Raw genomic sequence first — 144,179 nt, 5'->3', positions numbered from 1 at the left:
CTGGAGAAGGCTTCACTAAAGCTGACAGCATGCAATATGGTACCATCAGCATGTAATAATACATATTATTCATTTTCCAACTGAATAATATGTATTATTATTGATCATGTTTCTGTATGATGACCTGAATGACTGCTTTGGTTTGAAGGTCTGGCCTCACAACAACAGTCACGTTGACCTGAAGAAGAGGGGGAAACACCAACAGGACACGCTCAACAAAGAGTTCCATCTGAAGTCGGTACTGGCATCCAACAACGACACAGGGGAGTTCTGGAAGCGTCCTCGCTGTGGAGTCCCAGACTATCCCAGCTGGACGCAGGTTGGCCTGTCGCACTATAACCGGAAGGAGAAGAATGGAGGTCTGAGTAGACAGCAGCGCAGGAAGCGGTTTGCGCTGTTTGGAGGGCGCTGGGAAAAGACACACCTCACTTACAAGTAAGAAACACAAATAAGCCCATTAGTTTGTTCAGTTGTAGGAGTCCTCCATTAGGGTGGGGCGCTTTCTGTCACTTTAATGTCATCTATTGAATCTGTGATTGGCCAAAACAAATACAGTGATGCTCCAGGGGAGGACGTCCTCCCTTTGATAATAACATTCCCTGCAACATGTACAATTAGACAGCTTTGGAGTTGTTAGAGTATATTTTAATGGAGTAACATTATCAGATAGTTGCATAATGTGATCATATTTACAGAATTCTACTATTGCAGAATGAGTTACAGTTAGGTTCTCAAGTCAGCTGTATAAGGTTATAGGATGCAGATGTTTATAGGATGTGTGTGTGCGTCCAATAGGATTGTGCGTTTCCCCTGGCAGATGAGTGAGGGCAAAGTGCGGCACGTCCTCCAGGAGGCATTTGGAGTGTGGAGTGCAGTGACTCCTTTGACCTTCAGAGAGGTCACCTCTGACACAGCTGACATCATTATTGACTTCAACAGGTAAGAAAGGTGCACCAGCAGGCAACACAACTCAGGTTGTTAATAGCCACCGTAACACAGTGGATTTCAGAGGATACACTTCCTTTTGTTTTGTAAAACTATTTGAGGACAGTATGGAAATGTGAGCTACCAAAGCACCTCCAGAGAATCAACTCTTGATGATCTAGAGTGGTAAAGAAATGTGTAATACACGAGATGTACGAGATCACGTGATCACTCCTATGAATGTTCAGAGCAGGAAAAGCCAAACAAGTTATGTTTTAGTGTGTAGCTCTTTTATGATGATTTTAAAGTGCCTTTGAGAATTTTGAAGAGCACTACATAAATAAAGTTTATAATTTCCATTATTAATATTACGTTTTTACCTTACACCTGCCCCATTGTCTATTTGTTAATAAAAGCCTGACATCACTTCAAACCAAATAATAATCTCTTTAATTTCTCCAGTCGTCATCGGAGGTAGAACAACCATGTTTTCAAATCACTTTAATATGTCTAGTTTTTTAAACAGATGGTATTTCACTGCAAAGTTATTATTTGTTGGTTGATGTGTGGATCCTCCCAAACACTGAAAACAGTGAACATGTAGGCCTCATATAATGGTCATAATGTCAACACATTTGGACTGGATGTCCACACAGTCATAAGGTTATGTTAATACATTTGTCCATATTTGAAAATCATACGGTTAAACACATGAATGATAAAGGAAAATGGAAATTCAAAATCCAAAAGGCATTTATATGTATGTCTGTCATTAAGGTAAGCACACTAATCACCAAACATCAAGCTCAAGCTCACATTCTCCCCGTGTCAGCGTGGGTTCCCTCCACATTATCCTTGTGTCAGCTTGGGTTCCCTCCACGTTCTCCCCGTGTCAGCGTGGGTTCCCTCCACGTTCTCTCCGTGTCAGCTTGGGTTCCCTCCACGTTCTCCCCGTGTCAGCGTGGGTTCCCTGCACGTTCTCTCCGTGTCAGCTTGGGTTCCCTCCACATTCTCCCTGTGTCAGGGTGGGTTCCCTCCACGTTCTCTCCGTGTCAGCGTGGGTTCCCTCCACGTTCTCTCCGTGTCAGCGTGGGTTCCCTCCAAATTCTCCTTGTGTCAGCGTGGGTTCCCTCCACATTCTCCTTGTGTCAGCGTGGGTTCCCTCCACGTTCTATCCGTGTCAGCGTGGGTTCCCTCCAAATTCTCCTTGTGTCAGCGTGGGTTCCCTCCATGTTCTCCCTTTGTCAGCGTGGGTTCCCTCCACATTATCCTTGTGTCAGCGTGGGTTCCCTCCACGTTCTCTCTGTGTCAGCGTGGGTTCCCTCCAAATTCTCCTTGTGTCAGCGTGTGTTCCCTCCATGTTCTCCCCGTGTCAGCATGGGTTCCCTCCACGTTCTCCTTGTGTCAGCGTGGGTTCCCTCCACATTCTCCTTGTGTCAGCGTGGGTTCCCTCCACGTTCTCTCTGTGTCAGCGTGGGTTCCCTCCAAATTCTCCTTGTGTCAGCGTGGGTTCCCTCCATGTTCTCCCTTTGTCAGCGTGGGTTCCCTCCACATTATCCTTGTGTCAGCGTGGGTTCCCTCCACGTTCTCCCCGTGTCAGTGTGGGTTCCCTCCGCATTCTCCCCGTGTCAGCGTGTGTTCCCTCCATGTTCTCCCCGTGTCAGCATGGGTTCCCTCCACGTTCTCCCCGTGTCAGCGTGGGTTCCCTCCACATCCTCCTTGTGTCAGCGTGGGTTCCCTCCACGTTCTCCTTGTGTCAGCGTGTGTTCCCTCCACGTTCTCCCCATGTCAGCGTGGGTTCCCTCCACATTCTCCCCGTGTCAGCGTGGATTCCCTCCACGTTCTCCCCATGTCAGTGTGGGTTCCCTCCACGTTCTCCCTGTGTCAGCGTGGATTCCCTCCACGTTCTCCCCGTGTCAGCGTGGGTTCCCTCCACGTTCTCCCCGTGTCAGCGTGGGTTCCCTCCACGTTCTCCCCGTGTCAGCGTGGGTTCCCTCCACGTTCTCCCAGTGTCAGCGTGGGTTCCCTCCACATCCTCCTTGTGTCAGCGTGTGTTCCCTCCACATTCTCCCCGTGTCAGCGTGGGTTCCCTCCACGTTCTCCCCGTGTCAGCGTGGGTTCCCTCCACGTTCTCCCTGTGTCAGCGTGGGTTCCCTCCACGTTCTCCCCGTGTCAGCATGGATTCCCTCCACGTTCTCCCCATGTCAAAGTGGGTTCCCTCCACGTTCTCCCCGTGTCAGCGTGGGTTCCCTCCACGTTCTCTCCTTGTGTCAGCGTTGGTTCCCTCCATGTTCTCCCCGTGTCAGCGTGGGTTCCCTCCGCATTCTCCCCGTGTCAGCATGGGTTCCCTCCACATCATCCTTGTGTCAGCGTGGGTTCCCTCCACGTTCTCCCCGTGTCAGCATGGGTTCCCTCCACATCATCATTGTGTCAGCGTGGGTTCCATCCTCGTTCTCTCCGTGTCAGCGTGGGTTCCCTCCACATTCTCCTCGTGTCAGCGTGTGTTCCCTCCATGTTCTCCCCGTGTCAGCATGGGTTCCCTCCACGTTCTCCTTGTGTCAGCGTGGGTTCCCTCCACATTCTCCTTGTGTCAGCGTGGGTTCCCTCCAAATTCTCCTTGTGTCAGCGTGGGTTCCCTCCATGTTCTCCCTTTGTCAGCGTGGGTTCCCTCCACATTATCCTTGTGTCAGCGTGGGTTCCCTCCACGTTCTCCCCGTGTCAGTGTGGGTTCCCTCCGCATTCTCCCCGTGTCAGCGTGTGTTCCCTCCATGTTCTCCCCGTGTCAGCATGGGTTCCCTCCACGTTCTCCCCGTGTCAGCGTGGGTTCCCTCCACATCCTCCTTGTGTCAGCGTGGGTTCCCTCCACGTTCTCCTTGTGTCAGCGTGTGTTCCCTCCACGTTCTCCCCATGTCAGCGTGGGTTCCCTCCACATTCTCCCGGTGTCAGCGTGGATTCCCTCCACGTTCTCCCCATGTCAGTGTGGGTTCCCTCCACGTTGTCCCCGTGTCAGCGTGGGTTCCCTCCACGTTCTCCGTGTGTCAGCGTGGGTTCCCTCCACATCCTCCTTGTGTCAGCGTGTGTTCCCTCCACATTCTCCCCGTGTCAGCGTGGGTTCCCTCCACGTTCTCCCCGTGTCAGCGTGGGTTCCCTCCACGTTTTCTCCGTGTCAGCGTGGGTTCCCTCCACGTTCTCCCCGTGTCAGAATGGATTCCCTCCACGTTCTCCCCATGTCAGTGTGGGTTCCCTCCACGTTCTCCTTGTGTCAGCGTGGGTTCACTCCACGTTCTCCCCGTGTCAGCATGGGTTCCCTCCACGTTCTCCCCGTGTCAGCGTGGGTTCCCTCCACGTTCTCTCCGTGTCAGCGTGTGTTCCCTCCACGTTTTCCCTGTGTCAGCGTGTGTTCCCTCCACGTTCTCCTTGTGTCAGCGTGTGTTCCCTCCACGTTCTCCCCGTGTCAGCGTGGGTTCCCTCCACATTCTCCTTGTGTCAGCGTGGGTTCCCTCCACGTTCTCCCTGTGTCAGCGTGGGTTCCCTCCACGTTCTCCCCGTGTCAGCGTGGGTTCCCTCCACGTTCTCCGTGTGTCAGCGTGGGTTCCCTCCACATCCTCCTTGTGTCAGCGTGTGTTCCCTCCACATTCTCCCCGTGTCAGCGTGGGTTCCCTCCACGTTCTCCCCGTGTCAGCGTGGGTTCCCTCCACGTTCTCTCCGTGTCAGCGTGGGTTCCCTCCACGTTCTCCCCGTGTCAGCATGGATTCCCTCCACGTTCTCCCCGTGTCAGCGTGGGTTCCCTCCACGTTCTCCCCGTGTCAGCATGGATTCCCTCCACGTTCTCCCCATGTCAGTGTGGGTTCCCTCCACGTTCTCCTTGTGTCAGCGTGGGTTCACTCCACGTTCTCCCCGTGTCAGCGTGGGTTCCCTCCACATCCTCCTAGTGTCAGCGTGGGTTCCCTCCACGTTCTCCTTGTGTCAGCGTGTGTTCCCTCCACGTTTTCCCCGTGTCAGCGTGTGTTCCCTCCACGTTCTCCTTGTGTCAGCGTGTGTTCCCTCCACGTTCTCCCCGTGTCAGCGTGGGTTCCCTCCACATTCTCCTTGTGTCAGCGTGGGTTCCCTCCACGTTCTCCCTGTGTCAGCGTGGGTTCCCTCCACGTTCTCCTTGTGTCAGCATGGGTTCCCTCCACGTTCTCCTTGTGTCAGCATGGGTTCCCTCCACGTTCTCCCCGTGTCAGCGTGGGTTCCCTCCACATTCTCCCTGTGTCATCGTGGGTTCACTCCACGTTCTCTCCTTGTGTCAGCGTGGGTTCCCTCCACGTTCTCTCCGTGTCAGCGTGGGTTCCCTCCATATTCTCCCCGTGTCAGCATGGGTTCCCTCCACATCCTCCTTGTGTCAGCGTGGGTTCCCTCCACGTTCTCCTAGTGTCAGCGTGGGTTCCCTCCACGTTCTCCTTGTGTCAGCGTGTGTTCCCTCCACGTTTTCCCCGTGTCAGCATGGGTTCCCTCCACGTTCTCCCCGTGTCAGCGTGGGTTCCCTCCAAATTCTCCTTGTGTCAGCGTGGGTTCCCTCCATGTTCTCCCTTTGTCAGCGTGGGTTCCCTCCACATTATCCTTGTGTCAGCGTGGGTTCCCTCCACGTTCTCCCCGTGTCAGTGTGGGTTCCCTCCGCATTCTCCCCGTGTCAGCGTGTGTTCCCTCCATGTTCTCCCCGTGTCAGCATGGGTTCCCTCCACGTTCTCCCCGTGTCAGCGTGGGTTCCCTCCACATCCTCCTTGTGTCAGCGTGGGTTCCCTCCACGTTCTCCTTGTGTCAGCGTGTGTTCCCTCCACGTTCTCCCCATGTCAGCGTGGGTTCCCTCCACATTCTCCCCGTGTCAGCGTGGATTCCCTCCACATCCTCCTTGTGTCAGCGTGGGTTCCCTCCACGTTCTCCTTGTGTCAGCGTGTGTTCCCTCCACGTTCTCCCCATGTCAGTGTGGGTTCCCTCCACGTTCTCCCTGTGTCAGCGTGGATTCCCTCCACGTTCTCCCCGTGTCAGTGTGGGTTCCCTCCACGTTCTCCCCGTGTCAGCGTGGGTTCCCTCCACGTTCTCCCCGTGTCAGCGTGGGTTCCCTCCACGTTCTCCGTGTGTCAGCGTGGGTTCCCTCCACATCCTCCTTGTGTCAGCGTGTGTTCCCTCCACATTCTCCCCGTGTCAGCGTGGGTTCCCTCCACGTTCTCCCCGTGTCAGCGTGGGTTCCCTCCACGTTTTCTCTGTGTCAGCGTGGGTTCCCTCCACGTTCTCCCCGTGTCAGCATGGATTCCCTCCACGTTCTCCCCATGTCAAAGTGGGTTCCCTCCACGTTCTCCCCGTGTCAGTGTGGGTTCCCTCCGCATTCTCCCCGTGTCAGCGTGTGTTCCCTCCATGTTCTCCCCGTGTCAGCATGGGTTCCCTCCACGTTCTCCCCGTGTCAGCGTGGGTTCCCTCCACATCCTCCTTGTGTCAGCGTGGGTTCCCTCCACGTTCTCCTTGTGTCAGCGTGTGTTCCCTCCACGTTCTCCCCATGTCAGCGTGGGTTCCCTCCACATTCTCCCCGTGTCAGCGTGGATTCCCTCCACGTTCTCCCCATGTCAGTGTGGGTTCCCTCCACGTTCTCCCTGTGTCAGCGTGGATTCCCTCCACGTTCTCCCCGTGTCAGTGTGGGTTCCCTCCACGTTCTCCCCGTGTCAGCGTGGGTTCCCTCCACGTTCTCCCCGTGTCAGCGTGGGTTCCCTCCACGTTCTCCGTGTGTCAGCGTGGGTTCCCTCCACATCCTCCTTGTGTCAGCGTGTGTTCCCTCCACATTCTCCCCGTGTCAGCGTGGGTTCCCTCCACGTTCTCCCCGTGTCAGCGTGGGTTCCCTCCACGTTTTCTCTGTGTCAGCGTGGGTTCCCTCCACGTTCTCCCCGTGTCAGCATGGATTCCCTCCACGTTCTCCCCATGTCAAAGTGGGTTCCCTCCACGTTCTCCCCGTGTCAGCGTGGGTTCCCTCCACGTTCTCTCCTTGTGTCAGCGTTGGTTCCCTCCATGTTCTCCCCGTGTCAGCGTGGGTTCCCTCCGCATTCTCCCCGTGTCAGCATGGGTTCCCTCCACATCATCCTTGTGTCAGCGTGGGTTCCCTCCACGTTCTCCCCGTGTCAGCATGGGTTCCCTCCACATCATCATTGTGTCAGCGTGGGTTCCATCCTCGTTCTCTCAGTGTCAGCGTGGGTTCCCTCCACATTCTCCTCGTGTCAGCGTGTGTTCCCTCCATGTTCTCCCCGTGTCAGCATGGGTTCCCTCCACGTTCTCCTTGTGTCAGCGTGGGTTCCCTCCACATTCTCCTTGTGTCAGCGTGGGTTCCCTCCAAATTCTCCTTGTGTCAGCGTGGGTTCCCTCCATGTTCTCCCTTTGTCAGCGTGGGTTCCCTCCACATTATCCTTGTGTCAGCGTGGGTTCCCTCCACGTTCTCCCCGTGTCAGTGTGGGTTCCCTCCGCATTCTCCCCGTGTCAGCGTGTGTTCCCTCCATGTTCTCCCCGTGTCAGCATGGGTTCCCTCCACGTTCTCCCCGTGTCAGCGTGGGTTCCCTCCACATCCTCCTTGTGTCAGCGTGGGTTCCCTCCACGTTCTCCTTGTGTCAGCGTGTGTTCCCTCCACGTTCTCCCCATGTCAGCGTGGGTTCCCTCCACATTCTCCCGGTGTCAGCGTGGATTCCCTCCACGTTCTCCCCATGTCAGTGTGGGTTCCCTCCACATTCTCCCCGTGTCAGCGTGGGTTCCCTCCACGTTCTCCCCGTGTCAGCGTGGGTTCCCTCCACGTTTTCTCCGTGTCAGCGTGGGTTCCCTCCACGTTCTCCCCGTGTCAGCATGGATTCCCTCCACGTTCTCCCCATGTCAGTGTGGGTTCCCTCCACGTTCTCCTTGTGTCAGCGTGGGTTCACTCCACGTTCTCCCCGTGTCAGCATGGGTTCCCTCCACGTTCTCCCCGTGTCAGCGTGGGTTCCCTCCACGTTCTCTCCGTGTCAGCGTGTGTTCCCTCCACGTTTTCCCTGTGTCAGCGTGTGTTCCCTCCACGTTCTCCTTGTGTCAGCGTGTGTTCCCTCCACGTTCTCCCCGTGTCAGCGTGGGTTCCCTCCACATTCTCCTTGTGTCAGCGTGGGTTCCCTCCACGTTCTCCCTGTGTCAGCGTGGGTTCCCTCCACGTTCTCCCCGTGTCAGCGTGGGTTCCCTCCACGTTCTCCGTGTGTCAGCGTGGGTTCCCTCCACGTTCTCCCCGTGTCAGCGTGTGTTCCCTCCACATTCTCCCCGTGTCAGCGTGGGTTCCCTCCACGTTCTCCCCGTGTCAGCGTGGGTTCCCTCCACGTTCTCCCCGTGTCAGCGTGGGTTCCCTCCACGTTCTCCCCGTGTCAGCATGGATTCCCTCCACGTTCTCCCCGTGTCAGCGTGGGTTCCCTCCACGTTCTCCCCGTGTCAGCATGAATTCCCTCCACGTTCTCCCCATGTCAGTGTGGGTTCCCTCCACGTTCTCCTTGTGTCAGCGTGGGTTCACTCCACGTTCTCCCCGTGTCAGCGTGGGTTCCCTCCACATCCTCCTAGTGTCAGCGTGGGTTCCCTCCACGTTCTCCTTGTGTCAGCGTGTGTTCCCTCCACGTTTTCCTCGTGTCAGCGTGTGTTCCCTCCACGTTCTCCTTGTGTCAGCGTGTGTTCCCTCCACGTTCTCCCCGTGTCAGCGTGGGTTCCCTCCACATTCTCCTTGTGTCAGCGTGGGTTCCCTCCACGTTCTCCCTGTGTCAGCGTGGGTTCCCTCCACGTTCTCCTTGTGTCAGCGTGGGTTCCCTCCACGTTCTCCTTGTGTCAGCATGGGTTCCCTCCACGTTCTCCCCGTGTCAGCGTGGGTTCCCTCCACATTCTCCCTGTGTCATCGTGGGTTCACTCCACGTTCTCTCCTTGTGTCAGCGTGGGTTCCCTCCACGTTCTCTCCGTGTCAGCGTGGGTTCCCTCCATATTCTCCCCGTGTCAGCATGGGTTCCCTCCACATCCTCCTTGTGTCAGCGTGGGTTCCCTCCACGTTCTCCTAGTGTCAGCGTGGGTTCCCTCCACGTTCTCCTTGTGTCAGCGTGTGTTCCCTCCACGTTTTCCCCGTGTCAGCATGGGTTCCCTCCACGTTCTCCCCGTGTCAGCGTGGGTTCCCTCCACGTTCTCCCTGTGTCAGCGTGGGTTCCCTCCACGTTCTCCCCGTGTCAGCATGGGTTCCCTCCACGTTCTCCCCGTGTCAGCATGGGTTCCCTCCACATTCTCCCCGTGTCAGCATGGGTTCCCTCCATGTTCTCCTTGTGTCAGCGTGGGTTCCCTCCACATTCTATTTGTGTCAGCGTGGGTTCCCTCCACGTTCTTCCCGTGTCAGCATGGGTTCCCTTCACGTTCTCCTTGTGTCAGCATGGGTTCCCTCCATGTTCTCCTTGTGTCAGCATGGGTTCCCTCCACATCCTCCTTGTGTCAGCGTGGGTTCCCTCCACGTTCTCCCCGTGTCAGCGTGGGTTCCCTCCACATTCTCCCTGTGTCAGCATGGGTTCCCTCCACATCCTCCTTTTGTCAGCATGGGTTCCCTCCACGTTCTCCCCGTGTCAGCGTGGGTTCCCTCCACGTTCTCCTTGTGTCAGCGTGGGTTCCCTCCACGTTCTCCCCATGTGAACGTGGGTTCCCTCCACATTCTCCCCGTGTCAGCATGGATTCCCTCCACCTCCTCCTTGTGTCAGCGTGTGTTCCCTCCACTTTCTCCCCGTGTCAGCGTGGGTTCCCTCCACGTTCTCCCCGTGTCAGCGTGGGTTCCCTCCACGTACTCCTTGTGTCAGCATGGGTTCCCTCTACGTTCTCCCCGTGTCAGCATGGATTCCCTCCACGTTCTCCCCGTGTCAGCGTGGGTTCCCTCCACATTCTTCCTCTGTCAGCGTGGGTTCACTCCACGTTCTCTCCTTGTGTCAGCGTTGGTTCCCTCCATGTTCTCTCCGTGTTAGCGTGGGTTCCCTCCACGTTCTCCCTGTGTCAGCGTGGGTTCCCTCTACGTTCTCCCCGTGTCAGCATGGGTTCCCTCCACGTTCTCACCGTGTCAGCATGGGTTCCCTCCACGTTCTCCTCGTGTCAGCGTGGGTTCCCTCCACGTTCTCCCCGTGTCAGCGTGGGTTCCCTCCACGTTCTCTCCTTGTAAGCGTGGGTTCCCTCCACGTTCTCCCCGTGTCAGCATGGGTTCCCTCCACGTTCTCCCCGTGTCAGCATGGGTTCCCTCCACATTCTCCCCGTGTCAGCGTGGGTTCCCTCCACATTCTATTTGTGTCAGCATGGGTTCCCTCCACGTTCTCCTTGTGTCAGCATGGGTTCCCTCCATGTTCTCCTTGTGTCAGCATGGGGTCCCTCCACATCCTCCTTGTGTCAGCGTGGGTTCCCTCCACGTTCTCTTTGTGTCAGCGTGGGTTCTTTCCACGTTCTCTTTGTGTCAGCGTGGGTTCCCTCCACGTTCTCCCCGTGTCAGCATGGGTTCCCTCCACGTTCTCACCGTGTCAGCATGGGTTCCCTCCACGTTCTCCTTGTGTCAGCGTGGGTTCCCTCCACGTTCTCCCCGTGTCAGCGTGGGTTCCCTCCACGTTCTCCATGTGTCAGCATGGATTCCCTCCACGTTCTCCTTGTGTCAGCGTGGGTTCCCTACACATTCTCCTTGTGTCAGCGTGGGTTCCCTCCACGTTCTCTTTGTGTCAGCGTGGGTTCTTTCCACGTTCTCTTTGTGTCAGCGTGGGTTCCCTCCACGTTCTCCCCGTGTCAGCATGGGTTCCCTCCACGTTCTCACCGTGTCAGCATGGGTTCCCTCCACGTTCTCCTTGTGTCAGCGTGGGTTCCCTCCACGTTCTCCCCGTGTCAGCGTGGGTTCCCTCCACGTTCTCCATGTGTCAGCATGGATTCCCTCCACGTTCTCCTTGTGTCAGCGTGGGTTCCCTCCACGTTCTCCTTGTGTCAGCGTGGGTTCCCTCCACGTTCTCCTTGTGTTAGCGTGGGTTTCCTCCATGTTCTCTCTGTTCTGTTGTAGTGTTTATGTTGGAGGCCATTAAAATGTAATGTATCATCATTATTATTTTTATTAATATTATTTTTATGTATGGTGTTGCTTGAATTGCAGTTCATGAGGATAGTTCTCTGGACGATAGTTATTAAGGCTTTACTTTTAAAGTATCTTTTATAATTAGGATTATTCATTTTGCTGTCCATTGTACATCCAATACTATATATACAATATACACAATATTTTTTTGGATCAACTTATCAAACCTCTTTGAAAGAATGCGTAGCAACGGGGTAAACCTCCTCCCTCAAGTAAAGTGTCTCAGTGCAAAATCATTTCTTACACTCACTATTCATATTAATATATATAATAACTGTATTGCAATTTGAATAATGAAAACTGCTGCTCACAATAACCTTTTGTGACAATTGCAAGTGACAAATGTGGTTTAGAGAGCCCTCAAAATGTTGCTATTGAGGTTTTGATTTCTCTTTTTTATTTTCCCACCAGGATTTCCAACATAAATAGCTTCAAATGTGTTATAATACATATTGAATTGCTTGCTTACAATAAAAGAAGTGCTTGTGTAGGTACTGGCATGGTGACAGCTTACCGTTTGATGGTCCTGGAGGAATCCTCGCCCACGCCTTTTTCCCCAGGACACACCGAGAGGGCGAAGTCCACTTTGACTATGACGAAAATTGGACAGTGGGCAACATTGTGGGTGAGTACGTTTGTAATAGCTCCAGGTAAATGGAGATCTTGTTTTAGGTTTTTACCAGTAACAAAAGGTGTCTCCTGAAGCCAACGTGGTTGAGGGGGGCGTGGAACCGGTTCCCTCAGTTGATACCAAGCCCCTCACAGTTGATACCACACCCCTCACAGTTGATACCAAGCCCCTCACAGTTGATACCACTTCCCTCACAGTTGATGCCACGCCCCTCTTAGTTGATACCACGCCCCTCTCAGTTGATACCACGCCCCTCACAGTTGATACCACGCCTCACAGTTGATACCACGCCCCTCACAGTTGATACCACGCCTCTCAGTTGATACCACGCCCCTCACAGTTGATACCACGCCTCTCAGTTGATACCACGCCCCTCACAGTTGATACCACGCCTCACAGTTGATACCACGCCCCTCACAGTTGATACCATGCCTCTCAGTTGATACCACGCCTCTCAGTTGATACCACGCCCCTCTCAGTTGATACCACGCCCCTCACAGTTGATACCACGCCTCTCAGTTGATACCACGCCCCTCTCAGTTGATACCACGCCTCACAGTTGATACCACGCCTCTCAGTTGATATCACGCCTCACAGTTGATACCACACCCCTCACAATTGATACCACACCCCTCACAGTTGATACCACCCCTCACAGTTGATACCACGCCTCACAGTTGATACCACGCCTCACAGTTGATACCACGCCCCTCACAGTTGATACCACGCCCCTCACAGTTGATACCACGCCTCTCAGTTGATACCACGCCTCTCAGTTGACACCACGCCCCTCACAGTTGATACCACGCCTCTCAGTTGATACCATGCCCCTCTCAGTTGACACCACGCCCCTCACAGTTGATACCACGCCTCTCAGTTGACACCACGCCCCTCACAGTTGATACCACGCCTCTCAGTTGATACCATGCCCCTCTCAGTTGACACCACGCCCCTCACAGTTGATACCACGCCCCTCACAGTTGATACCACGCCTCTCAGTTGATACCACGCCCCTCTCAGTTGACACCACGCCCCTCACAGTTGATACCACGCCCCTCACAGTTGATACCACGCCTCACAGTTGATACCACGCCCCTCACAGTTGATACCACGCCTCACAGTTGATACCACGCCCCTCACAGTTGATACCACGCCTCACAGTTGATACCACGCCCCTCACAGTTGATACCACGCCTCACAGTTGATACCACGCCTCACAGTTGATACCACGCCCCTCACAGTTGATACCACGCCTCTCAGTTGACACCACGCCCCGCACAGTTGATACCACGCCCCTCTCAGTTGACACCACGCCCCTCTCAGTTGACACCACGCCCCTCACAGTTGATACCACGCCCCTCACAGTTGATACCACGCCCCTTTCAGTTGATACCACGCCCCTCACAGTTGATACCACGCCCCTCACAATGCTTATTTTATGTTTTATGTTTAAATCCCACAGGTTTATTCTGAACTTGGGAAATCTGCCTTTAGTTTTTGTGCACCAAACGCATCGAATTATCTGCAACAAGTTTGACTCTCCGCCTGGACAGTTCAAGACGATTCTCTAAAACCACTTCACCTCAGTGTGCAATCCTTTTGTTTCCATTCATTATCTGTGTTTGTCGTAATCATTGCAAATAAGGTGAACCTCAATGATTTTCAAGGCTTACATTTTGAATGAATGAATGTTGAACAACCTAGTTTAAAAACTGTTTAATTCTAGTAACAGATTCTACAACTTACTTCAGTGTCCCTTTATGCTCTGCTGTCATGTTTAGGCACTGATCTCGCACAAGTGGCAGCGCATGAGTTTGGCCATGTCCTTGGCCTGCAGCACTCCCTGGAGCCTGATGCTGTGATGTGTCCTTTCTACAGTGACTCCTACCCTCTGCAGCTCAGCGAGGATGACAAGAGGGGCATCCAGTATCTTTATGGCCCCCCTCTGCACTCACAGCCCGAAATGACGGAGACCAATGAGATTGACATTGGAATGGTGAGACAATAATTATGGCCTGTCTCGATGGTTATGTTATTGATTTATCGTACAATATATGGACAAGACCTCGATCAATTTTACAATACCAACTTATCATACAACATATGCTTATTTATTTATTGTTTTGGTTTTGTGGTTTCATTTTATTTATGTGTATATATGTTTTATTAATTCAAGATATTTTAATATTTTTTCTATGAATATTCTTTCATAAAACGACGATGAAAAGACGTTCAAAAATGGTTCACAAGTGAACCTTCAATCACAGACTATTTGAAGACATTGATTTAATGTTCCCGTCCTCTACATTGTGCTAATAATAGTAGATCATTATTTGCATAACTAAGAAACCACATCCATATTTCTCAGTTGAAAGCCAAAATTGCAAATCTCTGTGAATTATGATCTCAATGTGAACGTTTAATCAACGTCTTCAAATAGTCGGTGAAAAAACGTTCCCTTTTAAACGTCTTTTATCCATCACTGTACTTTTAAACTCAAAATGTAAAATATGGCGTCATTTGTATTTATTATGCAACAATTTAAATATAACATGAACAATGTTCTTTAAATACAAGTACAATGAAAGAGAAAATACACAGTAAAAATAATAACATCTCCCTCTTCTTCTTTCAATGTTCTAAAAACCACCAAGAACCCGTTTTCAGATGGTCTGCCATATTTCAGATATATTTCGGCTCCACTTGCATTATGTTGTGTATTTTACATGTGATGTCATAAAAAGCACATTTCAGTGACAGAAAGGCAGTCGCCAACATTAACTTACACACACATGTTTACTGTTGGTCCATGCTACAAGCTAATATGCTAACGCCACAAGCTAGCATCATGGTGCTAATTTCAGTTTGCATTATTGGAATCAAGTAGTTCAAGTATTACAAGTATGTCGTTAGCGTGAAACCTCCCGTTTATTCCTCCGCTCCACAAGTCCGATGCCGAGTCTCCGGTCTGAGCCTAAGTTCCTGGCATTGTGTTCCAGCAGTAAGCACACACTCCCATTGTGTTCTGGAGACGTCTTGTTGGCAGCACAACGGCTATAGTTCCATATTTATGACGTTTCAATCTACTACAAATCATCAACATTCTCAAACATTACAGTTCATTTAGCTGGCGCTTTTATCCAAAGCGACTTATATTCATACGTAGAAACGTAGAACATTACATTACATTACATTTCATTTAGCTGACGCTTTTATCCAAAGCGACTTACAATAAGTGCATTAAACCATGAGTCCAAACTCAGAACAACAAGAATCAAGAAAGTACAATTTCTTCAATAACGTTAAACTACAGAGTACTATCAGTAAGAGAGTAAGTGCTACTAAAGTGCTAAACAACAAAGTGCTATCGGTAAGGGACATTTAAGTGCTACTAGAGTGCTACTACGGCTCTACCCTCCCTATTCAAGGTATAGTCGAAAAAGATGTGTTTTTAGTTTGCGACGGAAGATGTAGAGACTTTCTGCTGTCCTGATGTCAATGGGGAGCTCGTTCCACCAATGAGGAGCCAGCACAGCAAACGTAGAGACTTCGTGACTTCGTAGAGTGGTTAGCTCGAAGTGAAGGAGCTACAAGCCGATTGGCAGAAGCCGAGCAAAGACCATGTCCTGGATGTGAGGTTAGACCATGTCCTGGGTGTGAGGTTAGACCATGTCCTGGGTGTGAGGTTAGACCATGTCCTGGGTGTGAATTTAGACCATGTCCTGGGTGTGAGGTTAGACCATGTCCTGGGTGTGAGGTTAGACCATGTCCTGGATGTAGACCGGACCAGATCTGTTCGCAGCACGGTATGCAAGTACCAATGTTTTGAAGCGGATGCTGCAGCCACCGGTAACCAGTGAAGGTCGCGGAGGATTGTGGGTACATTTCGGGAGGTTGAAGACCAGTCGAGCAGCTGCATTCTGGATGAGCTGTAGAGGTCGAATGGCATTAGCAGGTAGACCTGCCAGGAGGGAGTTGCAATAGTCCAGCCGTGAGATGCCCAGAGCCTGGACCAGAGCCTGTGCCGCCTTCTGAGTGAGGAGGGGTCGTATTCTCCTGATGTTGTACAGCATGTACCTACAGGAGCGTGTTGTTGCGGTAATGTTGGCAGTCAGGGAGAGTTGACTGTCGAGCGTCACACCGAGGTTCCTGGCAGTCAGAGTCCGAGCCAGCACTGAGTTGTTGAAGTTAATAGTTAGGTTGTGGGTGGGAGAGCCTTTTCCTGAAAGGAGGAGAAGTTCAGTCTTGTCCGGGTTAATTTTCAGGTGGTGAGCGGACATCCACTGAGAGATGTCGGTCAGACATCCACTGAGAGATGTCGGTCAGACATCCACTGAGAGATGTCAGTCAGACAGGCAGAGATTCGTGCTGCTACCTGTGTATCGGATTGGGGAAACGAGAGGATCAGTTGGGTGTCGTCAGCATAGCTGTGGTAGGAGAAGCCATGAGAGAGAATTACAGAGAGAGAGTTGGTGTACAGAGAGAAGAGAAGAGGACCAAGGACTGAACCCTGAGGGACCCCAGTAGTCAGAGGACAAGGCTCAGACACAGATCCTCTCCAGGTTACCAGGTAAGAGCGGTCGGTGAGGTAGAACAGCTGCAGGGAGCAATTCAAGGTGTCTTGCTCAATGACACATAGACTAGGGCTAGGGTCTGGCATCGAACCACCGATCCTCAGATTGAAAGACGGACCCGCTAACCACTGACCCACAGATTGGGGTTTTGAGACCCATCAATGTAACCGCGTTTCAGCTGGTTGAAAAGACGGCAAACACAGGTCTTAGATGTTCAGACGGAATACCAGAACTCTCAACGTTGAAATCCTGGTTGGTGCTCACTGCTGTTTGGAACGGGTGTACATTACTAACCTATTACATTATCATGATATCTAGGACAATGTCTAACACAAGTAGAAGACAGGACAAGAGCCCTAACGGGCCTCAAAGCTTCATGTGTGTCAGGATTTCACCTTCTTATATTGAATACACATATTCGTCCACAGACAAAACTGCTGCTGTGTTTGTTGTTGTTCTCCAGCCGGACGCCTGCAGAACAAACTTTGATGCCGTATCCATGATCAGGGGAGAGATGTTCTTCTTTAAGTCTCGGTACGTCTGGCGTATCCGTGATGGCCGGCTACAAGCTGGCTATCCAGCTTTGGCTTCCCGCCACTGGAGAGGCATTCCTGACCACATCAATGCTGCGTATGAAGACAAGTCTGGCAACATCTGGTTCTTCCAAGGTTGGTCACACAGAAGCCAACTTGAAAAGACAATGTGTGCATGCTCACTGCTGAAAAGTTGCGGTTTAAACATTTGAAATGTAAAATACCATAACGGTTGGAGTCATAGCTCAAATAGGCCACCCAAAGACGATTAAATAGCACTCAAAGTGGGGGTGCTAAAGGCCTTTCAGTGAAGTCAAAGTGTAAGTGCTGAGTGAAGTTGTATCAAATACCATTTTAAGTGAAAGTTTGAATAGGAGTTGTATCGTTAATCAAAGTATAGGTGAGAAATGTATCTGAACGTGTAAAATGTAAGTTTGTGCTGAAGCACTTTCTTTTTTATATTAAAGTGATAATCTGGGACTTGAATGAGATTAAAGTGTTGGTGGACATGTTTAAAAAAGTGTGTTAGATATTGGAGGGTAATCACTGAAAGTACTTGTACTCCCAGTTAAACAATAAGAAATGAAAGCAGCGAAGTAGAAAACCATTTGTATTGTTGTTTTGTTCTCCTCGCCACCAGGAGTGTATTTGGTGGGCAGTCGAGGCAGAGCCCTTGAATCAGACTAGGCCAAAGCAGTGTGCATTGGTCTGTAATGAGACCTGTGATGAGGAGCGACTGTGGCTCAGTGGTCGGGTCGTCCTTTGTTTCTCTTCAGCCATGCTAGTGTACCAGGGTTTGGGCTAATGTCTGGCCTCCTCTTTATTGGGTTTAGGGAAGTTTACATTCCAGCAACCTCAGCCAATTGTGTTACCTGAGGTGGCGCTACATCGGTTAGTCCTCTAGCAAAACACTTCAAAATAAAAAGCAGTAATGTCGATTATTTTTCCTGGGTAATGAAGCTTTAGCCTTTTCCTTTTAGAATGATAAACTGCATCACAGGGGTCTAGGGGTCCCTGGAAACATGGTATGGTTGTTAAGAAGGGCTGCAGCTGAGGCGGGTGCCAAAGCAAAAACCTGGTGTGAGAGAAGTTTGAGGAGAGAAGGACTTTCAGTTGGCCTCCAGGAAGCTCTAGGAGACTGTTCATCAACCCAGGAAGGGAACGCAGGGCTTGGCTCAGGCTGGTTAAGCAGGGTAGGAGAACTGCAGACCTTGGATGTTGGCGAGCAGTGGAAAGAGCACTTTGAGGAACGTCTGAACGGAAGTCTGAAGACTCAGACTTAGTCGCTAAAGGAGTCAAAAGCTCCTCGGCAGCACGCCGTCAGGGTGGATGATTCACCCTGAGACGGGGTGTGTCAGTGCATGTGACATCCCTGCTGGGTGGTTACAGGTGAGCACACTCCAGTCCACACCCAACGATGTCCATCGGTGAAGCTGGATGTGGTCAAAGTGAAATATATATTTATATAAATCAATCATCGTAGAACATAATCCACTTAGTGGCAAAAACAATGGGCAGCAGAATAAAACTAATCATGGTATTCTTTGGTATTGCTATAGAGGTCAGCTTTATGTTTAGTCCTGAATATGTCAAAATGATATTAACAGATAAGGTCACATTCTGGGTTTTATTTGTATCTTTCTACCACGACAGGTGACAGCTATTGGGTGTTTGATGCAGAGAGGAAGATTACAGGACCAGATTCAGTGCGGCAGTTGGGTCTTCCTGTTACAGATATCCAAGCAGCTTTGAAGTGGGAAGAGGACCGCGTTGAGAGAGTCTACCTCTTCAAGTCGGCTTCCTACTGGTCCTTCAACCCTCAAGTGAATCGAGTAGAAGCTGTTCATCCTCGCAGCATGCACAAGTGGAGAGGAGTGCCCGGCCATATGGATGCAGCCTTTCAGGACCGATATGGTGAGAACAGGGACCAAGACTACATTTGAACTTTCACATGAGTTAGTTTGACCCCTGGCCTAGTGACTGGTACAAGTCCACAGTTGACTGCTGCCTTCTCTCGCCCTCTGACAGGCTACGCCAATTTCCTGAGTGGGCTACACTATTGGAAGTTTGACCCTGTGGCGTTGAAGCTGCTAGAAGGCTACCCCCGCAGCATCGGCATGGATTTCTTTGGCTGTTCGGTCTAAATGAGTTCATACACATGCATCTACTAAGCTTGTGAAGAGCAGTGGCTGCATTGTCATCTTAATTCCCCAGAAAGAACATTCTAGCTATTTTGGAAATAAACGCGAGGCTGATATATTTCATTAAGATGACTCAAAACCCATATAAATACATCACATTATTGCCGAAGTCACTGCCAGCTGCACCACCATTTTTAAACAATGAATTAGCATTTTATACTTGGCTACAGCTTTACAGTAAGGGACACAACATTTTAAATAGTTACTAGGGAACGAATGAGGAACGCAAAAGGAACTATATACACACACACATATATATATATATATGTGTGTGTCTGTATGTGTATATATATATATATATATATATATATATATATATATATGTATATATATATATGTATGTGTGTGTGTATATAAATATACATGTATATATATGTGTATATATATATATATGTGTGTGTGTGTATATATACATGTGTATATATATATATATATATGTATATATATATATATATATATATATATATTCCTAATGGAGGACTTTTTCGCTGTGAGTGTTCAAGGACAGAGGATGTTGATCTTGTAAAGCTCTCTGAGGCAAATGTGTGATATTGGGCTATACAAATAAAATTGAATTGAATAATCCGCTCCAAAGAAAATAAGGAGGCGGCATTTCACCTCTAGTGTGTCCAAATATACTCCTTCTAAAACCCTTAGAGTCCGTCAAAAGCTACACTGCTGTCTTCTAATCTTCACATGGGGTGTTGGCCTGTAGTTTGTTTGCCACTCATCGGGCCACTCATCCAAGGTGGTAGAAATGAGAACAGACCGGCACCTTCATGTCGCCCCCCAGCCGGTAAACTACCCCACTGTGAGGGGCAGTCGGCACAGCTCCAGGAGACGGACACCCAGTCAAGGACCGCAGCAACTCAAATTCAGAAAGGACAAACCCAAGCGCAGGGAGTCACAGCGGGCTGGAGAGCGCTGACCTGTGCAGCAACACTGGCTACCGTCGAGCTAACTGCTACATGGGGTATGTCTCCTCCCAGAGAAGCAGGGAGGATGAGGGTAAAGTAGCTTTCTCATTTCTTTGTATTGTAATAAACAAAGTATCAAAACGCACACACAGATGTACGATGACAGGGCAGCTGTACTCCTCACCCTCTGGACTGAGGGCTGACTGGACACTGCAGGGACATTACAGACATTACAGTGACGTATTTGGCATAACGTCAAAAATGTTTCTCCTTTACATTCTTTTAAAATGTTATTTTTTAAAATATCTTACACAGAGCACCTTTAATGATTAGTTAATCAATATTTGAATAATTGATTACTGATCACTTTCATCATGAGTCTTTCCTGAGACTCATGAAGTATTGTTTGTGTATAGATCTCTTCTGACCACTCAAAGCTCTTTAACACTACATGTCCTCATTCACCCATTCATACACTGATGGGAGGAGCTACCATGCAAGGTGGTCTTGCCCAAGGACACATGGACATGGGCTAGCGGAGCCAGGGATCAAACCGCCGATCCTCCAATTGAAGGACGACCCTGCTCAACCACTGAGCCACAGTTGCCCACAATTACCATTAGTTACTATTTTTTTAAACTATTCCTCACATTCAGACCACATATACATTATTATTAAACTCATAACCAGATCCAACAGGAGAGAACATATCACACTGGTTTAAAATCACTTAATTGGTAGCTACTCAAACATGTCACTGGAATGTCAATTTGAGAGGACAACACACATCTGAATAAAGGCTAATAGCCCAGAAATGATTTGATCTGTAATGGTGGTTTCCAGGCTGTACTTTAGTATCATTCACAGTTGGTCCACGTTTGTGTTTCTTTGATCCTGAGACAGGGGCATGTCATGTATTTATCCACTAGGAGTGCCACAGGTCTGCACTGCCGGAGGTTTGCAAAGACGTTACGAGCTTCAGCTTCAGTCGTGTTCCTCAGGGCCGCCTGGGCACTAGCTTCAACCCTGCTCTACCTTTTCATTGGTCACACAGAAGTGTGCAGCTTTGGAGACATACACCTTACCTCTGCTTGGCCTTACATACATATCTTGGCCCTTTTTTTCATTCCAAAATCACTTCATCTTAGTTGTACTTTGACGGCTTGTGCTTGCTGCTTTCTGTTGCCAACCTCGACCTCTGACCTTTCAGCTCTGCAAACACTGAAAACAAAAACAGAAAAGGACTCGCTGGATTTTAGGAGGCACATGTTTTCAGGAAATTATTCATTTTTGCTAATGCAGGGCAGCATTGTAATAATGTAAATAAATAGTTATCCTGGCATTGACTATAGTAAAGAGTGGTGTTGTTTTTGCATTTCCTGTACTGGAGGTGATTGATATCCATTGATAAAAAGTAAAAAGTTCTTAAGGCAAGGTCAACCAGTACCTCATATATTACCCACATTTTAAAAACATGTTGTTTTCACTGTTCGGTGTATTCTTTTTGTGCATATTCCTCATGACCTGTTGAAGAGCATTGTCTCAGTTCTCTGATTGTTACCGTGTTTTCATTAGTCTGTATCATTTTAAGAAGAATAAAAAGCACATTATAGTTGGCTGACATGATAATGTTGTCAAATATAAATCATGTGTTTCTATCCTATTCAAATTAAGAGCTTCACAATGGTTTGACATAATGTATAATGTTTTATGGATATTACATGAGGTTGTTTGTAATCAGTGCAGGACACTTGACTTATTGAATACTCTTGTGTGTCTGCACATATAGCAGTCCATGCAGCTTGGAAAATGTTCTTTGTGATTTTAAAGTGTCAACATGTCCTGTAAGGAATTTTTCAATGTTCTTGACACATATACTGATATATTCAATTGTGTCAGTTAGAATATGTATTTGATATGTGAATAAAGTGTTTTTATTATAACAAAACTAGCTTTGACTATGTCTGCAAGTAATATCTTACATGTTAGCAATTTCTATTTAGAGTACAGATTGTTGACCAATGAGGTGCATGAGGGAGGGACCTGAGGCTGAGACACTGAAAGGGAGAGGTGACCTCAATGCTTTGGAGATGTGACCATTGCCATGGCAATCGGTATCCACATATTCATTTATTAATTTTTCTTTCTAGGTCCCATGCTATGTTCCGTGCTGTGTTCCATGTTTGTTCCCTGCTTTGTTCCGTGCTATGTTCCGTGCTGTGTTCCCTGCTGTGTTCCGTGCTATGTTCTGTGCTGTGTTCCCTGCTGTGTTCCGTGCTGTGTTCCCTGCTGTGTTCCGTGCTATGTTCCCTGCTATGTTCCGTGCTGTGTTCCCTGCTGTGTTCCGTGCTATGTTCTGTGCTGTGTTCCCTGCTGTGTTCCGTGCTGTGTTCCGTGCTATGTTCCCTGCTATGTTCTGTGCTGTGTTCCCTGCTGTGTTCCGTGCTGTGTTCCGTGCTATGTTCCCTGCTATGTTCTGTGCTGTGTTCCCTGCTGTGTTCCGTGCTATGTTCTGTGCTGTGTTCCGTGCTTTGTTCCGTGCTGTGTTCCCTGCTGTGTTCCGTGCTGTGTTCTGTGCAGTGTTCCGTGCTGTGTTCCCTGCTGTGTTCCGTGCTATGTTCCCTGCTATGTTCCGTGCTGTGTTCCGTGCTGTGTTCCGTGCTGTAATCCCTGCTGTGTTCCGTGCTGTGTTCCGTGCTATGTTCTGTGCTGTGTTCCCTGCTGTGTTCCGTGCTGTGTTCCCTGCTATGTTCTGTGCTGTGTTCCCTGCTGTGTTCCGTGCTGTGTTCCGTGCTATGTTCCCTGCTATGTTCTGTGCTGTGTTCCCTGCTGTGTTCCGTGCTATGTTCTGTGCTGTGTTCCCTGCTGTGTTCCGTGCTATGTTCCCTGCTATGTTCTGTGCTGTGTTCCCTGCTGTGTTCCGTGCTATGTTCCCTGCTATGTTCTGTGCTGTGTTCCCTGCTGTGTTCCGTGCTGTATTCCCTGCTGTGTTCCGTGCTATGTTCCCTGCTATGTTCTGTACTGTGTTCCCTGCTGTGTTCCGTGCTATGTTCTGTACTGTGTTCCCTGCTGTGTTCCCTGCTATGTTCTGTGCTGTGTTCCATGCTTTGTTCCCTGCTATGTTCTGTGCTGTGTTCCCTGCTGTGTTCCGTGCTGTGTTCCCTGCTGTGTTCCGTGCTATGTTCCGTGCTGTGTTCCGTGCTCTGTTCCCTGCTATGTTCTGTACTGTGTTCCCTGCTATGTTCTGTACTGTGTTCCCTGCTGTGTTCTGTGCTATGTTCCCTGCTATGTTCTGTACTGTGTTCCCTGCTGTGTTCCGTGCTATGTTCCGTGCTATGTTCTGTACTGTGTTCCCTGCTGTGTTCCGTGCTATGTTCCCTGCTATGTTCTGTGCTGTGTTCCCTGCTGTGTTCCGTGCTTTGTTCCCTGCTATGTTCTGTGCTGTGTTCCCTGCTGTGTTCCGTGCTATGTTCTGTGCTGTGTTCCCTGCTGTGTTCCGTGCTATGTTCTGTGCTGTGTTCCGTGCTATGTTCCGTGCTGTGTTCCCTGCTGTGTTCCGTGCTATGTTATGTGCTGTGTTCCCTGCTGTGTTCCGTGCTATGTTCCGTGCTGTGTTCCGTGCTATGTTCTGTGCTGTGTTCCCTGCTGTGTTCTGTGCTATGTTCTGTGCTGTGTTCCCTGCTGTGTTCCGTGCTATGTTCTGTGCTGTGTTCCCTGCTGTGTTCTGTGCTATGTTCCCTGCTATGTTCTGTGCTGTGTTTCCTGCTGTGTTCCGTGCTATGTTCCCTGCTGTGTTCCGTGCTATGTTTCCTGCTATGTTCTGTACTGTGTTCCCTGCTGTGTTCCGTGCTATGTTCCCTGCTATGTTCTGTACTGTGTTCCCTGCTGTGTTCCGTGCTATGTTCCCTGCTATGTTCTGTACTGTGTTCCCTGCTGTGTTCCGTGCTATGTTCCCTGCTATGTTCTGTACTGTGTTCCCTGCTGTGTTCCGTGCTATGTTCCCTGCTATGTTCTGTGCTGTGTTCCCTGCTGTGTTCCGTGCTGTATTCCCTGCTGTGTTCCGTGCTATGTTCCCTGCTATGTTCTGTACTGTGTTCCCTGCTGTGTTCCGTGCTATGTTCTGTACTGTGTTCCCTGCTGTGTTCCGTGCTATGTTCCCTGCTATGTTCTGTACTGTGTTCCCTGCTGTGTTCCGTGCTATGTTCCCTGCTATGTTCTGTGCTGTGTTCCCTGCTGTGTTCCGTGCTGTGTTCCCTGCTGTGTTCCGTGCTATGTTCCCTGCTATGTTCTGTGCTGTGTTCCATGCTTTGTTCCCTGCTATGTTCTGTGCTGTGTTCCCTGCTGTGTTCCGTGCTGTGTTCCCTGCTGTGTTCCGTGCTATGTTCCCTGCTATGTTCTGTACTGTGTTCCCTGCTGTGTTCCGTGCTATGTTCTGTACTGTGTTCCCTGCTGTGTTCCGTGCTATGTTCCCTGCTATGTTCTGTACTGTGTTCCCTGCTGTGTTCCGTGCTATGTTCCCTGCTATGTTCTGTGCTGTGTTCCCTGCTGTGTTCCGTGCTGTGTTCCCTGCTGTGTTCCGTGCTATGTTCCCTGCTATGTTCTGTGCTGTGTTCCATGCTTTGTTCCCTGCTATGTTCTTTGCTGTGTTCCCTGCTGTGTTCCGTGCTGTGTTCCCTGCTGTGTTCCGTGCTGTGTTCCCTGCTATGTTCTGTACTGTGTTCCCTGCTGTGTTCCGTGCTATGTTCCCTGCTATGTTCTGTACTGTGTTCCCTGCTGTGTTCCGTGCTATGTTCCCTGCTATGTTCTGTGCTGTGTTCCCTGCTGTGTTCCGTGCTATGTTCCCTGCTATGTTCTGTGCTGTGTTCCCTGCTGTTTTCCGTGCTATGTTCTGTGCTGTGTTCCGTGCTATGTTCTGTGCTGTGTTCCCTGCTATGTTCTGTGCTGTGTTCCCTGCTGTGTTCCGTGCTATGTTCCCTGCTATGTTCTGTGCTGTGTTCCCTGCTGTGCTCCGTGCTGTGTTCCCTGCTGTGTTCCGTGCTATGTTCCCTGCTATGCTCTGTGCTGTGTTCCATGCTTTGTTCCCTGCTATGTTCTGTGCTGTGTTCCCTGCTGTGTTCCCTGCTGTGTTCCCTGCTGTGTTCCGTGCTATGTTCCCTGCTATGTTCTGTACTGTGTTCCCTGCTGTGTTCCGTGCTATGTTCCCTGCTATGTTCTGTGCTGTGTTCCCTGCTGTGTTCCGTGCTGTGTTCCCTGCTGTGTTCCGTGCTATGTTCCCTGCTATGTTCTGTACTGTGTTCCCTGCTGTGTTCCGTGCTATGTTCCCTGCTATGTTCTGTGCTGTGTTCCCTGCTGTGTTCCGTGCTATGTTCTGTGCTGTGTTCCGTGCTATGTTCTGTGCTGTGTTCCCTGCTATGTTCTGTGCTGTGTTCCCTGCTGTGTTCCGTGCTATGTTCTGTAATGTGTTCCCTGCTGTGTTCCGTGCTATGTTCCCTGCTATGTTCTGTGCTGTGTTCCGTGCTGTGTTCCCTGCTGTGTTCCGTGCTATGTTCTGTGCTGTGGTCCCTGCTGTGTTCCGTGCTATGTTCCGTGCTGTGTTCCGTGATATGTTCCCTGCTATGTTCTGTGCTGTGTTCCCTGCTGTGTTCCGTGCTATGTTCCCTGCTATGTTCTGTGCTGTCTTCCGTGCTATGTTCCCTGCTATGTTCTGTGCTGTGTTCCGTGCTTTGTTCCCTGCTATGTTCTGTGCTGTGTTCCCTGCTGTGTTCCGTGCTGTGTTCCCTGCTGTGTTCCGTGCTATGTTCCCTGCTATGTTCTGTACTGTGTTCCATGCTGTGTTCCATGCTGTGTTCCGTGCTATGTTCCCTGCTATGTTCTGTACTGTGTTCCGTGCTATGTTCCCTGCTATGTTCTGTACTGTGTTCCCTGCTGTGTTCCCTGCTGTGTTCCGTGCTTTGTTCCCTGCTAGGTTCTGTGCTGTGTTCCCTGCTGTGTTCCGTGCTATGTTCTGTGCTGTGTTCCCTGCTGTGTTCCGTGCTATGTTCTGTGCTGTGTTCCGTGCTATGTTTCGTGCTGTGTTCCCTGCTGTGTTCCGTGCTATGTTCTGTGCTGTGTTCCCTGCTGTGTTCCGTGCTATGTTCCGTGCTGTGTTCTGTGCTATGTTCCCTGCTATGTTCCGTGCTGTGTTCCCTGCTGTGTTCCGTGCTATGTTCCCTGCTATGTTCCGTGCTGTGTTCCCTGCTGTGTTCCGTGCTGTGTTCCGTGCTATGTTCCGTGCTGTGTTCCCTGCTGTGTTCCGTGCTATGTTCTGTGCTGTGTTCCCTGCTGTGTTCCGTGCTGTGTTCCCTGCTGTGTTCCGTGCTATGTTCCCTGCTATGTTCTGTGCTGTGTTCCCTGCTGTGTTCCGTGCTATGTTCTGTGCTGTGTTCCCTGCTGTGTTCCGTGCTATGTTCCCTGCTATGTTCTGTGCTGTGTTCCATGCTTTGTTCCCTGCTATGTTCTGTGCTGTGTTCCCTGCTGTGTTCCCTGCTGTGTTCCCTGCTGTGTTCCGTGCTATGTTCCCTGCTATGCACGGAACATAGCAGACCAGCACAGAGTCAGGGGGGTAAACAGGGGCCCAATTCCAATCTCCACCCTCACAGACTTGCAGGTTCAGTTCTACTGAGAACCCGTTGTATGCTCGAGGCTCTCTGGCAGACATTTGGTACCTTTATGAACCCTTTTCGTAAGTCAGCATTAGACGCAGACTTTTTTCATGGAAATTACCCACAATTCATTGCAATGTGACGTTAAACAATGGAAGCATGGAGATGTAAAAAAAGAAAGAAAGAAAAAGGTAAACAAAGAGGACGGCACATGTGTTGCACCAGGTGTTCAGTCTGGCTCAGTACTCAGAAACATGAAGGATTAAAGATGGGCCATAAAAACACATGAAATCAGAGTCAGTGCAAAACACTTTTATTCATCGCCATAAATCCCTTCAAGAGTAGACTCCGTTATTCACTGCATTTTGAGCAGCAGGAACTCTCCCTCAGGGTCAACATGTTCACACAGGATTGTACTGCATTTATTAAATGTAAACTTTCGACCTTGTCAGCTCCGTCAAACATAACGGTCATACTTTGTTCCTTAACCGTGAAACTAGAAGAAACCAGAGAAACCCCCAAGCCAAGATTCAATTAAAGGTAATTACATTTATTTTGTATAGCCCAAGAGGGCTTTACAATCTGTACACATACGACATCCCTGACCTTTGACCTCACATCGGATGAGGAAAAACTCCCCAAAAATAATCTTTCACAAGGAAAAAAGGGAAGAAACCTTCAGGAGAGCAACAGAGGAGGATCCCTCTCCCCGGATGGACAGATGAATAGATGTCATGTGTTCAGAATGAACAGCATTTACAAAGTTACATAAACACATTACATGAATATGACAATGTATGAATGGAACTCCAATCCATGAAACAGAAGGAGGTAGAGAGGAGGGGGGGCGGGGCATCAGCAGGGCCAACGCGGGAGGCCGGCTCACCAGCATCAGACACCTCCAGGTCCAATGGACCCTATGAGACGTGAAGTCACAACGACTCCGGGGAGGAGTTAATAAGGTGCAATGGAGAGATGTAAATTCATCCATAAGGAGAGAAAGAAGATGAGATAGGTGCTCAGTGTATCCTAAAACATCCCCCAACAGCCTATAAGCCTATAGCAGCATATCAAGGGGCTGGACCAGGGCAAACCTGATTCAGCCCTAACTATAAGCACTATTAAAGAGGAAAGTCTTAAGTCTGTTCTTAAATGAGGTGACTGTGTCTGCCTCCCAGACTGAAAGTGGAAGCTGGTTCCATAAAAGAGGAGCTTGATAACTGAAGGCTCTGGCTCCCATCCTACTTTTTAGGACTCTAGGAACCACAAGTAGCCCCGCATTTAGTGAGCGCAGCTCTCTAGTGGGGCAATATGGTACTACAAGCTCCTTAAGATATGATGGTCCATCACCAATCAAGGCTTTGTAGGTGAGGAGAAGAATTTTAAATGTGATTCTTGATTTTACAGGGAGCTAGTGCAGCGCAGCTAATACAGGAGTAATGTGATCTCTTTTCTTAGTTTTTGTGAGTACACGAGCTGCAGCATTCTGGATCAACTGGAGGGATTTAAGATACTTATTAGAGCAGCCTGATAATAAGGAGTTGCAGTAATCTAGTCTGGAAGTAACACACGTGTGAACCAGCTAGAAGTTGGAGGTCATCCATGTTTTTATGTCTTTAAGACATTCCTGAATTTCAGCGAGCTGGTTGGTCTCCTCTGGTTTGATCGATAGATATAATTGAGTATCATCTGCATAGAAATGAAAGTTTAAGGAGTGTTTCCTGATAATGTTGCCCAAAGGAAGCATATATAAGGTAAATAAAATCGGTCCAAGCACAGAACCTTGTGGAACTCCGTGATTAACGTTGGTGGTCATTGAGGCTTCATCGTTTACAAATACAAATTGAGATTGATCTGATAAATAGGATTTAAACCAACATAGTGCGGTACCTGAAATGTCAATCGACTGATCCAATCTCTGTAATAGGATGTCATGATCAATGGTGTCGAACGCAACACTAAGGTCTAACAAGACCAGTTCAGAGAGGAGTCCTTTATCAGCACTAAGGTCTAAAAAGACAAGTACAGAGATGAGTCCTTTATCAGCACTAAGATCGAATAAGACCAGTACAGAGATGAGTCCTTTATCAGCACTAAGGTCTAACAAGACAAGTACAGAGATGAGTCCTTTATCAGCACTAAGGTATAAGAAGAACAGTACAGAGATTAGTCCTTTATCAGCACTAAGGTCTAACAAGACCAGTACAGAGATGAGTCCTTTATCTGATGCAATTAGGAGGTCATTTGTAATTTTCACCAGTGTTGTCTCTGTGCTGTGGTGTTTTCTAAATCCTGACTGAAACTCCTCAAATAAACTATTATAATGTAGAAAGTCACACAACTGATTTGCGACTACTTTCTCAAGGATCTTAGAGAGGAAGGGAAGGTTAGAGATCGGTCTGTAGTTAGCCAACACCTCTGGATTAAGAGTGGGCTTTTTCAGGAGAGGTTTAATTACAGCTACTTTGAAGGAATGTGGTACATGCCCTGTTAGCAATGACACATTAACAATATCCAACAGAGAAGTGCCAATTAAAGGCAACACGTCTTTAAGCAGCCTCGTTGGGATGGGGTCTAAGAGACAGGTAGACGGTTTAGAAGTAGAAACCGTTGAAGACAATTGGTCTAGGTTAATGGGAGAAAAGCTATCCAAATATACACCAGGGCATACAGCCGTTTCCAAGGCCACTCCACTTGATGACAGATCGGCAGTAGTTGAGGTCAATAGATCATCAATCTTGCCTTTAATAGTTAAAATCTTTTCATTGAAGAAGTTTATGAAGTCGTTACTACTGAGGTCTATAGGAATACACGGCTCCACAGAACTGTGACTCTGTCAGCCTGGCTACAGTGCTAAAGAGAACCCTGGGGTTGTTCTTATTTTTCTCTATTACTGATGAGTAATAGGCTGCTCTGGCATTACGGAGAGCCTTTTTATATGTTTTAAGACTATCTCTCCAAACTAAGCGTGATTCTTTCAGATTAGTGGAACGCCATATGCTTTCGAGCTTTCGTGAAGTTTGCTTTAGGTCGCGGGTCTGAGGGTTCTACCAGGGAGCAAACCTCCTTTGCCTCACTGTCTTTTTCTTCAGTGGGGCTATCAAGTCTAGTGTCATTCTCAGTGAGCCTGTAGCACTATCGACAATATGATCAATCTGGGACGGACTAAAGTTAGCACAGGAGTCCTCCGTCACATTGAGACGTGGTATTGAATCAAATGCAGAAGGAATCGCTTCTTTAAATTTAGCTACAGCACTGTCAGTTAGACATCTGGTGTAGAAACTTTTGACTAACGGTGTACACTCCGGGAGTATGAACTCAAAAGTTATGAGGTAATGGTCTGACAGAAGAGGGTTCTGTGGGAAGACCTCCAAATGCTCAATGTCAATGCCATATGCAAGAACAAGGTGGAGGGTGTGGCCAAAGCAGTGAGTGGGTTTCTGTACTCTCTGACAGAAGCCAATCGAGTCCAACAATGAGATAAATGCAGTACTAAGACAATCATTGTCAATATCCATATGAATATTAAAATCTCCTACAATAATAACCTTATCAGTTTTAAGGACTAAACTTGATAAACACTCTGAAAATTCAGATATAAATTCTGAATATGGACCTGGTGGCTGGTACAGTATAACAAATAGAATTGGCTGTAATGTTTTCCAGGTTGGATGTGAAAGACTAAGAACAAGGCTTTCAAATGAGTTGTAGTTTAGTTTAGGTTTAGGATTCATTAATAGGCTTGAGTCAAAGATGGCTGCTACTCCACCTCCTCGGCCGGTGCCTCGATTAATGTGAGTATTAATTTGACTTGGAGGAGTTGATTCATTTAGGCTGACATATTCATCATGGCTCAGCCAGGTTTCAGCAATTCTTAATAAATAATAATAATGCATTCTATTTGTAAGGCACTCTTCATCCAAGAATCTCAGAGTGCCACAGAGTTAGTACATAATTGAAACTAACACTAAAAACTACAAAATGTTTTTAAAAAAAGGAATAGTTGACCTCCTATGAATCGCCACTCCTCCTATGAATCGCCACCTTAACGTGGTCGAGTTTGAGTGGCTCAGTGATCCTGGGAGCTATGTTGTCTGGGGCATCAGCCCCTGGTAGGGTCTCCCAAGGCAAACAGGTCTCGGGGGAGAGCCCAGACTAAGAGCGGTTCAATAAACCCTGATGATAAGTAGCCCACGGACTGAAGCTACCTTGCCCGGACAAGGGAAACCGGGGCACCCTCCCGGAGCCAGACCCAGGAGGGGAGCTCGTTGGCGAGCGTCTGGTGGCCGGGCTTTCGCCCATGGGGCCCGGTCGGGCTCAGCCCGAAAAAACAGCATGGAGCAGCAGTCACCCTGTGGACCCACCACCCGCAGGGAGAATTATCCATGGTCGGGTGCTATGAAGACCGGGCGGCGGGCCAGGTGGGAGACCTGGGCAGGCCGATCGCTGGCGGCATAGACTAGCTCTAGGGACGTGGAACGTCACCTCACTAGCGGGGAAAGAGCCGGAGCTGGTGCAGGAGGTGGAGCGGTACCAGCTAGATATAGTTGGGCTCACCTCCACGCACAGCATGGGCTCTGGAACCAAGCTCCTGGAGAAGGGTTGGACTTTGCCCAGAGTGAGAGGCGCCGGGCGGGAGTGGGAATACTCACGAGCCCCCAGCTGAGTGCCGCTGTGTTGGAGTTTTCCCCGGGGAACGAGAGGGTCGTCTCCCTGCGCCTACGGGTTGCGGGGAGTAAGGCTCTGACTGTTGTTTGTGCTTATGCACCGAACAGCATTTCGGAGTGTCCGGCCTTCTTGGAGTCGGTGGGAGGGGTCCTGGAAAGGGTGCCGCCTGCCGACTCCATAGTTCTCCTGGGAGACTTCAACGCTCACGTGGGCAATGACAGAGAAACCTGGCGGGGCGTGATTGGGAGGAACGGCTTGCCCGATCTGAACCCGAATGGTGTTTTGTTGTTGGACTTCTGTGCTAGCCACAGTTTGTCCATAACGAACACCATGTTCGAACATAAGGTGGCTCATAAGTGTACCTGGTACCAGAACACCTTAGGCCGGAGATCAATGATCGACTTTGTAATCGTATCATCTGATCTGCGGCCGTATGTCTTGGATACTCGGGTGAAGAGAGGAGCAGAGCTGTCAACTGATCACCACCTGGTGGTGAGTTGGATCAGATGGCGGGGGAGTCGGCTAGAAAGACCTGGCAAGCCCAAACGTGTAGTGAGGGTGAACTGGGAACGTCTGGCAGAGGATCCTGTCCGGGAGGTCTTCAACTCCCACCTCCGGAAGAACTTCTCACAAATCCCGAGGGAGGCTGGGGACATGGAATCCGAGTGGACCTTGTTCAAAGCCTCTATTGTGGACGCGGCTGCTCGCGGCTGTGGCCGGAAGGTCATCGTGCCTGTCGTGGTGGCAACCCGAGAACCCGATGGTGGACACCGGGGGTGAGGGAAGCCGTCCAACTGAAGGAGGCCTTTCGGGCCTGGCTGGCCCAGGGGTCTCCTGAAGCAGCTGACGGGTACCGGCGGGCCAGAAGGGCTGCAGCTGCGATGGTCGCGGAGGCTAAAAGTCGGGCATGGGAGGAGTTCGGGGAGGCCATGGAGAAGGACTTTCGGTTGGCCTCAAGGAAGTTCTGGCAAACCATCCGACGGCTCAGGAAGGGAAAGCAGGGTCTACCCCAGGCTGTTCTCAGCAGGGGGGGGGGGGGGGGGGGGGGGGAAACCAAGGTAAGAACTTGATTAGGAGACAGGGGGATAAAAGAGGAAAACAAGGGGGAAGAAGGTGAAGTTACTGGAGGTGTAGTTATGGAAGATGGATTAGTAAATGAAGAGCGTATGTCGTCTATCTTTTTTGTAAAGTAGTCAACAAAGTGGCTTGGTAGAAGGGTGGAGGGAGGGCGGGGGGACCAGGGGGGTCAAGGAGGTTGGAAAAAATTGAGAAGAGCTTTTTAGGGTTAGATAAAGAGGATTCGATTCTGGATTGGTAGAACAGACTTTTGGCTGCAGAGATGGACGCAGAGAAGGAGGAGAGAAGAGATTGATAGGCGAGCAGGTCGCTGGCGTGTTTGGATTTTCACCATTTCCTTTCCGATGCTCGCATAGTGGCTCTCTTGCACTGGTTCGGACAGCCACGGAGCCGGAGAGAACTTGAGGACCTTTCGAGTCATAAGAGGACAGAGAGAATCAAGAGAGGACGACAGCGTAGAGAGAAGAGTGTCAGTAGCGAAGTTCGGCTGCATGAGTGCGAAGGAATCGGTTGAAGGGAGGGCTGACAGAACAGAGGAGGCCAGAGAGGAGGGTGAGATGGAGAGAGGGTGCGGATGTTGCGACGGACAGGTGCAGAGTCCGTTGTGGGAGGGTTGTCAGTTCCAAAGAGTGGGAGAGAGTAAGATATGAAGAAGTGGTCAGAGACATGAAGTTCAGTTACAGTGAGGTTAGCTGTAGAGCAGTTTCTGGTGAAAATATAGTCAAGGTGGTTGCCAGCTTTGTGAGTAGGAGGGGAAGGACTGAGAGAGAGAGCAAAGGAAGACAGTAAGAGTAGCAGGTCACATGACTTCTCTGTCTGGATGATTTGTGTCAGACGCCACTTTGGTCACGGAGAATGGCACTGATTTGTGAATAAGAATTGCAACCCCCCTGGCTTTGCTTGAAAAAGAGGAGTAAAAAAATTTCAAAAAAGTGCAAATACCAATCATTGATTTGTCTGCCGGAGACAACGCCTGTTCCCATCCCCGCACCAGAGATGAGAGGTAAAACACTTGACTAAGTTGGGCATATAAAGTTTTAAGAGCAGCATGCACGCAAGATACAAGAAAATACACATAAAACACATAAAACTAACTGAAATTACATTAACCCAAAACATTGTCAACAACTAACCTTGCACAAAACAGGAGGGAAACAAAACAGCTGTAGGTGCTGTATAACGGATGCATAGTAGGCTACGTAAATCAAATATAGCCTCGTAAATAGAGCAGGAACGTCAAGCTAGAGGCAGATAAAACACATTGCGCTAGTTAGCGCCACCAGATACACACAGACGAAAGGCACTTACACTCAGTGAATGCAAAGTTCAGCGAATGCAAAGTTCAGTCATTACGTGTTGTTTATCCACCTGCAAACCGTGGACACATTTAGTGGCTTCTGCGATAGTCGGGAGCCATACTCTCTCTCCATTAGGCAAGGTAACGCGTAGCTTGGCAGGATATAGGAGAGCCGGCTTGTAGCCCCGCTGGTAGAGCTCCGCCATGCAAGTTTTGAACTTGGCGCGCCGTTTCAAAAGGATAACATACAGGTCCGGGCTGTAGTCATCATAAAGGCGAATCTTGTGGCCATTGTAGAGCAGGTCGCCTCCTTTACGTGCCTCGCGAATAACCAGGTCCTTGATTTGAAAACGGGGGGAACTGTATGATGACAGGTCGTGGCCGCTCGCCTGGAGCAGGTTTTGGAGCAAGGCTTCTGTGGGCTCGGTCCAGTTCAGGGAGAGAGTTCAGGGAGAGAGCCAAGCACCGTTGCGCTAAATACAGCCAGGATTTCAGTCAGGGAGAGACCAGTTAGATAAATAAAGGATGCATGTTATTGTTAACAGATGATATGAAATGATGAAGTCTCAGCGTCTTTTGCGCTTGGACTCTGCGGGGAGATTTGCAATTGAGGGCCGACGCCCCCGATCAGCAACGAGATAGATGAGCCGTGGTGATGAGCTGATAGAATGATGAGTGATGAGTGATGAGGGAGGTGGAGAGGTGCGTAACAGCAGCATGAAAGAACTGAAGGTAGGGAGACATCCATCCATCCATCCATTTTGTCACCTCATTAGGGTCGCGGGGCGCTGGAGCCTATCCCAGCTGACATAGGGCGAAGGCAGGGGACACCCTGGACAGGCCGCCAGTCCATCGAGGGCACATGTAGGGACATACAACCATTCACTCTCACATTCACACCTATGGGCAATTTAGAGATCAATTAACCTGCAGCATGTCTTTGGACTGTGGGAGGAAGCCGGAGAGCCCGCAGAGAACCCACGCTGCCACGGGGAGAACATGCAAACTCCACACAGAAGGACCGCTCCGACCGGGAATTGAACCCGCGGCCCTCTTGCTGTGAGGCGACAGTGCTAGCCACTACACCACCGTGCAGGTAGGGAGACAGTCATGTTTAAATGAGACAGCAGCAAGATGATCCATGGTCTTCCTGTCTGAACTTGCGCTGTTGACCTAGAGGACTGGTCCTCTCCATCGGGGGGAACCAGTGGGGGCAGTGGGTTGACATCTCTGAGATAAAGAGATCCACCTTGGTCCTGCCAAAGAAACCCCAGATGCTGTGCACCACCTCTGGATGAAGCTACACAAATACACTTTAAGACACAAACACCATTGAAAGTCCTGTGTTTTTTATTTCACCCATTCACCATCAATAGTCTTTCTAACTTTTTATAACATGTTGTAACGTTACCCACGTTATCCCGTGATCTCGGACAGTATACAGAGGAAGCAACGCTGATTCTTGGGGTTCACAAAACCATTTTTATTGTTCATCCCACACACACAGCTGTATTTGCGAACTCTTGCCACGCCGCCCTCCTCTTCCCCGTCGCTACTGCTCCTTTTGAGGGAAATACAGACACACACACACACACACACACACTGATTAACCTCAGCTGGGGCCGATTAACCCTCACCCCAGCTGAGGTTGATTAGACCTCGTCCCGGCACCGTTCCCTGAACCCCTCCCCCCAAGGTGGCGCACAGTCGATCGGGGGGGTCCGCAGGCAGAGGCACAGCATCCATATCGTCCAATCCACGAGACGGAGCATCCGCCTGGTAAAGACGCTCAAAGTATTCGGCCCAGCAGGCTCTGACCTCAGACTCTTACGACAGGAGTCCACCATCTGCCGCTCTCACCGCAGTACTGCGAGGAGAAGGTTTGGAGGCACGTAATGCACAGATTCCTCTGAAGGCGGGGAGTCACTCGACCAGAGATGACCCTCGACCGTCTCACAGATTCCTCGCACATATGCCTCTTTGTCATTCCTCACAGCACGTACAGTTGCACGTTTTAGCTCCCGATACAGACCAGCTCTGCCGCCAAGTCTAGCCCTGCGACTCTCAATGATTCCAATCGTCCCCGAAGAGAGAAACCCCCTCCTCGACCCACGCAAAACTCCAAGGCACTCGGCCGCCACTTCCAGAGTTTTAGTCTTGAAGCCCGTCCACTGTTCCTCAGGGCCATTCGAAGCACCCAGCCCTCCAAGACTGTCCCCAAGCTTGCGGGCAAACTCCTCAGCTACCCCCTCGTCCTGGAGCCTACCAACATCCAAGCGAGTTTGCCTGGAAGCCGATGACCTCGCGGACTTGAGTCGCAGCCCAAGAGTCTCCACAACAAGCCTGTGATCAGTGCAGAAAAACTGAGCACTCCGAAAGACTCTGCAGTTCCGCAGCAGTCTCCAACGACCATCCACAAGAACATGGTCGATCTCCTTTGCCACGGTGCCAGTGTTTGAATACCAAGTCCAGCGTCGTGGCTTAGAACCCTGAACCAAGATCCAGCGATCCTAAGCCCTCGACCTTTAGCAAAGTCAAGGAGCATAGAGGCGCATTCATCCCTTAGCCCAGAGCCATGGGGACTGACACATGTTTCGTAGCCAACTCTGTCAGTACCGGACGACACATTGAAGTCTCCCAGGACAAGGAGGGTGTCCCTCTGTGGACAACCATCAATCACCAAATTGAGTTTGGCGTAGAATGCCTCCTTCACGGAAACATCACTCACCCCGGTCGGAGCATACACAGAGACCAGAGATATCACCTCTAAGGAATGGGTAATTCTCAGCCTCATGATACACTTGTTGACAGGAGTGACCTCCGCCACCATCGGAGCCAACCGATTGGCATCGGCCACAGTCACTCCCTGGGTATGGTAGCCATCAGAGCGGCCAGACCAGTAGTAGGTGTATCCATCCATGCTGATCTTGCCACTTCCAGCCCACCTTACCTCAGAGAGAGCCGCTATGCCAATGCCCAACCTGGTCAGCTCCGAAGATAATAGAGGCAGGTGATCGTCACTCCGAAGTGACAGGACGTTCCAAGTGCCCACCCGGACGGACTGCCTCAGGTTCAACGGAGAGGAACGCCGACCTGCGGACGACACCTCTGCACCACCCGGGCAATGCACCCCTGAATCCAACCCAACCCGGTTGCTTTGCCCCGTTGCCTCCATGTGTCGCGCAGCCCGACAACGACAAGCTGCGGCGGGAGTGCGCAGCGGGTTCATTTGTTTTCTTCGGGTTTTTGTTGCAAGGTGAGTTTCAAGGGGTCGGGGTGCAAGCCCTACCCCCCTAGGACCGTTTATGTCTTGTCCAGGACAGGGAATAGTTTAATGTTCCTGAACGCATCGCTCTCTCTCTTCCGGTAAGCGTATTGCATCACTTCCGGTTGCCAGCTTAGCAGCTCGCGATGTCTTCTTCTCCCCCTCCCGCTCCCTCTTGCTTAGAGTGTCTCATGTAGAGCTATTCCTCTGCCTCCCTTAATGATAACGGTACATGAAACAAGTGTAGTTCATTTGCTAGGTTGGAGGCAGTTCTAAGTGGGTTAGATGCACGGCTCCGCACCATCGAAGCTCAGACAGTTACGCTAGTTAGCCCGCCTCCCCCCATAGCCGGTTCCGGAGCCTTTAGCTTTAGCCTCTGTTAGCTGTCCCCCGGCAGCCCCCGAGCAGCCGGATGGCTGGCTGACTGTTCGAAGGGGTTTTAAGTCTGAACAGAAGCCCACTGAGCACCGCAAACCTCTTCACGTTTCGAACCAGTTTTCCCCACTCAGCGACGCACCCACTGAGAAACCCACTCTGGTCGTAGTTAAAGTAAGATTATAATACACGCCGGCGGTAATGACTCCCGACTGCGGCGGTCGGAGGTCACTAAAATTAATGTGGAATCGGTGTGTACTTATGCCAAGACAATGTCGGACACCGTAGTTTTCTCTGGCCCTCTCCCCAATCTGATCAATGATGACATGTATAGCCGCATGTCGTCATTCAACCGCTGGTTGTCCAGGTGGTGCCCAGCAAACAATGTGGGCTACATAGATAACTGGCAGACTTTCTGGGGAAAGCCTGATCTGATGAGTCAAGACGGCATTCATCTCACTTGGGATGGAGCGCGTCTCATTTCTGTGAACATGGCCAAGTTGATTAGCGGACTTAATCCATGATCCAGAGTTCAGATCAGGAAGCAGAAGCAGAGTTGTAATCTTCCACCGTTCTCTGCACTTCCATCCGAGCAGTTACCCACCCTTAACCTTAACTCTATAGAGACTGTGTCTGTCCCACGGCCACTTAAATTAATTAAATCAAAAGTAACCAGAAGAGGAGTCATACAAAATAACCTCATACAGGTTAACATCACTACTGCAACAGTGCAACAAAACAAGAGAATTAAATGTGGACTCCTAAATATTAGATCTCTGTCATCTAAAGCTGTATTAGTAAATGATTTAATATCAGACAATCACATTGATTTATTGTGTCTTACTGAAACCTGGCTGAGCCATGAAGAATATGTCAGCCTAAATGAATCAACTCCTCCAAGTCATATTAATACTCACATTCCTCGAGGCACCGGCCGAGGAGGTGGAGTAGCAGCCATCTTTGACTCAAGCCTATTAATGAATCCTAAACCTAAACTAAACTACAACTCATTTGAAAGCCTTGTTCTTAGTCTTTCACATCCAACCTGGAAAACATTACAGCCAATCCTATTTGTTATACTGTACCGGCCTCCAGGTCCATATTCAGAATTTATATCTGAATTTTCAGAGTTTTTATCAAGTTTAGTCCTTAAAACTGATAAGGTTATTATTGTAGGAGATTTTAATATTCATGTTGATATTAATAATGATTGCCTAAGTACTGCATTTATCTCATTGTTGGACTTGATTGGCTTCTGTCAGAGAGTACAGAAACCCACTCACTGCTTTGGCCACACCCTCGACCTTGTTCTTACATATGGCATTGACATTGAGCATTTGGAGGTCTTCCCACAGAACCCTCTTCTGTCAGACCATTACCTCATAACTTTTGAGTTCATACTCTTGGAGTGTACACCGTTAGTCAAAAGTTTCTACACCAGATGTCTAACTGACAGTGCTGTAGCTAAATTTAAAGAAGCGATTCCTTCTGCATTTGATTCAATACCACGTCTCAATGTGACGGAGGACTCCTGTGCTAACTTTAGTCCGTCCCAGATTGATCATATTGTCGATAGTGCTATAGGCTCACTGAGAATGACACTAGACTCGATAGCCCCACTGAAGAAAAAGACAGTGAGTCAAAGGAGGTTTGCTCCCTGGTATAACCCTCAGACCCGCGACCTAAAGCAAACTTCACGAAAGCTCCAAAGCATATGGCGTTCCACCAATCTGGAAGAATCACGCTTAGTTTGGCGAGACAGCCTTAAAACATATAAAAAGGCTCTCCGTAATGCCAGAGCAGCCTATTACTCATCAGTAATAGAGAAAAATAAGAACAACCCCAGGGTTCTCTTTAGCACTGTAGCCAGGCTGACAGAGTCACAGCTCTGTGGAGCCGTGTATTCCTATAGACCTCAGTAGTAATGACTTCATGAACTTCTTCAATGAAAAGATTTTAACTATTAGAGGCAAGATTGATGATTTCTTGCCCTCAACTACTGCCGATCTGTCATCAAGAGGAGTGGCCTTGGAAACGGCTGTATGCCCTGGTGTATATTTGGATAGCTTTTCTCCCATTAACCTAGACCAATTGTCCTCAATGGTTTCTACTTCTAAACCGTCTACCTGTCTCTTAGACCCCATCCCAACGAGGCTGCTTAAAGACGTGTTGCCTTTAATTGGCACCTCTCTGTTGGATATTGTTAATGTGTCATTGCTAACAGGGCATGTACCACATTCCTTCAAAGTAGCTGTAATTAAACCTCTCCTGAAAAAGCCCACTCTTAATCCAGAGGTGTTGGCTAACTACAGACCGATCTCTAACCTTCCCTTCCTCTCTAAGATCCTTGAGAAAGTAGTCGCAAATCAGTTGTGCGACTTCCTACATCAGAATAATTTATTTGAGAAGTTTAGTCAGGATTTAGAAAACACCACAGCACAGAGACAGCACTGGTGAAAATTACAAATGACCTCCTAATTGCAGCAGATAAAGGACTCATCTCCATACTGGTATTGTTAGACCTTAGTGCTGCTTTCGACACCATTGATCATGACATCCTATTACAGAGACTGGATCAGTCGATTGGCATTTCAGGTACCGCACTAAGTTGGTTTAAATCCTATTTATCAGATCGATCTCAATTTGTATTTGTAAACGATGAAGCCTCAATGACCACCAACGTTAATCACGGAGTTCCACAAGGTTCTGTGCTTGGACCAATTTTATTTACCTTATATATGCTTCCTTTGGGCAATATTATCAGGAAACACTGCATAAACTTTCATTGCTATGCAGACGATACTCAATTATATCTATCGATCAAACCAGAGGAGACCAACCAGCTTGCTAAAATTCAAGAATGTCTTAAAGACATAAAAACATGGATGACCTGCAACTTCCTGATGTTTAACTCAGACAAAACTGAAGTTATTTTACTGGGCCCTGAACACCTCAGAGATCAATTATCTGGTGATGTGGTTTCTGTAAATGGCATTGCCCTGGCATCCAACACCACTGTAAAGAATCTCTAGTTATCTTTGACCGAGACTTGTCCTTTAACTCCACGTTAAGCAAATATCAAGGACTGCATTTCATCAGCTACGTAACATTTCAAAAATCAGGCACATCTTGTCCCAAAAAGATGCAGAAAAGCTGGTTCACGCGTTTGTTACTTCCAGACTAGATTACTGCAACTCCTTATTATCAGGCTGCTCTAATAAGTCTCTTAAATCCCTCCAGTTGATCCAGAATGCTGCAGCTCGTGTACTCACAAAAACTAACAAAAGAGATCACATGACTCCTGTATTAGCTGCTCTGCACTGGCTCCCTGTAAAATCAAGAATCACATTTAAAATTCTTCTCCTCACCTACAAAGCCTTGATTGGTGATGCACCATCATATCTTAAGGAGCTTGTAGTACCATATTGCCCCACTAGAGAGCTGCGCTCACTAAATGCGGGGCTACTTGTGGTTCCTAGAGTCCTAAAAAGTAGGATGGGAGCCAGAGCCTTCAGTTATCAAGCTCCTCTTTTATGGAACCAGGTTCCACTTTTAGTCCGGGAGGCAGACACAGTCACCTCATTCAAGAATAGACTTAAGACTTTCCTCTTTAATAGTGCTTATAGTTAGGGCTGAATCAGGTTTGCCCTGGTCCAGCCCCTTGATATGCTGCTATAGGCTTATAGGCTGCTGGGGGATGTTTTAGGATACAAAGAGCACCTATCTCCTCTTCTCTGTCTCCTTATGGATGAATTGACATCTCTCCATTGCACCTTATTAACTCTGCTTCCTCCCCGGAGTCTTTGTGACTTCACGTCTCATAGGGTCCATTGGACCTGGAGGTGTCTGATGCCTGGTGAGCCGGCCTCCCGCGTTGGCCCTGCTAATGCGCCCCGCCCCCCCTCCTCTCTACCTCCTTCTGTTTCATGGATTGGAGTTCCATTCATACATTGTCATATTCATGTAATGTGTTTATGTAACTCTGTAATGCTGTTCATTCTGTACACATGACATCTATTGCTTCTGTCCATCCGGGGAGAGGGATCCTCCTCTGTTGCTCTCCTGAAGGTTTCTTCCCTTTTTTCCCTGTCTATGGTTATTCTTGGGGAGTTTTTCCTGATCCGATGTGAGGTCCTGGGACAGGGATGTCGTATGTGTACAGATTGTAAAGCCCTCTGAGGCAAATTTGTAATTTGTGATATTGGGCTATACAAAATAAACTGAATTGAATTGAATGTCATATCCAGGTGCTTAGCACTGGATGACTTATATCAACAGAGTCACGAGGAAACCCAAGGAGCCTACCTCGTATGGATCAAGTAGAGGAATCTGGACGAAGAACCACTCCCAGTGGGTGAGGGGTAGCAACGTTCACCCTGTAGTATCTGGTGAACGTTCTGCAGCACATATATCATCCACTGGCACACCTCTCAGGGTTGTCCATGACGTGGAAACACTCCTGGTTGAATGGCCCCTCAATCCTTTGCCGAAGTGATGGCAAGGAGAAAAACGGTCTTTGCCGACAGCCAACTCAGCTCTGCCTCCGCCAGGGGTTCGAAAGGAGGCAAGCATAGGGTGTCCAGTACCACGAACAGGTCTCATGGAGGAGCCCATGGGGTGCTCGGGGGACGCAGTCGCTGAGCCCCTTTTAAGAAGAGGGACACCAACCTGTGGCTCCCTACCGTGTCATTGTCAATTTGAACATGCTGCCATGAGATAGCAGCTACATACACCCTCAGGGTAGAGGGAGACCGGCCCTTATCTAGGTGGGACTGCAGAAACTCAAGTATAACAGGCACGGGGCACTGCACTTGGTCCTCGTTGTGACCCACGCACCAGTCTGAAAACAGCCTCCATCTACATTCGTACTGTAGACGGGTAGACGGCGCTCTGGCATTTAGAATAGTCTTCCTGACTAGTTCTGTGCAGCCGCTCAGCACCCGATCGGGCCCTACAACGGCCAGACCCACAAAATGCGCAACAGGGGAAACCAAGTCCTGGCTGGCCACAATGGGGCACCAGCAAAAGACTGTGGCCCTGTTGAAGGACCCTAAGAAGCGTTGGCAAGATCAGGGGAAATGGAGGGAAAGCATAAAGAAGGCCCTCTGGCCATGTGTGGGCCAGGGCATCTTGACCTAGAGGACTGGTCCTCTCCATCGGGGAGAACCAGTGGGGGCAGTGGGTTGACATCTCTGAGGTAAAGAGATCCACCTTGGCCCTGCCAAAGAAACCCCAGATGCTGTGCACCACCTCTGGATGAAGCTGCCACTCCCCCGATGGGGGCTTGCGACGGGAGAGGGAATCTGCAACCTGGTTCTGTTCCCCTGGTAGATACATCGCCCGAAGGCTGGTCAGAAGGGCACGCGCCGCCCGTAGCTGCTTTGCAGACCTGGTGCCTCCCTGATGGTTTATGTGAAATACGGTCGGGGTGTTGTCCGACCGAACAAGTACATGTTTTCCTGCTAGGTACTGCAGGAAATGTTTGAGCGCTAGGTGCACGGCCCGTAGCTCCAGGACATTGATGGGGGATTTATTTAAGGAAGCAATGGCGGAAAGTTCATAACCAAAGAGGACATAACAGCGGCATTCCGTGCGGTACCGCTTGGTGACACGAAGGGTCGAGTACTGTCAGAGGACGTTGGTCAACAGGTGTTGAAGGACTTGTCACTCTGTGAATAGTTTCACTGCAGTTTGATGAATCGCTGGATGTAATGGGTTCTGGTCCAGGCTCTGGTCATCTCACGGCTAGACTATAGCAACTCCCTCCTGGCAGGTCTACCTGCTAATGCCATTCGACCTCTACAGCTCATCCAGAATGCAGCAGCTCGACTGGTCTTTAACCTCCCGAAATTTACCCACACTACTCCGCTCCTCCGCGACCTTCACTGGTTACCGGTGGCTGCAGCATCCACTTCAAAACATTGGTACTTGCGTACCGTACTGCGAACAGATCGGGTCCAGTATACATCCAGGACATGGTCTAACCTCACACCCAGGACATGGTCTAACCTCACACCCCAGCTCGTTCACTTCTCTCGGCTTCTGCCAATCGGCTTGTAGCTCCTTCACTTCGAGCTAAACACTCAACAAAATCACGACTGTTTGCTGTCCTGGCTCCTCATTGGTGGAACGAGCTCCCCATTGACATCAGGACAGCAGAAAGTCTCTACATCTTCTGTCACAAACTAAAAACACATATTTTTCGACTATACCTTGAATAGGGAAGGTAGCGCCGTAGTAGCACTCTAGTAGCACTTAAATGTCTCTTACTGATAGCACTTTGTTGTTTAGCACTTTGTAGTTTAACTTTATTGAAGAAATTGTACTTGCTTTATTCTTGTTGTTCATACTCATGGTTTAATGCACTTATTAAGTCGCTTTGGATAAAAGCGTCAACTAAATGACATTACTAATGTAATGTAATGGATACAGCTCAGCTTGTTGTATTTGTCAGAATGGCTTTCCAGGACTTTACAACAAAGGAGGAATTCCTCACTCTTCTCCATTTGAAGCAGAGAACCAGAGGTGAGGATATTGCCGCAGCCAATGCTGGTTAACGCTGCCGACTTCCCGCTGCCACCTCTATGCTGCAGCCAAAGCCGTGTCGCATTGCCAGCCTCCCACTGCCCACGCTGGCTCCCACTGCCGCTGCCACCTCAAAGCCGGAGCCAATGCTGGTTGCCGCCTCCAGCTGCCACCTTTGTGCCGCAGCCAAAGCCGCGTCACATTGGCAGCCTCCCACTGCCCACGCTGGCTCCCACTGCCGCCTCCCGCTGCCACTTCTTACTGCCACCTCTGTGCCAAAGCTGCAGCCAAAGCCGCCTCGCATTGCTGCCTCCCACTGCCCACGCCAGCTACCGCTGCTGCCTCCGTGCCGCAGCCCAGAGTGGTTCTCGATGCAACTTCCGTGCAGCAGCCCATTCCTGGACCATCCAAAAATACGCCACCTCTTCGTTGGCATAACATAAATATCCTGGACCAGGAACAGTAATTTATTGTAGGGCTCCTGGATCTGTTCATTTCTGAGACAAGCGATCAACACCACTTCAAGATTGTCTGCTAACTCAAGAAGTTTGGGATGAAACGTGCTAGCTCCCTCAAGCTTCCCCAAATTGCAGATCAAGCATATGTGAGAGCCACCAGCCTGCACATGCCGTGTAATATTGAGGCAAAGGACCCTGAGGTGCTCATGCTGTGGTCCTGCTCTTGTTTGGAGGAACTCTTTGGATTACAAGGGACCCTGTAGACTTACCTGGGTGTCCACGAGGCGGTCTATTTCCAGACCAGTCTGGACACGCGCCCCGAGGACATCACCCACACTCGCAGGAGTATCATCTTGTTCCCCAGAACTTTCTCCAGCGTCTGCCCCACTGCCGCCTCCTGCTGCCACTTCCCGCTGCCACCTCTGTGCCAAAGCCAAAGCCAAAGCCAAAGCCGCCTCGCGTTGCATTGCCGCCTCCCACTCCCACTGCCACCTCTGTGCTGCAGCCAATGCCGGTTGCCGCTGCCGACTCTGTGCCTGTCCCTGACTCCATCCTCTCAGACCAAGTCCCTGACTCCATCCTCTCAGACCAAGGCCCTGACTCCATCCTCTCAGACCAAGGCCCTGACTCCATCCTCTCAGACCAAGGCCCTGACTCCATCTTCTCAGACCAAGGCCGACTCCATCCTCTCAGACCAAGGCCCTGACTACATCCTCTCAGACCAAGGCCCTGACTCCATCCTCTCAGACCAAGGCCCTGACTCCATCCTCTCAGACCAAGGCCCTGACTCCATCCTCTCAGACCAAGGCCCTGACTACATCCTCTCAGACCAAGGCCCAGTTTGGAAACCTGCAAAGAATAGAACCTGAAGCAAAGTGACCTCATCCACAAACACATCTGACGTAAAGGATGAACAGGACTCTCAAAACAATGATAGCATCACTCGATGGAAATAATCACAAGAAATGGAATAAACACTTACCTGAATTCCAGTTTGCCCTAACTTCTGTCCCCAGGAGAGCTAAACGTGTCCAGACCTCCGAGAGTACCCCTAGAAGCCATGTAGTTACCTGGCTCCCTGTGACGGGTCCCGAGCCTCTTCACTGGTCTGTGTCCTGCACCCAACAGGTACCTGGATGTGCCCTATTGGAAACTCTACAAGGATAAAGCTCCGCCTCTCTCCGCTGCTGGGCATCACTGGTTTGTGGCCAACAGCCACGTATCCCCGGTAACCGTTCCCGGTTGTTTTGGTGCGTTGCCGCCCACCAGTTAACAAATACATCTCTTTGCCTTAAACTCTGCGTCTCCCCGACTCTCTACCTTATCAAAAGATTGCTGAGTGAAATGCAACGATTTGTGAAAACAAACTCCCACACAACCTGAATCAGAAGACACATTATGATGATCCATCCATCCATCCATTTTCAATACCGCTTATCCTCATTAGGGTCGCGGGGGCGCTGGAGCCTATCCCAGCTGACATAGGGCGAAGGCAGGGGACACCCTGGACAGGCCGCCAGTCCATCGAGGGCACATGTAGGGACATACAACCATTCACTCTCACATTCACACCCAAAATGTGGAACGCTTCACGAATTTGCGTGTCATCCATCTGCAGGGGCCATGCTAATCTTCTCTGTATCGTTTCCAATTTATTATATGTGCTGCCTTAGCAAGCACATTATGATGATGTTTGATTAAAACGCTTATGGGTATGGCTGCATGCTCATCCTCCCTCAAAGGCGGAGATTGTTTACAGATGCCACAATATATTCTAATAAATACAACACGGTGATGCTTTGCAGATACTTTATTACACAAATAACAGTTACTGAAAATAGTACTCTTGCAGCAAAACCAGTGTGTCAAAATAAATATCAGAAAGCGCACGCATGCCATTTAGGAAATTATTCATACAAAGTGTATGACAAATACAGATATGGTCGCTATAATAGATATTGATAGAAATACATGATGAAATGTAAATATAGGTCATGTAATGAAATGAAACCTGAGGATACAGAATTAAACTGATTTGGCAAGCAACATACTCTTCACACCATCTTTGTGTCTGTGTATTTTTAATATGCGGAGCATTAATATTGAGGATTATCTTCATGGACAGAATGCTTTCAGTCTGTTCAGTCTACAGTCTGTGTCTACATTCCTCTGCAACTATTTTTATATTAATGAATCATTTATATTATCATTTAAGCAACAATTAAAAAAACTGGTTCCAGCTTCTCAAATCTGAATATTTGCTAGTTTTCTATATCAGAAGTATATTTTGATGGTAAAACAAGATATTTTTACATTTAAATTTGTGCTCAGGGGAATGAAGATGAACACTTTAAAATACTTTGTGCCGGATCAATGAGAATGTGTTTGGTTTGGTTTCAGCCCTACAATATGAAGCCATGCAGTGCAGATTGTTACTGCATTATTAAACAATAATGTTCTTGCTTTGAGTTTACTCAACCCAAGTATGTTTTGAGAGTTTGCATTTGGAAAGATATATACAATTATTGTTGGTAAGGAGCTAAAACCTCCCCAACCGGCCGACATGGTTCCGTTAAGTTTCAACATTAATGTAGCAACTATTTATCAATTCATGTTGTTTCTTCAAATTGTTGGAAGTTTGATTTAATAGTTTCAGTGCTTGACACTTGGCTGTTTTGATTGGCATCGTGCACATACACACACACACACAGACATAAATATACATGTAATATTATCCCTTTTCTGTTCACGTGCATGGAAGAGCGATCAATATAGTACACGCTCTACAAGCAGCTGCTCTCGTGGAACGTTTTGGTGCTGAAAAAAATACAAAAGTAAAAAGGCACAAAATGACAACGATCCGACTCAACTAATGCCATGTGCGTTGCTTTAGTCCATGTGAGAGATGGAAGTAAGGATGCATTTGTCCTGTAAAGCTAAAATCACAATGAATAATCCATAATTAATAATCATGTCCCGTTCTGACTGAACTAAAACACTGAAGATCAACAGCAGGAGCTTCCAGTTGTTTCCTGAGGGCTCCGTCTTAGAGGAGCAGTGAGCAGCACACTAAGGAACATCTCAGGACCACCTCACTGTCTTAGAGGAGCAGTGAGCAGCACACTAAGGAACATCTCAGGACCACCTCACTGTCTTAGAGGAGCAGTGAGCAGCACACTAAGGAACATCTCAGGACCACCTCACTGTCTTAGAGGAGCAGTGAGCAGCACACTAAGGAACATCTCAGGACCACCTCACTGTCTTAGAGGAGCAGTGAGCAGCACACTAAGGAACATCTCAGGACCACCTCACTGTCTTAGAGGAGCAGTGAGCAGCACACTGAGGAACATCTCAGGACCACCTCACTGTCTTAGAGGAGCAGTGAGCAGCACACTGAGGAACATCTCAGGACCACCTCACTGTCTTAGAGGAGCAGTGAGCAGCACACTGAGGAACATCTCAGGACCACCTCACTGTCTTAGAGGAGCAGTGAGCAGCACACTGAGGAACATCTCAGGACCACCTCACTGTCTTAGAGGAGCAGTGAGCAGCACACTGAGGAACATCTCAGGACCACCTCACTGTCTTAGAGGAGCAGTGAGCAGCACACTGAGGAACATCTCAGGACCACCTCACTGTCTTAGAGGAGCAGTGAGCAGCACACTGAGGAACATCTCAGGACCACCTCACTGTCTTAGAGGAGCAGTGAGCAGCACACTGAGGAACATCTCAGGACCACCTCACTGTCTTAGAGGAGCAGTGAGCAGCACACTGAGGAACATCTCAGGACCACCTCACTGTCTTAGAGGAGCAGTGAGCAGCACACTGAGGAACATCTCAGGACCACCTCACTGTCTTAGAGGAGCAGTGAGCAGCACACTGAGGAACATCTCAGGACCACCTCACTGTCTTAGAGGAGCAGTGAGCAGCACACTGAGGAACATCTCAGGACTCACTACTGGTGGATCAGAGTGGGATCAATATATCCCATCAATCAAATCTCTGTGAAACAGCTGAGCCAATAACAGAAAGGCACCACAGCTGGCGGCTGGTTCATAAAGGAAATCTGATTTGTGTCTGGACCTCCCGCTGCATTCAGGTGTCCCTCGTATAAACTCTGGTGTAAAGAACCTCCTAGCGTCCAGATGACCTGGTTACCTTGAAAGCAACACTTGTTGATACTTTTGTGTGAATGAAAAATCATTTTCTGATCTTTACAAATCAGAAAATGTGCCCTGTGCACCGGGAAAACAGACGGATGAAGCCAACGTCATCGTGAGGAAGAAAGCCGTCACAGTGCTGCGTGTGCTGCTCATCATGTCGCCATGACAACAGAGCCCCGGAGGTCTTCAAACAGGTTGCTATGACATCAAGTTATTTTGTGAAGTTTGGTAGAAGTTAAAGTCAAAACAACGGGCAATGGCCTCAGATCTTTGTTTACAATACAACATCACTTATTTCCAGACTATAGATTTAAAAAAGAATCTTGATTCTGGTCTTAAGGCTGAATCTGACAGCACACATTAACATCGGTCCAGCGGATTGTGCTGATAATTTCACTAAAGTTTGATTAGGGGAAACAATCTGTCAGTGATATGTGGCTGTATCGACATTAATTAAATAAGGATTCAATAAATTGTCCAAATGATGCTAAATTATCTGTATGTACAACATATTTTTAAATATATAAACAATACGATTGGCAGCTAACACAACAGTTACACAAATGATGAAGAAGATAACTCTTGGCAATGCTAGCAGCGTGTTAGCGTGTTAGCGTCTAGGAGGAGGACGCAGGAGGAACCGGCAGAGCGGAGTACTCCTCGTTCTCAGAGTCGCTGCTGTTGTTCCGCTCCTGGTCGCTGCCTTCAGTGCTCAGCTGGTCGAAGCCCTGGCGGCTGTAACCCTTATGGGAGGCGAAGAAGTTCCCCAGGTTCAGACCGCCCACGGCTTTACCTGGAGACAGAGAACGGAGAACATTATCTATAGTTCACACAGACACAGCTTTACCTGGAGACGGAGAACGGAGAACATTATCTACAGTTCACACAGACACAGCTTTACCTGGAGACGGAGAACGGAGAACATTATCTACAGTTCACACAGACACAGCTTTACCTGGAGACAGAGAACGGAGAACATTATCTATAGTTCACACAGACACAGCTTTACCTGGAGATGGAGAACGGAGAACATTATCTACAGTTCACACAGACACAGCTTTACCTGGAGATGGAGAACATTATCTATAGTTCACACAGACTGCCCATGGCTTTACCTAGAGACGGAGAACGGAGAACATTATCTACAGTTCACACAGACACAGCTTTACCTGGAGACGGAGAACGGAGAACATTATCTACAGTTCACAGACACAGCTTTACCTGGAGACGGAGAACGGAGAACATTATCTACAGTTCACACAGACACAGCTTTACCTGGAGATGGAGAACATTATCTATAGTTCACACAGACTGCCCATGGCTTTACCTAGAGACGGAGAACGGAGAACATTATCTACAGTTCACACAGACACAGCTTTACCTGGAGACAGAGAACGGAGAACATTATCTATAGTTCACACAGACACAGCTTTACCTGGAGACAGAGAACGGAGAACATTATCTATAGTTCACACAGACACAGCTTTACCTGGAGACAGAGAACGGAGAACATTATCTATAGTTCACACAGACACAGCTTTACCTGGAGATGGAGAACATTATCTATAGTTCACACAGACTGCCCATGGCTTTACCTGGAGACGGAGAACGGAGAACATTATCTACAGTTCACACAGACACAGCTTTACCTGGAGACGGAGAACGGAGAACATTATCTACAGTTCACACAGACACAGCTTTACCTGGAGACGGAGAACGGAGAACATTATCTACAGTTCACACAGACACAGCTTTACCTGGAGACAGAGAACGGAGAACATTATCTATAGTTCACACAGACACAGCTTTACCTGGAGACAGAGAACGGAGAACATTATCTACAGTTCACACAGACACAGCTTTACCTGGAGATGGAGAACATTATCTATAGTTCACACAGACACAGCTTTACCTAGAGACGGAGAACGGAGAACATTATCTACAGTTCACACAGACACAGCTTTACCTGGAGACGGAGAACGGAGAACATTATCTACAGTTCACAGACACAGCTTTACCTGGAGACGGAGAACGGAGAACATTATCTACAGTTCACACAGACACAGCTTTACCTGGAGATGGAGAACATTATCTATAGTTCACACAGACTGCCCATGGCTTTACCTAGAGACGGAGAACGGAGAACATTATCTACAGTTCACACAGACACAGCTTTACCTGGAGACGGAGAACGGAGAACATTATCTACAGTTCACACAGACACAGCTTTACCTGGAGACGGAGAACGGAGAACATTATCTACAGTTCACAGACACAGCTTTACCTGGAGACGGAGAACGGAGAACATTATCTACAGTTCACACAGACACAGCTTTACCTGGAGATGGAGAACATTATCTATAGTTCACACAGACTGCCCATGGCTTTACCTAGAGACGGAGAACGGAGAACATTATCTACAGTTCACACAGACACAGCTTTACCTGGAGATGGAGAACATTATCTATAGTTCACACAGACACAGCTTTACCTGGAGATGGAGAACATTATCTATAGTTCACACAGACTGCCCATGGCTTTACCTGGAGAACATCCCCACATCCAGCCTGTGGGGGACCAAAGAGGGTAAATGATCCAAACTCATTCTTTAACAGATGTGATCCCCTCCCCCCATCAGGTCCTCCTTGCTGCTGCACCCCTGTAAACATCCTGCGTGGTACACCGCACCCCAAGGACCTCAACAGCTACAGGCCGATAGTCCTGACATCACAGCTGATGAAGACCCTGGAGAGGCTGGTCCATCTTCTCCCCCTGGTAAGCCATCAATGGACCCACCTCAGGTCGCCTACCAACCTGGTGTTCTACAGATGCCTCTCTCACCTGGAAAGGGCTGGAAGCACTGTGGGAGTGATGGGTTTTATTTCTGGTACCAGCAGGACCGGATCAACTCAGGGAAAACCAAAGAACTGGTGGTGGCCGACTGGCAAACCACCAACTTTATGCATTATAGTAGCACAATTGTCAGGACTGAGACTCAGAATCAGGTCACAAGGGGCGATGAGACAGGATTCATTGGGAAAAAGGCGTTATATTTTTTTATGTTAAATGACATACCTCTTATTCTTCCCAAGATCCCTCCCACAGAACTGGGTTCAGTCTTCACCTCACATGCGTCTGCAAACAAACAATATTCAATAATAAGATGAATGCTGAGCAAATATTGTGAGTACAAATATATCAAATTATACAAGGCAGGGCAGCAGGTACTGTGTTTAGCATTCACTGAACACTGCCCTTAACATGAGATTCTCTGAGCCTATGAATGCACCACTGAACACTGCCCTTAACATGAGATTATCTGAGCCTATGAATGCACCACTGAACACTGCCCTTAACATGAGATTCTCTGAGCCTATGAATGCACCACTGAACACGGAAACTTGTGGTCTGAAAAACACTATTTTGTCACCATGGCGACAAATTCTTCTTTCGTAACCATAGTTACCAGACCAGCTCCAACACGCACATCACACACATTAACAGCCAGGAGGCGCCCTTTTATTTTATGACTAAATTGTAACACATGATAAAAATATTGACAACAAAAATGACATTATAATGCGTATGTGCATTATAATGCAACATTTCTGTTTATCATGCTGAGACTAAATTATTGTCTCTGTTCGGGGATGTTAATATTAAAATGGAGGGCGCTACTTAAAATAGATGCTTTTCTATACAACCAATACAACAAATAAATAGCAACATGTTGACGAGCTGTGTAGTCTGGTGACAAGAGGCCTTCCACTCTCAATGTCCTGGACCTTCTGGAACAGGACTGCCCTGCTTTCCTCAAAACATCATATTCTTAATTGTTCTAAACAAAAGACTCTTTTGTGGCCTAATATGGTTTCATTAAAATGATATCCATATTAGGGAAGGTAGCGCCGTAGTAGCACTTTAGCAGCACTTAAATGTCCCTTACCGATAGCACTTTGTAGTTTAACGTTATTGAAGAAATTGTACTTGCTTGATTCTTGTTGTTCTGAGTTTGGACTCATGGTTTAATGCACTTATTGTAAGTCTAAATGACATGTAATGTAATATATATGTAGGTGTTGTTAAATGTCATACATACTGTTTTTTCTCCAGCAGACGAAGACTCCAACTGACATGACGAGCAGCAGTGGGACGAGCAGCAGGGTGGTGATGATAGCTGGGAGGACACCCTGCCCTCTGATTGGCTTCTTCTTCTCCTCCTCCTGTGGTTCAGGCTGGAGAGACACCGTCTGCTTCTCTTGGATGGCTGCTGTCTTTGACATGTTGTGCTCCGACCTCACCTTAGTTCGGACAAATGCCTCTATTTCTATACAGAGAGAAACGTTGTGATTAACAGGGTTTACAGTCCATGATTTCTTATTTCTTTTTAAAAATTAGTTTGTTCTCTGTGGATAAAAAGCTAATTCTCATTTTTTTTAACTCAAAAACTCTAACCCTAAGAAAATCAGGAATGCAAACTCATCAAGGGTGGAAAGAGTGACACAGAGTTGAAACGGGGAAAATCAAGTTATGCTTCAAAAGTCAGATTACGCACTTTACTTAACTACATTTTAGAATGATAATAACACTTTCTTTACTTCACTATCAACTTCCAAGGCAAAATAAAAGTTATTGTCACTTTCATATTAACATCTGTGACTACACACTGTCTCTTGCTCCAACTGCACACTGACCATCTTTACTAATATGCCAGTAGTGCAAATGATAAAGACACAACATGGCCTATTGCCCAACTTTGGTAAACAATTCTACTTTTGTTAATTACTTTCATATGCAAGAGGTCATATTGCAAAGATCTTTACTAAACAAAAACAACCACAAACACATCTATATTACACCTACATACTGTACATACAGCCTACATTCCTAATTTTTCTACTTCAGTCAGTCAGTAAGTATTGTTTAAATGGTAACTGGACTTATATAGCGACCAATCAAGGCACATTCACATTCATACACTGATGGGAGGAGCTACCATGCAAGGTACCACCTGTCCATCAGGACTAACTAACATTCATACACTGATGGGAGGAGCTACCATGCAAGGTACCACCTGTCCATCAGGACTATCTAACATTCATACACTGATGGGAGGAGCTACCATGTAAGGTACCACCTGTCCATCAGGACTAACTAACATTCACACACTGATGGGAGGAGCTACCATGCAAGGTACCACCTGTCCATCAGGACTAACTAACATTCATACACTGATGGGAGGAGCTACCATGCAAGGTACCACCTGTCCATCAGGACTAACTAACATTCACACACTGATGGGAGGAGCTACCATGAAAGGTACCACCTGTCCATCAGGACTAACTAACATTCATACACTGATGGGAGGAGCTACCATGCAAGGTACCACCTGTCCATCAGGACTAACTAACATTCACACACTGATGGGAGGAGCTACCATGAAAGGTACCACCTGTCCATCAGGACTAACTAACATTCACACACTGATGGGAGGAGCTACCATGCAAGGTACCACCTGTCAAGGTACCACCTGTCCACCAGGACTAACATTGCTTAACATTGTTAAGTGTCTTGCCCAAGGACACATCAACATGGACTAGCTGAGCCGGGAATCAAACCGCCGATCCTGATTGAAGGACGACCCCGCTGTTAAACTCAAAATTACTTACCATCAAGTTCTTGCACCTCAATTCCAGCTTTCTTGACAGAGCGATGTAACTCTGGAAAATTAAAATAAATAAATCACAGTATTTCTTTTTAATCCAGTGGTGGTGCAGGTTAATAAAACTATAAAGTTAAATTACAGGTACAATTCATCTGAAAAGTCACAACAAAAAGGACAAACATTTCTCTATTCTCACCAACATCTACAATAGTGAATTTTACTTAACGCAAACACAAGTTAAGATGGATTCTGCACAAAATAACAATAAATAGTTTAGATTAATCATAGGCTTAATGAAACTAAGCTTACTCTCAGAGGTGAACTTGAAGACTGATTTACTTCCTGCATCCCCGACAAAGACGCTACCATCGCTGCTTTCAACTATGTCGTGAGGCATTTTAAACTCCTGCAATTGAAGGAAAATACAGCGTAATGTCAAAGTTTAGGCAACAAAAAAGATCACCATTCCAAAGTCCCAATGGTCTGGGTACAGTACATGTGAGTTCAGAAGGTAGGCATTAAGTGTGTGTGTGCGATTACCTTTTTTTCTGGGTTGAAGGTATCCACAATATCCATGGTTGAATAATCTATTACAAACCCTCTGAGTGGAGTTGAGCGATATGGAGATTCCCCATTTACTGCAAAAATAAAGCCATCTTCACACACACACACATACACACACACACGCACACACACACACACACACACTTTGAAGGGCATCCTTGACTAAAGCTGGAGTGCAGGACTTCTACATTTGAATGGATGTGATATTCAAGCTCTGACCAAACAAGTTAACACGATGCTGATGAAAGATATGTTCAATGATTATCTACCTGGTATGACTGACAGGGATCCTGCCATACACTAATGCATCCATTTCTCCAAATCAAAAAGTATTGCTGCCTGAATTTGATCTTTTTCAAAGCATTTTGCAAATCTAGACCAAACTTGACATTCTTATGTACGAGTCAGGTTTACCTATCGCTAAGGAGTTAACCATTTGATGTGATTGTGTGGTCCATTTGACCTAAACGATGCAGCATTGAGTTTAGTCAAATCACAAACATTTAACCTTTACAGTCAAAGCAATATTCCATTATTCAAGTGTTTAAAACCAGCTGGGAAGAACATTGTGATGGGCCAGGTGCTGCCATATGCCGTGAGCTGGTGGTGTGTTCACAGCACATCCACAACATAACCAGAACGTTAATATGATCCTGAACATAACTCAACCCTTTCAGATGGCAATGTTATCTGTTTTGGGGGCTCCTCTGATAGCCGAGTAGTTCATCATTCAAAATAGGAGAATGTTTAAATAATGCACGAGGACAACACATGATACCCGAGTTGTGGTGTCTGTGATGCATCCACGTCAACCAGCCAGAGCTAAAGGGGGCTAAAGGGGGACGACCATAGAGACCAACCACCAGCTGGGAGTATGACAGCAGGAGAGCTGAGCTGGAAAAAAGGTGTCCAAGAGAAGTTTCTGGGGCGGACACTCTCTATATTCAGAGGAGTAAAGAACGTACAAAAAGAAAGCAATCGATACAGGGGAGAAGAGGCGAGCTCACCTCTGGGCGTCATGTGACAACAGTGTTTGTGTACACAAAAGTTTGGCACTTTAAAAGGCGTTTTCTAGCATTTCTAGCTGAGATATCTCAACTTTTACCCTTAAGTATTGGCTCACAAAACATTTTCCATTATGCAATTCATAATATGCCTGTGTTTTTGTCCCATGATGATGTCATTGTGATTATCTTCTAGGGTTGTTCCTGGTGAACTCACCTCCAGCAGGGCTGTAGGCGATGGCAAACACCTGCCCTCCAAACTCCTCCTTCTTTATTTCCTTGATGAACTCTCCAGTCTGGGCGATGAAGCACTGGATACGCCCGTTGTCCCTGTCGGCCACACACACTTCCTGTCTGTCAGGAAGGAACACCAGGCTGTGGGGGATTTGGAACGGGATGCGCCTCTTCCTGTCTGACGAGCCTGTAGTCAGAAAAATAAGACATCATTTATGGGAGCAATACATGTAAAGAGATTGATGAAAAAGTACCGGCCTATTTTAGTATTATCTGGCACTGAAGGGCAGCTAACATAAGATGTACTTTAGTCACCATTCTTGGGAAATAGTGCAACAACAATACGAAGCCTTGTTATTCCTGATTCAAACTGTAGCTCCTATTGCTTAGATATTGTACGAGTGAGTTGAAATGTGTTTTGGTTAGGCTTCAGTCTGTTGGATTCCATAGTAATATGTCTTTAACCAGCACAAGATGTGCACATTTTGACAAAAATGATGCATGAAGAGTGAAAATTGTTAAGATCCTCTGCTGTCTCAGTCTAGTGCTTCCAATACACACCCATTATAATCTAATAAAAACAATCTGAAAATGTCAGGAAACTTAAACAAAGAATTAAAAAAGCTGAATTACACTTTAATAATTAAAACATGTTGTCATCTGTTTAAAGTTTAAATTGAGTCTGGAGCTCAAAGTATACAGAAGCAGTAGTATTTTAAAATATAGAAATATTTTTTTAAAGTATTAAAGCTGTTCACCATAGGGTTCCTTTGTAAAACACAAGCAGTGCTCTGCCTGCCTCAACTACACACCTGCATCTAACAGTTATTAACGCGCCATGTTATTACAGGACAAGATCTGTCCACAGACCGACATAAATATAAACAAAACCAACTCTCCAGTGATACATTATGCATGACGACTCACACACACACTGACCAGGTGAACACAATACCAGCGTGGTGGTTGCGGTTTGTAAATATTGCACATGCCTGAGAGATAAGCACATACGCATTATAATATCAGGAGTGGATCACAAAAGCCTAATATGGCACTGCATCATGTTTTATTGTTTTAGATGTTGAAAAGAGGAGGGCTCCCCCTAGAGGACAGACTTCAACCTATGGAAATCATATTGTGTCTGCCAACCATTGATTTAAGTTACCTCTGGCTTTTTGAGTTTGGTTAGAGAGAGAGAGAGAGAGAGAGAGAGAGAGAGAGAGAGAGAGTTTTGGTTAGAGAGAGAGAGAGAGAGAGAGAGAGAGAGAGAGAGTTTTGGTTAGAGAGAGAGAGAGAGAGAGAGAGAGAGAGTTTTGGTTAGAGAGAGAGAGAGAGAGAGAGAGAGAGAGAGAGAGAGTTTTGGTTAGAGAAAGAGAGAGAGAGAGAGAGAGTTTTGGTTAGAGAGAGAGAGAGAGAGAGAGAGAGAGAGTTTTGGTTAGAGAAAGAGAGAGAGAGAGAGAGAGTGAGTGAGTGAGAGAGTGAGTAAGTGAGTGAGTGAGTGAGAGAGAGAGTGAGTGAGAGAGTGAGAGAGTGAGTGAGTGAGAGAGAGTGAGTGAGAGAGAGATTGTGTGAGAAAGAGAGTGAGTGAAAGAGAGAGAGAGTGAGAGAGTGGTTGTGTGAGAGAGTGAGTGAGAGAGTGAAAGAGAGTGAGAGAGAGTGAGAGAGTGAGTGAGAGAGTGAGTGAGAGAGTGAGTGACTGACACTGAATATCTGTATTATAAAAAACTAAAAATTGTGTGTGTGTGCGCGCGCGCGTGTGTAGATTCCTACCTGCACCCCAATGAGACAGGTATTTGCCCTCAGCTGAGAACTTGAGGATCCTGTTGTTGCAGTAGCCATCAGAAACAAAGATGGCTCCCGTCTCCGTGTCCACAGCCACATCGGTGGGCTGGCAGAAGTGCTGGTTGTCACTTCCTGGTGTGAAGGGCTCTCCGAGTGCCAGCAGCAGTCTGTCTCTGCCATCACTGCTCACCTTTAACACCTAGTGATTGACAGAAGGACTTCATTAGTGCTGGTTGTTTACGTGTTCATTCAATTCTGTTTATTTTGTAGAGCCCAAAATCACAAATCCCATATTATCCTCAGAGGGCGTTACAATCTGTACACATACGACATCAGATCAGGAAGAACTCAGGATGGACCCTAACCCAAACCAGAGCTGTTTATAGATTTCATCTGTTCTGAATACATCCACATCAGACCTACTTTAAAAAAAAGGCTCTTCTTCCTGAGGGCTGAAACAAGCTGGCCTGCCCCCCACACTTCTGGTTAACTTCTACAGAAGTGTGATAGAAAGCATCATCTGCCAGTGCTTTACTGTGTGGAGAACAGGAGGGACCTGGCCCGGGTGGTTAGAACCGCACAGAGGATTGTGAGAGTTACCCTCCCTGACCTGGACACCGTGTATGCGGCCGCCTCCAGAAGAAAGCCAGAAACATTTACACAGACATTACACATCCGGGGCTCTCTGTTTGATCCAATGCCATCAGGAAGAAGACTCAGGACTATTAAAACCCAGACTAACAGGCTGAGGAACAGCTTTTTCCCCAGAGCGGTTTCCTCCATCACCCCCACCACACCCACCACCCCACCCAGCTCACACCGGACAGTGCTGCGGGGGGACACAAATAGACAATAACATGACACTCTTTCACTTTTAAGCCATTGCTGTCTGTGTTTTTTATGTTTTATTTATTTTTAAATGTCTTGTTTTTGAATCAGAATGTCCTTAAATTTAATGTCTTAAATGTTTTTACCCGTTACTGCTGTACTGACTGAGTTGCCAACTTTATTTCGTTGTATGTTTTTTACAATGGCAATAAAATAAACTGAATTGTCAATCTGTTGTAATAGTTGCTTCTAGTTATTAGACATGCTCAGTGTAGATGGAAGACCAGCTGCTCATTACCTGATGAAGAGCCACATCAGTGACCCAGTAGTTATTCTCCTTGTCTGTGGTTATTCCATGAGGCATATAAAACCTGCAACATCAGAGATTCATTACAAGAGCGTTTCACTGTTGGTGATACAGGATGTACAACAATACCAGGAATGCCTGCTTTTAACAGTTCATGCTCAGCACTGCATTCATAAAACATCAAACGAAACTATAACTTACATGTCTCTGCCAGACGCCTTCAGAATGTTGCCTTTGGATAAGTCCACAACCAAAATAGTGGACTGCTGGATGGGACCTTGGGACCTCTGCTCGTATCTAGCCTGGCTGTTGAAAGAGCTACAAGAAATGTTGGTTATAGGTCCACAGAGAAAGATGTTTCCACATATAGCTGAACTTCTTTTCCTTAAATCCACCCAGCTGTCACTCATAATGTAGTAGCTACATTGATCATGTGTAGTTCAAACCAGGTATGTGCTGTCTGCCAGTGATGGATTATGTCATCTGATGGACAACAGCTTATCTACTTAGCTTCAGAAAATACAGCAGAGAATGTTGAATGTCAAGAATTGAAGTTGGTCTTGATTAGGTGTCTAGAGATTGGGTCAACACACGTCTTACACTTGTTTTCTTGTTATCTGTAGAAGTCCACGTCGTACTGGAAAGCTGCATTTATTTGGGGAGTTTACAGTTTTTTGTTGTGCAGAATAAAATAAGCATAGATAAGAAAATGTCCTTTGATTTACGTCCATCGCCTTCAAGCTCCATGTGCATTCTAACATGCACAACAGCTGCCAGTGTCATTGGATATCCATGTTGAACTGATCAATAATCTCTCCAGATCAAATAATTATTAACCAACATTAATATATCATAAGTGAAGCCACTTACCCTTCACCCCAGTGGTGGTCCCCTCTGTGGAAAATGACCAAGTTAGCATCTGAGTCGAGGGCAAGTCCTGAGACCTGCCCCAGCTGGAGGGAACTCTGGGGCCACGCTGAGACCTGCTCCAGGTGGTAGTCTACACACACACACACACACACACACACACACACACACACACACACACACACACACACGTTATTACAATTCAATATTGTGATTTATTGCAATTTATGTTTACTGTTTTCTTAAAATAGACCATGGAAAATCTCTGCGTTGATACTGTAAAACTTTTTGATTTTCAGCATGTCAGCATCAGTCAATCAAGAATTTCAACTCAAGCTGGTCCTATTATTGCAATATAACGGAGTTATCCATGTGTTATACCCAAAGTGTGTCCTTACTTTAATGCATGTTTTAGGGTGCAGGTCGTGTCCCAGGGTACTCAAAGATTACAACAATAAAAGCCCCATTGCATGCACTTCATCCATTCAAAGACCATTTAACATTTTATTATTTTGCTAGATTATCAGTGAGGTCTGTGGGACCTTAACCAATTAGAACACTTGATTAAATACTATATTCAAAGTGTATGTTCTGTGTCTATGAACACATATAATTAAAGCTGCAAGCAGCAATCAACAGGGATGAGATTGGCAGCTGTGATGGTGTTAGTGAAGTTACATTGACAGAGGACATTGAAGACATTAAGCATCACTTCCTGTGTGCACTTCTACTTTGAGATGTGGTAGATTGTCCACTAACTGGTGTATCAGTCGTTCAATCCCCACCTGCAGTGGGTCATATCTATGACCATTAGATGATAACCTGATGCGCATGTGTGTGAACGTGTGAATATTGGTGCTGTATAGATGCAAGTCCATTTACCGGCACTGTAGATAACGCACAAACAGTCAGGGCCATAAGTATATGGACTGTGGCACCATTTAAAATACGCAACTCCAATTGCTTTGAACTGAAACTCAATCTGTGGTTGAAGTTTAGACCTTCAGCTTTACTTCAATAGATATAACACAAACACCACATTAACCGTTTAGCCTTGTGTGTGTGTGCGTGTGTGTGGGTGTGTGGATGTGTGATGGTGGTGGTTCAGGTCTACTGATCTCACCCAAATGGAGTTTTTCTCTCTACCCGCTTCCATTATTTACCCCACTGTCTTTTGAATTTCATACAGTGACGGTTACTCATCCGGTTCAACTAATCATTGTTGTTCTCTACCATCCTCCTGGTTCATTGGGAGACTTCTTGGAAGAACTAGATGTCCTCCTATCAAACTTCCCAGAAAATGGACCCCCCCTCATTCTTCTGGGTGACTTTAACATCCAGACAGAAGTCATGTGACCTGCTACTCTTCCTGTCTTCCTTTGCTCTCTCTCTCAGTCCTTCCCCTCCTACTCACAAAGCTGGCAACCACCTTGACTATATGTTCACCAGAAACTGCTCCACATCTGACCTCACTGTAACTCCACTTCCTGTCTCTGACCACTTCTTCATCTCTTACTCTCTCCCACTCTTTGGAACTGACAACCCTCCCACAACGGATTCTGCACATGTCCGTCGCAACATCCGCTGCCCCTCACCCTCTCTCCCTCTCACCCTCTCTCCATCTCACCCTCCTCTCTGGCCTCCTCTGTTCTGTCAGCCCTCCCTTCAACCGATTCCTTCGCACTCATGCAGCCGAACTTCGCCACTGACACTCTTCTCTCTACTCTGTCGTCCTCTCTTGATTCTCTCTGTCCTCTTATGACTCTAAAGGTCCTCAAGTCCTCTTACGACTCTAAAGGTCCTCAAGTCCTCTTACGACTCTAAAGGTCCTCAAGTCCTCTCCGGCTCCGTGGCTATCCGAACCGGTGCGCGCCGAGAGAGCCACTATGCGAGCAGCGGAAAGGAAATGGTGAAAATCCAAACACGCCAGCGACCTGCTTGCCTATCAATCTCTTCTCTCCTCCTTCTCTGCGTCCATCTCTGCAGCCAAAAGTCTGTTCTACCAATCCAGAACCGAATCCTCTTTATCTAACCCTAAAAAGCTCTTCTCAATTTTTTCCAACCTCCTTGACCCCCTTGGTCCCCCCCTCCCTCCACCCTTCTACCAAGCCACTTTGTTGACTACTTTACAAAAAAGATAGACGACATTCGCTCTTCATTTACTAATCCATCTTCCATAACTACACCTCCAGTAACTTCACCTTCTTCCCCCTTGTTTTCCTCTTTTATCCCCCTGTCTCCTAATCAAGTTCTTACCTTGGTAACCTCTGACCCCCCAACCACCTGCCCCCTTGACCCCATCCCGTCTCACATTCTCCAGTCTATTGCTCCGGACCTTCTTCCCTTTCTCACCCATCTTATTAACACCTCCCTCTCAACCGGCTGTTTCCCTAACTCTCTGAAGGAGGCGGAGTCAACCCTCTCCTGAAGAAACCCACTCTCGACCCATCTGAAGTCAACAACTACAGACCTGAAGTCAACAACTACAGACCTGTCTCTCTCCTCCACTTCCTTTCCAAAACTCTAGAGCGAGCTATCTTTAACCAAGTCTCCTCCTTTCTTCACTGTAATAACCTTCTAGACCCCCACCAGTCTGGATTCAAGGCCACTCAACAGAGACTGCCCTCCTTGCTGTCTCTGAGCAGGTTCACACTGCTAGAGCAGCCTCTCTCTCCTCTGTCCTTATCCTTCACACTAGAGCATCCTCTCTCTCCTCTGTCCTTATCCTTCTAGACCTTTCCGCTGCCTTTGACACAGTGAACCACCAGATCCTCATGTCCTCCCTCCAGGACCTGGTATCTCAGGCACCGCGCTCTCACTCTTCTCATCCTACCTCACCGACCGCTCTTACCGGGTAACCTGGAGAGGATCTGTGTCTGAGCCTTGTCCTCTGACTACTGGGGTCCCTCAGGGCTCAGTCCTTGGTCCTCTTCTCTTCTCTCTGTACACCAACTCTCTCGGCTCTGTCATTCGCTCGCATGGCTTCACCTACCACAGCTATGCTGACGACACCCAACTGATCCTCTCGTTTCCCCAATCTGAAACACAGGTAGCAGCACGAATCTCTGCCTGTCTGACCGACATCTCTCAGTGGATGTCCGCTCAACACCTGAAAATTAACCCGGACAAGACTGAACTTCTCCTCCTTCCAGGAAAAGGCTCTCCCACCCACGACCTAACTATTACCTTCAACAACTCAGTGTTGGCTCCGACTCCGACTGCCAGGAACCTCGGTGTGACACCTGTCAGTCAACTCTCCCTGACTGCCAACATTACCACAATAACACGCTCCTGTAGGTACATGCTGTACAACATCAGGAGAATACGACCCCTTCTCACTCAGAAGGCGGCACAGGTTCTGGTCCAGGTTCTGGTCATCTCACGTCTAGACTATTGCAACTCCCTCCTTCAGGTCTACCTGCTAATGCCATTCGACCTCTACAGCTCATCCAGAATGCAGCTGCTCGACTGGTCTTTAACCTCCTAAATTTACCCACAATCCTCCGCTCCTCCGCGACCTTCACTGGTTACCGGTGGCCGCCCGCATCCGCTTCAAAACATTGGTACTTGCGTACCGTGCTGCGAACAGATCGGGTCCGGTCTACATCCAGGACATGGTCTAACCTCACACCCAGGACATGGTCTAACCTCACACCCCACCTCGTTCACTTCACTCGGCTTCTGCCAATCGGCTTGTAGCTCCTTCACTTCGAGCTAAACACTCAACAAAGTCACGATTGTTTGCTGTGCTGGCTCCTCATTGGTGGAACGAGCTCCCCATTGACATCAAGACAGCAGAAAGTCTCTACATCTACCGTCGCAAACTAAAAACACATCTTTTTCGACTATACCTTGAATAGGGAAGGTAGAGCCGTAGTAGCACTCTAGTAGCACTTAAATGTATTTTACTGATAGCACTTTGTAGTTTAACTTTAGTGAAGAAATTGTACTTGTTCTGAGTTTGGACTCATGGTTTAATGCACTTATTGTAAGTCGCTTTGGATAAAAGCGTCAGCTAAATGTAATGTAATGTAATGTAATGTGTGGGTGGATGGGTGATGGTGTGTGTGTGGATGGATGTGTGATGGTGTGTGTGGGTGGATGTGTGATGGTGTGTGGGTGGATGTGTGATGTGTGTGGGTGGATGGGTGATGGTGTGTGTGTGGATGGGTGATGGTGTGTGTGTGTGGATGTGTGATGGTGTGTGGGTGGATGGGTGATGGTGTGTGTGTGTGGATGTGTGATGGTGTGTGTGGGTAGGTGGATGGGTAATGGTGTGTATGGGTGATGGTGTGTGTGTGGATGGGTGATGGTGTGTGTGTGGATGGGTAATGGTGTGTGTGGGTGGATGTGTGTGTGTGGATGGGTGATGGTTTGTGTGGGTGGATGTGTGATGGTGTGTGTGTGAGTGTGGGTGTGTGATGGTGTGTGTGGGTGTGGGTGGGTGATGGTGTGTGTGGGTAGGTGGATGGGTGATGGTGTGTGTGTGTGGGTGGATGGGTGATGTGTGTGTGTGTGGGTGGATGGGTGATGTGTGTGTGTGTGTGGGTGGATGGGTGATGTGTGTGTGTGTGGGTGGATGGGTGATGTGTGTGTGTGTGGGTGGATGGGTGATGTGTGTGTGTGTGTGTGGGTGGATGGGTGATGTGTGTGTGGGTAGGTGGATGGGTGATGGTGTGTGTGTGTGTGTGTGGGTGGGTGATGGTGTGTGTGTGTGGGTGGATGGGTGATGTGTGTGTGTGTGGGTGGATGGGTGATGTGTGTGTGTGTGTGGGTGGATGGGTGATGTGTGTGTGGGTAGGTGGATGGGTGATGGTGTGTGTGTGTGGGTGGATGGGTGATGGTGTGTGTGTGTGTGTGGGTGGGTGATGGTGTGTGTGGGTGGGTGATGGTGTGTGTGGGTGGGTGGATGGGTGATGGTTTGTGTGTGTGGGTGGATGGGTGATGGTGTGTGTGTGTGGGTGGGTGATGGTGTGTGTGGGTGGGTGATGGTGTGTGTGGGTGGGTGATGGTGTGTGTGGGTAGGTAGGTGGATGGGTGATGGTGTGTGTGTGTGGGTGGATGGGTGATGTGTGTGTGTGTGGGTGGATGGGTGATGTGTGTGTGTGTAGGTGGATGGGTGATGGTGTGTGTGGGTAGGTGGATGGGTGATGGTGTGTGTGTGTGTGTGTGTGGGTGGGTGATGGTGTGTGTGGGTGGGTGATGGTGTGTGTGCGTGTGTGGGTGGGTGATGGTGTGTGTCGGTAGGTGGATGGGTGATGGTGTGTGTGTGTGGGTGGATGGGTGATGGTGTGTGTGGGTAGGTGGATGGGTGATGGTGTGTGTGTGTGTGTGGGTGGGTGATGGTGTGTGTGGGTGGGTGATGGTGTGTGTGGGTGGGTGATGGTGTGTGTCGGTAGGTGGATGGGTGATGGTGTGTGTGTGTGGGTGGATGGGTGATGTGTGTGGGTGTGTGGGTGGATGGGTGATGTGTGTGTGTGTGTGGGTGGATGGGTGATGGTTTGTGTGTGTGGGTGGATGGGTGATGGTTTGTGTGTGTGTGTGGATAGGTGATGGTGTGTGTGGGTGGGTGATGGTGTGTGTGGGTTGGTGATGGTGTGTGTGTGTGTGTGGATGTGTGATGTGTGTGTGTGGATGGGTGATGGTTTGTGTGGGTGGATGTGTGATGGTGTGTGTGGGTGGATGTGTGATGTGTGTGTGTGGATGGGTGATGGTGTGTGTGGGTGGATGGGTGATGGTGTGTGTAGGTAGGTGGATGGGTGATGGTGTGTGTGGGTGGGTGATGGTGTGTGTGGGTAGGTGATGGTGTGTGTGTGTGGGTGGATGGGTGATGGTGTGTGTGGGTAGGTGGATGGGTGATGGTGTGTGTGTGTGTGGGTGGGTGATGGTGTGTGTGGGTGGGTGATGGTGTGTGTGGGTAGGTGGATGGGTGATGGTGTGTGTGTGTGGGTGGATGGGTGATGTGTGTGTGTGTGGGTGGATGGGTGAGGGTGTGTGTGTGTGGGTGGATGGGTGATGTGTGTGTGTGTGTGGGTGGATGGGTGATGTGTGTGTGTGTGGGTGGATGGGTGATGGTTTGTGTGTGTGGGTGGATGGGTGATGGTGTGTGTGTGTGTGTGGGTGGGTGATGGTGTGTGTGGGTGGGTGATGGTGTGTGTGGGTGGGTGGATGGGTGATGGTTTGTGTGTGTGGGTGGATGGGTGATGGTGTGTGTGTGTGTGTGTGGGTGGGTGATGGTGTGTGTAAGTGGGTGGGTGATGGTGTGTGTGGGTAGGTGGATGGGTGATGGTGTGTGTGTGTGGGTGGATGGGTGATGTGTGTGTGTGTGGGTGGATGGGTGATGTGTGTGTGTGTAGGTGGATGGGTGATGGTGTGTGTGGGTAGGTGGATGGGTGATGGTGTGTGTGTGTGTGTGTGTGGGTGGGTGATGGTGTGTGTGGGTGATGGTGTGTGTGTGTGTGTGGGTGGGTGATGGTGTGTGTGGGTGGGTGATGGTGTGTGGGTGGATGGGTGATGTGTGTGTGGGTGGATGGGTGATGGTGTGTGTGTGTGGGTGGATGGGTGATGGTGTGTGTGGGTGGGTGATGGTGTGTGTGTGTGGGTGGGTGGATGGGTGATGGTTTGTGTGTGTGGGTGGATGGGTGATGGTGTGTGTGTGTGATGGTGTGTGTGGGTGGGTGGGTGGGTGATGGTGTGTGTGGGTGGGTGATGGTGTGTGTGGGTAGGTAGGTGGATGGGTGATGGTGTGTGTGTGTGGGTGGATGGGTGATGTGTGTGTGTGTAGGTGGATGGGTGATGGTGTGTGTGGGTAGGTGGATGGGTGATGGTGTGTGTGTGTGTGTGGGTGGGTGATGGTGTGTGTGGGTGGGTGATGGTGTGTGTGTGTGTGTGTGGGTGGGTGATGGTGTGTGTCGGTAGGTGGATGGGTGATGGTGTGTGTGTGTGGGTGGATGGGTGATGGTGTGTGTGGGTAGGTGGATGGGTGATGGTGTGTGTGTGTGTGTGGGTGGGTGATGGTGTGTGTGGGTGGATGATGGTGTGTGTCGGTAGGTGGATGGGTGATGGTGTGTGTGGGTAGGTGGATGGGTGATGGTGTGTGTGTGTGGGTGGATGGGTGATGTGTGTGTGTGTGTGGGTGGATGGGTGATGTGTGTGTGTGTGTGGATAGGTGATGGTGTGTGTGGGTGGGTGATGGTGTGTGTGGGTGGGTGATGGTGTGTGTGTGTGTGTGGATGTGTGATGTGTGTGTGTGGATGGGTGATGGTTTGTGTGGGTGGATGTGTGATGTGTGTGTGTGGATGGGTGATGGTGTGTGTGGGTGGATGTGTGATGTGTGTGTGTGGATGTGTGATGGTGTGTGTGGGTGGATGTGTGATGTGTGTGTGTGGATGGGTGATGGTGTGTGTGGGTGGATGGGTGATGGTGTGTGTAGGTAGGTGGATGGGTGATGGTGTGTGTGGGTGGGTGATGGTGTGTGTGGGTAGGTGATGGTGTGTGTGTGTGGGTGGATGGGTGATGGTGTGTGTGGGTAGGTGGATGGGTGATGGTGTGTGTGTGTGTGGGTGGGTGATGGTGTGTGTGGGTGGGTGATGGTGTGTGTGGGTAGGTGGATGGGTGATGGTGTGTGTGTGTGGGTGGATGGGTGATGTGTGTGTGTGTGGGTGGATGGGTGATGGTGTGTGTGTGTGGGTGGATGGGTGATGTGTGTGTGTGTGGGTGGATGGGTGATGGTTTGTGTGTGTGGGTGGATGGGTGATGGTGTGTGTGTGTGTGTGGGTGGGTGATGGTGTGTGTGGGTGGGTGATGGTGTGTGTGGGTGGGTGGATGGGTGATGGTTTGTGTGTGTGGGTGGATGGGTGATGGTGTGTGTGTGTGTGTGGGTGGGTGATGGTGTGTGTAAGTGGGTGGGTGATGGTGTGTGTGGGTAGGTGGATGGGTGATGGTGTGTGTGTGTGGGTGGATGGGTGATGTGTGTGTGTGTGGTTGGATGGGTGATGTGTGTGTGTGTAGGTGGATGGGTGATGGTGTGTGTGGGTAGGTGGATGGGTGATGGTGTGTGTGTGTGTGTGTGGGTGGGTGATGGTGTGTGTGGGTGGGTGATGGTGTGTGTGTGTGTGTGGGTGGGTGATGGTGTGTGTGGGTGGGTGATGGTGTGTGTGGGTGGGTGATGGTGTGTGGGTGGATGGGTGATGTGTGTGTGGGTGGATGGGTGATGTGTGTGTGTGGGTGGATGGGTGATGGTGTGTGTGTGTGGGTGGATGGGTGATGGTGTGTGTGGGTGGGTGATGGTGTGTGTGTGTGGGTGGATGGGTGATGTGTGTGTGTGTGTGGGTGGATGGGTGATGTGTGTGTGTGTGGGTGGATGGGTGATGGTGTGTGTGTGTGTGTGGGTGGGTGATGGTGTGTGTGGGTGGGTGGATGGGTGATGGTTTGTGTGTGTGGGTGGATGGGTGATGGTGTGTGTGTGTGTGTGTGTGGGTGGGTGATGGTGTGTGTGGGTGGGTGATGGTGTGTGTAAGTGGGTGGGTGATGGTGTGTGTGGGTAGGTGGATGGGTGATGGTGTGTGTGTGTGGGTGGATGGGTGATGTGTGTGTGTGTGGGTGGATGGGTGATGTGTGTGTGTGTAGGTGGATGGGTGATGGTGTGTGTGGGTAGGTGGATGGGTGATGGTGTGTGTGTGTGTGTGTGTGTGTGGGTGGGTGATGGTGTGTGTGGGTGGGTGATGGTGTGTGTGTGTGTGTGGGTGGGTGATGGTGTGTGTGGGTGGGTGATGGTGTGTGTGGGTGGGTGATGGTGTGTGGGTGGATGGGTGATATGTGTGTGTGTGTGGGTGGATGGGTGATGTGTGTGTGTGTGGGTGGATGGGTGATGGTTTGTGTGTGTAAGTGGGTGGGTGATGGTGTGTGTGTGTGGGTGGATGGGTGATGTGTGTGTGTGTGTGGGTGGGTGGGTGATGTGTGTGTGTGTGGGTGGATGGGTGATGGTGTGTGTGGGTGGGTGATGGTGTGTGTGGGTAGGTGGATGGGTGATGGTGTGTGTGGGTGATGGTGTGTGTGGGTAGGTGGATGTGTGTGTGTATGTGGATAGGTGATGGTGTGTGTGGGTGGGTGATGGTGTGTGTGTGTGGATAGGTGATGGTGTGTGTGGGTGGGTGATGGTGTGTGTGTGTGGATGGGTGATGGTGTGTGTGGGTGGGTGATGGTGTGTGTGTGTGGATGGGTGATGGTGTGTGTGGTTGGGTGATGGTGTGTGTGTGTGTGTGGATGTGTGATGGTGTGTGTGTGGATGTGTGATGGTGTGTGTGGATGGGTGATGGTGTGTGTGGGTAGGTGGATGGGTGATGGTGTGTGTGTGTGGATAGGTGATGGTGTGTGTGGGTGGGTGATGGTGTGTGTGGGTGGGTGATGGTGTGTGTGGGTAGGTGGATGGGTGATGGTGTGTGTGTGTGGATAGGTGATGGTGTGTGTGGGTGGGTGATGGTGTGTGTGGGTGGGTGATGGTGTGTGTGTGTGTGTGGATGTGTGATAGTGTGTGGGTGGATGTGGGATGTGTGGATGGGTGATGGTGTGTGTGGGTGGTTGTGTGATAGTGTGTGGGTGGATGTGTGATGTGTGTGTGTGGATGGGTGATGGTGTGTGTGGGTGGATGTGTGATGTGTGTGTGTGGATGGGTGATGGTGTGTGTGGATGGATGTGTGATGTGTGTGTGTGGATGGGTGATGGTGTGTGTGGGTGGATGTGTGATGTGTGTGTGTGGATGTGTGATGGTGTGTGTGGGTGGATGTGTGATGTGTGTGTGTGGATGGGTGATGGTGTGTGTGGGTGGATGGGTGATGGTGTGTGTGGGTGGGTGATGGTGTGTGTGGGTAGGTGGATGGGTGATGGTGTGTGTGGGTAGGTGGATGGGTGATGGTGTGTGTAGGTAGGTGGATGGGTGATGGTGTGTGTGGGTAGGTGGATGGGTGATGGTGTGTGTGTGGATGTGTGATGTGTGTGTGTGGATGGGTGATGGTGTGTGTGGGTAGGTGGATGGGTGATGGTGTGTGATGGTGTGTGTGTGTGGATGGGTGATGGTGTGTGTGGGTGGGTGATGATGTGTGTGTGTGTGTGTGTGTGGATGTGTGATGGTGTGTGTGGGTGGATGTGTGTGTGTGGATGTGTGATGTGTGTGTGTGGGTGGATGTGTGATGTGTGTGTGTGGATGTGTGATGTGTGTGTGTGGATGTGTGATGTGTGTGTGGGTGGGTGATGATGTGTGTGTGTGTGTGTGTGTGGATGTGTGATGGTGTGTGTGGGTGGATGTGTGTGTGTGGATGTGTGATGTGTGTGTGTGGATGTGTGATGTGTGTGTGTGGATGGGTGATGTGTGTGTGTGGATGTGTGATGGTGTGTGTGGGTGGATGTGTGTGTGTGGATGTGTGATGTGTGTGTGTGGGTGGATGTGTGATGTGTGTGTGTGGATGTGTGATGTGTGTGTGTGGATGTGTGATGTGTGTGTGGGTGGGTGATGATGTGTGTGTGTGTGTGTGTGTGTGGATGTGTGATGGTGTGTGTGGGTGGATGTGTGTGTGTGGATGTGTGATGTGTGTGTGTGTGTGGATGTGTGATGTGTGTGTGTGGATGTGTGATGTGTGTGTGTGGATGGGTGATGTGTGTGTGTGGATGGGTGATGGTGTGTGTGGGTGGATGTGTGATGGTCAAGCCAGGGTTATCTCTAGATTGAAAGCCTGATATACTAGTATGATTGCATTGCAATATTGCAAGTATTGTGATATCAAACACTGCAATATAATGCACAATTATTATTACCTATTTTCATTTGCAAATTATGCGTTTTCTCAACATCTGTTTCACCTAATAAGATAAGGTTTTCATAGGTCATAATTCATCTCTAATATCTATTTATGTTGCTGTGAAACCATCTCCTTCAATTAACTGGATTAATTTAACTTCCTCACCAAAACTACATTTGAACACATTGTGATAACTTTCAATTGATTTTTGTCCAATACACATTGTTACTGACCGGAGCTTGAATGCACAAAACAACTAAATTGAACCCACGTGCGGCTCTGCTCCCAAATGATAACATCAGCTGTTTCACACTGATGGTTGAACTTTGTTAATCTGTGGTTCACATGCTCGCTGGTCATTTTATATCCAATTTACAGCACTTGAGAGCGGATGGAGAGTTCCTTCGGAAAAGTTTACAGCAACGATTCAATCTTTAAAAATGTGTCATGTGGAAGGAAATCAACACAATAGGCACTTTGGAAACAAGCAACCCCTCTCTGCACTGAAGAACAAACAGATGTCATGAGGCAGACTGAAGTCATCAGCAGTCAGCAGCTCTGTGTTACATCAAATCAAAGTGTGCCTTGGGGAGGGGCCAGTTTGAGTAACATATCCACGAGTGACAGCAAAGAAAGGGAAGTGAACTTATATACTTGCATCTTCAAGTAATTTCATAGCACAATAAATCCTCCAAAAAGCGAAAGGGTGATATTGGTACTGTTCTACAACACATTTAATGTGTTACAGTTTAAGAATATAGGAACACAGAAAGAAAACAAAGGGGATGTTTTCCGCATCAATAACACAACAAATTAGCATCCAGGACCCACCTTCAGCTAGCAGCTTGCTTCTCGGCGGCTTGGCTGTGGCCTCAAGCTGATGGAATTTGTGGACTCTGTCCCTCACCAAAACCTGATCCACCCTGGTTTGAAAGGCTAGTCTGGCACTGGGAAAGCCCAGGTCATTCTTTTGTATTAAGCTATCAATCTGAGCCACCAACTCAGCCTGGGCTCTCTGCGTCTTGCTTGGGTTGTACTTATGAACGTGAGCTACATCCTTGCTCTGGCCTAGCAGCGTGGACATTAAAGAATAGAGGACACCTGCACAGACAAGGGCAGAGAAGGACAGGAAAGAATGGAAATAAAGGACAAGGAGACTGTAGGCAAAGTCTTGTTTAACACATCAATCTAGCTTAAATGTTCAGAAGGCTGATGAAGTATTTAATTGGGACTAGTGATATCAAAAGGATAAAATAACAAACAAATAAGAAGTATGTATTGGCCACTACATAGCCTATGGTGTAAAAAGTGTTTCGCTAGACACTACCGAGCAGAACATGTGTTGGGTTGTCAGAAGATCGTGTTGGGCCAGAGAAGAGTTCAGGAGGAAAGAGTTTAGCCAGCAGAAAACAACCGAGTGGACGGGAAAGACGTTCCATGCAGTTCAATGATGAGACTGCGTAAGTTACTGTACAGTACAACCTATTGAATTCTTGAAGGTATTGGATACAGTTATATGAACAACAGGACTGACATTTAATGTGGCCAGAGACTTTAAAAGACACCAACCTGGTTTCTAGGATAGCTCTGCTGAGATACCACCAACACATCAGCTGTCCTACTTGTGGTGGTATCAACTTGACCATGTTTACACTTATTCCAGAGAACAATATAAAGCCCTCCCTTGCACAACTTTCGGCAAATCAGATCTCATCTCAGTTCTGCTTCTGCCTGACACGGACTGGCACTTACAACGCTGGAGATTTGGATCAGTAAAGGAGGTAATTAAGCTATTAGCAGTGCTGAGAAATATTCAAGGGACAAAGTGGAGTGTAACCACCAACACCAGAAACATGCGGTCTAGAATAAGAATGACTGCAGGAGACCAAAGGAAAACCCTCCATCTGGAGGTAAAGTGAACACTTGCAATGCATGCTTGAGGACAACTCCTTGGCTTCTTAACTAATATGCAGGTTAGATGTGTGCCTATCATTCAGAAGAATGAATCCAAACAAGGAGCCTCCAAGCTCTTCATCAAGCTCAGAGACCTAAGGCTCAACACCACCCTCTGTGATTGGATCCTGTACTTTCTGAGGGTCAGGCCCTAGGCTGTGTGGCTAGGCACCTTCCAAATTCTCCAGCCTGACCTGGCCCTCCTTTCCCCGCAGACTGAGGAGGTTCAACATGGACTCCAGGATACTCTGCAACTTCTGAAGGTGCATTATTGAGAGAATCCTGCTATCACCCCCTGGTGAGGCAGTTACACCACCAACAGGGTTACCAGGGACCCCATCCAGCCTAGGGACAAGCTGTCTGCCAACATCTTTGAAATCTCACTTTACCTTTATATGGTCACTTTACCTAATAATATACTTTCCTTAGTGTTACATCTTCATCATGGTTTAGTTCATCCATTTTGGAATGACTGTACATATGTTTAACGCAAATTTATAGTTCAACGCAAATTTAAAGTTAACTGTATATATACACTGTATGTATATTTTAGCTTCTGCATCATTTTATGTTTTATATTATTTATTTTTAATTATTCTAGAATTATTTAATAAACATTATTGGAGGGAGCCTGAGGTCAAAGATTTAATTTGCCAACTTTGTGTGCCTCTGCATACTTTTTGACAATTTTCAAACCATGACAATACTACAACTTGAACATGTTCTAGAAATCCTACAAATAAAAAACTAGCTTTCTAGTTTTTCCACTGAGAGCAGGAGAGCTATATTTGTTGAGCTCCTTGACGGTTTTGTTAAATAACTCCAGAATACAGTGCACTTTTTTTTGGAATAATGGAGAAACGGGTTCCTACTGGACGAAAGACATCCACAGACGTGATAGAACACAATCCCAAATTGAGTCACGGTAGTCGAACCGCCACTCTGTAAGGGAATTGGGAAGACACATGGAGAGGGACATGATGCTGCTTCGTCACAAGGCTCAGACCTTCAACCTGGAGGGATCCCAAATAAAGAGGACTCCATTGTCCTTACGTCAATCCTTCAGTGTTCAAAAGTGCCAGGCAGAAGACTGCCAAGGAAGAAGACAGTGAAGATGATGACGACGAGGATGCATCAGAGGCCGAGGCCAAGTCTGTACAGGTTTACAGGGTTCAACTCTCACACATCAAACAAGAACTGAAGAGAACAAACAACAGACTAGAGTAGGCGGAGGGAAGAATTGATCAAACTGAGACTATGCCTCAAGCATCATCATGCTTATCAAGTGGCTAAAGCAGCGCTAAGCTAATCTGGAAGCCAGTCTGATTGGTCAGGAGGGTTGAGCATGGAACTTGTTGAAAAGCATGCTCAACCTTTCCCGTGACGAGGAGCTCAGAGTTGAGCGAACACACGGACCACAACGTCAGACAGGTGAAGTCTGGGAGCTCCTAGACGAAGTTAGGTGCTCCAGAGATGGAGCGTGGCAGACAAAAGCAAGTCGACTGGAACAACGTTTGCTTCTCCGTTGTCTATAGCTTCCCCCCGAAGTGCTTAAGAAATATTATGGTGATGAGGTCCTCAGCTGCTCCGGACCAAGAGGATCATCTACTTGGCAAGTGGCAGAGAGAGACGCCGCAACTTGGGTGGAGATAAAGAACCCGGTGCAGCTAACAGCTGTCAATATAAATGCTAAATGGACTTAACACTTCATGTCATCATTCACCCATTCACACCCATTCATTCACACACTGATGGGAGGAGCTACCATGCAAGGTACCACCTGTCCATCAGGACTATCTAACATTCATACCCATTCACACACTATAGGCACATAACATATTTAGAAGAATGGCCGTTTTATATTATTCATCTTAGAAATCAGGCCATAGGAAAGGCATGGCAATTTGAATATCACAAAATATATAATTTGAATAACTTGAGATATATAATAGTCTCTGAAAAATAGATGGCGTTGAAATAACATTATGTAACATCTATTGGCCCCCTGGAAGGGATTTTGCTTTTAACCTAAAGATATTTAATGTATTGATAGGGCCACAGGAATTGTCATATGCGGTGTGTTAGGGTTATTGTCTTTACTTTAACGATATTGTCACTACATCATTGCATAAAATGTATGTTGTAATGGCACAGCTGGGCATATTAGATCTCTGGAGAGACTTTGACCCCATGATAGAATAGATTATCGTTTGTGCAAAAGAGATATTACCATAGGATGTATGTGTACATATTGTATAACAATCTGAGGCAAATTTGGGCTATACAAAATCAATATATTATATCCACAAGACAATTGAAAATAAGACAATATTTACAAAACGTAATATAGTCAGGCCCAAAATCAATAAAACGTCTGACAAGAAAGCTGCAAAAACAACAAGCGGAGAACTCGATATACACAAAAGGAGAGACCTGGTTTCTAAAAAGTATTACACACACAAGTTAAGAGACAGAATGAAACAAAGCCATCTTTAGGCTTTCTCTCAGAGTGGTAGAAGGCATTTTCAGCTCAAGAAGCAGAGTTGTATTCTTACAACCTTCTCTGCACTTCCATTCAAGCAGTTACCCACCCAGAACTCATACATATACACATATATATATATATATACACACACACACACACATATACATATATATATATATATATATATATATATACACACATACATATACATATATACACACACACACACATATATACATATATACACACACACACACACACATATATATATATTGTGGCATCACAAGGGGACAGGTAGTGGAGGGGCGCTACAGAGTGGCCACCAGTGCAAAAACTACATCTCCCAGCCTGCCTCACCGCTCACCCAGCTGCAGCTGCTTAAGGCACCTGATTGAGGCAGGGCTGGGAGACTTAAGAGAGAGCACCTGGGAAGGAGAAGGGAGAGCGGAAGGTGAACCCACGAGCACCTGGAAGAGGACAACAAGGGAGAGGACCTCGTAGCCTGGATTCACCAGGATTGAGTTTTTGTTTGGTTAATTAACCACTTTCTCCTCCGGGATGTTTTGTGTTATCTAACGGGACCTTTTTTTTGATACTTTGTTGTTTTTGGACGTTACCTTGCTGGTGGGATGGGAAATAAACCTGGACTTTTGTTAAATACCCTCAGACGTGCCTGTGTTCATCTCTCTCTTTGCACCGCCCCAGGCTAGCCTGTCCTAGCGACAGCCCGTGACACTACAATATATACACATACATATACACACACACGTATATATATATATATATATATATATATACACACATACACATATATGTGTGAGTTACCCACCCATAACTCTAGAGACTGTGTCTGTGTGTCTTAATTTAATGAAATCAAAAGTAACCAGAAGAGGAGTCATACAAAATAACCTCATACAGGTTAACATCACTATTTCAGCACTGCAACAAAACAGAAGAATTCAATGCGGACTCCACAAAATGATTTGTGAAACCAAAACAAGTTTCTCTCTTATGGTTTCAGATATTTCACAAAGGACCAGATAAATGCTAAATGCTGCTGCAGCAGATACATTGTGTATCCATGTCAGATTCATAGTGGTCTTCATTGATCAGGTCTCAATAAACAACAAAGCATATGAATTCACAGACGAAGCTAAGTTACCAGTTGATAACAGTGGAGTGATGAGTGGGGTCGGGTGACAACATATACTGAGACACAATATGATTTGGGAGCTAATAATGTGTCTGCTGAACAGTAAGCAGCCTGTCCAGCTGGTCTGCCAAGAGATACAGAAGAGCAGCTGCAGAGCAGCTTCTGTCCTCTGGCTGGGAGACTCAGTTCATCCTCTACGCTCTCATATCATAACGTCTGCTTTTCTGTGTGTGTTTACCTTATGTAGCAAAAGACTACAATACGCATGTTGTTGTTGCACAACCTTGTAACACTAGTTAGGATGAGAAGATTCATCTTCCATAATTCCTATTTAACTCAGTTATTGGTATACAAGTTAATTAAACAAAGGCCTCTGTTAGATGCTTTTCCAATGGTCTGTTTTGCAACAGTAATTTGAGGTATAAGGGAAACAATGGACATTTTAAATTAGGTCTTAAATAACTACATAAAATGGCAATAGACTGGTAATAAAATAGAAATTCAGCCTGATTCAATCGCACATGTAATTTAGAATTTCAGAGATTGTTCTGTTGTCGTATTGTATTGTGTACATTAATTATATGGACTGGAAACATTTTGTGCACCTTTTGTAAATTGTTGTGTTTTTTTTTTTTTTAGCACCGACTGCAAATCAAGTTGTTTGTCCTTAAACTTACCCTGATCCAGAACCTGCTCTGCTTTGTTTTTATCCAACAACAATTGGTTATCTTGATGGTCTTAGGAGGAAAAATAAAGTTGAATTAGTAAATGTATGTTATTAAAAAAGACAAGGAGGCAAGTTCACCCCCTAACCAACAGAAAAAGCTCATCATTAGGCCAAATTGAATAACAATGGGTTAGCAGCATGCAACATGAACAATATGTGATGCCTTCGTACCTGTAGAGTGCCCCATATGCATCATGGAGTTCATATGAACTGGGCTGACAGCGATGGGAACGTTGGCCTCAGCTGGAATGTGCTGGAACAGATCTCTGGAGCCGGACTCCATGCAGCTCATGTAGGGGTCGGCATGTTTGCTGTCCATGTAGTACATTATATAGAAGTTGCACATTTCATCATCAGAGGTACCACTGGAGACAAAACAGAAAATACATCACTCTTGGTACTATACATAGAAATTAATATCATATAATATCTCTGACTGCTGGCCATCAATACCTTTGCAGCCCGGACCATACATTCTCAATAGTCACTGACAATTGAGCACATTATCTTTGAACTGTTAAATGATGCTCAGTACATCCCTTGGTTACAATACTTAAACAGTCTGGTGTCAATATGCATGAGGTACCTCAGGTTATACAACTGAACTCACCCAATGTATGTTTTGGAGGTTCTGCCCTCCCCAGTAAACACACATCTGGCTGCAATGGTGTCCCCATACTTCACATTCACCTCCTCGTTAGCCGGATAGAAAGCCTGGAGAGAAAAGACATTCACGTTTGAGCAATCAGAAAAACTGTTGTGATCTAAATTAATTAAATCAAAAGTAACCAGAAGAGGAGTCATACAAAATAACCTCATAAAGGTTAACATCACTACTGCCACAGTGCAACAAAAGAGAATTAAATGTGGACTCCTAAATATTAGATCTCTGTCATCTAAAGCTGTATTAGTAAATGATTTAATATCAGACAATCACATTGATTTATTGTGTCTTACTGAAACCTGGCTGAGGCATGAAGAATATGTCAACCTAAATGAATCAACTCCTCCAAGTCATATTAATACTCACATTCCTCGAGGCACCGGCCGAGGAGGTGGAGTAGCAGCCATCTTTGACTCAAGCCTATTAATGAATCCTAAACCTAAACTAAACTACAACTCATTTGAAAGCCTTGTTCTTAGTCTTTCACATCCAACCTGTAAAACATTACAGCCAATTCTATTTGTTATACTGTACCGGCCACCAGGTCCATATTCAGAATTTATATCTGAATTTTCTGAGTGTTTATGAAGTTTAGTCCTTAAAACTGATAAGGTTATTATTGTAGGAGATTTTAATATTCATGTGGATATTGACAATGATTGCCTTAGTACTGCATTTATCTCATTGTTGGACTCGATTGGCTTCTGTCAGAGAGTACAGAAACTCACTCACTGCTTTGGCCACACCCTCCACCTTGTTCTTACATATGGCATTGACATTGAGAATTTGGAGGTCTTCCCACAGAACCCTCTTCTGTCAGACCATTACCTCATAACTTTTGAGTTTATACTCCCGGAGTATACACCGTTAGTCAAAAGTTTCTACACCAGATGTCTAACTGACAGTGCTGTAGCTACATTTAAAGAAGAGATTCCTTCTGCATTTGATTCAATACCACGTCTCAATGTGACGGAGGACTCCTGTGCTAACTTTAGTCCGTCCCAGATTGATCATCTTGTCGATAGTGCTACAGGCTCACTGAGAATGACACTAGACTCGATAGCCCCACTGAAGAAAAAGACAGTGAGGCAAAGGAGGTTTGCTCCCTGGTATAACCCTCAGACCCGCGACCTAAAGCAAACTTCACGAAAGCTTGAAAGCATATGGCGTTCCACCAATCTGGAAGAATCACGCTTAGTTTGGCGAGACAGCCTTAAAACATATAAAAAGGCTCTCCGTAATGCCAGAGCAGCCTATTACTCATCAGTAATAGAGAAAAATAAGAACAACCCCAGGGTTCTCTTTAGCACTGTAGCCAGGCTGACAGAGAGTCACAGCTCTGTGGAGCCGTGTATTCCTATAGACCTCAGTAGTAATGACTTCATGAACTTCTTCAATGAAAAGATTTTAACTATTAGAGGCAAGATTGATGCTCTCTTGCCCTTAACTACTGCCGATCTGTCATCAAGAGGAGTGGCCTTGGAAACGGCTGTATGCCCTGGTGTATATTTGGATAGCTTTTCTCCCATTAACCTAGACCAATTGTCTTCAACGGTTTCTACTTCTAAACCGTCTACCTGTCTCTTAGACCCCATCCCAACGAGCCTGCTTAAAGACGTGTTGCCTTTAATTGGCACCTCTCTGCTGGATATTGTTAATGTGTCTTTGCTAACAGGCCATGTACCACATTCCTTCAAAGTAGCTGTAATTAAACCTCTCCTGAAGAAGCCCACTCTTAATCCAGAGGTGTTGGCTAACTACAGACCAATCTCTAACCTTCCCTTCCTCTCTAAGATCCTTGAGAAAGTAGTCGCAAATCAGTTGTGCGACTTCCTACATCAGAATAGTTTATTTGAGGAGTTTCAGTCAGGATTTAGAAAACACCACAGCACAGAGACAGCACTGGTGAAAATTACAAATGACCTCCTAATTGCATCAGATAAAGGACTCATCTCCGTACTGGTATTATTAGACCTTAGTGCTGCGTTCGACACCATTGATCATGACATCCTATTACAGAGACTGGATCAGTCGATTGGCATTTCAGGTACCGCACTAAGTTGGTTTAAATCCTATTTATCAGATCGATCTCAATTTGTATTTGTAAACGATGAAGCCTCAATGACCACCAATGTTAATCACGGAGTTCCACAAGGTTCTGTGCTTGGACCAATTTTATTTACCTTATATATGCTTCCTTTGGGCAATATTATCAGGAAACACTGCATAAACTTTCATTGCTATGCAGACGATACTCAATTATATCTATCGATCAAACCAGAGGAGACCAACCAGCTCGCTAAAATTCAAGAATGTCTTAAAGACATAAAAACATGGATGACCTGCAACTTCCTGATGTTAAACTCAGACAAAACTGAAGTTATTTTACTGGGCCCTGAACACCTCAGAGATCAATTATCTGGTGATGTGGTTTCTGTAGATGGCATTTCCCTCGCATCCAACACCACTGTAAAGAATCTAGGCGTTATCTTTGACCGAGACTTGTCCTTTAACTCCCACGTTAAGCAAATCTCAAGGATTGCATTTTTTCATCTACGTAACATTTCAAAAATCAGGCACATCTTGTCTCAAAAAGATGCAGAAAAGCTGGTTCACGCGTTTGTTACTTCCAGACTAGATTACTGCAACTCCTTATTATCAGGCTGCCCTAATAAGTCTCTTAAATCCCTCCAGTTGATCCAGAATGCTGCAGCTCGTGTACTTACAAAAACTAAGAAAAGAGATCACATTACTCCTGTATTAGCTGCGCTGCACTAGCTCCCTGTAAAATCAAGAATCACATTTAAAATTCTTCTCCTCACCTACAAAGCCTTGATTGGTGATGCACCATCATATTTTAAGGAGCTTGTAGTACCATATTGCCCCACTAGAGAGCTGCGCTCACTAAATGCGGGGCTACTTGTGGTTCCTAGAGTCCTAAAAAGTAGGATGGGAGCAAGAGCCTTCAGTTATCAAGCTCCTCTTTTATGGAACCAGCTTCCACTTTCAGTCCGGGAGGCAGACACAGTCACCTCATTCAAGAATAGACTTAAGACTTTCCTGTTTGATAGTGCTTATAGTTAGGGCTGAATCAGGTTTGCCCTGGTCGAGCCCCTTGATATGCTGCTATAGGCTTATAGGCTGCTGGGGGATGTTTTAGGATACACTGAGCACCTCTCTCCTCTTCTCTCTCTCCTTATGGATACATTTACATCTCTCCATTGCACCTTATTAACTCTGCTTCCTCCCCGGAGTCGTTGTGACTTCACGTCTCATAGGGTCCATTGGACCTGGAGGTGTCTGATGCCTGGTGAGCCGGCCTCCCACCTTGGCCCTGCTGATGCCCCGCCCCCTCCTCTCTACCTCCTTCTGTTTCATGGATTGGAGTTCCATTCATACATTGTCATATTCATGTAATGTGTTTATGTAACTTTGTAAATGCTGTTCATTCTGTACACATGACATCTATTCATCTGTCCATCCGGGGAGAGGGATCCTCCTCTGTTGCTCTCCTGAAGGTTTCTTCCCTTTTTTCCCTGTGAAAGGTTATTTTTGGGGAGTTTTTCCTGATTCGATGTGAGGTCCTGGGACAGGGATGTCGTATGTGTACAGATTGTAAAGCCCTCTGAGGCAAATTTGTAATTTGTGATATTGGGCTATACAAAATAAACTGAATTGAATTGAATTGAATCTCTGAATTATTGGTTGAGCTCGGATGCATTACTTAAAGTACAAATTGGTACCAATTCCATGCCAAGATTCTGAAAACTAGTGATTATTGATTAGTTTCATTATGATGCATTCAAACTTTAATGAGTAAAAATGTCTTTGAGGCAAAGGTAAATTAGAATGTTGGCATGATGTGTTCTAGCTAAGGTGATCTTGTAAAATGTAGTTTTTCTTGCGAGAAAACCTGAATGAATATAGTTGTTTGAATGACTTGTTTTCACAGCAATATCATTTTGTTGTTGTTGGTATCAAATTGGGTATGGAAGATTTCAATGGTATTGATATCGACTACTACATTTCTGGTATCATGACGTCCCTTCTAGCGATATTAGCCACCTATTTAAATGTAGTAGCATCTTGCTTTGTGTTGCTAGTGTGTTTTAACATTGTAATGTGTAAAGCTCCAAAGAACTAGGCAATACAAGTAAAGGAACTTTGGGATAAGTAGTGACTGAGAATACACATACTCAAGAGAGTGAGGACCAGGGAAACTCTCCTCATTTTCTCATAACTGTGAATATATCATTAATTCATCATACGCACATAATTTCGGTCTCAGTCATCACTATTCAACATTCATTTCATTTATGCAAATGATACTACATTTTAACTATCGATCAAGCCACGTGAAACCAACCAGCTCCCTAAACTTCAAGCATGTCTTCAAGACCTGGATGATCTGCAACTTCCTGTTTCTGTAGATGGCATTGCCCTAACATCCAGCACCACTGTAAAGAATCTCGGAGTTAACTCTCACATAAAACAAAGAGGTTATTGTACTATATTACCCCACAAGAGAGCTCATAGAGTGCTTATAGAACCATATTACCCCAATAGAGAGCACATAGTACCATATTAGCCCACTAGAGAGCTCATAGTACCATATTACCCCACTAGAGAGCTCATAGTACCATATTAGCCCACTAGAGAGCTCATAGTACCATATCACCCCACTAGAGAGCTCATAGTACCATATTAGCCCACTAGAGAGCGCATAGTACCATGTTACCCCACTAGAGTTTATAGTACCATATTACCCCACTAGAGAGCTCATAGTACCATATTAGCCCACTAGAGAGTTCATAGTACCATATTACCCCACTAGAGAGCTCATAGTACCATATTAGCCCACTAGAGAGCTCATAGTACTATATTACCCCACTAGAGAGCGCATAGTACCATATTACCCCACTAGAGAGTTCATAGTACCATATTACCCCACTAGAGAGCTCATAGTACCATATTAGCCCACTAGAGAGCTCATAGTACTATATTACCCCACTAGAGAGCGCATAGTACCATATTAGCCCACTAGAGAGCGCTTAGTACCATATTAGCCCACTAGAGAGCTCATAGTACTATATTACCCCACTAGAGAGTTCATAGTACCATATTAGCCCACTAGAGAGCGCATAGTACCATATTACCCCACTAGAGAGCTCATAGTACCATATTACCCCACTAGAGAGCGCATAGTACCATATTAGCCCACTAGAGAGCGCATAGTACTATATTACCCCACTAGAGAGCGCATAGTACCATATTACCCCACTAGAGAGTTCATAGTACCATATTACCCCACTAGAGAGCTCATAGTACCATATTAGCCCACTAGAGAGCTCATAGTACTATATTACCCCACTAGAGAGCGCATAGTACCATATTAGCCCACTAGAGAGCTCATAGTACTATATTACCCCACTAGAGAATTCATAGTACCATATTACCCCACTTGAGAGCTCATAGTACCATATTAGCCCACTAGAGAGCGCATAGTACCATATTAGCCCACTAGAGAGTTCATAGTACCATATTACCCCACTAGAGAGCTCATAGTACCATATTACCCCACTAGAGAGCGCATAGTACCATATTAGCCCACTAGAGAGCGCATAGTACCATATTAGCCCACTAGAGAGCGCATAGTACCATGTTACCCCACTAGAGAGTTCATAGTACCATATCACCTCACTAGGGAGCTGCAATGAATGCAGGGCTACTTGTAGTTTCTAGTCTTAAAAGGTTGAATGGCTTAAGACTTTCCTCTTTGATAGCGCGTGTAGTTAGGGCCGGCTAACTCATTTCTGTCATATGCATTGAATGTGTTGCAACTCTGTTGTGTTGGTCATTGTGTACACGTGATCTATTGTACTTCTGTCCATCCTGATAGAGGGATCATCCTCCGTTTCTGGTTTTGGACGAGTGACAGACGCCGTATACCGCTCTGGAAGGGTTCGCGACATGTCAATCATAAGGTAGACTGTCCTAAAGCATACCCTGCTCTATTGACTATTTTACTCTCAATGGGACCATCATTTACTAAATTAACATCATGTAAGACTTGAGATACTAAATTAAGTGAGAAGTAGAGTCTTGTGAACTTCAATACAACCAGGAGACGCCCCCTGATGGCCAGTCGAGGGAATGCAAGTTATCTTCCACATTGGCTTCACTTTTCAGAACCGGAGCTTGCCGCCTGGGAAAAAGACCTATGGTGATTTCTTATTCATATATAATATATAAGTGCAGGGAGCAACACAATGAAGTGATGCGAGTTAACTTGTAGAGTTTATAGCAAATTGTGTATAAAATATATATACTTCTTATCCATCCATGGATATTTATTATGGATAATGAAATAAAAAATAGAACTTTAATTTGGGATATTGTTTGTTTAGGCTGGGACAGAAAGTAAATGGACTGTACTTAGATCTTTTCTATTCTTCCTCAAAACTCTTTAACATTACATGACATCATTCACCCCCAAGTGTCTTGCCCAAGGACACATCGACATGGTCTAGCGGAGCAGGGGGTTAAACCGCCGATCCTCTGGTTCAAGGGTACTCCAGACTGTTGCGAGATACTGAGTAAAGACAATGGACTAAATGACAAGATATTGCAACTATTTACTGATTTATTCTTGTGCTACTGCATTTAAGAATAAAATACTAACTGCATTTTACCTTGGAGTCAAGCTAGTATGAAAGATATCCTATTAAATAGCACTGTATTTTCATCAGAATCCTGACCTCCATCTAACAGCGTGTGGATACAGGAAGCTTTCCAGCTGTGATTTCTTTCATTTCCTTCCTGTCAGACCGAACAGATACACTTCCATCTTAAGCAGTACAGCCGTCTACACTGTAGCTATAGGCTCTGCAAGTCTTCTTCTTTCTTCTATTTTACATAAATAACTACAATGATTGTGTTGTGGGTTGTCAGTGCTGCTAAAACCCAAGAGAACTACTCTCAATACTGTGGTTGAAATAGATGTTTCCCCTTTATTGATAGTTAGGAAGCAGACAGGAAACCGGTATGACACCGACAAACCAGGGACACTCAGAAGCATGCACCTTTAACCCCTCGCGGATGAAATAACGTACCTGTGGTAGCTGAGGGGACTGTCTCCCAATCAGGTTCCATTTCCCGTCTCGGATCCTGTAGCCACTGACCACTTTACCTGTAAAACAAACACTCATCCAGGTTATCGCGGAAACGGAAGAAGATGACTGAAACAGACGGGCTCTCTGGTATGACTCACCAAGGCGGTGTGTGTGGGTCCTGAAGGCAAACGGGTAGATGGGATATGAAGTGTATTCACAGGCCATGTCTGCATTGGTAACTAAAAAAAGAAAATAATGGATTTCAAGTCAGGCCCACTCTGTGATCCCTGTACATTTCTGGCACTGCCATATTATTATGCATTCCATCAACAACATGTGAATGTGGGCTATTTTACATTTTGGAGGAAAGTGTGTTATACACATATTGGTGTTAAGACTATTAGGGCTGGAAAAATGACCAGTACCAGTTTTTTGTTTAGCTTTTAGGGTCTAAAAAACGACCGGCCCTATTGAGTTAGTTTCTATTATTATTTTTAATAATTAGGGCCTGATCAAAGTCAACGTCAGAGCCGAGGACATTGAAAATCAAATGATTAAAATTAGAATTGTCAGTATAAACTAAAAAGACCGAAGCAATGAAAAGTTTCCTTAACAGCGTTAGTGTGGCGAGGTGTCAATATGACATGATTTTCATTAACAAAAGATGTTGTAATCTGACTGTAGTTAAATCTGACCAACACTTGAGTCATTACTACAATATTTACTCACAATGCCACCTAGTGGCTACAGGAAGACGGTGTTGTCTGAATAACATCCATTTTACATGAAATTTACATTGTGTGTTCTATCTACAACTATTCTATATTTTTTATAAACAAGATTTAATGTTTTTTATGCTCCCTGGCACTTTATTTACCTACATTCAAGTACATGTCATTTAAAATCATCATTTAAAATTAATTAATTAATTAAGTGTGGACCACAAACTGTTGTTTACTTTCCAGATTAATTAATAATCATTTTCAGTCATGTAAGTATTAGAATAGAAACAGACCACCTCACAACCGCTATCACATTTATTGAGTTGGAACAACACTGATTAAATGTATGTTAACAGCAGTGGGATGTAACTTAGTACATTTACTAAATAAGCACTACTAAGGAGCTACCATGAAAGGTACCACCTGTCCATCAGGACTAACTAACATTCATACACTGATGGGAGGAGCTACCATGAAAGGTACCACCTGTCCATCAGGACTAACTAACATTCACACACTGATGGGAGGAGCTACCATGCAAGGTACCACCTGTCCATCAGGACTATCTAACATTCACACACTGATGGGAGGAGCTACCATGTAAGGTACCACCTGTCCATCAGGACTATCTAACATTCACACACTGATGGGAGGAGCTACCATGTAAGGTACCACCTGTCCATCAGGACTAACTAACATTCACACACTGATGGGAGGAGCTACCATGCAAGGTACCACCTGTCCATCAGGACTAACTAACATTCACACACTGATGGGAGGAGCTACCATGCAAGGTACCACCTGTCCATCAGGACTATCTAACATTCACACACTGATGGGAGGAGCTACCATGAAAGGTGCACCTGTCCATCAGGACTATCTAACATTCACACACTGATGGGAGGAGCTACCATGCAAGGTACCACCTGTCCATCAGGACTAACTAACATTCACACACTGATGGGAGGAGCTACCATGCAAGGTACCACCTGTCCATCAGGACTAACTAACATTCACACACTGATGGGAGGAGCTACCATGCAAGGTACCACCTGTCCATCAGGACTAACTAACATTCACACACTGATGGGAGGAGCTACCATGCAAGGTACCACCTGTCCATCAGGACTAACTAACATTCACACACTGATGGGAGGAGCTACCATGAAAGGTACCAAGGCCCAAGGACACATCGACATGGTCCAGTCAAGTCAGTATCTTTTAACCTGTTCTCACTCCCAAAGTGTCAAGTAAGGCAGCTTGGTCAGAGCTGAATCATTTGGAATATAGAGGACATTGTTAGGAATTCTGTGGACCACATGGCATTTTCAATTTCATAATTTCCTCTGCCTAATCAAATTATTATGGTCTGTTATGTAAAGAGGAATATTAAAAAGAGATTTAAATGTTGCCTCGTTATAATCATGATCACAGAATAGTAGTATTAGTGTACGGATGGAATTGTACCCAGATGTAACTACCTGCATGAAACCATTTGAATTTGTTTAGTTGATAACAATGGCAGGTAACAGGAGTAATGGAATAATAATAATAACTTCCATACAATTGTACTGGAAGTTATTGGAGTTGTTGCCTGGTTGCTCAGGCATTTGTGTCCTCATGCCCTCACAGAAGTGTTTCCTAAAACCCTAAGAAGCCTAAATGCTCATGCTTGGGGTAATGCACATTTAAATCTCGTAAAGAATACACCAAACATACCTCTTTTTCCTGGAAGGATAACCGTGTCCACAGACATAAGCAGGTATATGCCAGCAATGAATGGCTGCCTTTGAGGAGGGCACAAAGATTCAGTCAGAGGACGTGTCCTTTCTTTTAAAGTCTATATTTACGTCATATTCATACAAGCACAACATGTCAATCTTCTTTGTATATCAGCACAACAGAAAAGTTCATGCTGTTAAGTCAATACTTACAGTTTGGATGTCATTCTTAAGGTAACTCCTGAGCAATCTCTATGATGGTCTGGAGAACAAAAGAAATATAATGAAATGGTTTTCATCATGGATTTCAATTTCAAATTAAACTTATTTCTATTTCCAATTAAACTTGTTTTTGTTCATCAAATTATCATTTTAACCACAGTTGACAAAGTAAGGCTTAATTTAGCGTGATAGCAGACATTTGCTATTTTGCTCTAAACACAAAGCAAAAGGTTTATTAGTTGTTGAGGTATTTTGGTCATAAGATAGAATATGTTGTGTGATGATGAAAAGATTAGATGTACCGTTAACACTGATGACACATCCATATAAAAAGGTGCTGCTTTTGCCCTTCAACTTCCATTATGACTCACCTTTGAAGGCACTGACATCTCCATAATGGATCTGCAGCACCAGGTGGGACATCCCAGAATTTCTTCCAACTTTAAAACCAACATCTAATAAGACCACAAGAAAGAAGAATGGAAACATGGAGATGACAACAACCAAGGGGAAAAGATAGAAAGATAGAAACCAATAGCTAATGATTCAGGATCTTTTTTCACCTCGAGTATTTTCATATATTATATATTCTACTACAGAAAACAGACGAAAACTGGAAGGCTAAAGAGGCAAACTTCTTCAACTCCATATACATATACATACTCCTATAGGGGGGAGGGGGAGATCTCAGAGACAGATATTTCAAAACTAGAGCTAGACAGACAAATCATTCAATATCAGTATCTGGGTATTTGTCAAACAAAGAAACGTTTTGTGTAGAGAGAGAGAGATTATTATATTGTTGTTATTATTATTAATATGAATTGTATATTTTTTGTGTTGCTATGTCTAGGTGCTTTGGCAATATTGTTGTTGCAACGTCCATGCCAATAAAGAGATAGAGGTCATGTCTTTAATAAAGGGTTACTTGTTTGGCTGCTATTCAACAATAAAGAACAGCGTAACGTTCACACTTGTGTTGTAAAGAGCGCCCTCTGGACCAGCTGCCCTCTGGACCAGCTGTTGGGAGCAGCCCTCTGGACCAGCTGCCCTCTGGACCAGCTGTTGCTGCTCTCTGCTGAGGGAGGGAGCAGCGCCCCTCAGTGTCCCTCAGACTTCTGTCCTGATTGGTGCAACTACAATACATCAAGTTGGCGGTCTGTGGATTAATATGCAGATCTTTGCATGTTGAGCAGTGCAGGTTGGCTCTCATATCACTGACACTTCTTGACAGGCTTTGAACATATGAGAATCTGCATATGTATCAATCTGTTTGGTCTCAAAGAATAGTCCAATTGTTGTTTAGAATATAACCCCAGGGACATCTTTGGTGGCTCGTTCTATCTTCAGGAATCATATGAATATGGTGCACGACTTTAGGTGTTGATATCATTTCAGTATAATATTATTTCAAATAACTTTATAATTAATTTAGGCTACCAGCTGGAGTGCTATTTAGTCACTCTGGCAAAAAACAATGTAATTCCCCTTTGAGCAACCGATTGGTTGAAGAGTCGGTAGAGCTGCAGTCAACCGAGATGTTCTCGGGCTGACTGCAGCTCCGCCTTTGAGACGTACCTCTGGGTAATCTAGTGGGTGGTGCATTCCGAGCCCAGGCATACATAATGGAGGCCTCATCCTCACACGTGCCTTGTACACTGCCACAGTCCCTTGAGAGAAACAACCAATCAATACAATCAATGACCAGATGGGAAAACAATGTGAATCACAGAGAGCACCACAAAGAAGACCTGCAGGCGTGTCCATAACAAACAATCATGGTTCAAGGGCCACTTGACTTACTTCAGATGAATGTGACTCAGTTTGTCAGTAAGCTCCACTTCATGTCAGTCATTTGTTGAGTGAGAAGTGCCGCTCATTAATCGTGGCATCTTTCTCTAGCTAAACAACTGGCAGCAGTGAGCTCACACCCCTCCATTGCGTCAACCTTTCTGTTCACACTGCAGTGACACAGAGCCAACAAAGGGCAAAGCCCAGCCCACGAGGGCCCGACGAGTGGGACGAAAAGCCAGTGCGTAGGGAAACTGTCCATTTCATGAGTGTATTCATGTGAGACATTTTATACAAATCATCTACTGACAAAAAGAGGAACAGGCGCTGTTTCACAAAGTCATTACAGTGTTAGTTTTCAGAGAACATGACAGTGGGTTGATTCTGAGTGTTGCACTACATGTCATGCTGGATGTTATTTCAACCAGCTTTGAGATGTGGTGTAATACTTCCTGTTGGTGTTTGTCACGCCAACACAATAAACATCTGCTGTAAAAGCCTGCCACAGGAGTGCTGGGGTTAGGGTTAGGACTATTACTGCTGAAAGGGGAAGTTACCAGTAGCTGCTGGTGGACACGGGAGTCTGGCAGCCGAACAGCAGCATGTGATGAACTGTGTCCATACTGGCTCGAGGTATGAAGTCCACTGAGGAAGAGCAGCAGTGTGGTTAAAATCTTTAATGTTCTTTAATGTTGGAGTTATTGTTCCCACACATATTGAAGGCCTTCGGTGTCAAACAGCCTGACGTTTAGACAGGCTTAGTCAGGCTGGAGGAAGGGAATAAGAATCACATACATCCCAAAAACATGCTTCATGAAAGTCAATGACTTTAAACATTTGTATTAACTATTACTTCTGTTATTACTCATACCCCATGACAAGTTTCGGTGCTATTACTATGTTATAACTACTACTGCTGCTGCTCTTACACTGTACATCTCCCAGAAAGGGACCATCTAGTACATTAGTTAGCTGTGATCTTTACTTATAAAGTAGACCTAAATACTCGTTTGATGTTATCTGTCAAGTCAAAATATTTGAAAGATGGACTCACCGATATATGCGTCTCGACTAGTTGGCAGAGGAAATGCTGTGCACAGGTAAGTGTCCGCCTGAAACATGAGAGAAACACGAGTTATCAACTTCATCATTAAAGATAACGATACTTAACACTTTCTGAGCCATATGAACAAGAACCGACCTGATGACTTATGCCCCGCTCTGGTAATGGATGACTGTTATTATTAGACTGTGAAATAGAAAGTGTGTGTGTCTGTTGAGTTTGTGATTTGAGTTTGTTATGATTAGGAGTCTGGGACTATTGAAATGTGAATGTTTATTCATTTTTATTATTATTATTATATATTATGTGGAGACGTATGAACCCAACAGGGGTCAATCTAATGAGCTTGTTTCCCTCTCCAGCCACAGTGCTCTTACCCACTCCATCAGATAGACTTCTACTTTGGTTTGTTGCATCTAAAAAGCGCCTTTGAAATATAAAATATATAATCAAATAAGATATGCCTAGCCTCACCAGGAGGCATCATATTGTATAAAGAGCTTGTTCCCATTGTGGTCGGGTGTAAGTGTGTTTGAGTGAGCTAATTACTTCTCTGCATCATCAATTTATACTTTTCATGTTATGTCAGTGCACCAATTATAGAGTTCTTTCATGGAGTTGTTGTCATGTGTGTGGAATAAAATATTCTTTGAATAAAATGTATAGTTCAAACAATATTTTATTCTACACGCATGAAAGAACTCCCATTGAGCCCATTTGACCTACATCGGCCTACCTTCTATCATAATGTTAGTAATCATTTTGTAGATTTCCTTTTAAGATGAGTTTAAGTTTGAGATGACGAACACATGACAGAACTGCATGATGAAGCATGCCCTCTGTACAAATGCTACATCTCTCATTTCTGGCAAAAACATATGCACTAACAAGGAAAATGGGATTTGTAATTAACATATTCAAGATTAAATTAAAGATACTATTTCATTGTAAATTGACTTAACAATCCTTAGAACATTAGTATTGAAGAAATTGTACTTTCTTGATTCTTGTTCTTCTGAATTTGGACTCATGGTTTAATGCACTTATTGTAAGTCGCTTTGGATAAAAAGCGTCAGCTAAATGTAATGTAATGAATCTGCAACACTTTCAACCAGCTGGCTGAAGCACAGCACAGGATATAGAGACAAAAAGATTACAGGACATATTAAAAGATTTATTTAAAGTCCATGTTGTAAGTTTAAATTTGTCTGATTTGCCTACGCAGCAAATAGGCTGGTTATGCCTATTGCAAATGCCATAAGGGCAATAGAATAGTATTGGGGACAGACTCACCCCAGTTGGGACAACGCCAGGCATTCGAATATCCAGAGAGAAGTTGTGAGAGTTGGTAAAGACCTGCTGCTTGGTCCTGGACACACAGTCGCTGGGGTCTGACAGGATGTCCTTCTGAGACCTTCAGGGGGATGAAATGCTTTACAACAGGAAACAGAAAGAGGAGAGCCCACAGCCATAATGCCTACACTTCAACAGCCCATACACACAGAAATACAATGTATAAACTACGCATGTCCTATATTTATTGAACGATAAGAGGGAGGCGTGAGCATTCATTACATTCATGTGGTCTTTATATGTACACTGGGTTTTATAGTCTTTTTATGTTGTATCCTTTATTGTGAATTAGCTTGTGCATTTGATGTGTATCAATACCTACAGCCTTGTAACTAAGTTTGAACTTCCAAAACTTTACACCAAATCTTTCAGTTTGAGTTTAGAGAAAAATGTTATACTTGAATAAATTATCCGTTTTGCCCGACGGGGCATTTTGAAGCGGCTGCACCCGTTGCAACGCGTCTTGGTGTGTTTAGGACCTTAGTCAGGCTAAGCTAGGTACCTACTGTTAAGTAAATATTCCAAAGGGTGGCTAAACCCAGCTGCGACTTTAGTTTTGGACAATCTTATTAAATAAACGTAGATATGAAAAGTTGCGGTAAGTTAATTCGGATGTCTGAGTACAAGTGAACGCAGCAAGTGATGACACTCCCAGCTGCCGTGAGCGCTGCAGCAGGGCCCAGCAGCTATATATATATATATATATATATATATATATATATATATATATATATATATATATATATATATACATATATATATACATATATATATATATATATACATATATATATATATATATATATATATATACATATATATATATATATACATATATATATATATATATATATATATATATATATATATATACAAACATGTAATAAACAAGAAAAAAATGTTGTGTAAAGTCTAATTTGCATATATATATATTTTTTAAACACAGCTAATGATGGTATAAAAAAGCTTTTTCAAAAGTGTATGGATGACCAGGAGTATGCTGCATGCTCAGGTACTGCATACAGTCATTAATGTGCACAAAACAATATTTTGCTGATGGGTCTAGTAGTAATAGATTAGCTGTGGACAGACAGAAGGACACACACTCACACAAGAACGTATATATACATATATAATATGATCTCCCCTGCTCGAGAGATGATAACAGCTTAAACTTTCCCAAACTATATTTTACATGTCCAATCGAAACAAAAAGAGTTTTTCTTACCTTTCGAACCTGTCCAGAGGGTCTTGTATTTCCCGGCTGTGGCTGTTACAGATGAATGCGAGCACCAGCACACAGAACACAGGGACTCCCATCATGCCTGTGGGCATCCTGCCGTCAGTATCCTGTGGGAAAAGACTTGCTGGGTTATGTGCACAGCAGAGTGGCAGTGACACCCGTTTCCTTGCTCAGCTAGGTCACACCCGTTTCCTTGCTCAGCTAGGTCACATCGGTTTCCTTGCTCAGCTAGGTCACATCCGTTTCCTTGTTCAGCTAGGTCACATCCGTTTCCTTGTTCAGCTAGGTCACATCCGTTTCCTTGCTCAGCTAGGTCACACCCGTTTCCTTGCTCAGCTAGGTCACATCCGTTTCCTTGCTCAGCTAGGTCACATCCGTTTCCTTGTTCAGCTAGGTCACATCCGTTTCCTTGTTCAGCTAGGTCACATCCGTTTCCTTGCTCAGCTAGGTCACACCCGTTTCCTTGCTCAGCTAGGTCACATCCGTTTCCTTGCTCAGCTAGGTCACATCCTTTTCCTTGCTCAGCTAGGTCACACACGTTTCCTTGCTCAGCTAGGTCACACACGTTTCCTTGCTCATCTAGGTCACACACGTTTCCTTGCTCATCTAGGTCACATCCGTTTCCTTGCTCAGCTAGGTCACACCCGTTTCCTTGGTCAGCTAGGTCACATCCGTTTCCTTGCTCAGCTAGGTCACATCTGTTTCCTTGCTCAGCTAGGTCACATCCGTTTCCTTGCTCAGCTAGGTCACATCCGTTTCCTTGCTCAGCTAGGTCACATCCGTTTCCTTGTTCAGCTAGGTCACATCCGTTTCCTTGCTCAGCTAGGTCACACCCGTTACCTTGCTCAGCTAGGTCACACCCGTTTCCTTGCTCATCTAGGTCACACCCGTTTCCTTGCTCATCTAGGTCACATCCGTTTCATTGCCCAGCTAGGTCACATCCATTTCCTTGCTCAGCTAGGTCACACCCGTTTCCTTGCTCATCTAGGTCACATCCGTTTCCTTGCTCAGCTAGGTCACATCCGTTTCCTTGCTCAGCTAGGTCACATCCGTTTCCTTGTTCACCTAGGTCACATCCGTTTCCTTGCTCAGCTAGGTCACACCCGTTTCCTTGCTCATCTAGGTCACACCCGTTTCCTTGCTCATCTAGGTCACATCCGTTTCATTGCTCAGCTAGGTCACATCCATTTCCTTGCTCAGCTAGGTCACACCCGTTTCCTTGCTCATCTAGGTCACATCCGTTTCCTTGCTCACATCCGTTTCCTTGCTCAGCTAGGTCACACCCGTTTCCTTGCTCAGCTAGGTCACATCTGTTTCCTTGCTCAGCTAGGTCACACCTGTTTCCTTGCTCAGCTAGGTCACACCCGTTTCCTTGCTCAGCTAGGTCACATCCGTTTCCTTGCTCAGCTAAGTCACACCCGTTTCCTTGCTCAGCTAGGTCACATCCGTTTCCTTGCTCAGCTAGGTCACACCTGTTTCCTTGCTCAGCTAGGTCACACCCGTTTCCTTGCTCAGCTAGGTCACATCCGTTTCCTTGCTCAGCTAGGTCACATCTGTTTCCTTGCTCAGCTAGGTCACACCCGTTTCCTTGCTCATCTAGGTCACATCCGTTTCCTTGCTCACATCCGTTTCCTTGCTCAGCTAGGTCACATCTGTTTCCTTGCTCAGCTAGGTCACACCCGTTTCCTTGCTCAGCTAGGTCACACCCGTTTCCTTGTTCAGCTAGGTCACATCCGTTTCCTTGCTCAGCTAGGTCACACCCGTTTCCTTGCTCAGCTAGGTCACATCCGTTTCCTTGCTCAGCTAGGTCACATCCGTTTCCTTGCTCAGCTAGGTCACATCCTTTTCCTTGCTCAGCTAGGTCACATCCGTTTCCTTGCTCAGCTAGGTCACATCCGTTTCCTTGCTCAGCTAGGTCACACACGTTTCCTTGCTCAGCTAGGTCACACACGTTTCCTTGCTCATCTAGGTCACACACGTTTCCTTGCTCATCTAGGTCACACACGTTTCCTTGCTCAGCTAGGTCACACACGTTTCCTTGCTCATCTAGGTCACACACGTTTCCTTGCTCATCTAGGTCACATCCGTTTCCTTGCTCAGCTAGGTCACACCCGTTTCCTTGGTCAGCTAAGTCACATCCGTTTCCTTGCTCAGCTAGGTCACACCCGTTTCCTTGCTCAGCTAGGTCACATCCGTTTCCTTGCTCAGCTAAGTCACACCCGTTTCCTTGCTCAGCTAGGTCACATCTGTTTCCTTGCTCAGCTAGGTCACACCTGTTTCCTTGCTCAGCTAGGTCACACCCGTTTCCTTGCTCAGCTAGGTCACATCTGTTTCCTTGCTCAGCTAGGTCACACCCGTTTCCTTGCTCATCTAGGTCACACCCGTTTCCTTGCTCAACTAGGTCACACCCGTTTCCTTGCTCAGCTAGGTCTATGCTAAATAAAGATAACGTAAGATTATCCTTTTGAATGTGCAGTTTTACAGAAGCAGAGAGGAAAGTGCAACAACAACAAGTATGAAGTTTGAATGAACAGACTGTTGGTGGGGTTTTGCCTCGAAGACCACACCCATCAAAATCAATTTTACTTAATATCCAAGCATGATTGTTATTGTAACTGAAATATCCCTAATCTAATCCATAGTGAATCAAATTGAATTGTGTACTTAATTGAACACACAGGGCACAAAATAAAAAACAAGAATGATAGTAATATTTTGAAGTGCAGTGTTCTTCTGATTTCAACATTCCTGAGCATCTGGATGTTCACAATAACAAACTCAAAATACTACACCGACAACTTATATTTTAGAATGTATGTCTCAAATGCATACTGTGCTCCTTTCTGCCTACCTCTCTCTGATATTTCAGAACTATAATTCTAGAAATCTGCTATTATCTCTTATCTGCAATGCTAGTGTGCTGTGCTTGTGTAAGCGTAGAGCAGCTTGAAATAGGTATTGTTGTTGTTTACATGTAAACTGTTGCCGTGTTTTCTTGTACTCATAGTAAGGAGCGATCTTGACTTCAGCTGCTTTACTTCCGCGTCTACACCGCTCTGCTTTGTTTGCTGACGTTACGTGTGTTTGTATGTGTGTAGTGGGAGTGCCAATAAAAAATACTTTTAACCTGCCGCTTATCAATACTACTTAAATAATGTTAGCGGGTTTCAGGACCCATCCCACCTCAAGGTAACAAAACAACACAATAGGATCTCGCTAGATTTAGGTCCAGTTCAGATGAGTTTGATTCAGAAGTTTACAACAAAGATGTAGAATTCCCTCTGGTAAGGATCATTTACAGATTTACAGGAAATAACCGTTAAACAAAAGGTGTGGGTTGGGCTCAGCTTCTCAGAAAGGACAAAGGACTGTGAAACTGTCACCACCCAAGATGTGTATTCATTGGTCTTATTGGGGGTGAGTTGGGTCTCTGCACAGGCTTCACAGGCCGGTTTTACAGAGAAAAGGTGACTGATGCATTAATGTGTGACCTCTTACAGGTCTGGGCTCTCTTCACACTACACCTGAAGCTTTCATTCACACAGGTTTGTTAATTCATGGGAAATAGTTGCTGTCCGCAGAAGTTACTGTTAGGAACAAGAAGGAATACACACTATAAGACACTGAACTAAGATGTCTTTTCTTCTTCTACAACCCCCACCCAACTGTAACAGAGGCTACATATGACACATGTAACACACATTGCAACGCTAAAGGATAGTATAGGCATTACCCATTCACACTCCAATAACTGTACTTGACTGAATGGCACTCATTCATTATCAAATAATTCCACATTTTCCTTCACAAATGGGCAACAACAATCAGCATTAAAGCTGCTTTGCTGCTCCCATATAACCATGCATTATCATTATGGTTAACTCCCTGTCTGTGTGTGTACGTGTCTCTCCTCCTGTAATAACACAGTAACATTCTCTATCACAGAAAAAGTAGTCTTGGATTGTGATATACATCGTTATATAGTAATTATCTGGATGCAACATTGATTAACTGTGTGTGGATAAAACAACCACAAGGGAGTATCTGCTTTTCTCTCATCCAGCATATTAACTGGCTAATAGCCCTATTATTCCTAATAATTTGATATAATAACCCTATATCAAACCTATGTCAGTCATATGCATTGATTTATAAAAGTTATGAAAGATTTAATACACCCAGAGATGTTAAATCGATAGCAACCACAGAATAAATAGTACGACCAAATCTCTTCCTACAGTAAACAAATGGTGTTTTTCATATCTCCTGAATCTACTGACCAGACTTGTATCTTTGCTCATGTCACATTTACCTTTAGCCCAGAGGATGCTGTTGTGTGGCAATAAAGGACAAATCCCTTCGATGTTCAGCTTGCTTAGTGACTCATCGCTGCTCACAGTAAGGTGGCAATAACAGGAGAGGAGTGTGAAAGGGTAGTGCTGTGTGACATCACAGCCCACTGAGGAGCTAGAGGAAACTATGGAAACAAGGCTCATCCCACTGAAGGACCACATTTAAGAATAACAATGTCCATGTTTATGTACTTCTACAGCCACCTACAACCTTATTGATACGCATCATTAATGCAGCATTACAGCACACGGTTGTTGTCTTTATTTTCGAAGTAAGAACTGGACATTTCTAATTATAGCAAAGATGTCGCGTTTGCTAATACTGTAATAAATTAGAATTAGGTGGTAATAAAAATAGACCTAAATTCACAACGTATTGAATCGTATCAATTTAAATATGTTCCCCATGATTGTTTTTGTTTTTCATCACGCAAACACATCAACTCGCGGACATGCAGCGTTTAGATGTCACGCCTAAACTTCCGTGAAACAACACGCACACAGCCGCTTCGAGCAGCGCAGAGCTCCGGGGGACGCGGCTCGGTGAGCCCGGACACAGCGCACGCTCACCGGCCACGTTATGAACAGCGGGACGGTGCTGGGGTTCATAACGTTAGCTAATGAACGCATCGTACGTGAGCTAACGTTAGCAACGTCATCTCGTGCGTGTGTGTTTTGACATGTCCATCGAATCCGGGCTGTAATTAATGTCTTGGAAGATGTTCGAAGTGTTCCGTTAGCGTCCAGCTCGGCTCGACGGGACATGTACACACTACCGGTGGAGATAAAATGGTACCTGTTCGCTGCCGCTCCAAGTCTTTCAGCCGCCGACGTGGAAGAGATAACTTGTCTTAATAGTGACAACAACACTTCCTCTTTTCAGAATAAAAGCTTCATCTCTACGAAGGTAAATCTCACAGAAACTACACGCGTTCACTTCGCTGCATAGATGAGACTATGGACGACTGGGTCTGTGTCGATTGCTTCGATATGAACTTAGAGGTGTGGGACTGAGCCATTATATGAATGTATATGTTCCCAACTTCCCACGAATGGAGAATGACACATTATAAATTCCTTAAATACAGTGCTATTATTCTGAAAATGTGACCGGAAGAGCTTCTTTCTTAATCCGGTTGCTCGTGGAATAACAGCCTAGAAAGCGTGTTGCAGCTGAACGAGCAGTGGACGAGTTGTTTTTGTGTCTGCTGAACCGGAACAGCATGTGAACTCACGTCGGTACGTCAGTAAAATACTCTGCATAATGTTGAATATCTTGTGTTATCGTTTCTCTGTGTTGTTGTTGTTGTTGTTGTTGGCTGGACGTAAGCTTGCTATGCCTGTCTTTGCAGTTCCTGGTCAGACGCATCTAATCCTCAACAGTCACACTACGCATGCGCCGACATCAGTATGTATTCTCTTTAAATACACCTCCAGCCATTCATGGTAGCTCTGTGGTGCATATGGATGTGCACTTCGCTCGTTGTTTTACGTGTACGAACTGACTTCAAAATAAGAGCATTGAAGTTCCGGTGAACGTTAGTCAGTCAATACTGACTAATAGATAAATTAATTAAGACATGAAAAACATAAATACAAAGATGCATTTAACTAAATAAATTTGTGAAAAAAATATACATTTTATGAATGATAACTTAACAACAAAGCAATAATTACCACATGTAAACTTATATTTCAATGACAAATGTCACTTCCATTGTGTGAACATGCATAGTTACCTAATATCAATAGCATACCACCTTGGATATTAGGACATTAAAAAATGAAAAGACCTAGAAAATTACATTCATTAGCCAATGAGTACTGTGTTACTCCACAAAACATGAAGGCTCTACTTGCCATATAGATTAAACCATTTAATTTAAAAATATTAGTACTTTTTCTTTATGAAACTTCTTCTGATTGTCTTAATTAATTTAATCAATGTAAAAAAATAATGCTATATATATATATATATATAATTTATAACAACACCCCCCCCCCGCAGGTTTATATTAGAGAGATAATGTTCGGGTCCATTTGACCCGGCAGTGAAAGTGGAGGCTATGAGGGGTCAAGTTTAGACTATTTCTTTCTTTGAAAATGTGAGACAAAGTATTTCTTACTCCCTCCCACCACATTTCACCCCCTTTCTCTCACACACACCATATTTTGTCCCGATCTCACACGCACTCACACTCTTTCTCACTACCCCACCTCCTGCGAGAAATACTGACACTATTTTAACGGGAATCTTTTCTCCACCCACACAGAAACATACACACAGGTTGCTTAGGAGTTCTACCAACAGTACACTCTGCAGATACATTCAACGTAGCAGCGTACTGGAGGACAACATGAGCAACAGAAACAAAGGATGACAGTCCTGGAGGCTCTGGAACACATCCTTGATCACAACAGTGAAAAAGAGGAGGGTGTGTCTGAAGATGAAGACCATCTTGAGGTCAATTCAGATTATAATTATAAATATTCTAAAGCCAGTGCCAGGCCCCACCAGGATTGAAGTGACTTGTGTCAGACATCAAGTCAGCTTTTGAGCTGGTCATTCCAAACTTAAATACAGAAAGTAATTCTAGAAATGACACTACAACACTATAAATACACATAAATAAAGTTAACTTTCAATACAAATCCGTATGACTCATTTGGCTTGATTTTGAGTGAGCGGGTCAATATGACCCTGAACAGCACATGTCTCATCTCTATTTATCTACATCACCCCAAGAAGAAAAAAAGTTAAAAAAATGCAAAGAAAATTTAGAAAAAAATACATGTCATGGTAGACTAATGCAATTTATATCTAGGTTTTTTTCTAATGTCCCTAAATATTTTTCAAAAACGAGTGAGTTATCCTAACTGAACTATGATATGGGGGGTGAATAACTCCATTCCACTACATACTGATTTAACTGTTAGTAATGGTGTTGACTATATTTATTAGGATGTTTTGGTTTCTGACAACATTTGGATGATTAAACATGCACCGGGTTGAACATCATTGCTGTACCTGAGAACCAAACAGAAGGGTCACTTAACGGCCACCTGGGCAATACTAACAATTGTTTTTTGAATATGCCACATGGTACCTTGGACACCCCCTGAACATGTGTTTGTGTTATTTAACATCTCATGTGGTTACAGGTACAACAGAACATAGTTCTGACCACTCCCAGCTTCATTGGTAGGTGTGGTCATAAATGGGCTCTGTGAAAGAGACGTAGCACTTGTTTTTTTTTCCTGATCCGATGTGAGGTCCTGGGACAGGGATGTCGTATGTGTACAGATTGTAAAGCCCTCTAAGGAGAATTTGTAATTTGTGATATTGGGCTATACAAAATAAACTGAATTGAATACTTGTGTTATCCTCTCCCACCTTTGTTTTCTGTTGCAGAGGGAGGGCACCATGGGTCGCAGCAGAAGCAGTTCAATGTCCCATGGCTTTCCTGCGGTGGGGGTGTGCCTTGCTGCTCTGCTCCTCAGCAACGCCTTGCTCTACCTGTACCTGGAGTCTTTGTACCAGACCGATGAGCAGCTGCTGTTCTCCCATGTCGGCTGCGGGCCTCGTCATTTTAAAATGGTGACCATGAAGAACTGCACCCCCTGGCTCCCGTGTTCACAGATACATGCTGAAGTGCGCAAGCTGAAGCTGATTGGCCAGGGAGCTGTTAAGAAGGTAGAGGCCTTTTATACTGTATATTTTATATGATTTATTGTGTGAACTGAAATACAGAGTAAATGCAATAAACCGGTCCGATCCGGTGTACGAGCATAAACCAGTTTAATTTTGTGCACACTTAACTTATTAACACTTATTAACTGGCATTAGTCATTTTAAAAAGCAGCTACATCAGCAATCTGTCAACAGCAATTCAGTGCTCCACCCAACTTGTATTGCAATAATAATAAGCTATATGACAATGTGTTTAACATAATATCATGTTTGCTAAGCCTAATGGAGTCATGTCTGACACAATTCTTATTATATTATTAATTACACACTTTACTGCAGAGTCAAGGCCAGTAACATGAAGGAGATAAATCTATTTACAGGATGATTCAAAATGTCTGATTGTCTCTGTTGCTCTTTCAGGGCAATGGGTTGCATTTGATCATTCAGATTCCAATAAATGATCATTTAGATGATTGATTATATCCTTTAGGTCCATATTGTTTAATTGATTATCAGTCTTTTCTTACCACATTCGCTTGCAGTTTATAAAAAAAAAAAAAGATCAATCAAATTTTATTTCAGACTCAAGGTCCAGATAGTACAAAACATTAAATAGAATAAAATACATCCAAAAGCACCTACCAATACAATTATAAAAAGCCAGCTGTACCAATGTCTCCACAGCTGGGACTGGTAGCATGTAGTACTAAACTTTGTTTGATAAAACCATTAACTCTGCAGAAAATGTTATACATAAGATTTCTTAAAACAGTTTGCAAAGATCAGACGTCAAAGCACTGCAGATGGCTTTTTAAAATGGACATCAAAACATTGACATCATTTACATTCATAGCTCCATTTCAATGTCCTGAAACATGGTCGAAGGCCAAAAGGCATAGAAAGTCATATTGGGCCAATCAAACCTGTGGTGTTGCCAGTTTAATTCTTGGTAGTTAGTTTTTCTAGTGTATTGAACCTTTTGGGTTTTGGCTGGACGGGACATTGAGAATAAATAGTCGATTCTGGGTAGAATGGACATTTGATTAGTCCAGCAGTTTAAGTGATCTTTGATGGGGTTGAAGTTAAGGTGGAAGAACTCTGGAAGATTGGAGCCAATGTCCAGATATTGAAAGCTACCAGTTGGGATCATGTTGTTGTAGCATTCAACTGATACTGATTTAGTGGGAAGACAATAATCACAAATAGATAAGAATCTTTCAATGCGTTTAAACACTGCAGGTAGTGATGCTGGTGTTGTATAATAACACACACATATAAACCAATCTCATAAATAGTACTTTCCGAATAATATTGATAAACTGATTGATGGAATCGATGTAGTGTGAGGGGAGGGGTGTGTTGCTAGTGAGGTGGCAAAGCTTCAGCAATGTGCCGTCATGTTGGGGTCACCCAGTCCTAACGTCCAGTTTACATCTGGGAAAGATTTCTACTGATTTAGTGACCACATTTGGGACAAATTGTGGGCTTCCACATTCAACACCCATACTTTGAGTGTAGCTGCTTGAAAAGCAATGACAAAGGAATGGCTTATAATTTATGCAATTATTATAATGCAAATAATTATCTCACTGACCTCATCATCCACTTTTGTCCCCCAGGTTTATCTGTCAGAGTGGAGGGGTCAGAAGGTGGCTTTGTCCCAACTCGCCTCTCTGGATTACCGAGAGGATTTCCTCCATGGATTGTCTATGTTACAGGCCCTGCAGGGTCCCCAGGTGGTGCAGTTGGTGGGGTTTTGCCTCGAAGACCACACCCAGGTCACGGAGCACCACCCGCTTGGCCCCTTACTTAACTTGGATGCTGTTCTTGCACAAGAGCAGCATCAGCAACACAACAAATGGCAGATGCGGCTGATGCTGGCTATCGATTATGTCTCCATCCTTCATTATCTTCATAACAGCCCAGCTGGGCGGCGGGTTATGTGTGACTCCAGCAGCCTGGAGAAAACGCTCTCCCAGTTCCTGCTGACCAGTAACTTCCACCTGGTGGTGAATGACCTGGATGCGCTGCCGGAGGTGGATCCGTCCAGAGGCTTGCTGGTGAAATGTGGTCACCGGGAGCTCACCGGGGACTTCATTGCCCCGGAGCAGCTGTGGCCTTTCAAAACCAACGGGAAGCCATTTTCAGACCATCTCATGCCGCAGTATGACGAGAGGACAGACATCTGGAAGATCCCCGACGTGACGTGGTTCCTGATGGGAAGGGTACCTGGAGGGGATGTAGTCCACTTCCATCTTTTTCAGATTCATGAGGAGTGTAAGAAGGAGGACCCCAAGCTCCGCCCTTCAGCACTGGATGTTTTGAAGGTGTACAAATCAGTCTACAGCAGCATGGTGCGGGACAATGCTGGCTTGAGAGACATGCTGTAGAATACATAACTGACTCGCTCACAAAGGCCATACATGTGCAATAAAAGTTTAAGCCGCAGTTTTACAATGTTGCGCAGTTTATTAAATGCTACTGGGTTTGGAACCAACTGTGTATATACAGATCAAGGCAGGGTTAATGCTCTGCTGGTGACTAAGCTGCACTCCATTTGGCAGCATCTCTAGATAAGGTAGCCGTGCCCTGATAAAAAAACAAATACACTACAGTTCAGAAGTTTGTGGTCACCCAGACAATTTCGTGTTTTCCATGAAAACTCACACTTTCCATGGAAATTAATTTTGTTCTTCAAACTTTGCTTTTGTCATAGAATGCTCCATTTGCAGCAATTACAGCATTGCAGACCTTTGACATTCTAGCTGTTAATTTGTTGAGGTAATCTGTAGAAATGTCACCCCACGCTTCCTGAAGCCCCTCCCACAAGTTGGATTGGCTTGATGGGCACTTCTTGCGTACGATACGAGCAAGCTGCTCCCACAACAGCTCAATGGGGTTGAGATCTGGTGGCTCCGCTGGCCACTCCATTACAGACAGCATAGCAGCTGCCTGCTTCTTCCCTAAATAGTTCTTTAATAATTTGGAGGTGTGCTTTGGGTCATTGTCCTGTTGTAGGAGGGAATTGGCTCCAATCGAACGCTGTCCACAGGGTATGGCATGGCGTTGCAAAATGGAGTGGTAGCCTTCCTTATTTAAAATCCCTTTTACCTTGTACAAATCTCCCACTTTACCAGCACCAAAGCAGCCCCAGACCATCACATACCTCCACCATGCTTGACAGATGGCACCAGGCACTCTTCCAGCATCTTTTCACCTGTTCTGCATCTCACAAATGTTCTTCTGTGTGATCCAAACACCTCACACTTTGATTCGTCTGTCCATAACACTTTTTTCCAATCTTCCTCTGTCCAATGTCGGTGTTCTTTTGCCCATTTCAATCTTTTCTTTGTATTGGCCAGTCTCAGATACTGTATGGCTTTTTCTTTGCCACTCTGCCTAGAAGGCCAGCATCCCAGAGTCGCCTCTTCACTGTAGACATTGAAACGGCGTTTTGCGGGTACCATTTAAAGAAGCTGCCAGTTGAGGACCTGTGAGGCGTCTTTCTCAAACTAGAGACTCTAATATACTTGTCTTCTTGCTGAGTTGTGCACCGGCCTCTTTCTACTCTGGTTATAGCCCGTTTGTGCTGTTCTCTGAAGGGAGTAGTACACAACGTTGTAGGAAACTTTCAGTTTCTTGACAATTTCTCGCATGGAATAGCCTTCATTTCTAAGAACAAGAATAGACTGGTGAGTTTCATATGAACATTCTCTTTCTAGCCATTTTGAGAGTATAAACAAACCCACTCATGTGATGCTCCTGATACTCAACTAGCTCAAAAGGAAGGCCCGTTTTATAGCTTCTCTCACTAGCATAACTGTTTTCAGCTGTGCTAACATCATTGCACAATGGTTTGGTTTTCAAATCATCCATTAGTCTTCTAAGAACACAATGTACCATTAGAACACGGGAGTGATAGTTGCTGGAAATGGGCCTCTGTCATTAAAAACCAGACATTTCCACCTAGAATAGTCATTTACCATGTTAACAATGTATAGAGTGTATTTCTGTGAATGTTATCTTCATTGAAAAAAACAGTGCTTTTCTTTGAAAAATAAGGACATTTCTAAGTGACCCCAAACGGTAGTGTAGTATATATATATATATATATATATATATATACACACATATTGTAGTGTCACGGGCTGTCGCTAGGACAGGCTAGCCTGGGGCAGTGCAAAAAGAGAGCTGGACACAGGCACGTCGGAGGGTATTTAACAAAAAGTAAGATTTATTTCCCATCCCACCAGCAAGGTAACGTCCAAAAACAACAAAGTATCAAAAAAGGGTCCAGTTAGACAACACATAACATCCCGGAGGAGAAAGTGGTTAATTAACCAAACAAAACTCAACACTGGTGACTCCAGGCTACGAGGTCCTCTTCCTTGTCGTCCTCTTCCAGGTGCTTGTGGGTTCACCTTCCGCTTGTGTCCTTTCTCCTTCCCAGGTGCTCTCTCTTAAGTCTCCCAGCCCTGCCTCAATCAGGTGCCTTAAGCAGCTGCAGCTGGGTGAGCGGTGAGGCAGGCTGGGAGATGTAGTTTTTGCACTGGTGGCCACTCTGTAGCGCCCATCCACTACCTGTCCCCTTGTGATGCCACATATCCCTCTCCCCGGGCCTGACGTCCTCGGCAGGGTGAATGAGCACCAGAAGGCATCACGGCGGGACAGGGCATCTGCGTTGCCATGGCGTCGCCCTGGCCTGTGAATGACAGAGAAGTTAAACGGCTGGAGGCTTAAAAACCACCTAGTTACCCTGCTGTTTGTTTCCTTATTTTTTGCCATCCATTGCAAAGGTGAATGATCTGTCACCAGAGTGAACCTCCTTCCAAGCAGGTAATATTTGAGGGTTTCCAGGGCCCATTTCAACGCTAGGCACTCTCTCCACTGTGGCATAGTTCTTCTCCCTTGGCAGCAACTTCCGGCTCAAATACAGAACGGGGTGTTCCTCACCTTCCTTCATCTGGGCTAAGACAGCACCCAGGCCCACCTCAGAAGCATCTGCCTGGACCACAAACTCCTTGCTGAAGTCGGGGGCCATCAGGACTGGTTTCGAACACAAGGCCCTCTTCAGGTCGGTAAAGGCCTCTTCTGCCGCCGGGCACCATGTCACCATACGGGAATGTTTCTTGGTCGTCAGTTCGGTGAGAGGGGCCGCTATCACAGAGAAATCCGGGATAAAAACGTCTGTAATAATTGGCCAGGTCCAAGAAGGATCTCACCTGTTTTTTGGTCAACGGCTTTGGCCAGTCTTGGATGGCAGCGAGTTTCGCCTCCTGGGGTTTCACAAGGCCCCGCCCGATGGTGTACCCCAAGTAGTTGGTCTCCCCAAACGCCAGCCTACACTTTTTGGGGTTTGCGGTCAAGCCTGCCTGTCGGAGGGAGTCGAGGACCTTCTGAACCCGTGGTAGGTGGCTCTCCCAGTCTGGGCTCTGAATTACCACATCATCCAGATAGGCCGCTGCATATTCTCGATGGGGTTTCAGTACTTGGTCCATCAGGCGCTGGAAGGTGGCGGGGGCTCCAAACAGGCCAAAAGGCATCATCCGGTACTGCCAGAGGCCTCCCGGGGTGGCAAAGGCTGTCTTCTCCTTCGACCCTGGAGACAATGGAACCTGCCAATAACCTTTGGTGAGATCCAGGGTGGTTAGGAAACGTGCCTGGCCCAGGCTTTCAATTAGCTCATCGACACGAGGCATGGGATATGCATCAAATTCAGAAATGTCATTTACTTTTCTGAAATCATTACAGAACCGGGCTGTTCCATCAGGTTTGTCAGCCAGGACGATGGGGCTTGACCAGGCACTCTTGGATTCCTCAATCACGTTTAACGCCAGCATCTTCCTTACCTCCTCGTTAATCAGCTTCTTGCGGGCCTCCGGCACCCGATATGGCTTTTGGTTCACCGTTTTTCCCGGCTGGGTGCGTACTTCATGTTCCACCAGGTGGGTGCAGCCTGGGAGGGATGAAAATACCTCCTGATTTCCTTCTACAAGCTCCTTTGCCTGCTGCCGCTGGTGAGGAGAGAGGTCCGGGCCCAACTGCACCTCGTCCCGGGCGGGTTCTCTCGACTCTCTGGGGGGGGAAGGCAATTGAGCAACACCTCTCGATCATGCCATTTCTTTAGGAGGTTAATATGGTAGATTTGCTCACCCTTCCTCTTCCCTGGTTGTCGTACTTTGTAATTGACTTCCCCAACCTTTTCAATTACTTCAAAGGGCCCCTGCCAAGTAGCCAAGAACTTACATTCCACAGTGGGGACAAGAACTAGGACTCTGTCTCCTGGGTTGAATTCCCTGGGTTGTGCTGCTCGGTTATAGGCTGCCCTTTCATCCCTCTGAGCCTTCTCCATGTGTTCCTTCACGATGGGGAACACAGCTGCCATCCGGTCCCGCATCGCCCCCACGTGTTCAATCATGGTACGATGGGGACAGGGTTGCTCCTCCCACGTCTCCTTGGCGATGTCCAGAAGGCCCCTGGGTTTGTGAGAATACAACAGGTCAAAGGGTGAGAAGCCAGTGGAAGCCTGAGGCACCTCTCTTACCGCAAACAGAAGGTAGGGTAACAGCTGGTCCCAGTTTCTTCCGTCTTTGTCGATGGCCTTCCTCAGCATGGCTTTCAGGGTCTTGTTGAACCTCTCCACTAGCCCATCTGTCTGGGGGTGGTAGACCGAGGCTCTCACCTGTTTCACGTGTAACAGCGCACACAACTCCTTGGTGACCCTCGACATAAAGGGGGTCCCCTGGTCGGTAAGAATCTCCTTTGGAATCCCCACACGGCTGCTGAAGAGGAACAGTTCTTTTGCTATTTGTTTAGCATTGGCCTTTCTTAAAGGGACGGCTTCCGGATAACGTGTGGCGTAGTCCACTATGACCAAGATGTACTGGTGGCCCCGGGCACTTTTGGGCAGGGGACCCACAATATCCATGCCTACTCGTTCAAAGGGGGTTTCTATAATAGGCAAAGGGATAAGGGGGTTCCGGTACGTCGGTTTCGGAGCGGTGACCTGACAATCTGGGCAGCTGCGGCAGTAGTTCTCTATCTCCTTGTGGACTCCGGGCCAAAAAAACCTCTGTAACACCCTCTCTTTAGTCTTCTCTACGCCCAACTGCGCTCCCAGCAAGTGAGTGTGGGCCAACTGCAGAACTGTGAGGCCGGGGCACAAGTAGTTGCTCAATGATTTGGTCCTTACTTCTTGTTACCTGATACAAGAGGCCATTTTTCACTGAAAAATGAGGGTAGGAAGGGGTCAACCGGGTTCCCACCAACGTTCCCTCTAGGACCTGGACGTTTCTTAAGGCATTACCCAGAGTCAAGTCCTGCAACTGTGCTGTTCCATACTGACCTTTAAGGGGCAGTGTTTCTCGAGGGCCATCAGTGTCCTCCTCACTTGGCCCAGGTTGGGGCTCAGAGTCATCAGACTCAGCTCCACTAGAAGCTTCTGCTAATGCTTGGACTGACACTAGAGGGGACAAGCATGGTTTGGCAACATTAACCCAGGTTTTACTCAATGGTGGATGGTTCAATTTACGTTTGCGGGGCTCCCGACTAAGCTTCTTTAGGGCTTCCCTCCACAGCATCCGGAAAGCTGGGAAGTCACGCCCGATCAGGACTGGGACCGGGAGGTCCCGGATTACTCCCACCTCGACATTAAACGTGCCCTTAGTTGTGGTCAGTTTCACTACGGTGGTTGGATACTCTCGGGTATCTCCGTGGACACAAACCACCGGGAGGGGATCGCCTTGAGCCGGGGACGTTGCCTCCAAAACTGCCTCCTGGACTAGGGTCCAAGCACTTCCTGAATCGAGCAAGGCTTCTAGGTCCCGTCGATTCACCGTTACGGGGCACGTTGGTCGCCAGTCCCTACTTTCGCCCAGGAGGGCAGCAAAGTGGACATGGGGGCCGCTGGCGGATTCCGCTGTGGGCATGGGCTCGTCTAGCCTTTCACACTGCCAGGAGATGTGGCCGAATTTGCCACAGCGATAGCACTGGCGGGGCTCTGGGTTCAGGAACGCTCGTGGCTGTCCAGGTTGACTACCGCCTCTGCTGGGGGGGTTCGAGTGAGGGTGGGCCAGGGCCGGACCTCTTTGGCGACGCACACTTGGCCGGGCCGGGACAGAAGCCACCGGCGCTTTACAGGGTGATCGGAGCATGTCTGAGGCCGCCTGGAACTGTTCTACGGCTTCTATCAACCCTGTGGCCGTTGTTAACTTTTGGTGGCCAATTACCTTTTTTGCCTCGTACGGTAGACCCCGTAGATACTTGTCCATAACCAGGGTTTCTATCATGTCTGCCGGGCTGTGTTTGTCTGGTTCTAGCCACCTTTTCGCCACTCTTATCAACTCGTGAATTTGGAACCGGGGCGTCTCTCCGCTTAGGAAAGTCCAGTTATGAAAACGTTGGGCCATGCTAAATTTGGTGAGCCCCTGGCGACTCAAAATCTCCCCCTTTAACTGGTCGTAGTCGTGGGCAATATCAGCCTCTACATCTCGAAACGCTTTAAGGGCCTCACCGGATAGGAAAGGCGCCAGAAGTCCAACCCACTGTCTCTTTGACCACCCTTCTCGAGTCGCCGTAGCTTCAAAGGCATGAAGGTAAGCTTCCACATCGTCGGTCACGCCAAGTTTAGGGATGAAATCAGCTGCCCTGGGCTTCGACTCTGGCCTCTGCCGGAGCTCCTGCAGTTCATTAGCCCTGATTTGCTGTGCCAACAGGGCACCGCTGATTTCCTGCTGCGACCTCTGGCTCTCCAACAGCATCTGAATGAGTGGCTCCATTTTGGATTGGTGGCCTGGGGTTTGAAGTTCTGAAAAAAGTTGGGACAAGTCGCGTCAATATCTCCTCTCTCAATCATCCGCACTTTGGCCCCAGTGCCCGCATTCTCCACCACCTGTAGTGTCACGGGCTGTCGCTAGGACAGGCTAGCCTGGGGCAGTGCAAAAAGAGAGCTGGACACAGGCACGTCCGAGGGTATTTAACAAAAAGTAAGATTTATTTCCCATCCCACCAGCAAGGTAACGTCCAAAAACAACAAAGTATCAAAAAAGGTCCAGTTAGACAACACTAAACATCCCGGAGGAGAAAGTGGTTAATTAACCAAACAAAACTGGTGACTCCAGGCTACGAGGTCCTCTTCCTTGTCGTCCTCTTCCAGGTGCTTGTGGGTTCACCTTCCGCTTGTGTCCTTTCTCCTTCCCAGGTGCTCTCTCTTAAGTCTCCCAGCCCTGCCTCAATCAGGTGCCTTAAGCAGCTGCAGCTGGGTGAGCGGTGAGGCAGGCTGGGAGATGTAGTTCTTGCACTGGTGGCCATTTTGTAGCGCCCCTCCACTACCTGTCCCCTTGTGATGCCACAATATATATATACATACATATATATATATACATACATACATACATATATATATATATATATATATATATATATATATATATATATATACATACATATATATACATACATATATATATATGTGTGTATATATATGACTCCTCTTATGAATCGCCACCTTAACCTGGTGGAGGAGTTTGAGTGGCTCATATATGTCTATATATATGTGTATATATATGTATGTATATATATGTATACATATATGTGTATATATATGTATATATATATATGTATGTATATATGTATATATATGTATATGTATGTATATATGTATATATATATATATATGTGTGTATATATATATATGTGTATATATATATGTGTGTGTGTATATATATATATATATATATATATATATATACATACTTGTATAGCCGCATGTCGTCATTCAACCACTGGTTGTCCAGGTGGTGCCCAGCAAACAATGTGGGTTACATAGATAACTGGCAGACTTTCTGGGGAAAGCAGGATCTGATGAGTCGAGACGGCATTCATCCCACTTGGGATGGAGCGGGTCTCATTTCTGCAAACATGGCCAAGTTGATTAACGGACTTAATCCATGACCCAGAGGTCAGATCAGGATGCAGAAGCAGAGTTGTAGTCTTCCACCCTTCTCTGCACTTCCATCCGAGCAGTTACCCACCCTTAACCTTAACTCTATAGAGACTGTGTCTGTCCCACGGCCACTTAAATTAATTAAATCAAAAGTAACCAGAAGAGGAGTCATACAAAATAACCTCATACAGGTTAACATCACTACTGCAACAGTGCAACAAAACAAGAGAATTAAATGTGGACTCCTTAATATTAGATCTCTGTCATCTAAAGCTGTATTAGTAAATGATTTAATATCAGACAATCACATTGATTTATTGTGTCTTACTGAAACCTGGCTAAGCCATGAAGAATATGTCAGCCTAAATGAATCAACTCCTCCGTCATATTAATACTCACATTCCTCGAGGCACCGGCCGAGGAGGTGGAGTAGCAGCCATCTTTGACTCAAGCCTATTAATGAATCCTAAACCTAAACTAAACTACAACTCATTTGAAAGCCTTGTTCTTAGTCTTTCACATCCAACCTGGAAAACATTACAGCCAATTCTATTTGTTATACTGTACCGGCCACCAGGTCCATATTCAGAATTTATATCTGAATTTTCAGTGTTTATCAAGTTTAGTCCTTAAAACTGATAAGGTTATTATTGTAGGAGATTTTAATATTCATGTGGATGTTGATAATGATTGCCTTAGTACTGCATTTATCTCATTATTGGACTCGATTGGCTTCTGTCAGAGAGTACAGAAACCCACTCACTGCTTTGGCCACACCCTCCACCTTGTTCTTACATATGGCATTGACATTGAGCATTTGGAGGTCTTCCCACAGAACCCTCTTCTGTCAGACCATTACCTCATAACTTTTGAGTTTATACTCCCGGAGTATACACCGTTAGTCAAAACTTTCTACACCAGATGTCTAACTGACAGTGCTGTAGCTAAATTTAAAGAAGCGATTCCTTCTGCATTTGATTCAATACCACGTCTCAATGTGACGGAGGACTCCTGTGCTAACTTTAGTCCGTCCCAGATTGATCATATTGTCGATAGTGCTACAGGCTCACTGAGAATGACACTAGACTCGATCACGAAAGCTCGAAAGCATATGGCGTTCCACCAATCTGGAAGAATCACGCTTAGTTTGGCGAGATAGCCTTAAAACATATAAGAAGGCTCTCCGTAATGCCAGAGCAGCCTATTACTCATCAGTAATAGAGAAAAATAAGAACAACCCCAGGGTTCTCTTTAGCACTGTAGCCAGGCTGACAGAGAGTCACAGCTCTGTGGAGCCGTGTATTCCAATAGACCTCAGTAGTAATGACTTCATGAACTTCTTCAATAAAAAGATTTTAACTATTAGAGGCAAGATTGATGATCTCTTGCCCTCAACTACTGCCGATCTGTCCTCAAGAGGAGTGGCCTTGGAAACGGCTGTATGCCCTGGTGTATATTTGGATAGCTTTTCTCCCATTAACCTAGACCAATTGTCTTCAACGGTTTCTACTTCTAAACCGTCTACCTGTCTCTTGGACCCCATCCCAACGAGGCTGCTTAAAGACGTGTTGCCTTTAATTGGCACCTCTCTGCTGGATATTGTTAATGTGTCTTTGCTAACAGGGCATGTACCACATTCCTTCAAAGTAGCTGTAATTAAACCTCTCCTGAAAAAGCCCACTCTTAATCCAGAGGTGTTGGCTAACTACAGACCGATCTCTAACCTTCCCTTCCTCTCTAAGATCCTTGAGAAAGTAGTCGCAAATCAGTTGTGCGACTTCCTACATCAGAATAGTTTATTTGAGGAGTTTCAGTCAGGATTTAGAAAACACCACAGCAGAGAGACAGCACTGGTGAAAATTACAAATTACCTCCTAATTGCATCAGATAAAGGACTTATCTCCGTACTGGTATTATTAGACCTTAGTGCTGCGTTCGACACCATTGATCATGACATCCTATTACAGAGACTGGATCAGTCGATTGGCATTTCAGGTACCGCACTAAGTTGGTTTGAATCCTCCATTGCACCTTATTAACTCTGCTTCCTCCCCGGAGTCGTTGTGACTTCACGTCTCATAGGGTCCATTGGACCTGGAGGTGTCTGATGCCTGGTGAGCCGGCCTCCCGCGTTGGCCCTGCTGATGCGCCCCGCCCCCTCTCCTCTCTACCTCCTTCTGTTTCATGGATTGGAGTTCCATTCATACATTGTCATATTCATGTAATGTGTTTATGTAACTTTGTAAATGCTGTTCATTCTGTACACATGACATCTATTGCTTCTGTCCATCCGGGGAGAGGGATCCTCCTCTGTTGCTCTCCTGAAGGTTTCTTCCCTTTTTTCCCTGTCAAAGGTTATTTTTGGGGAGTTTTTCCTGATTCGATGTTAGGTCCTGGGACAGGGATGTCGTATGTGTACAGATTGTAAAGCCCTCTGAGGCAAATTTGTAATTTGTGATATTGGGCTATACAAAATAAACTGAATTGAATTGAATTGAACTGCTGACCCGGACTGGGGACATCGTCAAGCGGTGGAAAGAGCACTTTGAGGAACTCCTAAACCCGGCCAACATGTCCTCCGGAGAGGGGGCAGCGCCGGAAGACTTTGGGGTGGTTTCACCCATATCCCTGGCAGAGGTCGCTAAGGTAGTCAAAAAGCTCCTTGGTGGCAAGGCGCCAGGGGTGGATGAGATCCGCCCTGAGATGCTGAAAGCGCTGGACATTGTTGGGCTGTCTTGGTTGACACGCCTTTTCAGTGTCGCATGGGGGTCGGGAACAGTGCCCATGGACTGGCAGACCGGGGTGATGGTTCCCATCTTCAAGAAGGGGGACCGGAGAGTGTGCTCGAACTATCGTGGTATCACACTGCTCAGCCTCCCGGGAAAAGCTTATGCCAGGGTGCTGGAGAGGAGGCTCCGACCGCTTGTCAAACCTCGGATTCAAGACGAACAGTGCGGATTCCGTCCCGGTTGTGGAACAGTGGACCAGCTCTTTACCCTCGCAAGATTACTAGAGGGGTCCTGGGAGTTTGCCCAACCAGTTTACATGTGCTTTGTAGACCTGGAGAAGGCTTTCGACCGGGTCCCTCGTGGGTTTTTGTGGGGGGTGCTGCGGGAGTATGGAGTGCCGGACCCGTTGGCACGGGCCATCCGGTCTCTGTACGCCTGCAGTAGGAGCTGTGTTCGTATCCTCGGTAGTAAGTCAGACACGTTCCCGGTGGGTGTTGGCCTCCGCCAGGGCTGCCCTTTATCACCGGTCCTGTTCGTGACCTTTATGGACTGGATATCTAGGCGCAGCCAGGGGGCGGAGAGGATCCGGTTCGGTAGTCTCGGGATCACCTCTCTGCTGTTCGCGGATGATGTGGTCCTGTTTTCCTCCTCGGACCGTGACCTCCAGCTTTCACTGGGGCGTTTTGCAGCCGAGTGCGAAGCGGCAGGGATGAGAGTTAGCACCTCCAAATCTGAGGCCATGGTGCTCCACCGGAAACCGGCGGATTGCTCCCTCCAGGTGGGGGCAAACTGCCTACCCCAAGGGAAGGAGTTCAAGTATCTCGGGGTCTTGTTCACGAGTGAGGGTAAGGTGGAGCGGGAGATCGACAGGCAGATCGGTGCGGCTGCAGCAGTAAAACAGGCGCTGTACCGGTCCGTCTTGGTGAAGAGGGAGCTGAGCCGGAAGGCAAAGCTCTCCATTTACTGGTCGGTCTACGTTCCAACCCTCACCTATGGTCACGAACTCTGGGTCGTGACCGAAAGAACGAGATCTCGGATACAAGCGGCCGAAATGAGCTTTCTCCGTAGGGTGGCCGGGCTCAGCCTTAGATATAGGGTAAGGAGCTCGGACATCAGGGGGGAGCTTGGAGTCGAGTCGCTGCTCCTTCGTGTCGAAAGGAGTCAGCTGAGGTGATTCGGGCATCTAGTCAGGATGCCTCCTGGACGCCTCCCATTAGAGGTTTTCCGGGCACGTCCAACTGGTAGGAGGCCCCGGGGAAGACCGAGGACACGCTGGAGGGATTATATCTCCCGGCTGGCCTTGGAACGCCTCGGGATCCCCCAGAATGAGCTGGAAAGTGTTGCGGGTGAGAGGGAGGCCTGGGTCGGCCTGCTGAACCTGCTGCCACCGCGACCCAACCCCGGATAAGCGGGTGATAATGGATGGATGGATGGATGGATGGATGGATATATATATGTATGTATATATATGTATGTATGTATGTATGTGTATATATATGTGTGTATATATATGTGTGTATATATATATATATGTATATATATATATATATATATATATATATGTATATATATGTATGTGTGTATATATGTATATATATATATATGTATGTATATATATATGTATGTATATATATGTATGTATGTATATATGTATATATATATATATGTATGTATATATATATGTATGTACGTGACTGTTTCTTATTTCCTGGTCTAACGTGATTGTTTCTTATTTCCTGGTCTAACGTGATTGTTTCTTATTTCCTGGTCTAACGTGACCTAGTCTAACGTGTTTGTTTCTTACTTCCTGGTCTAACGTGTTTGTTTCTTACTTCCTGGTCTAATGTGATTGTTTCTTATTTCCTGGTCTAACGTGACTGTTTTTATATTTCCTGGTCTAACGTGACTGTTTCTTATTTCCTGGTTTAATGTGACTGTTTCTTATTTCCTGGTCTAACGTGATTGTTTCTTATTTCCTGGTCTAACGTGATTGTTTCTTATTTCCTGGTCTAACGTGATTGTTTCTTATTTCCTGGTCTAACGTGACTGTTTCTTATTTCCTGGTCTAATGTGATTGTTTCTTATTTCCTGGTCTAACGTGATTGTTTCTTATTTCCTGGTCTAACGTGACTGTTTCTTTTTTTCTGGTCTAACGTGACTGTTTCTTATTTCCTGGTCTAATGTGATTGTTTATTATTTCCTGGTCTAACGTGATGGTTTCGTATTTCCTGGTCTAACGTGACTGTTTCTTATATCCTGGTCTAACGTGATTGTTTCTTATTTCCTGGTCTAACGTGACTGTTTCTTATTTCCTGGTCTAACGTGATTGTTTCTTATTTCCTGGTCTAACGTGACTGTTTCTTATTTCCTGGTCTAATGTGATTGTTTCTTATTTCCTGGTCTAACGTGATTGTTTCTTATTTCCTGGTCTAACGTGATTGTTTCTTATTTCCTGGTCTAACGTGATTGTTTCTTATTTCCTGGTCTAACGTGACTGTTTCTTATTTCCTGGTCTAATGTGATTGTTTCTTATTTCCTGGTCTAACGTGATTGTTTCTTATTTCCTGGTCTAACGTGATTGTTTCTTATTTCCTGGTCTAACGTGACTGTTTCTTTTTTTCTGGTCCAACGTGACTGTTTCTTACTTCCTGCTCTAACGTGATTGTTTTTTATTTCCTGGTCTAACGTGATGGTTTCTTATATCCTGGTCTAATGTGACTGGTTCTTATTTCCTGGTCTAACGTGATGGTTTCTTATATCCTGGTCTAATGTGACTGGTTCTTATTTCCTGGTCTAACGTGATGGTTTCTTATATCCTGGTCTAATGTGACTGGTTCTTATTTCTTGGTCTAACGTGTTTGTTTCTTACTTCCTGGTCTAATGTGATTGTTTCTTATTTCCTGGTCTAACGTGATTGTTTCTTATTTCCTGGTCTAACGTGATTGTTTCTTATTTCCTGGTCTAACGTGATTGTTTCTTATTTCCTGGTCTAACGTGATTGTTTCTTATTTCCTGGTCTAACGTGATTGTTTCTTATTTCCTGGTCTAACGTGATTGTTTCTTATTTCCTGGTCCAACGTGACTGTTTCTTACTTCCTGCTCTAACGTGATTGTTTTTTATTTCCTGGTCTAACGTGATGGTTTCTTATATCCTGGTCTAATGTGACTGGTTCTTATTTCCTGGTCTAACGTGATGGTTTCTTATATCCTGGTCTAATGTGACTGGTTCTTATTTCCTGGTCTAACGTGATGGTTTCTTATATCCTGGTCTAATGTGACTGGTTCTTATTTCTTGGTCTAACGTGTTTGTTTCTTACTTCCTGGTCTAATGTGATTGTTTCTTATTTCCTGGTCTAACGTGATTGTTTCTTATTTCCTGGTCTAACGTGATTGTTTCTTATTTCCTGGTCTAACGTGATTGTTTCTTATTTCCTGGTCTAACGTGATTGTTTCTTATTTCCTGGTCTAACGTGATCGTTTATTATTTCCTGGTCTAACGTGACTGTTTCTTATTTCCTGGTCTAACGTGATCGTTTATTATTTCCTGGTCTAACGTGACCCAGTCTAACGTGTTTGTTTCTTATTTCCTGGTCTAACATGACTGTTTCTTATTTCCTGGTCTAACATGACTGTTTCTTATTTCCTGGTCTAAAGTGACTGTTTCTTATTTCCTGGTCTAAAGTGACTGTTTCTTATTTCCTGGTCTAAAGTGACTGTTTCTTATTTCCTGGTCTAACGTGACTGTTTCTTATTTCCTGGTCTAACGTGACTGTTTCTTATTTCCTGGTCTAAAGTGACTGTTTCTTATTTCCTGGTCTAAAGTGACTGTTTCTTATTTCCTGGTCTAAAGTGACTGTTTCTTATTTCCTGGTCTAACGTGACTGTTTCTTATTTCCTGGTCTAACGTGATCGTTTATTATTTCCTGGTCTAACGTGATTGTTTCTTATTTCCTGGTCTAACGTGATCGTTTCTTATTTCCTGGTCTAACGTGACTGTTTCTTATTTCCTGGTCTAACGTGATTGTTTCTTATTTCCTGGTCTAACGTGATCGTTTCTTATTTCCTGGTCTAACGTGACCCAGTCTAACGTGTTTGTTTCTTATTTCCTGGTCTAACATGACTGTTTCTTATTTCCTGGTCTAACATGACTGTTTCTTATTTCCTGGTCTAAAGTGACTGTTTCTTATTTCCTGGTCTAAAGTGACTGTTTCTTATTTCCTGGTCTAAAGTGACTGTTTCTTATTTCCTGGTCTAACGTGACTGTTTCTTATTTCCTGGTCTAACGTGACTGTTTCTCATTACCTTTTCAAACCCTGAGGTTGCTTCTCGGTACCAACTCATTACTTAAAGAGTTCTCTGCAGACTGATGTAATGTTAGCCATCTTGTATGAACAACTCATCGCAGGGAAATATTCAACTCTAACCCATGTCATTCACTGTAAATGGGCGCCATCCTGTGGCATAAAACCATGCTTTGTTGATGGAGGATATTGTCTTAAGATACACCAGCAGCTACAAACCAAGCATGGTTGTTAGTTAAGCTACAACACCAGATATGACATCACACCAGATATGACATCACACCAGATATGGCAGATATGTACAAATCCTTCAGAATAATTTGTCACATTAAGGATTACAGTACAGTGCAATACAATTGTTCTACCATTAACACACATGTTTTCACACACATCATGTTCTAATGTTGACACATTTTCTTTTTTCTTTTCTTTTACTGAGAGATCCGGGCTTCCATAAGCATGAGTGTGATAACCATGGGTACGCACTCACTAGATAGAAATATCACCCGTTGTGTAAACTGCCGTGAATAATATGTAGAGAAGATCAGATATTTATGTATGTGTCTTATTGTTTAGTCTATTGCACCGATAAATACTGGACAACATTTATAATTCCCGTTTTTTTTCTTCTGAAAAATAGACCGGAAGTGCTCCTGCTGCTGCTGTTGAGGGAACACAGGCGTGAGGACGCAGAAGCAGAGCCCTCGCAGACGGAAGACGACACATCGGATCCTCCTCTGTCACACAGGTTCGTATGTATTATCGTGTGTGTGTGTGTGTGTCCGTGTCCGTGTCCGTGTCGTCGTGGGCCATGAACCCCAGAGACATCTGAGGAGGACCAGCGTCTTGCATCCTAACGCGCCCCCCGTGACTTCATCTGGTCTGGTGAGACTTCCCGTTTGAAGCGACCCGGTCCCGTTTAACGCGCATGGGACGGCCCGCAACCCCGCACTGCCGGGGACAACCCCGACGACACGTCGGTCGGTGTTGTCCCCGGCAGTGCGGGGCGTCCCATGCGGCCGCGGACGGGAGAAAGCCGGCCTGTGGTTTGTTGCAACAGCCATCTTTTTCTCTGACATGTCGCCCTCTCCACGGCTTTAGAGAGGCCGTTCAGCCTGCGTCGCGAACCCCGGTATTGAGCACGTATTGCAGCGGCCACGCGCGGGGAGGCTCGTGCGTCCCCATGGCCCCTTTGAGCCTGTAGCTGCGCCATGGCCTTCATGGGCTTCGTGTCGCTCCCTGAGCCGCCGGTGAAGCTCTTTGATTCCACCTGAATTATGACAGCAGGTGTATTTTGCATACGTGGTTTTACAAAATACCTTAAAACATGAAATCAGGCTGGCTCCTTTTGGAGACCAGCAGTGCTCACTGAGCACCCAGCGGAGTTCCAATGACCTCCTAATGCTCTCAATACCATGAGATCACAGAGTCACACATAAGATCCATCTAGTCTTCAAGTAATGCGTGTGTGGCAGCCAGCGACGGACCAATCAGCATCCTGCGACGGGCGGCTCGCTGATATGGGCGTGGCTTCTGTGTGCTGGAGGCAACAACACGGGGGTGCGTCCCAATCTCTTAATTGCGTCACCGTTTCCCTCACCGTTTCTCCCCATCTTTTCCTCGAGGAAAACGAGCTGGATCAGATCATCACATCTGGATCAGATGATGGATCAGATGATGGATCAGCTGATCACATCTGGATCAGATGATGGATCAACTGATCACATATGTAGCAGATGATGGATCAGATGATCACATCTGGATCTGATGATGGATCAGATGTTCACATTTGGATCTGATGATGGATCAGATGATCACATCTGGATCTGATGATGGATCAGATGATCACATCTGGATCTGATGATGGATCAGGTGATCACATCTGGATCTGATGATGGATCAGGTGATCACATCTGGATCAGATGATGGATCAACTGATCACATATGTAGCAGATGATGGATCAGATGATCACATCTGGATCTGATGATGGATCAGATGTTCACATTTGGATCTGATGATGGATCAGATGATCACATCTGGATCTGATGATGGATCAGGTGATCACATCTGGATCTGATGATGGATCAGGTGATCACATCTGGATCTGATGATGGATCAGGTGATCACATCTGGATCTGATGATGGATCAGGTGATCACATCTGGATCTGATGATGGATCAGGTGATCACATCTGGATCAACTGTCAGTGGCTTTAACAGCTGGGAGAGAGTTTGTGTCTGAACACATGATCAGTGGAACGGAATGATTTCTGGTCTGGACAGTTTTGAGATAACATTCCTATAAAGATCCACTTAATATATTGATAACAATTATTGTATGATGTTTTCTGTTGATACAGTGTGTGGTATTTATACAGTGTTCTATGTCCTGCTTATAAGCACAGGGCCGATTTCTACCGGTGGAATGCGTTTGTCTTATTTATGAATTATTTGCGTCTATGTTTTGAGATTCTGACTGACATTATTATAAAATAACCTGACCATATGATTATGGTTTCTCTTCAGCACTGTAATTTATTCATTAGGTTCAATGTTTCGGGTTAAACTTAAATTATATAACTCATCAAACCGGACACTCAGGAATGATCAGCCTCACGTGGCTGAATAGAAATAATGATAAATTATGTAAAACGTGTTTCCTCTCTGCAGCTCTCTCTCTTTAATTCTATCCATAACAAAAGTTATCGAGCGGAAATGGAAGATCAAGAAAAGACAATTGGTTGTTTGTGGTACTTTTGTTGTTCAGACCAACAATAATATATTGAATCAGAAAACTAATCTAATATATAACTTAATCTGTGATCCGTCTTCACTCAGTCCGATCAGCTGGGTCTTTTTCATTTCCCGGTTTTGTGCCATCTTGATTCCTCGGTCCTGTGGCTTGTGACACTGAACTCAAGCGCTCCATCTTGAAGGACGTCCTAATTCCAAAAATGCATCTTGAGTATTGTTTGTTGGAAGAGCTTTGAGCGAGGAAACACCAATGTATCCTTTGCAGAAGAGTTTTTGACATGGAAACAAATACAAGAGGCACAAAGATGTAATGATCCCAAACTACAGTATTTTTATATTCATACATTGCATTTAGTTAAAGTAAATCTTCTGCTGCTCTTGCTTTAAACGAGGCATCGAGGATGTCACATTTTTTAAAATGCTTGTTGCCTCCACTCCTCACGTCTCTTCCTCGCCTTCTCCGCTCTTATCTCCTGAGGATGCGAGCAAGGAATCGAGGAGGAACAAAAATGGGTGATGGGAGCATTTCCTCACCTGGGCCCTATTCCTCGTACATGGTTCAACTAAGTCGATCAAATGTCATATAATCTACCTTAAATTAGCCTGATTTCAATCATCGGGTTATCTCGGGCTGATCTGCGCTCAAACAATCAGGTTAATTCGAACCAGACTTCAGTACTCAGGATAGTTGAACCAGACTTCAGTAATCAGGATAGTTGAACCAGACTTAAGTACTCAGGATAGTTGAACCAGACTTCAGTAATCAGGATAGTTGAACCAGACTTCAGTAATCAGGATAGTTGAACCAGACTTCAGTAATCAGGATAGTTGAACCAGACTTCAGTACTCAGGATAGTTGAACCAGACTTCAGTAATCAGGATAGTTGAACCAGACTTCAGTAATCAGGATAGTTGAACCAGACTTCAGTAATCAGGAAAGTTGAACCAGACTTCAGTACTCAGGATAGTTGAACCAGACTTCAGTAATCAGGATAGTTGAACCAGACTTCAGTAATCAGGATAGTTGTGCCTGCCCGTCCGTATATATTGCTTTCCCCTGTGACGGTATTCCTACCTGTCTAATAGGTCGTACACTGATTATGAATAGATACCTCATACAACAGTATGCCTTTAATGTCTTTCACATGGTTATTCTTTGTGTAACAGCTGTATTGCTCCCAGAGTGACTCAAGTCATGTTTATTTCTCCACCTTTCATCAGTCGGGATATGTCTGTCAGGATGGAAATGGACATCAATGGAGTGTCTCTGGCCCACGTTTCCATTCTCCCTCCATCTGAAACCAAGGCCACATTGAAACCGGAAGCAGAGAGACCTCGCTGTGCAAGCACCCCATGTTCCCCCATCAGAGGGTACCAGATCCTCCACATGGACTCAAACTATCTGGTAGGCTTCACCACCGGTGAGGAGCTGCTCAAGCTGGCCCACAAGTGGTCAGAAGGCACCCCAGAGAAGGGTTCTGTATCCGAGGCCATGACCAGCTCCGCAGAGAGCCCCGTCCCGAAGTCTGTGGACTTGGGCATCCACCGGTCTTCACGAATCTGCAAAGGCAAAAATCGTCACTACCAACCCTACGACATTCCTGCTGCCAACGGGCGGAGACGGAGGCGGATGCCCAGCTCCAGTGACACCTTCCTCAGGGAGCCTGGGAGGGGTCTGCATGCTCCACTACCCCTCTGTCTGCTGAAGGGGAAGAGGGCCCAGTCCAAGTCTCTGGACTACCTTAATCTGGACAAAATAAGTATCAAAGAATCCTCAGACACTGAAGTGTTACAGTACCAACTTCAGCACCTCACCCTGCGAGGGGAGCGCCTGTTTACCAGAAACAAGACATGAAAGCACCGGGCGACGCCCTTTTGAGGCACCTGCTCCCCTTTGGGGGATTTAGGTGCTTTTTCCAGCTCGGTTCTTTCTACCTAAATCAGAAGCTGACTTCTTGTTCTATGATTAACTGGGAGTTGTACCTTGTACTGGACACACACAGTTGTGAAGAATATCCTTGTATCACTCCTCACATTGTACTGAGGCTGTTGAGGTAAACAAATGTGAATTATATAAATTTAGCAATAACTGGTGAACCTATTTATTGACAGTATTGTGTGTTTGTACTGGTCAGAGACGCACTGATACATCAGCTTACAGCTGATCAAAGCACATATCCCCTACTGTATCGGCTTAAACGCTCCATTTGTATCACTCCAACAATCATTTAACTGCTTATCCGTGAGGAATTGTGTTTTTCATACACCTGTCAAATCAGCAAGATAATACTTGGGTAGATTTGACTAACACCGTCTAAAGAGTAGGTTTAAATGTATCAACCACTACGGATGGGGAGTGATATTGTTATTATCCAATCTGAGGTTATTGTTTGCAAATATGGATGGGAATATGTTGCCTTTAGAAACCGTATTGGTGCATCTCTAGTTTTGTACTTTGGTTATGGGCGCACAACCGTATTTTTGAGGTGTGTCTTTTTAATGAGTGTGTATGTTCCCCTTGTGTTTCTGCCTCATTACAGAACATATTGTTTTGCACCTGATTGCACTGCTGGATATTTGCAACAGACTGAAACGTGAGTGCTCCTTGATATCGGCACCAATTCCGTTCACAGTAAATCTGCAATATTGAAGACAAACGAGCCATGAGAACACTTGTGTGAAACGTGTGTACACTCCTTGAGCGTTTGCACATTTTTGTTGCGCTGCTTTGAAAGGAAATTGTGATTTATTTGAGTGTTTTCTATTACACAAAAATATATATTTATTTCATAAACATGTAACATGAAGCCTCTGTGCCAATTTTGTATGTGACAATGGCATCTTTCAAATTGTTCTGTTGTAGAAAATGAACTAATTGGAGTACATGGGTGTAGTATGTGTGTTCCTGGGGGGTGTCGGCATGCGTTGAGCTCTGCCACGGTTGCTTTCTACACCTTAGAGATTAATAATAATAATAACAATAGAGATTCATTTTAGACAGGACACTCGTCCATTTTTAATTCAGGATATCTTAAAAAATGTTGTCTGTAACAGTGTCCCATTTTCACATTTGAATCCATGTTAAGAACATTGATGTTGGTTTTGATGATTTTGGATATGTGTAATATACATCCACATTGAATGAAAGTTGTGATAAACAAAATGAAAATGGTGTTTATGAGCCACGCCCACTCCACTGTAAGGAGCATGACCCTCTCTTGTAAGTGCATTCATATCCACTGTTAGAGGGCAAAATAAAAAGCAAAATGTGACTGCAATGGAAGCCGACTTGGTGAATTGATCATAATATACATGAAGATGTACACCAAAGATTGCAGCAGACAATAACGTCATAACAATGTGGAGCGATAACTCAAGTTATTACATGAACTGCCATATTTTCATCACAAGCTCTTTTAAGTCTTCTGCAATAGTTTAATGGAACATGATGGGGAAATTAGCACCACTAACTTTTAATCTTGTGCCCAAATATTTGCATCACAGTAGTGGATGGAAACCAAAAATAATTTCACATTTTCTTTTGTTGTCGTGGAAATTTGCTCTGAATTTGGATGGACAACCATCATATTCTAACTATATATCACATATAATTAATGTTATAATGTTAATTAGCTACACATGTTGAATAAATCGAAAATAACCACAACTGCCAAGCAAAGCAAAGTTATTCTGAAATATCTTTTTATTTTCTTTGACATTATAAATGTCAAATTAAAGGGGTGTACAGACCATTCCACCGTATACTGTATGTAAAGTCACTCTGATGCACTTCTATTGACTCCTTAAGCCAAACAGAAACATGTACACTTGATGTTAACCAATGACTGTTATATGATTAAAGCTTATTTCAAACAAACCTTTGAGAAGAAGAAGGAAGCTCTTTTGTTTGAGTGGAGTTTGCAGCCCTGAATAAAAGCCTCAAATTGGTTTACGGCTAAAAGGCTTTCATGCTGTGCAGTATGTCAACTTTATTTCTGTTCCTATTATTACGATGAGGAAACATAAATCGTTATACAAGTGGATGCAAGGTTCAGTATGAAGCCAATAATGACCAATAGTTAAAGGTCATGGGGTCCTACTCCAACCAGAGGTAAAGCCGGTTGGTGGTCCTGTCTGAGAGGGTTCTGTCTGAGCCCTTGGAGCTGGTTTGAAGTGAGCCGGGCTCGTGTCATACCAGGTGATGCCACGCAGCGCTCAAATGGGATGAAGTTGTTGGGCTTTTCGCTGATGTCGCTCCATCAAAGCTGAAACAATGATAACAAATGACTTTCATTTTTAAGAGTTTGAATGTTATTATTTTACTTTAGCATTAACTTGATTTTGTTTTACTGTAATAGAGAAATGTTAACATTTCAACCCACGTTTTGTCGATGTTTATCTGATCAATGGAATACTTCACCCCCCAAAATGAAAATGTTTATATAAATTACTCACCCTTGTGTAATCTGGAATTCCAGAAGAACATTTATATCTCAGAAAACTTATCTCACTCCACAATAAACAATGAATCAGAAAAATGAGAAAAGACTTAAATGGGGGACGTGTTAAACAACAACAAAACTATATCAAAACATCTGTTCATGAACATTTATAAGACTCGTGCAGTAGAATCCAAGTCCACTCATCCAGCTCCAGTGAACACCATGTATTTGGGAAGTGGAGAGATGAGATGGAGTATTCTGCACCACTCTTGTGAGGGTTGGTTGTACTTTTTACATCAGCTTTCTTTAATAGACCTGACGATTCAAACAAAACAACAACAAAAGCCAAAGGGTTTTCTCTGTGGCTTGGACAGCAGAGCCCTAGTGATCTTTGTCAGGTGTCCTTGGAGATCTAACTAACTCCTAAGGAGACGCATAGTAAATGAATTAAGAATCTATTTTGGGCCAAGGCCATCTGAAGAGTGTTTCAATGGTCCAGGTGAAGAAAAACATAATAACTTTAACTAACTCTAATGTAAACTCATCCACGTTAAGTACTGTTGTTGTTTTAACCGAACAGGGACCACTTTACGTTACCAACGTGTTACCACAGCAACCACTTTACGTTACCAACGTGTTACCACAGCAACCACTTTACGTTACCAACGTGTTACCACAGCAACCACTTTACGTTAACAACGTGTTACCACAACAACAACTTTACGTTAACAACGTGTTACCACAGCAACCACTTTACGTTAACAACGTGTTACCACAACAACCACTTTACGTTAACAACGTGTTACCACAGCAACCACTTTACGTTAACAACGTGTTACCACAACAACAACTTTACGTTAACAACGTGTTACCACAACAACCACTTTACGTTAACAACGTGTTACCACAACAACCACTTTACGTTAACGTGTTACCACAACAACCACTTTACGTTAACAACGTGTTACCACAACAACAACTTTACGTTAACAACGTGTTACCACAGCAACCACTTTACGTTACCAACGTGTTACCACAGCAACCACTTTACGTTACCAACGTGTTACCACAGCAACCACTTCATGTTATCCATGTGTTACCACAGCAACCACTTCATGTTATCCATGTGTTACCACAGCAACCACTTTACGTTACCAACGTGTTACCACAGCAACCACTTTACGTTAACAACGTGTTACCACAACAACCACTTTACGTTAACAACGTGTTACCACAGCAACCACTTTACGTTAACAACGTGTTACCACAACAACAACTTTACGTTAACAACGTGTTACCACAACAACCACTTTACGTTAACAACGTGTTACCACAACAACCACTTTACGTTAACGTGTTACCACAACAACCACTTTACGTTAACAACGTGTTACCACAACAACAACTTTACGTTAACAACGTGTTACCACAGCAACCACTTTACGTTACCAACGTGTTACCACAGCAACCACTTTACGTTACCAACGTGTTACCACAGCAACCACTTCATGTTATCCATGTGTTACCACAGCAACCACTTTACGTTACCAACGTGTTACCACAGTAACCACTTTACGTTACCAACGTGTTACCACAGCAACCACTTTACGTTACCAATGTGTTACCACAGCAACCACTTTACGTTAACAACGTGTTACCACAACAACCACTTTACGTTACCAACGTGTTACCACAACAACCACTTTACGTTACCAACGTGTTACCACAGCAACCACTTCATGTTATCCATGTGTTACCCTCACAACATCCACTTCATGTTATCCACGTGTTACCACAGCAACCACTTTACGTTACCAACGTGTTACCACAGCAACCACTTCATGTTATCCATGTGTTACCACAGCAACCACTTCATGTTATCCATGTGTTACCCTCACAACATCCACTTCATGTTATCTACGTGTTACCACAGCAACCACTTTATGTTATCCATGTAACCGGCTCCGTAAAGAGAGCCCACTTTGTATGTGGATACAAATGGCTCATTCTCAGGTAATGAATACACCACTTTTATTTATTTTATAATTTGTAATTATACAGTAAAGAAAACAGACGTTATACTGTTAAATTACATTAATGCCAATAGATCCTCCTAAATGCTACACGTTGTATCTTTAATGTAAATCACCTAATTTTAAAGATTTTGACTGGACAACACCTTTCACTTGCTCACCTTTTCGTGATTTGGGTTAATTGATCCTTACATTTTAGCACTTGCTGAACATTGAAATACAATTTTGCATCGCCAAAAGACTGCAGATTAACGTGCAGACAAAGACTCAAAAGGATTTGATTGTAGAATGTATTTGGCAAAACACATTGATGCATTACTAGCTGTTATGAGTAACAGCAGTATCAAAAGCATGAAAGCACATTTATATAAGTTATATTATACTTATATTTATATAAGTTTGCAGTGTAGCAATAAAAAACAAAACACAGTAATACATAATCTGTATAAAATCAAAGAAATGCCAGTATCTCATATTACAAAGTAGTTTACAAACATTGTATGTATGAGAACTCTGAAATTAAGTTCAACTTAAACTTTATTTCAATCGTCATATACACACACACATGAAATATGACCTCTGCATTCAACCCATCTAAGCATTTAGGAGCAGTGCCAACAGCAGAGGGAAGTATTAAGCATAATTTCTCAAAGAATAACTATTGAAAAGAAGCCACAATGGTAAAGTACTATGTTCCATTAGGTCATAGATACATTTACAAATGGAAATATTAACACTGAAGATTCAGTTTTTGTTCTCGTCCCTCACATTTTGTACTTTACCATTAGCAATCCGTCTGTATGTAAATGAGATGTATGTAAATGAGCTGTATGTAAATGAGATGTATGTAAATGAGCTGTATGTAAATGAGCAGGCATTTCTGAGGGCACCAATAAACTGGTCTGATTCTCTCAGTTAATAAATAAGCAGTGCAGAGAACAAAGTGCCATCCGCTACCAACAGGAAGTGCATCCGGGGATCCACAGGAGGCGTCCGACTCACATTGGGGTCTCTTCTGATGGCCGATTCATGTACTCCTGGAAGGCCGACCGTAAAGGCAGCCACTTCTTTATTGAAGCTTTGATGGCTGTGATCCATCTGTAGAGACATCAGAAGCATCAACAGGACACCATTGGTTCAACTAGTCCTCATTCACGGGGGCTGGGCATAGTTTAAACTAAAGGTTCAATACTAAAGCTGATGCAATGCCAGAGTTGCTGAACTAATACCAAATTGAGATTTCACGAATTTTTAAATATGTATTTGGGACCCCCGTCTTTCTCTAACCAAGTGCTTTGTGTCCTTGAATAGAAGCATATCCAACATGTATCATGCTCTGGTTTCCAGATACGTTAATATGTTAAGCATTAACATTTTAGGTTATTTTGATTTAGCTGGCATTATCATGACACCAGCTGTTTAGGTCAGATGGACCCATCTATCCAATAAGCACAACAATGCTATGCTTAGCCTCTCATCAGGCTGCATTATGGTTTATATAAGAATATACTTGGCCCGTGGAAAAAAGAGGATATCACTGTGAAGATTAATACATTAAACACGATTATAGAAAGATCAAGAGTCACAACAAAGTGTCTTATTGTGCAGGACATGTTTGTGAAGCACCATCTGGCTTGTTTTGTCAAGTACAATGTAAATGCACAGCAACACCGTGCACCCAAAGACTACAGTTTCTACAGTAGAAAGTCCTTGAATGAAAATCATAGTCCGCTCCTCACCGGTTATTCTCTTTAGGATTTTCAGCACAGAGGTAGAAAGCTTTGAACTCTTCAGTTAGAGGTTTCAGCTCAATGGTGGATTTCTTGGATCCATAGGGCTGCTCTCGCACCACGTAGCCCTGAAGGTAGATCCCACCTGAAGACAGAGAATAACATTTCCTTCACCAGTGTCTGAGAAAATAGAGTGAAATGTGACAAAGATCTATGAGATGCAGAGTCCATACCTCTGCATCCCATAGATCACTCAGTAACAGGGTCAGCACAGATCGGTGGAATAGAACACGTCATGAAAGAGAATTATTGAGAAAGCTACCCCCGTTATCTTCAATACGTTCCTCTCCATGGAAGGACCAGATGACAGACAATAAAAAGGAAGCGTAGCTTATGCCATCTAAAAGATTTCCAATGTCATGAATGACTCAATATGGATGTGAGATCCGGTCTGTCTGTCATCTGGGAGGTGTCAGACAGACCGGATCTCACAAAGCCTTTTATTTATCTGTAGAGTTCTTTCCATAATGTTGTCAGTCGCTTATAATAATCTGAGCCTGTCAGTGACAAAAAGCATAACTTTTAGTGGACATACAGTGACATTGAAGTAAGCCATTAATAGTGAATAGTATGTGGCTGTAAGTGTGAACACATGAAACACTGGAGAAAATGGACCTCTTGCCCCTTCAATAAGAGGACTGTGGGGTCAGACCAGGCTCACTATTGATCACTATTAATGAATGCACACAGAGGCTGTCAGGATCTGTAGTTTGTGTTGTGTTTCCTGTTTTATTGTGAAATCCTTGTCTCTCCCCTCCTCTTCCTGTCCCTGTGGTTGTCTGCCATGTCCCTGATTGTTTCCTCCGGTGTATTCAAGCCCTGTTTGTGTCTTTCCCCTTTGTCAGTTCCTTATGATCACCATAGATCACGGGGTGAGGTAGTTCTCTGGATTTTTCCTGCAAGCATTAAAGTTCACTATTTGTCGGTGTTTGGGTCTTCTTGCCGTTCTCCCGTGACAGAGGCACTCACAAATGTCATTTGTGATTTATATATAAATGAATCTCTCCACATTTAATTGCACACAGAAATATGTATTATTATATATGAATGTAAATCCACATATATAAAACCAGAAGCTCTCGTAAAGGTAGGAGCTCTTGTTCTGTAAGCGTTTTGTAAGTTTAAATAAAATCCCTTCTGTGATCAAAACATCGTCATATTAAGCTTTAATAGTCTTCTGAACATGTTCTGTGATGTGAAGCTTAATTCCATATACTGTGCTTGATAAGCTTACAATGGACACTGTAACCATGCCTTGGTTTATGCTGCATTAAAACTGCAGTAATCAATGTTTGTATATTGTCAGTAAATTAAATTAAAGGTGTTGCTCGTAGTAATGAAGCCACTGATTATTTCAGCCTCTTTTAGCACATTGATTTTGCATATTACCAGCCTTAAAAAGCTTAACTTGTTATTTTTGATGAGTTACTGCATTCATTAATAATTATTACTGTAACTGCTCCACAAATATATATGATTGTTAAATCAACTTTTAAAATCACATAACCCCTACATTAAACAACTGTCATTCAGGAGACTTTAAAATATGACACTATATTACATATTCTCCAAAACCAAACGACCAAATTACGAGAACGTCTTGTTGTTTTTAAGGTTTTTCCTCCACAGCGTCGTTTTGGACTTGCAGGTATTACAAATGTTGAGCGTCATGTCTTCTTCACTCGCGCTCATGATGTGTGTGCGTGAGTGTGTGGGTGTGTGTGGTTGTGTGTGGGTGGGTGTGCGCGTGTGTGCGTGTGTTATAAAAAAATATGCCTAGATAAATATAAATGCCTTTTTTAAACAATTTGAAATATGACATATATCATACCATATGCATGAGTTGCACGGATCCCGCTGTACAGATAGAGGCAGCCGTCCTTCAGGATGCAGTAGTGCTGCAGCCACGTGTCCTTGCTGGTGTCGTATTTATGAAGCAGTCCAAGACACTCCGGGCTCTTCACCGCCAGCGGGGGCAGATTAGAGTTGTGCCTGGTGACATCCATCCACACGTGGTGCTGGAACATGGAGGGCATCATAACAGACACATTCATTGATCCATTCTGAATATGAAAATATAATATAAATACATATAGGTATAATGTAGGAGATATAATAATATAATATAAACACATATAGGTATAATGTAGGTGATATCATAATATAATATAAACACATCTAGGTAGAATGTAGGAGATATAATAATATAATATAAATACATCTAGGTATAATGTAGGAGATATCATAATATAATATAAACACATCTAGGTAGAATGTAGGAGATATCATAATATAATATAAATACATCTAGGTATAATGTAGGTGATATAATAATATAATATAAACACATCTAGGTATAATGTAGGTGATATAATAATATAATATAAACACATCTAGGTATAATGTAGGTGATATAATATAATATAAATACATCTAGGTATAATGTAGGTGATATAATATAATATAAATACATATAGGTATAATGTAGGTGATATAATAATATAATATAAATACATATAGGTATAATGTAGGAGATATAATAATATAATATAAACACATATAGGTATAATGTAGGAGATATTATAATATAATATAAATACATCTAGGTATAATGTAGGAGATATAATAATATAATATAAATACATCTAGGTATAATGTAGGTGATATAATATAATATAAATACATATAGGTATAATGTAGGAGATATAATAATATAATATAAACACATATAGGTATAATGTAGGTGATATAATAATATAATATAAATACATATAGGTATAATGTAGGTGATATAATATAATATAAATACATCTAGGTATAATGTAGGTGATATAATAATATAATATAAATACATATAGGTATAATGTAGGTGATATAATATAATATAAATACATATAGGTATAATGTAGGAGATATAATAATATAATATAAACACATATAGGTAGAATGTAGGTGATATAATAATATAATATAAATACATATAGGTATAATGTAGGAGATATAATAATATAATATAAACACATATAGGTATAATGTAGGAGATATAATAATATAATATAAATACATCTAGGTATAATGTAGGAGATATAATAATATAATATAAATACATATAGGTATAATGTAGGCAATATAATAATGTAATCTAAATACATATAGGTATAATGTAGGTGATATAATAATATAATCAAATAATCCAACCAGTGTTGACAACTACCACCAGATCCACGAGTTATTCAATCTGAAGAGTTTCACAGTCCAAAAACACTCCCAGAAATGATCATTTTGAACTCAAACAACATGTCTGTTGATCGATCTGACAGCTGTCAATCTAGCAGCTTGTGGAAGAAAGGGAGACATTTCATCCTGATTACAGTCCTGCCACAGACACAAATATCTGCTCTTATTAGGGGCATTGTATGAATTTGTTTTAGCATTGATTCATAAATTACTGTCAGGATGTAATTAGAATTTCAACAAATACACTAGAAATGTTTTTTTAAGAATATTACCAACCATAACTTTAATTATACTGTGATGTATTATGTAATGTAATGTTCAACTATCAACTAACACTTTTCTAACATCCATAGCAATATCACCTGCCTTAATGTGTCGTACAGTGTAGCACGTTAATATCATTCAGTGTATGTTTGTGGCCTTATGTGTCGGCCTACAGCCACAGAGACTCCCTCTAGGGAAGTGTAGTTAAACTAGTCTGATCCCATGTGAGGTCAAAGGTCAGGGATGTCGTATGTGTACAGATTGTAAAGCCCTTTGTTGTCCTGGCTTTGTCCAGATGTTACCTGTGTAATGGGATGAATAGCTTTCTCCATAGCCTTAAGCCACCTAAAAATACAAAGAAAGAAACTTAAACATTCACTTTTTGAAACTCAACAAGAAAATACAATCTAAATGAATGTACCTGTTGTTTTTATGTACTTTAGCCGAGCATAAAAAGATTCTTGCAATAATTAGCATTTACATTCAGCTTTTTGTGCAAATGTAAAATACGCCTAAAAGCATGAAAACATGTGTCTTTGGTTTAGGAGGTTCCAACGGCCTGTACTGTACCGTTTCATCTCCTGGTTGGAAGTGGCACACAGGAAGTACACTCGGCTACCGGATTGAGGGCGGCACCTGAACACAAAAGGTTTCCCCAGGGAGATGTCTGGTCCCACCTCGGCCCCTTCCAGTTTCACTGCCAACAAAGCCCGCCTCTGGCCTTCATCCTGGAATCAACATGAAGTTAAAGACACTTTCTGTGCTCAGAAAGTAGAAGACATATTGGTGACTGCTCCCTGCTCACCCGCTTGTGTCTGTAGTAGAAGAGGTAGCAGCCATGTGAGAGGACAAACCACCTCTTCCTCCAGCCTTTAAACAGACCAGACTGGGTCCGCTTGTGAAGATAACCACGACATGCTGGTCTGGGGGTGTTGGGACCACAAGCGATGTCTGAGCCAATAGTCAACGTTAAAACATCTGGACCTGAAAGACCAAGAGCATTTGAAATAACATTTAAGAGTTTTGATTCTAGACTCAAACACTCGGCAAAGATGTCAAACAAACACAAAGTTATATAAAACATCATTAAAAGTCAGAGGCAGATATGTCACCTCGAACCCCTCACATAAACCAAACATTCAGAGTGTTGAAATATTAGTTTACACTCTACATCAAAGTGATTTAGTGATCAGGGCCACATGGAAACAGCGTACCTCGCCTGGCCAACTCGGTAGCCTCAGAATGAGGAACGCTGGTGACATCAGTTCCATTGACAGCGAGGACCGAGTCTCCCACCATTAGCCCCGCCTCCTCAGCAGCCCCGTCTGAAACCACAAAAACAAATGTAGCTTACAGAGAAAACACTCTGTGTGGAGTATAGGTTGAAGTTGGTTATCAGTATTAATATCAAATAACAGAATTGTAACTTACATTAAATTCATCTGAAGGCTAAATGCCTCTGACCGGCCATGCTGCTGACGCCCACTCTCCTCTCTCTTTCTGGATGAATTCATGCACATTACTGACTTTGTGCCTTCTCTCCTCACAGGCTCATGGGATCGTGGTTTTATCTGGATCCTGGTCCTGCTCAACACTTCCTGCTACTATCATTAGTATTATTAGTTGTATTGCTATTAGTATTGGCAATACCATTACAGCTTCTATTGTCATTACTATTCTACTATATCCACTGTTGCTGCTGTTTTTGGTAGTTGTAACTTTTTCATCATCCTACCTCATATGAATAGTTTCTGTCATATTCATGTAATGTGTTTATGTAACTCTGTAACTCTGTTCATCTGGTCACATGACATCTATTCATCTGTCCATCCGGGGAGAGGGATCCTCCTCTGTTGCTCTCCTGAAGGTTTCTTCCCTTTTTTACCTGTGAAAGGGTTTTTTCCTGATCTGATGTGAGGTCAAAGGTCAGGGATGTCGTATGTGTACAGATTGTAAAGCCCTCTGAGCGGGATTTGAGATTTTGGGCTGTACAAAATAAACTAAATTGAATTGAACTAATAAACTTCTTTCGGGAACTGGTCTCCCACCCATAAGCCACAAAGTGATCAGACTCACAATTTACCATGAACCTGGACCAACTTAAGACAGGGACTTGGGTCACGCTTGAGACTCAGATCGGTAAGGCTTAGGCTACCATGTTGTATGACAATATCTGTGCCCTTTGTTACAGGGACATAGAGACTTAAAGAGACTGTTACTTGATATGCAAATCTCAGTGGTAGTAATGCGTTTTATATATATTAAAACACCCGAGTTCATAAAATGTATGTGTCGGTATGTTCATGATAGCCAACTGTTTACAACTCTTTATCTCAACTAGAGCACAGAACTCTCATTTTCTTGTCTCTCACTCAGGACAATGATTTCTGTTGAAATGTTGAGATTATTGGTAACCATTCATTTATGATGCATATAGTTACACTCGATATCTACATAGGTCTGTCTGTCATGTATCAGTGTCTATCTGTGTGCTGTCATTGTACATAAGACTCTTTAATGGATCAGGTGTTATTCAGTGGTTTATATCAACTGTTTGCTACGTTTTTGCAGCTGAGATTCAAATATGGAAGAATTAAAAAGACGAAATGAAAGTAACTAGTATTAATTCGGCAAACTAAGGTTCAATTAAATAATGAAGAGAGTAGTTAAGATGGGAGTGGTTTAAACCGAACCCCCTTTCTCAAGAAGAGAAAGCAACGAGAAAACTTCTCTCTCTTGGACTCTGAACATTGGAGAGTGGCCCCCCCTTTGCCATTAGGCCTGACAGGGAAGGAGGGAAGCACCATTCTGTCCGTCTGCAGGCTGGAAGGCATCTCCACAGGCTGAGAGAACATCCAGCCAGTATAAGAGGCCTCATGACCCTGCTGCTACCAAGGGGTGATAAGAGGCCTCATGACCCTGCTGCTACCAAGGGGTGATAAGAGGCCTCATGACCCTGCTGCTACCAAGGGGTGATAAGAGGCCGCATGACCCTGCTGCTACCAAGGGGGTGACAAGAGTCCTGATGACCCTGCTGCTACCAAGGGGGTGATAAGAGGCCTCATGACCGTGCTGCTACCAAGGGGTGATAAGAGGCTGCATGACCCTGTTGCTACCAAGGGGGTGATAAGAGGCCTCATGACCCTGCTGCTACGAATGAGTGATAAGAGTCCTTGTGACCCTGCTGCTACAAAGGGGGTGACAAGACTCCTCATGACCCTGCTGCTACCAAGGAGTGATAAGAGGCCTCATGACCCTGCTGCTACCAATGAGTGATAAGAGTCCTTGTGACCCTGCTGCTACCAAAGGGGTGACAAGAGTCCTGATGACCCTGCTGCAACCAAGGGGGTGATAAGAGGCCTCATGACCCTGCTACTACCAAGGAGTGATAAGAGGCCTCATGACCCTGAAGCTACCAAGGGGGTGATACGAGGCCTCATGACCCTGCTGCTACCAAGGGGTGATAAGAGGCCTTATGACCCTGCTGCTACCAAGGGGGTGATAAGAGGCCTCACGACTCTGCTGCTACCAAGAAATGATAAGAGGCCTCATGACCCTGCTGCTACCAAGGGGGCGACAAGAGTCCTGATGACCCTGCTGCTACCAAGGGGGTGATAAGAGGCCTCATGACCCTGCTGCTACCAAGGAGTGATAGGAGGCCTCATGACCCTGAAGCTACCAAGGGGTGATAAGAGGCCTCATGACCCTGAAGCTACCAAGGGGGTGATAAGAGTCCTCATGACCCTGCTGCTACCAAGGAGTGATAAGAGTCCTCATGACCCTGAAGCTACCAAGGGGGTGATAAGAGTCCTCATGACCCTGCGACTACCAAGGAGTGATAAGAGTCCTCATGACCCTGCGACTACCAAGGAGTGATAAGAGTCCTCATGACCCTGCGACTACCAAGGAGTGATAAGAGTCCTCATGACCCTGCTGCTACCAAGGGGTGATAAGAGTCCTCATGACCCTGCTGCTACCAAGGAGTGATAAGAGTCCTCATGACCCTGAAGCTACCAAGGGGTGATAAGAGGCCTCATGACCCTGCTGCTACCAAGGGGGTGATAAGAGTCCTCATGACCCTGCTGCTACCAAGGGGGTGATAAGAGGCCTCATGACCCTGAAGCTACCAAGGGGTGATAAGAGGCCTCATGACCCTGAAGCTACCAAGGGGTGATAAGAGTCCTCATGACCCTGCTGCTACCAAGGAGTGATAAGAGTCCTCATGACCCTGCTGCTACCAAGGAGTGATAAGAGTCCTCATGACCCTGCTGCTACCAAGGGGTGATAAGAGGCCTCATGACCCTGCTGCTACCAAGGGGGTGATAAGAGTCCTCATGACCCTGCTGCTACCAAGGAGTGATAAGAGTCCTCATGACCCTGCTGCTACCAAGGGGTGATAAGAGGCCTCATGACCCTGTTGCTACCAATGAGTGATAAGAGTCCTCATGACCCTGCTGCTACCAAGGAGTGATAAGAGTCCTCATGACCCTGCTGCTACCAAGGGGTGATAAGAGTCCTCATGACTCTGCTGCTACCAAGGAGTGATAAGAGGCCTCCTGACCCTGCTGCTACCAAGGAGTGATAACAGTCCTCGTGACCCTGCTGCTTCGAAGGAGTGATAAGAGGCCTCATGACCCTGAAGCTACCAAGGGGGTGATAAGAGTCCTCATGACCATGAAGCTACCAAGGGGGTGATAAGAGGCCTCATGACCGTGCTGCTACCAAGGGGTGATAAGAGGCCGCATGACCCTGCTGCTACGAATGAGTGATGCGAGTCCTCGTGACCCTGCTTCTACCAAGGGGGTGACAAGAGTCCTCATGAACCTGCTGCTACCAAGGAGTGATAAGAGGCCTCATGACCCTGCTGCTACCAATGAGTGATAAGAGTCCTCATGACTCTGCTGCTACCAAGGAGTGATAAGAGGCCTCATGACCCTGCTGCTACCAAAATTGGGTGTCGTACAAAATGTAATCTTCTGTAAATGATATTAGTTCAACTAATCGTGGATTATGGCGTAAACTCAGTGACATCATTCTTTTGTACTAATTAATGGGTTTTAAAAAGTCTGAATTAAATGAGTTATCCATCCATCCATCCATTATCACCCGCTTATCCGGGGTCGGGTCGCGGTGGCAGCAGGTTCAGCAGGCCGACCCAGGCCTCCCTCTCACCCGTAGCACTTTCCAGCTCATTCTGGGGGATCCCGAGGCGTTCCAAGGCCAGCCGGGAGATAATCTCTCCAGCGTGTCCTCGGTCTTCCCCGGGGCCTCCTACCAGTTGGACGTGCCCGGAAAACCTCTAATGGGAGGCGTCCAGGAGGCATCCTGACTAGATGCCCGAACCACCTCAGCTGACTCCTTTCGACACAAAGGAGCAGCGACTCGACTCCAAGCTCCCCCCTGATGTCCTAGCTCCTTACCCTATCTCTAAGGCTGAGCCCGGCCACCCTACGGAGGAAGCTCATTTCGGCCGCTTGTATCCAAGATCTTGTTCTTTCGGTCACGACCCAGAGTTCGTGACCATAGGTGAGGGTTGGAACGTAGACCGACCAGTAAATGGAGAGCTTTGCCTTCCGGCTCAGCTCCCTCTTCACTAAGACGGACCGGTACAGCGCCTGTTTTACTGCTGCAGCCGCACCGATCCGCCTATCGATCTCCCGCTCCACCTTACCCTCACTCGTGAACAAGACCCCGAGATACTTGAACTCCTTCGCTTGGGGTAGGCAGTTTGCCCCCACCTGGAGGGAGCAATCCGCCGGTTTCCGGCAGAGTACCATGGCCTCAGATTTGGAGGTGCTAACTCTCATCCCTGCCGCTTCGCACTCGGCTGCAAAACGCCCCAGTGAATGCTGGAGGTCACGGTCCGAGGAGGCAAACAGGACCACATCATCCGCGAACAGCAGAGAGGCGATCCCGAGACTCCCGAACCGGATCCTCTCCGCCCCCTGGCTGCGCCTAGATATCCTGTCCATGAAGGTCACGAACAGGACCGGTGATAAAGGGCAGCCCTGGCAGAGGCCAACACCCACCGGGAACGTGTCTGACTTACTACCAAGGAGACAAACACAGCTCCTACTGCAGGCGTACAGAGACCGGATTAATGAGTATAATGAGTTATAGATGTTACATATCTTGAGATTAATTTATTAAATCTGCTACTAGCAACAATGCTGAAACACAGAAACTTAAGCAGAGAGAGGCGTTTTGGATTTATTTACTGGATTTGTTAAAGTAACTTTTAGATTAGAGCTGTCACATGTTTTCCGTCAAAGAAAGTTCCCGGCTTCACTATTTTTTTTACAGCCTATGGTCAAACTCATCTTCCATTTATGATATACGTATAAACATATGTATATATATATTATGTGTATTATTGTCTGTATTTCCTGTTAAACAATGGGTCAATGTTTTACCTCTAATGTTATTATCCAGGTCATGTGACAGCCTTCCATTGGTTGTCTTCGATATAGTTTAGGCCACGCCCATTTTGTCTATTTGTTAAATGCCCAGACAAAGACCTCCATCACAGTGGTCTTTTTTGAATGGTTTAAGCACTACCATAAAGGCTTTGTAATATTGATATGTTCTCCCTCTTGGAGTTGCCTTCCTGTTTATCTTGTTTTCCACCATGTTGAGATCTACATACAGTGTGTGGGGTGGTGCCAACCATCATTTCAATGTCCTTTCCTTTATTAGTTTGAGTACCTACATCACCGAGACGCGATAGAAATGGACTTACTTGTGTCGACCTCTGTCACCACGATGGGTTTAGAAAACTGTATTCGAAAGCCCCAAGGATACTCTCCTGTCCCTCTGCAGATCTTCACAGTCCTCTCCCGAACTGAACAGGAAGAGAAGGTTTCAGTGTAGTGAGTAGGATGTGTAATCATTTGCTTGGTTCGCTGTACAGTATTGCCTCTGCATGCTATTTGTATCACGTAGAAAAGCAAGCATAAGAAGAACACTTCTTACTGAGATGTAATACTAAATACATTTCCTCATAAGCCTGAAGACGTCACAAACTGGCTTACTTGAGACAGCTCGGGTTTTGGTATTGACGCTGGGAGGAATGGCCACTGAGTCGACATCGTCTCCTTGGTAAATCCATGCTAAAGAATGGAAGGTCTCTGTATAAAAGCCTCTGTCTTCATTGTCCTGAATTGTCATGTCCATCGAGCGAGCGTCCTCTGATACTAGAAGACAAAGGTGAACACACAGCATCACACACTGCAGGTGCATGTCAGTGGTGAATTGCTTCATTTTCAGAATTTGACAATAATCATTATTGCTCAGTTGTCACTGGAAGCCAGATTCAGACTGATCTTAATTATTGCATATTTTGAGTTTGCCAACAATTGATTGTCACAGAGAATTGAACTTATGTGCATTTCAGCCCACACAGTCTGTACATAGCTATTAATATCTAAAACAACACCCATTCCTGACTGATCAGAACTTTTTAATTAAGAATCACTAGACCTTATTTATTTATTATTTGCTTTTTGCTTATTCACACCTTCAATGCCTTTTATTTATAGTGATACACTCCACATTTGTTGGCAGTAAGCAGGTATTATTTAAGAATTAACATTTGCTTTGTTACACACAAACAGGTTTAGCACAAATGTGAACCAATGTATGAAGTGTAAAAACATAAACACTTGATCAAATATATTACTGCAGGAAGTTCCATATTATATAAAACATTATTTGGGGCATCTGACATAAGTTTGCATAATAGGTCAATAGCAAAAGAATTAAAAGCTTTCTAGAACATTTCAAACTGTAAAATTACACTTTGAGGTAAGTGTGTAAAAATGTAAATAAACAATAAACTCAGAAAATCGCAACTGGTTAATCAAAACTATATATATTTTTTTAATGATATAATAAAGTAGTCGAATGGAAATGAGGAGTCGGCTATTTGGCCAGCAAGGTTGAATAGTTTATTAAATCTGAAATTTGAATGGCAATAAATATTGGAGGGTACAGATATTTAATTGAATAGGCCCACATTTACATATAAACTGATTTATTTTGTATTACAGATTATCATTAATTTGGATTAACAGGAAGGGAAACACGTTTTAGAAATTAATAAACAAGAAAAGGAAACCCAAATTCACAAATTGCCTTCATTTGAAAATGTCTATACATTATTTAAACTGCATTTGTATAAGAATGATTTTGTCCCAATCTTTTTGATCTATCGCTCAGGCTACCGGTCAAGAGTCCATGTTCCTGCTGGCTTCTCTTCGGCCTCCTGCGCTGCCTCAAACTCGTACCACCATGCGTCATGACATGCCCCCATGTCCGATATCTTCATCCATCCTCCCGACACCATCGTCTATCACCTCAAATGCAGCAAGACCAAACCACAGGGTCCACCTCAGCCCATCTACCTCTTCCGACTAGACTCCTACCTAAGTCCATACAAACCCATCGGCGACAACTTAAGTTTGAGATCACCTAGCTGAACTTCTCCGCAAGACCCCCATTTCGTCACAGAGATTGTCAAGGGGGCCACGCGGTCCTGGTTCCACTACCACTTCCACCATCTCTTAGCCAGATCCGGAATACCCCTGAGTCATACTCGGGCTATTCATTCTGCATCGGCACCGCCTCCACCGTTGGTCTGGAAAGATGCTTGGCCGGTGGTCTTCTCGTACCGAGCTTCTGAAGAGACGGCCCTCACTCACAAGTCTCCAATCCCACCGTTCCCACTGTTCCCACCAGCCACCGGACTCTCATCACACCACTCCAACCTTCTTTCCACGACCCCCTCTACCCTTCTTGTTCCTTCTCCCCTACATCCCTTCATCCCTTGACCCCACATCCCCACATCCCTTCATCCCTCGACCCCTTTCCGCTTCCTTAATCCAACCCTCTTGTTCCATCTCGCAATAACCCATTTGAATCCCATATCGTCATTGGGATTTCACACTGCATGCAAATTCCCAGCAATTGTCTTGCCCAAGGAAACGTCGATATGGACAAGCGGAGCCGAAGATCGAACAGCCAATCTTGTGATTTAAGTATGACCCGTTGCCCACTGAGCAACAGTCACTGAGCCACGGCATACGACATCCTCTGTCTTCAGACCCTTGATTCAGAAAAGGAAAAACTGACCTTGATATTTCAGAGCTTTTCGTAATCATGGCACTATTTAAATTCAAATTTAATTATTCTTTACTTGCCTACTTTGTGGAAGAAGCAGTGAGTCAAAGCAAAATAATTTCCCCTGGATAGATTTGTTTTTATTCTAATCTGTTAATGCATATTGAGTGTATTCTGTTTACATTTATTACGTAACATGACAATTTTTACCAAACCAAGTACTGTAATGATCTTAAATTAGACTACCATTACTTTGTAATACAATACCCCCTACACAGATTGATGGATCAATGAGTTTATTGTCCAATCAGGTGGTAGCTTATGTGAGTGGTGATTGCCACAACTCACATAAGACTGTCAAGTGTCATACTTGAAAGAATGCACACGTTTGATTCACCACTGCCTATTGTGTTTCCTCTTCAAATTGGGGCACTTGTATTTGACCAAATGTATCGCAATGTATATCTGGATACACCCTCCATTGACCCTAGCCCAGGAGTTACCTGATTCCTCTGTGATATCACTGGCCATTGAGCTTCCACCAGCAGAGCTCCATTCCTGGCTCTCCTTGAAGAGCTTTCGCCTCCTGGCCCAGTGGTCAGAGACACTGCTGTCGGGGTCTTTATGAACCACAGGTTTCAGATGCTCTTTGGCCTCTAAGGAAGCTGGAAATGGTGTTGTAAAGTCAGTCAGTTGTATATACAAATTGACCTGGAATGAGTTGTTCAGTATTTATTTCAAATAATTTGACAAACATTACTGTAACTTACATCTGGATACAGTGTATTTATCTGCCTGGTCCGTTTTACTGAGCTGCTCTTTTTCATGGATTTCTGGCTCTGTAGAACCGTTGGCAGGACATGATGCCGTGACTGGAGGTTCTTCTGAATCCTCTGTTCTCCTTTCTGTGTTCAGTTGCAGATCATTTCTCTGCATTAATAGCAAAGGAGGGCTGGCATTTCCTGCATGTTTACCATATGGTTTAGGTTCAATCTCATCTGTAACCTCATTTGTGTTTAATAAAAGAGAGTTCACCTCCTGCAAAGGGGACATGCAAGGGTCTTCCAGGGCAGTTCCACAATGTGTTTCCATAACACCACTCAATGATGATCTTGAGTCCATCTGCAGGAATCTTTGCTCAATTACTGTCATGACTGAGTATTTACTATGTTTGATTGAAACTGAGACTGGATCCTCTTGGCTTTCACTTTCAAACTCATCCTTGAGGGGTAATGTTACTGGATGGCTCTGTAGTATTTGTTCTTCTGAGCCTCTGAAGGATGGAGGGATGACTTGTATGGCAAAGGCTCTTTGACTCAACTCCTCTGTAAGGGGCTCTGGGCTGTGATATTCTACGTTCCCCATTTCTTGGTCAAATCCACTGTCTGCTACTTCACTTTGATCAATATCTTCAAAACTTTCCATATCCATACACATGTTCTGTTTTAAGTCTACTGTCTGTTGTCTGAGCATTTGACGATGGTAACTGATGCTGCGTCCTCTTCGCCGTTGCTCAGCAACAGTGAACACATCATCAGGTATAGCCTCAGAGCTGGTCATGTAGAATGATTGCTTTCCATCATGGTTGTTTAGGGATTCTGAAGGAAGTCTGGATCGTCCTTGGTTTTTGGAAGAATTATAATGTCCAATTCCGAATGCAGACACCTTGTCAGTGCCCTGGTGAATCCTTCCCAGCCTCTCAGTTTGGAGAAGCATTGAGCACATGACTAAAGAGGAAAACGATTCAGTACAGGGAGACAGAATATCTTCCTGCATCAACCCTTGACCCTCTGACATCCCAGGATATGTTTGGTGTCTTTTCTTCGGGGACACATGTGCTCTGTGTTCCACAGTTGCAATACTGTTGTTTCTCTTTTGACAGTTGATGAAATCTTTGGTGAAGCTGGACCTGTTGGTAGACAAGGAGGGTCTCATGAGCACTGGCTCATAGCTTGCACATTCTGATAACTGACAGAATGAAGGTGCCAAATCTGCTCTTTCCTCTGCTTCTGAGATAAATGGCCATTGAGATTCTTCGTTATCGGTGATGTTAGCTGTCGGGTAAAATTCCTTTTGCTTTTTGTCAGCAGGACTTTGAGCACCAATTCTACAGGAAGCCAGGCAGTGTGTTAGATCCTCTAAATTATAATATTTAAAGTCTGCAAACTCTTGTGGTGGAGGAATTTCACGAAACTGATCACTTCTGATACTTTTGTCAAAGTTGTTCCTCTTCCCTTGAGGTTTGATGTACAACAATGGCCGTGGACTGGATGGATGATTGGTCAACACAAAGTCTGTTGATATTAGTGTGTGGTCCCTGCAGCAGTGAGAGTAGTTTGTGTTGTCCCACACGGTTGTTGGACTGACCCATTTGGAATCACTATGAGACTCTGTGTGTTCACTTGTGTTGCCAAAGGTAAACCTGTACTTTGAGTTCTGATTGCCATTGTGACTCGTCACAATTGGTGATGGCTGCTCAGATGACTCATTATTCGGTAACCATGTCTTCTCCCATTTGCTCTTAAAGAACACATCAGCACAGTCCAACTTCTCATTCATTAAAACAAACGTGGTCTTGATGCCAGAAGTATTTAATTGTGACGTTTCTTGAATTTCAAAGGTCACATGTGACCCGGTGCAGTTCATCTTCATGATGTTAGTCACTGGTGTTGATGAGTGGGTTGGATCTTCAGATAAGGACACACACGACTGCTGGACAATGATCTTTGGGGGGGAATCTTCCACGTCACTGACAGACACCGACGTCACCGTCCTCACTCCTTGCTCTCTGTCCTCGGTCATTTTGGTATAAATACTCCTTTGGTTTGTAAATGAATTCACGTGATAATCCCGTTTAAGTCTTTTCTCCTTGGGTGGAGCATTGTTGTG

General features: G+C 45.5%; 4 protein-coding genes and 1 non-coding gene across 14 annotated transcripts; 3 read left to right on the top strand and 2 right to left on the bottom strand.

Annotated features, from left to right (window-relative positions):
• Positions 1–106: 106 nt before the first annotated feature.
• On the top strand, positions 107–18,941 carry LOC117740769 (stromelysin-3-like). Its single transcript, XM_034547319.1, has 7 exons — positions 107–435; positions 796–939; positions 11,551–11,684; positions 13,472–13,686; positions 16,728–16,932; positions 18,451–18,711; positions 18,826–18,941. Exons 1-7 carry the CDS (start codon positions 107–109, stop codon positions 18,939–18,941), a joined length of 1,404 nt encoding a protein of 467 aa, XP_034403210.1.
• Positions 18,942–45,794: 26,853 nt separating this feature from the next.
• On the bottom strand, positions 45,795–45,901 carry LOC117741024. Its single transcript, XR_004610675.1, has one exon. It is a non-coding gene; the product is annotated as a U6 spliceosomal RNA (small nuclear RNA).
• Positions 45,902–46,013: 112 nt separating this feature from the next.
• On the bottom strand, positions 46,014–97,979 carry pam (peptidylglycine alpha-amidating monooxygenase). Of its 8 annotated transcripts, none has more exons than XR_004610624.1 (26): positions 97,786–97,979; positions 92,623–92,744; positions 91,335–91,455; positions 90,033–90,090; positions 89,536–89,623; positions 88,766–88,857; positions 87,559–87,642; positions 87,179–87,227; positions 86,964–87,031; positions 84,681–84,761; positions 84,523–84,599; positions 77,357–77,460; positions 76,918–77,111; positions 76,697–76,756; positions 59,639–59,768; positions 58,970–59,086; positions 58,760–58,832; positions 57,622–57,832; positions 55,835–56,038; positions 54,590–54,705; positions 54,359–54,455; positions 54,054–54,104; positions 52,484–52,711; positions 51,460–51,519; positions 49,980–50,927; positions 49,191–49,927 (listed from the first exon to the last, which is right to left on the bottom strand). XR_004610624.1 is itself a non-coding variant. In XM_034546937.1 (26 exons), exons 2-25 carry the CDS (start codon positions 92,727–92,729, stop codon positions 50,896–50,898), a joined length of 2,502 nt encoding a protein of 833 aa, XP_034402828.1. In that variant the 5' UTR covers positions 92,730–92,744; positions 97,786–97,979; the 3' UTR covers positions 49,192–50,616; positions 50,876–50,895. The 8 variants fall into 8 exon arrangements, 5 of the variants coding, with proteins under 5 accessions (XP_034402825.1, XP_034402826.1, XP_034402829.1 ...); XR_004610626.1 differs by having other exon boundaries at positions 50,088–50,927; XR_004610625.1 differs by having other exon boundaries at positions 49,191–50,087; positions 50,250–50,927.
• On the top strand, positions 97,264–103,128 carry pomk (protein O-mannose kinase). The gene is made up of 4 exons (XM_034546939.1): positions 97,264–98,228; positions 98,342–98,397; positions 100,402–100,683; positions 102,300–103,128. The coding sequence occupies exons 3-4, from the start codon at positions 100,414–100,416 to the stop codon at positions 103,068–103,070; spliced, it is 1,041 nt and encodes a 346-aa protein (XP_034402830.1). The 5' UTR covers positions 97,264–98,228; positions 98,342–98,397; positions 100,402–100,413; the 3' UTR covers positions 103,071–103,128.
• Positions 103,129–118,005: 14,877 nt separating this feature from the next.
• On the top strand, positions 118,006–124,284 carry macir (macrophage immunometabolism regulator). Of its 3 annotated transcripts, none has more exons than XM_034547375.1 (3): positions 118,006–118,131; positions 118,294–118,401; positions 121,629–124,284. In XM_034547375.1, exons 1-3 carry the CDS (start codon positions 118,055–118,057, stop codon positions 122,260–122,262), a joined length of 819 nt encoding a protein of 272 aa, XP_034403266.1. In that variant the 5' UTR covers positions 118,006–118,054; the 3' UTR covers positions 122,263–124,284. The 3 variants fall into 3 exon arrangements, with proteins under 3 accessions (XP_034403266.1, XP_034403267.1, XP_034403268.1); XM_034547376.1 differs by lacking the exon at positions 118,006–118,131 and adding an exon at positions 118,191–118,209; XM_034547377.1 differs by lacking the exon at positions 118,006–118,131 and having other exon boundaries at positions 118,396–118,538.
• The last annotated feature ends 19,895 nt before the right edge of the window (positions 124,285–144,179 follow it).

Source organism: Cyclopterus lumpus, chromosome 12, assembly GCF_009769545.1.
Source record: "Cyclopterus lumpus isolate fCycLum1 chromosome 12, fCycLum1.pri, whole genome shotgun sequence".
Taxonomy (NCBI): Eukaryota; Metazoa; Chordata; class Actinopteri; order Perciformes; family Cyclopteridae; genus Cyclopterus; species Cyclopterus lumpus.
The sequence above is the reverse complement of the archived record's forward strand: the minus strand, read 5'-3'. Positions and strand labels throughout refer to the sequence as shown.

Bases quoted from the DNA above. Each gene is read 5' to 3' on its own strand.
- macir (XM_034547375.1), top strand. From the start codon at position 118,055: ATGTTGACACATTTTCTTTTTTCTTTTCTTTTACTGAGAGATCCGGGC. The intron at 118,132-118,293 runs GTACGCACTCAC...TCTGAAAAATAG, and splicing joins CATGAGTGTGATAACCATGG to ACCGGAAGTGCTCCTGCTGC. The intron at 118,402-121,628 runs GTTCGTATGTAT...ACCTTTCATCAG, and splicing joins GATCCTCCTCTGTCACACAG to TCGGGATATGTCTGTCAGGA.
- LOC117740769 (XM_034547319.1), top strand. From the start codon at position 107: ATGTTTCTGTATGATGACCTGAATGACTGCTTTGGTTTGAAGGTCTGG. The intron at 13,687-16,727 runs GTGAGACAATAA...GTTGTTCTCCAG, and splicing joins ATGAGATTGACATTGGAATG to CCGGACGCCTGCAGAACAAA. The intron at 18,712-18,825 runs GTGAGAACAGGG...GCCCTCTGACAG, and splicing joins AGCCTTTCAGGACCGATATG to GCTACGCCAATTTCCTGAGT.
- pomk (XM_034546939.1), top strand. From the start codon at position 100,414: ATGGGTCGCAGCAGAAGCAGTTCAATGTCCCATGGCTTTCCTGCGGTG. The intron at 100,684-102,299 runs GTAGAGGCCTTT...TTTGTCCCCCAG, and splicing joins GCCAGGGAGCTGTTAAGAAG to GTTTATCTGTCAGAGTGGAG.
- pam (XM_034546934.1), bottom strand. From the start codon at position 92,729: ATGCCCACAGGCATGATGGGAGTCCCTGTGTTCTGTGTGCTGGTGCTC. The intron at 57,833-58,759 runs GTAATGAGCAGC...GTCAATCACTAG, and splicing joins CTGATGTGGCTCTTCATCAG to GTGTTAAAGGTGAGCAGTGA. The intron at 54,456-54,589 runs GTAATCGCACAC...CTTCAATTGCAG, and splicing joins CCTTCAACCCAGAAAAAAAG to GAGTTTAAAATGCCTCACGA.